The sequence below is a fragment of the Bufo gargarizans genome, chromosome 8 (assembly GCF_014858855.1).
Source record: "Bufo gargarizans isolate SCDJY-AF-19 chromosome 8, ASM1485885v1, whole genome shotgun sequence".
Lineage (NCBI taxonomy): Eukaryota > Metazoa > Chordata > Amphibia > Anura > Bufonidae > Bufo > Bufo gargarizans.
The window spans coordinates 169,753,777-169,897,955 of record NC_058087.1 but is presented as its reverse complement, the minus strand read 5'-3'; the positions used below and the strand labels follow the sequence as shown (position 1 = coordinate 169,897,955).

Sequence of the window (144,179 nt, the reverse complement as noted above, 5' to 3'; positions counted from 1 at the left end):
TAGCATATTGTGATAAAGTTCATTATTTTCTGTAATGTACTGATAAACATTAGACTTTCATATATTTTAGATTCATTACACACAACTGAAGTAGTTCAAGCCTTTTATTGTTTTAATATTGATGATTTTGGCATACAGCTCATGAAAACCCCAAATTTCTATCTAAAAAAATTTGCATATCATGAAAAGGTTCTCTAAACGAGCTATTAACCTAATCATCTGAATCAACTAATTAACTCTAAACACCTGCAAAAGATTCCTGAGTAGGGATGAGCGAACCCGAACTGTATAGTTCGGGTTCATACCGAATTTTGGGGTGTCCGTGACACGGACCCGAACATTTTCGCAAAAGTCCGGGTTCGGGTTCGATGTTCGTCGTTTTCTTGGCGCTTTTTGAAAGGCTGAAAAGCAGCCAATCAACAAGCGTCATACTACTTGCCCCAAGAGGCCATCACAGCCATGCCTACTATTGGCATGTCTGTGATTGGCCAGTACAGCATGTGGACCCAGCCTCTATTTAAGCTGGAGTCACGTAGCGCCGCCCGTCACTCTGCTCTGATCAGTGTAGGGAGAGGATGCAGCTGCTGTTAGGGCGAGATTAGGCAGTGATTAACTCATCAAAAACACTTAATTTAGTGATCGATCTACAGCTGTACTGCTGCTATTTAATTGCTCACTGTTTTTAGGCTGCCCAGAGCGTTTTTCAGTCACTTTTTTCTGGGGTGATCGGCGGCCATTTTGTGTCTTGTGGTGCGCCAGCACAAGCTGCCACCAAGTCCATTTAACCATCAATAGTGTGGTTATTTATTTGCTATATCCTACATCAGGGGCTTGGCTGTGCTTGCTATTTTATTGAGGGGTGAAATACAATTGCCAAAATAGCAGTACCCTAAATCTGGTGTTTCAGCTCTGGCTAGCCAATTGTAATACTGTCTGCTGTCTGGCAAAGGATATATTTTTGTTCTGGCTTGAAATACAATTCCCAACTTAGCAATTCCCTAAAACAGTGGTTTCTGCTGTATCAGGCCAAGTTTAAATCGATCCATAAAAGGGTATATTAGATTGAAGGTGCGGATAGTGTCATCCTCAATAACTTCACAAGCTACCGTGCATTTCCAAGTTTAATTCTGTCCGTAAACGTATACCTGTCACCCAGCGCCTAAATAATAGGCCTAAAATTTATATTCAGCTAAATCTGTGGTTATTGCTGTGGCTGGTCAAGTTATTTAGTGTCCGTCAAAGCACAGTTTTGTTCTGGGTTGAAATACAATTCCCAACTTAGCAATTCCCTAAATCAGTGGTTTCTGCTGTATCAGGCCTACTTTAAATCTATCCATAAAAGGGTATATTAGATTGAAGGTGCGGATAGGGTCATTCTCAATAACTTCACACGCTACCGTGCATTTCCAAGTGTTAGAATCTGGGACCTCTGCTGTGTCTGGCGGTGCCTCTAGTTGCTGAGCCACCTGAAGTGCTGGACAGTTCCTTAGACTATTCCTTGAATGATCTTGTCTTGAATCTTGTTTGCCTTTAACCTTGAACCCCTTGCTCCTCCCATGAACTTCCTGATTTAAGCCATGTCTCTGCACTTCCTGGTTGCCAGATTATTGTGCCTTTACCAGCCAATATCTTGCTCTTGTCTATACTGCTGCCGACCGTATCTCTGCTACCATCCGTTACTGACATTTGGCTTGTTCCTCGACTACACTCCTGCTTAATCCCAACCTGCACTATTTGTTACCGACTTTGGCTTGTTATTCAACCACGCTTCTGCTTGATACCTGTCTGCTATATCTGTTACTGGACCTCGGCTTGCTCACCTCCTGCTGGGGCTATCCTGAGGACCGCGACCTGGTACTAACACGCAGCAAAGTCCATCTCCACCATCAGGAGCTCTGGCGAATACCGGTTAGTACTTAGACCCCGCACCTCAGGTGAACCCGTGTCATCAGCCAGGGTGACCAGTGTGAATAACTGCTCCGCTGCTATAGCTACTGGCCTCTGAGCCTGACTCCAGACCGTGACAGAATAATCTGGCCCAAAACATGGAGGCCGCTGTAGCAGCTGCTGTGGCTCCTCTCAGGGTACAAATCTCTGAGTTGCAGGCATTTGGTGTTAACTACCAGGAAAAGTTTTCTAATACAAATTGAAGTGAAAGGGCTACAAGAGGACATCCTTGATCTGCATAGACAATTGCGGGACTTTTGTTCCCGTGATACTGCTGCTGTAGATACTAACGCACGAATGCCCCTACCACTCAAGTTTAATGGAGACCGTCACCATTACAGAGGTTTCCTTAATCAGTGTCGTATATACTTTCAGATGCAACCAGCAGCATTTACTTCTGACAGGAAAAGGGTGATGTTTATTATTAATCCCCTGACTGAGGAAGCTTTAGCCTGGGCCTCCCCTTATGTGGAGAAAGATGATGTCATCCTGGATAATTTCAATAATTTTGTGGCTGCTATGAATCAAGTTTTCGATGATCCTAACCGCTGCGCTACTGCTGAGGCAAAATTACACAAATTAAGGCAGGGTAGACGCTCTGTTGCAGAGTACACCACAGAATTCCGACGTTGGATCTCAGATACCAATTGGAATCCAGCAGCACAAAAGAGTCAGTTCCGTCAAGGACTCTCTGAACAAGTAAAAGATGAGCTAGCCAGAGTAGAAAGTCCTGAAGACCTTGAGGCTTTTATTAAATTTTGTATTCGAATTGATCAGAGGCTTACTGAAAGGAGAAAAGAGAGACTGGGAATCCTAGGCAGTAATGGTGACATGCGTTTTTTTACTAGCCAGTTTACTCCTAAGGGTCCAAGAGTTCTTCCGGATTCTGACAGTCCTGAACCTATGCAGGTGGATGCTATTAAAAGATCTATTACTACTCAGGAGAAAGAAAGACGACGTTCAGAGAACTTATGTCTTTATTGTTGAAACGCTGGACACTACGCAATTAATTGTCCCAATAAATTTAGAAGAACAATTGCGGCAACTGATGTTGTATCTGAACAAATAAACTCAATTTCTCAGTCTGTCTCTCCTTTGATTCAGGAAGCAAATAAAGTTAATTCTTTATCAACTCATTTTATCATCCCTATAAAGCTTATCGTTGAAGATGGTGAAATACCTTGTTCTGCTATGCTGGACTCAGGGGCGGGGGAAACTTCATGGACATTGAATTTGCCCAAAATCATAACATTCAAATAAGACATAAACTCACCCCTGTTGATATGGAAACTGTGGATGGCTCACCCTTATCTTCAGGACCTGTTACCCATGAGACTGTTTCACTTAAACTCCTAATTGAGACTGACCATCAGGAGACTATCAGTTTTCAGCTGATCACATCACCCAAGTTCCCTATCATCCTGGGCATTCCTTGGTTCTCTATCCATAATCCCTCCATCAACTGGGAAACACGTTCTTTAAGTTTTACCTCTGACCATTGCAAAAAACATTGCAGGGAATCTTATCAAATAAGCCCTCCACCAACCCTGGATTCACAAGCAGTTATGGTAACTACCCAGTCATATGACAAGCTACCTCCACAATATCTTGAGTTTCTTGACGTTTGTGATAAAAAGAACGCCGATCAGCTGCCTCTTCATCGCTCGTATGATTGCCCCATTGAATTGCTTCCAGGGGCAGAAATACCCTTTGGTCGCCTTTTTTCTTTATCAGAACCTGAGCTGAAGGTGCTCCGAGAGTGGCTTAATGAGAATCTGGAGAAGGGTTTTATCAGACACTCAACCTCTCCTGCTGGGGCAGCCTTGTTCTTCGTGGAGAAAAAGGACTCAACCCTGCGTCCGTGTATCGACTACAGAGATTTAAACAGGATCACAATTAAAAATCGCTATCCACTTCCACTGATTCCAGAAATGCTCGAGAGACTCCGCTCCGCCAAGCTCTTTACCAAATTAGATTTACGGGGGGAATACAACCTTGTCCGCATTCGTCCTGGAGATGAATGGAAAACTGCTTTCAGAACCAGATATGGACATTTTGAGTCTTTGGTCATGCCCTTTGGACTGTGCAGTGCTCCCGCAACCTTTCAGCATTTTATTAATGATGTTTTCCGAGATTTGCTGGATCAGTTTGTAATAGCCTATTTGGATGATAATCTAATTTTTTCTGATAATTTGGAAGAACACCACAAGCATGTCTGTATTGTCCTCAGGAGACTAAGGCAGAATCAACTTTACATAAAACTAGAGAAATACGAGTTTGAACAAAGTCAGATCCAGTTCTTGGGTTACATAATTTCTTCTGAAGGGGTAAGCATGGATAACGATAAGATCAAAGCAGTGATGGATTGGCATGTCCCTACGAATGTTAAGGAGATACAACGATTTGTTGGATTTGCCAACTTTTACAGGAGATTTATAAGGAATTTCTCCTAGGTAATAGCTCCAATTACACAGATGACAAAGAAAGGAATACCCTTTTTGTGGTCACCTGAGTCACAGGCTGCCTTTAGTAAACTAAAGACTCTCTTCACTACTGCACCAATACTGGTACATCCAGATCCTGAACTACCTTTCATCGTACAAGTTGATGCTTCAGATTCTGCTGTGGGAGCTATTCTTTCTCAGCGAATTGGAGAAAAAATGCAGCTTCATCCTTGTGCTTATTTCTCTCGACTGATGTCTCCAGCCGAGAAGAATTATGACATTGGAAACAAGGAGCTGCTGGCAATTAAGCAAGCATTTTCTGAGTGGAGGCATCTGCTGGAAGGGGCTAAGCACCCTGTAACCGTTCTCACGGATCACAAAAATTTAGAATTTATTCGTTCTGCCAAGAGGTTGTCATCTAGACAAGCACGTTGGACCCTATTCTTCTCGAGGTTCAATTTCGTTATCTCGTACCGCCCTGGGTCAAGGAATGGTAAGGCTGATGCCCTGTCACGGATGTTGTCTGGGCCTCTCCAGGAAAGCAACTCTGAATGTACGATCCTGCCTCAAAAGAACTTTCTAGGGGCCATGAGTTCTAAGACCTTTCTTAATCTTCTCAAGAAGGGGTATGAGAATGACCCACTTTTTAATCATCCTCCAAAAGACTTTAACCTCAAGTACAGCAACGGTTTTTGGACTCAAGCGCATTGCCTCTATGTACCTGAATCAATTCGAGTAGAATCCCTCAGGTTGGTTCACGACTCTAAACTTGCTGGTCATTTTGGGGTTTCTAAGACAGAGGAACTCTTATCACGTTCCTTTTGGTGGCCTGGGTACAAGAAAGATGTCAAGAGTTATGTGGCTTCGTGTCGAACCTGTGCTCACAATAAGACACCCCGATCTTCTCCTCTGGGGTTACTTGAACCACTGCCTGTTCCATCAAGACCATGGGGGTCAATTTCGATGGACTTTGTGGTCGACCTTCCCCTTTCTAAAGGGATGACCACCATCCTGGTAGTTGTGGACCGTCTCACTAAAATGACTCATTTTATTCCAGTTAAGGGGGTACCCTCTGCCGAACATACTGCAGAAGTAATGGTCCGGGAAGTTTTTAAACTACATGGAATTCCTGATGATGTGGTGTCTGACAGAGGAGTACAGTTTACCTCTAAATTTTGGAGAAGTTTTTGCTCAGCGTTGGGTGTAACAATTAATCTGTCCTCAGCTTTTCATCCACAGTCTAATGGTCAGACCGAGAGGACCAATCAAACTTTGGAGCAATACCTTTGATGTTTTGTGAGTTATCTTCAGGATGATTGGGTGGACTACCTTCTTACGGCAGAGTTTGCTTATAATAACTCTAAACATAGCTCCACTTCCCAAAGCCCCTTTTTCCTAAACACTGGGTATCATCCAGTTTTTATTCCAGGTCTACCTATTTCAACTCCAATTCCTGCTGTTACAGACAGATTAACTTCATTACAGGAGATCCAGGAGAAATTGACGGATACATTGAAGGAGGCTCAGGAATATTACAAGGAAGCTGCTGACAGACATCGGAGATCAATCCCCACCTTTCAAGTAGGTGACAAAGTTTGGTTATCTACCAAAAATTTGAAGGTTCAGGTTCCATGTGCTAAGTTGGGTCAAAAGTTTGTGGGACCTTTTGAGATTTCTGCTCAAATCAACCTGGTCACTTTTCGCCTAAAACTTCCCGACAATATGAGGATTCACCCTGTTTTTCATGTATCGCTACTTAAAACGTTTCATGAAAATACTTTTTTTGGAAGAATTCATCCTCCTCCTCCACCTGTTGAAGTACAGGGTGAGGAATAATTTGTGGTGGAAAAAATTCTTGACTCCAGGATCTTTCGGAAAAAATTACAATATCTGGTTCAATGGGAAGGATATGGGCCAGAAGAAAATGTTCATGCCCCTAGATTAACAAAGGAATTCCACCAGAGGTTTCCTCACAAACCTGGCCCTAAGACATCCAGGGGATGTCCTGGGAGGACGGGAGTACTGTTAGGATCTGGACTTGAACCCGGGACCTTTGCTGTGTCTGGCGGTGCCTCTACTTGCTGAGCCACCTGAAGTGCTGGACAGTTCCTTAGACTATTCCTTGAATAATCTTGTCTTGAATCTTGTTTGCCTTTAACCTTGAACCCCTTGCTCCTCCCATGAACTTCCTGATTTAAGCCATGCCTCTGCACTTCCTGGTTGCCAGATTATTGTGCCTTTACCAGCCAATATCTTGCTCTTGTCTATACTGCTGCCGACCGTATCTTTGCTACCATCTGTTACTGACATTTGGCTTGTTCCTCGACTACACTCCTGCTTAATCCCAACCTGCACTATTTGTTACCGACTTTGGCTTGTTATTCAACCACGCTTCTGCTTGATCCCTGTCTGCTATATCTGCTACTGGACCTCGGCTTGCTCACCTCCTGCTGGGGCTATCCTGAGGACCGCGACCTGGTACTAACACGCAGCAAAGTCCATCTCCACCATCAGGAGCTCTGGTGAATACCGGTTAGTACTTAGACCCCACACCTCAGGTGAACCCGTGTCATCAGCCAGAGTGACCAGTGTGAATATCTGCTCCGCTGCTATAGCTACTGGCCTCCGAGCCTGACCGCAGACCGTGGAACCAAGTCTAATTCTGTCCGTAAACGTATACCTGTCATCCAGCGCCTAAATACTAGGCCTACAATTTATATTCAGCTAAATCTGTCATTATTGCTGTGGCTGGTCAAGTTATTTGGTGTCCGTCAAAGCACAGTATTTGTTCTGGGTTGAATTCCCAACTTAGCAATTCCCGAAATTAGTGGTTTCTGCTGTATCAGGCCTACTTTAAATCTATCCATAAAAGGGTATATTAGATTGAAGGTGCGGATAGGGTCATTCTCAATAACTTCACAAGCTACCGTGCATTTCCAAGTCTAATTCTGTCCGTAAACGTATACCTGTCATCCAGGGCCTAAATACTAGGCCTACAATTTATATTCAGCTAAATCTGTCGTTACTGCTGTGCCTGTATTAGTGAAATACGGTACCTAAATAGATAGCCAGATAGTGTTAGGTGTCTGTAAAAAAAAGGCCTGAATTTGAATTCAATACATTGGGCCAAATAAATTTTTTCTTATTGTGGTGAACAGTAACAATGAGGAAAACATCTAGTAAGGGACGCGGACATGGTCGTGGTGGTGTTAGTGGACCCTCTGGTGCTGGGAGAGGATGTGGCCATTCTGCCACAGCCACACGTCCTAGTGAACCAACTACCTCAGGTCCCAGTAGCCGCCAGAATTTACAGCTATATTTGGTGGGGCCGAATGCCGTTCTAAGGATGGTAAGGCCTGAGCAGGTACAGGCATTAGTCAATTGGGTGGCCGACAGTGGATCCAGCACGTTCACATTATCTCCCACCCAGTCTTCTGCAGAAAGCGCACAGATGGTGCCTGAAAACCAAGCCCATCAGTCTGTCACATCACCCCCATGCATATCAGGGAAACTGTCTGAGCCTCAACTTATGCAGCAGTCTCTTATGCTGTTTGAAGACTCTGCTGGCAGGGTTTCCCAAGGGCATCCACCTAGCCCTTCCCCAGCGGTGGAAGACATAGAATGCACTGACGCACAACCACTTATGTTTCCTGATGCCAACTGCTGCGTCTTTCTGCAGTGTGCAGACTGAACAGGAGGTCAGGGAGGAAGACTGGGTGGAAGACGATGCAGGGGACGATGAGGTCCTAGACCCCACATGGAATGAAGGTCGTGCCACTGACTTTCACAGTTCGGAGGAAGAGGCAGTTGTGAGACCGAGCCAACAGCGTAGCAAAAGAAGGAGCAGTGGGCAAAAGCAGAGCACACGCCGCCAAGAGACTCCACCTGCTACTGACCGCCGCCATCTGGGACCGAGCACCCCAAAGGCAGCTTCAAGGAGTTCCCTGGCATGGCACTTCTTCAAACAATGTGCTGACGACAAGACCCGAGTGGTTTGCACGTTGTGCCATCAGAGCCTGAAGCGAGGCATTAACGTTCTGAACCTTAGCACAACCTGCATGACCAGGCACCTGCATGCAAAGCATGAACTGCAGTGGAGTAAACACCTTAAAAACAAGGAACTCACTCAGGCTCCCCCTGCTACCTCTTCTGCTGCTGCCGCCTCGGCCTCTTCTGCTGCTGCCGCCTCGGCCTCTTCCTCCGCCTCTGGAGGAACGTTGGCACCTGCCGCCCAGCAAACAGGGGATGTACCACCAACACCACCACCTCCGTCACCAAGCATCTCAACCATGTCACACGGCAGTGTTCAGCTCTCCATCTCACAAACATTTGAGAGAAAACGTAAATTCCCACCTAGTCACCCTCGATCCCTGGCCCTGAATGCCAGCATTTCTAAACTACTGGCCTATGAAATGCTGTCATTCAGGCTGGTGGACACAGACAGCTTCAAACAGCTCATGTCGCTTGCTGTCCCACAGTATGTTGTTCCCAGCCGCCACTACTTCTCCAAGAGAGCCGTGCCTTCCCTGCACAACCAAGTATCCGATAAAATCAAGTGTGCACTGCGCAACGCCATCTGTGGCAAGGTCCACCTAACCACAGACACGTTGACCAGTAAGCACGGCCAGGGACGCTATATCTCCCTAACTGCACACTGGGTAAATGTAGTGGCGGCTGGGCCCCAGGCGGAGAGCTGTTTTGCGCACGTCCTTCCGCCGCCAAGGATCGCAGGGCAACATTCTCTGCCTCCTGTTGCCTCTTCCTCCTACTCGGCTTCCTCCTCCTCTTCTTCCACCTGCTCATCCAGTCAGCCACACACCTTCACCACCAACTTCAGCACAGCCCGGGGTAAACGTCAGCAGGCCATTCTGAAACTCATATGTTTGGGGGACAGGCCCCACACCGCACAGGAGTTGTGGCGGGGTATAGAACAACAGACCGACGAGTGGTTGCTGCCGGTGAGCCTGAAGCCCGGCCTGGTGGTGTGCGATAATGGACGAAATCTCGTTGCAGCTCTGGGACTAGCCGGTTTGACGCACATCCCTTGCCTGGCGCATGTGCTGAATTTGGTGGTGCAGAAGTTCATTCACAACTACCCCGACATGTCAGAGCTGCTGCATAAAGTGCGGGCCGTCTGTTCGCGCTTCCGGCGTTCACATCCTGCCGCTGCTCGCCTGTCTGCGCTACAGCGCCTGCGCCGGGTGTAGATGTGACATCATCGGCGCAGGCGCATTGAGGATGGAGCGGCTGAGCGAGCGGCCGCCTCTCAGTGCGCCTGCGCACATTGAAGATAGGTACGGCGCGGTGCCGGATTTTAAATGCAAACAGGCAGGGCCAGCAGAGAACGATTCCGTTCCCTGGCCCTGTCAATCACACTGCGGAGGGGGCGTCATTAGGTTCTGAGGATGCGGCTGCTACCAGCAAGTAGCCGCCCTACTTGCTGGTAGCAAGGTAATTTACATATTATAAAAATAGCTTTTTAACAAAATCTACTGAACCTAAATGAATATTTAGCTTATGTATAGGGAGCTCGCAGTATAGGGATTATTATTAACCAAAAAAAATAAAAACGGTTTAGTGGGCTGACAGAAGCCCTTTAACCACTTCAGCCCCACTAGCTGAAACCCCCTTCATGACCAGAGCACTTTTTACACTTCGGCACTACACTACTTTCACCGTTTATCGCTCGGTCATGCAACTTACCACCCAAATGAATTTTACCTCCTTTTCTTCTCACTAATAGAGCTTTCATTTGGTGGTATTTTATTGCTGCTGACATTTTTACTTTTTTTGTTATTAATCGAAATGTAACGATTTTTTTGCAAAAAAATGACATTTTTCACTTTCAGCTGTAAAATTTTGCAAAAAAAAACGACATCCATATATAAATTTTTCGCTAAATTTAAAGTTCTACATGTCTTTGATAAAAAAAATGTTTGGGCAAAAAAAAAATGGTTTGGGTAAAAGTTATAGCGTTTACAAACTATGGTACAAAAATGTGAATTTCCGCTTTTTGAAGCAGCTCTGACTTTCTGAGCACCTGTCATGTTTCCTGAGGTTCTACAATGCCCAGACAGTACAAACACCCCACAAATGACCCCATTTCTGAAAGTAGACACCCTAAGGTATTCGCTGATGGGCATAGTGAGTTCATAGAACTTTTTATTTTTTGTCACAAGTTAGCAGAAAATGATGATGATTTTTAATTTTTATTTTTTTCTTACAAAGTCTCATATTCCACTAACTTGCGACAAAAAATAAAAAAATTCTAGAAACTCGCCATGCCCCTCACGGAATACCTTGGGGTGTCTTCTTTCCAAAATGGGGTCACTTATGGGGTAGTTATACTGCTCTGGCAATTTAGGGGCCCAAATGTGTGAGAAGAACTTTGCAATCAAAATGTGTAAAAAATGACCGGTGAAATCCGAAAGGTGCACTTTGGAATATGCGCCCCTTTGCCCACCTTGGCTGCAAAAAAGTGTGACACATCTGGTATCGCCGTACTGAGGAGAAGTTGGGGAATGTGTTTTGGGGTGTCATTTTACATATACCCATGCTGGGTGAGAGAAATATCTTGGCAAAAGACAACTTTTCCAATTTTTTTATACAAAGTTGGCATTTGACCAAGATATTTTTCTCACCCAGCATGGGTATATGTAAAATGACACCCCAAAACACATTCCCCAACTTCTCCTGAGTACGGCGATACCAGATGTGTGACACTTTTTTGCAGCCAAGGTGGGCAAAGGGGCACATATTCCAAAGTGCACCTTTCGGATTTCGCAGGCCATTTTTTACACATTTTGATTGCAAGGTACTTCTTACATATTTGGGCCCCTAAATTGCCAGGGCAGTGTAACTACGCCACAAGTGACCCCATTTTGGAAAGAAGACACCCCAAGGTATTCCGTGAGGGGCACGGCGAGTTCCTAGAATTTTTTATTTTTTGTCGCAAGTTAGTGGAATATGAGACTTTGTAAGGAAAAAAGAAAAAAAAAGAAAAATCATCATTTTCCGCTAACTTGTGACAAAAAATAAAAAATTCTAGGAACTCGCCGTGCCCCTCACGGAATACCTTAGGGTGTCTTCTTTCCAAAATGGGGTCACTTGTGGCGTAGTTATACTGCCCTGGCAATTTAGGGGCCCAAATGTGTAAGAAGTACCTTGCAATCAAAATGTGTAAAAAATGGCCTGCGAAATCCGAAAGGTGCACTTTGGAATATGTGCCCCTTTGCCCACCTTGGCTGCAAAAAAGTGTCACACATCTGGTATCGCCGTACTCAGGAGAAGTTGGGGAATGTGTTTTGGGGTGTCATTTTACATATAACCATGCTGGGTGAGAGAAATATCTTGGCAAAAGATAACTTTTCCCATTTTTTTATACAAAGTTGGCATTTGACCAAGATATTTTTCTCACCCAGCATGGGTATATGTAAAATGACACCCCAAAACACATTCCCCAACTTCTCCTGAGTACGGCGATACCAGATGTGTGACACCTTTTTGCAGCCTAGATGCGCAAAGGTGCCCAAATTCCTTTTAGGAGGGCATTTTTAGACATTTGGATCCCAGACTTCTTCTCACACTTTCGGGCCCCTAAAAAGCCAGGGCAGTATAAATACCCCACATGTGACCCCACTTTGGAAAGAAGACACCCCGAGGTATTCAATGAGGGGCCTGGCGAGTTCTTAGAATTTTGCATAATTTAGCGGATTTTTTTTGCATAAGTTAGCGGATATTGATTTTTTTTGTTTTTTTCTCACAAAGTCTCACTTTCCGCTAACTTAGGACAAAAATTTCAATCTTTCATGGACTCAATATGCCCCTCACGGAATACCTTGGGGTGTCTTCTTTCCGAAATGGGGTCACATGTGGGGTATTTATACTGCCCTGGCTTTTTAGGGGCCCTAAAGCGTGAGAAGAAGTCTGGAATATAAATGTCTAAAAATGTTTACGCATTTGGATTCCGTGAGGGGTATGGTGAGTTCATGTGAGATTTTATTTTTTGACACAAGTTAGTGGAATATGAGACTTAGTAAGAAAAAAACAAAAACAAACAAAAAATTTCCGCTAACTTGGGCCAAAAAAATGTCTGAATGGAGCCTTACAGGGGGGGGGGGGTGATCAATGACAGGGGGGTGATCAATGACAGGGGGGTGATCAATGACAGGGGGGTGATCACCCATATAGACTCCCGGATCACCCCCCTGTCATTGATCACCCCCCTGGTAAGGCTCCATTCAGACGTCCGTATGATTTTTACGGATCCATGGATACATGGATCGGATCCGCAAAACACATGCGGACGTCTGAATGGAGCCTTACAGGGGGGTGATCAATGACAGAGGGGTGATCACCCATATACACTCCCTGATCACCCCCTGTAAGGCTCCATTCAGACGTCCGTATGATTTTTACGGATCCATGGATCGGATCCGCAAAACACATGCGGACGTCTGAATGGAGCCTTACAGGGGAGTTATCAATGACAGGGGGTGATGAGGGTGATCACCCCCCTGTCACTGATCACCCCCCCCTGTAAGGCTCCATTCAGACGTCCGTATGATTTTTACGGATCCATGGATACATGGATCGGATCCGCAAAACACATGCGGACGTCTGAATGGAGCCTTACAGGGGGGTTATCAATGACAGGGGGTGATCAGGGTGATCACCCCCCTGTCACTGATCACCCCCCCTGTAAGGCTCCATTCAGACGTCCGTATGATTTTTACGGATCCATGGATACATGGATCGGATCCGCAAAACACATGCGGACGTCTGAATGGAGCCTTACAGGGGGGTTATCAATGACAGGGGGTGATCAGGATGATCACCCCCCTGTCACTGATCACCCCCCCCCCCCCTGTAAGGCTCCATTCAGACGTCCGTATGATTTTTACGGATCCATGGATACATGGATCGGATCCGCAAAACACATGCGGACGTCTGAATGGAGCCTTACAGGGGGGTGATCAATGACAGGCGGGTGATCAATGACAGGGGGTGATCAGGGAGTGTATATGGGTGATCACCCGCCTGTCATTGATCACCCCCCTGTAAGGCTCCATTCAGACGTCCGCATGTGTTTTGCGGATCCGATCCATGTATCCATGGATCCGTAAAAATCATGCGGACGTCTGAATGGAGCCTTACAGGGGGTGATCAGGGAGTGTATATGGGTGATCACCCGCCTGTCATTGATCACCCCCCTGTAAGGCTCCATTCAGACGTCCGCATGTGTTTTGCGGATCCGATCCATGTATCCGTAAAAATCATACGGACGTCTGAATGGAGCCTTACAGGGGGGTGATCAATGACAGGGGGGTGATCAATGACAGGGGGTGATCAGGGAGTGTATATGGGTGATCACCCGCCTGTCATTGATCACCCCCCTGTAAGGCTCCATTCAGACGTCCGCATGTGTTTTGCGGATCCGATCCATGTATCCATAGATCCGTAAAAATCATACGGACGTCTGAACGGAGCCTGACAGGGGGGTGATCAATGACAGGGGGGTGATCAGGGAGTTTATATGGGGTGATCATGGGTGATCAGGGGTTCATAAAGGGTTAATAAGTGACGGGGGGGGGGTGTAGTGTAGTGTAGTGTTTGGGTGCGACTTTACTGACCTACCTGTGTCCTCTGGTGGTCGATCCTAACAAAAGGGACCACCAGAGGACCAGGTAGCAGGTATATTAGACGCTGTTATCAAAACAGCGTCTAATATACCTGTTAGGGGTTAAAAAAATCTGATCTCCAGCCTGCCAGCGAGCGATCGCCGCTGGCAGGCTGGAGATCCACTCGCTTACCTTCCGTTCCTGTGAGCGCACGCGTCTGTGTGCGCGCGTTCACAGGAAATCCCGGCCCTCGCGAGATGACGCGTATATGCGTCGTCGTGCGCAGGGCTGCCGCCTCCGGACCGCACATCTGCGTTAGGCGGTCCGGAGGCGGTTAAGAAAGAAAAAGCTGCCTCTCTCAGGGCTGCTTTGCAAAAGGTTGCCTCCTTGGAACTGGCCCACAAGCGAGCCCTCTCTTTGCCGGTGCTCCGCGATATCCATAATGCACGAATGAATGCACGCCATCTTTTGGACTCTTCCTACAAACGGATAGTTCAAACATGTCGTAGCAAGTTCTATGAATACGGCAACAAGTGTGGCCGCTTGTTGGCTAGGGTAGTCAGGGGTCGCATTGCTGCTTCTCATATCACAGCAGTTAAGAATTCCAGGGGACAATTGTCACACACGACGGAGGACATTTCCTCGTCCTTTCAATCCTTTTATTCTGATTTGTATAATCTACCCAGCTCTTCTGGCAGGGAAACTGATGCGTCTCCCTACCCACTGAGTCGCTGCCCCACGCTGTCTGCCGAACAAGCTGCCAGCCTGGAGTCGCCTTTCTCAGAGGGGGAGCTGAAGGAAGTGATTAAATCCCTCCCGGGTGGTAAGAGGCCGGGCTCTGATGGGTTCACCGCTGGTTTCTTTAAATCTTTTTCCACTATCCTTGCTCCCTTTCTGGTAAGGCTCTTCAATGCGGTATCTCCTCAATGTCCCTTTCCCTCCCAGTCCACTATGGCCCACATTGCAGTTATTCCTAAGCCTGACAAGGACCCCCACTTGTGTACCAGCTACCACCCCATTTCCTTATTAAACGTAGACTTAAAAGTCTATGCCAAAATACTAGCCAATAGACTGAATGCCTTTCTACCTTCTCTGATACACCATGACCAAGTGGGTTTCGTCCCAGGGAGGGAGGCTCGCGACAACACTCTTCGGACCTTAGATATTATTCACCACGCAAAAGTCTCCAATTCCCCTCTTATGATTTTGTCCCTAGATGCGGAGAAAGCCTTCGAACGTATATCTTGGCATTCTCTTCGCTCTGTCCTTTCCAAATTGGGCCTGGGCCAAATTTTTCTTGGGAAAATACTTAGTCTTTACCACCAGCCTTCCGCTAGGGTTAAAATTAATAGTACCCTCTCCCCTCCTTTTTTCATCCGCAATGGCACGCGCCAAGGATGTCCCTTATCTCCTCTTCTGTATGTTTTAGTGATGAAACATCTCCTTTATGCGATCCGTGCCAACTCGGACATATCTGGGGTCACGATTGGCTTTGTGGAACATAAGTTTGCGGATGACCTCTTGTTATACATCACTAACCCCCACGTTGCCCTCCCGTCCCTACTTCATGAGGTTGCACTTTTCGGTAAATGGACGAACTTTAAAATCAACATGACCAAATCTGACGCACTGAACATATCCCTACCTCAAACATTAGTCTCATCGCTTAAATCCTTGTTCCCATTCAGATGGCCACCGGCGGGAATTAAATACCTAGGTGTTAAACACTCAGCGGACTTATCCGCGCTTTTTAAGTTAAACTTTGCCCCACTTTTGCGAAGTTTCCAGAAAGACTTAGACTCTTGGCATCGCCGGGACTTCTCTTGGTTTGGCAGAGTCAGTATTTTGAAGATGAACTTATTACCCAAACTGCTCTACCTCCTGCAGACCATACCCATTCGGCTACCGCTCACTTTCTGGCCACAAATACGACGCTGCTTTACGTGCTTTGTATGGGCCCCGGGCAGACCACGGATAAAATGGGAGGTCTTGACTCGGTCTAAAGAGCTGGGGGGCGTTGGTTTGCCGGATTGTAAGCTATACTATTACTCTGCGGTGTACGCCAGACTTCTGGATATGTTGCGATCGGAGTCTAACAAATCATGGGTCCATATAGCACGCAGCTCCTCCTCATACGCGCTTGCGGTCCTTCCTTGGTTATTTGGCAAGTCTAACTTTAGTGCCCCCCCCCCCCACCCCGCTGTCTTTTACGGCCAGTCATACTCTTGCGACGATTGCGTCCATTAATCGTCATACACTCTTCATTGACACAACTGGCCCCCTGACGCTGATCACTGATCACCCGGCCTTCCGCCCAGGACACTCCTCTGGACCCTTCCTCACCAAATTGCGCCCCCTTCGGTTCTGTGATGTCCTTACGACCTCAGGCCTGAAGTCCTTAAGCCAACTGATGGAGCCTTCCCATATACGCCCCAGACATAGGTTTGAGTATTTACAACGCCAACATTTTTACTCTTCTGTACCCTTACAAGACCTCTTTATCTCCTCTCCTCTTATCACCTCTTCCCACAATCAACAATCAATCAACTCCAAGATTTCTCCCGTGCATCCCCCACGCTCTGGAATTTGATACCCTAACATATCAGACTCTCACCTACAGTGGAATCCTTCAAAAGAAACCTAAAAACCCACCTCTTCAGACAAGCCTACAAATAGTGACCCTGCTGCCTCTATACCACCAAGACCAACTTCACCCGCACCTACTGTGTCCTTCTCCCATACCATGTAGATTGTAAGCCCTCACGGACAGGGCCCTCTCTCTTTCTGTACCAGTCTGTAACTCGTCTTGTTCAGTTGTCTGTATTATGTATGTATACCCCTTTTCATATGTACAGTGCTATGGAATGAATGGTGCTTTAATAATAATACATAATAATAATAATAATAAAGTGAAACATGTCAGATATGAAAAAAAATGGCCTGGGCAGAAGGGCGCAGGGGGGGACTGACCATTCGGGGACTTGGGCATGAAGTACAGTGACCATGCCGGGCCCCATCAGAGCGCTCCTCAAACATGTATAATATGAGGCAAAGAAGGGGAGGGGAGTTGTTGGCGCAGAGGCAAGTGGAAGGGGGGGGGGGGGCGGTGCTCACTCACACACCCGGCAGTTCTTGTCACTGCCGGGCTGCTGTTTCCATAGCGAAGCAGGGAGCGTTCTCCGTTCCCTGCTTCACAGTTCTTCTGAGTGCTCCCCCTGTTGGCCACACATCGTGCTGCTGGCTTTGTGAGGAGCGCTGAAGGCCCGGGAATTGGCCTCCAGCACAGCCAGCAGTGCGATGTGAGTGTGGGAGCGTGTCATCAGGAAAAAAGGTATGTTATTTTTTTTATAAATCTGCAGACTGGGGGCAACAGTCTGGGGGCAACAACTACTGTGAGGGGGCTGTGGGCATAACTAATTTGAGGGGACACATATCTGGCATAACTACTATGAGGGGACACATATCTGGCATAACTACTGTGAGGGGCACATAATCTGGCATAACCACTGTGAGGGGGCACATATCTCGGCATATCTACTACGAGAGGCACATAATCTAGCATAACTACTGTGAGGAGGCACATAATCTGTCATAACTACTGTGAGGGGGTACATAATCTGGGCATATCTACTGTGAGGGGTACATATCTGGCATAACTACTGTGAGAGGCACATCATTTGGCATAACTACTGTGAGGAGGCACATAATCTGGCATAACTACCATTATGGGGCACATATCTGGGCATATCTACTGCGAGAGGCACATAATCTAGCATAACTACTGTGAAGAGGCACATAATTTGGCAGAACTACTGTGAGTGGGCACATAATCTGGCATAACTACTGTGAGTGGGCACATAATCTGGCATAACTACTGTGAGTGGGCACATAATCTGGTATAACTATTGTGAGGAGGCACATAATATGGCATAACTACTGTGAGGGGGCACATAATATGGCATAACTGCTGTGAGGGGGCACATAATCTGGCATAGCTATTGTGAGTGGGCACATAATCTGGCATAACTAATGTGGGGAGGCACATAATATGGCATAACTACTGTGAAGGGGCACATAATCTGGCATAATTACTGTGAGGGGGACATATCTGGCATAACTACTGTGGGGGAGGCACATATCTGGGCATAACTACTGTGAGAGGCACATAATCTGCCATAACTACTGTGGGGAGGCACATAATCTGCCATAACTACCGTTAGTGGACACATATCTGGGCATATCTACTGTGAGGGGCACATAATCTGGGGGCTGAGAGGCATAAGGGCTGATAATGGTGGCCGATGATAGGCATGGGGCTCTCATCTGAGGTCTGATTGGGGGTAATTTACATTGGGGTCTGAGCTGAGGTCTTATTTGAGGTCTTATTTACATTGGGGTCTGATTGGGGCTATCAGCTGAGGTTTGATTAATATTGGGGGTCTGATTGGTGGTCTGACCTGAGGTGTAATGAAAAAAAAAAATTTTTTTTATTGTCCCCCTCTAAAACCTAGGTGCGTCTTATAGGTCTCCTTCCTGAACGGCAGAGCGGTGCCCACTTCCAGCCCTGAGCCCAGCTGCCCAGAGCACTGACCCTGAGCCGCTGGAGTCTTCAGAACTGGAAGTAGTTACAGTAATTCACTGTAAGCTATATTATATATATTACTTGTTTTATGTGAGTAAGGGTGCTGGGTGGTTGGAGAAGGTGGGGGGGATGGTAAAGAGAAATTCTGTACCAAGTGTAGGTGATGTGGGAGGTGCAATATGTGGGTGGGGCTGTGTGTGGGTGTGACTTGAGGGTGGGCGGGACACAGGGGCCCCATAATCTCCTATTGCCCGGGGGCCCTATGAGTTGTCAGTCCGCCCCTGGAAGGGCGAAAACTGTCCCAGGGTAGAAGTGGTTAGGCTTTAGGTAGAGCTTGTTTTCTTTTTTTCTTTCCTCTGAAGGAGGCATATACCTGAGCATAACCTGTGAGGGGGCACATAGCTGGGTATAACTATTGTGAGTGGCACATACCTGGGCATGATCTGTGAGCGGGCAAATATCTGGGCATAACTACTTTGAGTGGAACATATCTGGGCATAACTACTGTGAGTGGCACATATCTGAGCATAACTATTGTGAGGGGGCACATATCTGGGCATAACTTCTGTGAGGGGGCACATATCTGACATAACTACTGTGAGGGGTCACATATCTGGGCATAACTACTGTGAGTGGCACATATCTGAGCATAACTACTATGAGGGGGCACATATCTGGGCATAACTTCTGTGAGGGGGCACATATCTGGCATAACTACTGTGAGGGGGCACATATCTGGGTATAACTACTATAGGGGGCACATATCTGGGCATAACTACTATGAGGGGCACCTATCTGGGCATAACTACTGTGAGGGGCACATATCTGGGCATAACTACTGTAAGGGCAAATATCTGGGCATAACTACTGTGAGGGGCACATATCTGGGCATAACTACTGTGAGGGGGCACTTATCTGGGCATAACTACTGTAAGGGGCACATATCTGGGCATAACTACTGTAAGGGGCACATATCTGGGCATAACTACTGTGAGGGGCACGTATCTCGGCATAACTACTGTAAGGGGCACATATCTGGGCATAACTACAGTAAGGGGCACATATCTGGGCATAATCTGTGAGCGCCGCACATAGTGTCTCTCTTCCTTCTGTTCCAAAGTTGGGAGGTATGCACTGAGGGAACATTCCTCAGGTATTGGGGCACTAAAGGGGTATTCTTACTATGTGGGGGGCACAGAGGGGGCTGGGCAGGTGTACAGCGGCCGGGGGCAGTTACAGGCTGACTGTGAGGGCCCCCATTATATAGTGGGCGCCATTTTTATACATTGGAAGCATTAATGTCTGCTTTGCACATGTTCCTCACAGTCTGGATATAGTAATACTGCAAGGAATGCTGGGGCTTGTAGTCCAACACCAGTCTCGCCTGACGTCTGAGGCACCACAATTCCCAGCATGCCTCTGCCTGCCCACAGGGACACAACATCTGACTGACTCTCCGTAACGTCGCTGGACCGCAGTTCTGTCACATCGCGTTTCCATACAGCCAATCACCTTAGCGCGAGCCGTCTCCGCGGCAACAGGTCTTCCCTAATTGGTTGTCACTCGCTCCAATCAGAGTCTTCAGTCTACACTGGAGCCGCGCAGCTATTGGTCGGGAGTGACAGGTGTAGGCGGAGCTAGAGGGATGAACCGCTGGCGGGTACATAAAAGGACGTGTGGGGCTGCAGAGGCAGAGCATCTCTCATCTTACACCGCGGACATGGACTTCCTGAGGTCTCTAGGACACCCGGAGGAGATCTACAACCTGGTCAGGTTCAGGCTGGGCGGCTGTCGGCTCGTGCTGTCCAAGCAGGACCGGGTAAGAGCACGGATATAGAGGAGGCGCCGGTCTATAGACTGTCAGCAGTGTCCTACGTCTGATCTCTGTCCTAGAGGTTGTCAGCAGTGTCTGATCTGTGTCCTAGAGGTTGTCAGCAGTGTCCTACGTCTGATCTGTGTCCTAGAGGTTGTCAGCGGTGTCTTACCTCTGTCCTAGAGGTTGTCAGCAGTGTCTGATCTCTGTCCTAGAGGTTGTCAGCGGTGCGCACAGTGATCTGGACACTAAGGGGGAGATTTATCAAACTGGTGTAAAGTAGCACTGGCTTAGTTGCCCATAGCAACCAATCAGATTCCACCTTTCATTTTAGACAGCTCCTTTGGAAAATGAAAAGTGAAATCTGATTGGTTGCTATGGGCGACTGAGCCAGTTATGCTTTACACCAGTTTGTTAAATCTGCTGCTTATTATTGCAAGTTATAATGTACGGCGATAAATATGCCCCTGCAAATTTTATTTATGATGATTTTTGATGGGTGACGTGTCTTCCCAGAGTCCTGCAACCTCTAGGGTGTGTTCACAAGCAGGATTTTGGTGCAGATTCGGCACCTAAAATCTGCCCAAAAACCCATGCGGAACTTCCGCACTGATTTCCATGGGGAATTCGCATGTTAAACTATAGAAAAACCGCAATAGGGAAAAAGAGGTGTCCTGTCCATTCTTGATGTGAATCTCGCCGAAAAATGATTCCCATTGAAAAGAGCGGGAATGAAAATCCACAATAAATAGCGTGCATCTAAAGAAACGTGATGCAGATTTTTGTGCACAGAATACTGTGTGACCGTTACCCTTCCCCCATCCAGATGGTGGTTGTTTTTTAATATATATATATACATACCCCTATGAGCCTCCTTGGGTGTGTTGTGCTGCACCTATTACAGGATTGGCCAACCTGAGGCTCTCCAGCTGTTGCAAAACTACAACTCCCAGCATGCCCAGACTGCCTACAGCAGGACATGGTGGGAGTTGTAGTTTTACAACAGCTGGAGAGCCGTAGGTTGGCCATGCCTGCCCTATTATGTGTCCTGGCGGTATAACGTGGCGTCGCCTGCTGGGAATATATTTCAGTGGAGACGGCTGCTCGTTTGTGTTCTTACATGAAGAAAGATCCTAATGAGGTAAGTGGCCCCATAGGTACAACAGCCGCCCGCTAACGAGCGCGTAAACTGTGACTTTATTGAATTCCATTTAGAGAATAATGAACTGTGCCGTTCATATTTGTCCTGATAATACCGTACTTTACTGTGCAGTGTTATAACCCTGGGACTCATGCTGTGCACACAGTCACGCGCATCACACGCGGCGTCCCGGATCCCCTGTCTCTATCTTAGATCAAATGCTAATAAGCAGAAATAAACAAGATTATCCACCTGACATTTTTCACTGTCAAAGCAGCGTCATCAGGAGGAAGCAGGACAGCAGCAGATATGGCGGTATCTAATGAAGCGCGCCCACTACAAATACACGAATCCATTCGGTGAGAAGAAACATAAAGCTTTTGTTTAGTTTTTTTACATTTAGAAATATAATTTTACAGATAAAAGTATAATACTTCAGGAGCTTTACTCTTTATTCTTAACCCCGCTCTGCCTGCCTGTCAGTGAATGAAAACCTTTCTTGTTTGCTCTTGTTCCTTGAGGAAAGATTGCCCATATTCTAGTGCTGCTCACTGTGTAAGGGTCCATTCACACGTCCAACTGTTTTGCCGGTGCTTATACTTGTTCTTACAGGGTTTACCGATCTCTGGCTTCTCCTTGGGACCTCATGGGGACCCAGTCCTATAAAACACACACAAATAAATCTGCATGCCTAGTGTTGTCAGAAGGGATGAGCGAATCGACTTCGGATGAAACATCCAAAGTCGATTCGCATAAAACTTCGTTCTAATACTGTACGGAGCAGGGGCTCCGTACAGTATTAGAATGTATTGGTTCCGATGAGCCCAAAAAGTTATTGCTTCGTGAGACTTTGTGCAATAACTTCATAAAATACATTTTTAGGCCTCCTGCACACGACCGTTGTGTGCATCCGTGGCCGTTGTCCCGGTTAACGTGTTTTTCTGCGGTCCCATTGACTTTCAATGGGTCAGTGGAAAAATCGGAAGCTGCACCGTTTGGCAGCCGCATCCGTGATCCGTGTTTCCTGGCCGTGAAAAAAATAGGACCTGTCCTATTTTTTTTCACGGCCAACTGTTCACGGACCCATTCAAGTCAATGGGTCCGTGAAAATCACGGATGCACACAAGATTGTCATCCGCGTCCGTGATCCGTGTCCGTTTTTTCCTATCATTTCAATGGCAAACTTGACTTAGATTTTTTTTTCATTTTTCATGTCCGTGGATCCTCCAAAAATCAAGGAAGACCCACGGACGAAAAAACGGTCACGGACCTACGGACCCCGTTTTTGCGGACCTTAAAAAAAAACGGTCGCGTGCATGAGGCCTTACTGTAAAAAGACATTTCCCAAACTCTGGTTCAGTTCCAAGTGGTAATCTGAGTTTGGTAAATGGTCTTTTACAGTACAAATTAATGAAGTTATTGCGCAAAGTCTCACGAAGCAATAACTTCAGCTCATCGGAGCCAATACATTCTAATACTGTACGGAGCTCCTGCTCCGTACAGTATTAACATCCAAAGTCGATTCACATAAAACGTTGTTCTATCAGCCATGGACTGTGCGGGAGCTCGGGGCGGCCTTAGTTGAAATGTCTCCAGCAGCTCAGCTCCACAGCACAGACCACTCCAAACTTGCCAGACTGCTGGAATCGGGAGCACAAGATGCGGTAACCCAAGCCACGCCCACCCTCTATGGCGGGTAGTGTGAGGGGCGGATCTTCACCCAGCAGATGTCTGCTGGATGAAAGCAGCAGAGGGTCTAGGCGCAAATGGCAACAAGACTACAAAGTCTTGTCTCCATTTTGCAATTCTAAGTCGCATTGGAGACCATTTTGGTCGCCATCTGGAGCACTGTATAGTGCCCACAGTAACGTCCCCCCCCCCCCAACTGCCCCTATAGTGCCCACAGTAAGGTCCCTATCATGCTCATAGTAACGTTCCCCAACTGCCCCTAGCAATTTTCACCCCTCAGTAATCGCCCTACTGTGCCCACATTTCCCCCCCCATCTGCACGGGGCCACAACTGTCATTTTACTTCAGGTCGGGCCCCCATCAGAGCGCTTACCACAGCTGCGTTGCATCTGCTCTTTGCGGCATCTATCAGGCCCCAGTTCTGCCCTACTAGTAGTGGTCACCAAAGATGTGGGTGGGTGGAGCCTGACCGATTTTTAGTTAGACCCCCTTCCCCCCCACACTTCATTAGTAATTAGAGAGTACTAGTAGGGCAGCGCTGGAGCCCGGACCGACCACACGTGATGCTGCCGTGGTGGGCAGTTCCAGGCCCCGTTACCAGTGCGCACAGACATGAACATGGCCTCCAGCCAGTCACCCCTTGACGGCATTACCGACAGTACTACCATGGTGGCAGCCCTGGCCAGTGGCCATAACATTCGGGGACCTGGTCAAAACATCGAGGGCTCAAGCCCTAAATGTTTTGACCAGGCAACGTCTTTGGAGTGAGGAGACTCAGTGGGACCTGGCACTTGCCCGGGTATCCCGGGTGCTGACATCAGCCCTACTCTCATCTATGTGGGAAAAACCACCGGCCACTGCGTTGTTGAGGACTCCAGCATATCCATTCCATGAAATCACAAGATACTCCTATTCCTAAACGTATGAAAGGAAATTTCGATCAAATTATTTAGGAGGCAGATTTTTCGCCTAGTTTCACACTAGTGTTTGAGAGCTCCGGCGGCATACTGTACATTCAATACGTTACTTATCCTGTACTGATCCTGAGTTACATCCTGTATTATACTCCAGAGCTGCACTCACTATTGTGCTGGTGCAGTTACTGTGTACATACATTACTGATCCTGAGTTACATACTGTATTATACTCCAGAGCTGCACTCACTATTCTGCTGGTGGAGTCACTGTGTACATACATTACATTACTTATTCTGTGCTGATCCTGAGTTACATCCTGCATTATACTCCAGAGCTGCACTCACTATTCTGCTGGTGCAGTCACTGTGTACATACATTACATTACTTATCCTGTACTGATCCTGAGTTACATCCTGTATTATACTCCAGAGCTGCACTCACTATTCTGCTGGTGCAGTCACTGTGTACATACATTACTTATCCTGTACTGATCCTGAGTTACATCCTGTATTATACGCCAGAGCTGCACTCACTATTCTGCTGGTGGAGTCACTGTGTACATACATTACATTACTTATCCTGTACTGATCCTGAGTTACATCCTGTATTATACGCCAGAGCTGCACTCACTATTCTGCTGGTGGAGTCACTGAGTGCATACATTACTTATCCTGTACTGATCCTGAGTTTTACAGCAAGACACGGAGGCTCATATTGCTATCTCTTACTTTACTGTCCACTAATAGCAGCAAAGAAATTAACATAAGAACCATGTAACCATAACAACCATAGGCCCTCCCCAGACAGCCCCTATAACAGGCAGCTCCACTTCTGGATCTTCCTCTTTCTTTGCTGCTGCCACCAGATAAGTAACATCTGTGCATTTCCCTTTAAGTGTACTGTTTTACAATTGCCTTGTTTCTCTTTTTTCCCCAAATGGTTAAACCCTGAACTTCAGCTTAGTTCAGGGGCTCTGTATTTAATCTTGTACTGTGAGTTTTTGGCACCCTTTTCTTTGTTGGCTTGTGCCCCCGCTATTGTCTAGTGCCTGCGATTCTTGGGTGCTTGTTTCTCATTGGTGCGGTTTATTGCTGTGCCCTGCTTTTGTTTAGGAGGCTTTCCTGCGGGCATGGCGCGGCGGTTTTCTCCACCGCTCCCGTCCCTCCCCCCTCCTTTTCCGCTTGTACCTGTGCGCTTCTCACTTGTCCGGCGGTCCCCTGATGGTTGCGTCATCGCATGAGATCCCGGTGGCCATCTTGGGTCCGCCCTGCGCCGGTCCTGCTTGTCCTCTGGTGGTTGCGAGATCTCGGCGGCCATCTTTGGCACTTCTCGCGCCTAATATCGCGGGATTTCGGCGGCCATTGCTGTACTGAATCAAACGCTTGGTGCGGTGCTCCTGCTCTGCGGCTGTCTGGGGTGATTAACCCCCTCGTTACCTGTCAGTCTTAGGTGCTTTATCCTTGTATTCTTTCTAATATCAAGGTCTGCTCCCTGGAGGTTAGTTACAATTTTCACCTGGTGCACTAGTCAGTTGTGGCCACATTCATTATGTCAGCAGATCAGCCTCCCTCTGGGCCTAACCCCCCCTCCCTCCACTGGGGAGCCCAGGATGCCAGACATAAATGTTCAGGCCCTAGACTTACAGCGCTCAGTCTCCAGCGCGATTTTGGAAGCAATGGGGTCTATGTCCTCTATCTTATCGCAGACCATATCACAGGCCTTGTCTGCCCATGCCCCTGGCCCCTCCCGGCATCCCGGCAGACTCCTATTATGCCTAATCCGTAGCCTACCGAATTTGAACCTCCTACCACACAGGAGAATTTGGTGTGATTACAGCGACCCATGATAGCGTGCCTAGATTACGCAAGAGAGCCTTACCGCGCCAGGCAGAACAGGCGCGCACGTGGAAATGTGTTAGAGCACACAACAGTGATTCTGAGTCAGACTTTGGGTCTGAGACGGAGGCTTATGCGGAGGCGAGTTGCCACTCTGAGGAGGCTGCTGACCTTATGCCAGACCCTGTATGCCCCACTCCTTCCACCTCCTTAGCTAAGGAGCCAGCTTCCACCGCCGCAGATGCGGCCTCTTCCCTGGTGGACCCCTCAGGCGCTCTGATGTTTGACCCTGCTGCTCATGTCAGCAACTATCTCGAGCAAGGAGGCTCGTAGCAAGCTCAGGGCTGAGTGCCCCAGACCCCTGGTCCCCAACAAAGTTTGTGAGACCCCAATTGTCGACCCTAAGATGACCCAGTTCTTGTAGAAAACAGGCTGGAACCCCGTAAAGGCTTGGACTCTGCATTACGGAGCTGCCAAGACCAGATCCTTGATATATTTGGCCCCCTAGCCAAACTATTTGAGATGGCCGAGGTGGTCAGAGTTGAAGGCTCTCCTATTGATCTGGAGGAGCTTACTGGCTGGATACAAAGGGCGATTTGTATCGCGGGTAATACCAATTAGTCCCTAGCCATTGAACGGCGTAAGGCCATCCTATTTAAAATTGACCCTAAATGGCAAACCTGGCCCTTACCGAGGCAGGTAAAGATGCGCAGGGTCTGTTATTTGGGGATTCTTTTATCAAAGACCTCAGTCGCTTCGTAGGTGTGTTTACGGCCCTAGACAAAGCCCAGACCTCAATGCGCAGGGTCTTTCAGGGACGGGTCTCCACCAGGGCCGACAGTAGCAGGGGCCACCTGTCCGGCCGTTCCAGCTTTCAAGCCCGCAGCTCGGGCAGAGGCTTCTTCACCCAGAGACCGCCTTTCCAGGAACAGAGGAACCCGTCTCCATTCTTCCCAGCCAGAGGTGACCAATGGCGATCGAGGTCCTTTAGAGGGAACCCTAATTTCCGCAAGTCCTTCAGTAAGTCTATCCCCAGTGGGGACTTCTTTGGTTCATTGTGTAGCGGGCAGACTCCGTCACTGTTTCCACGCTTGGTCAAACATGACGTCAGACCCATGGGTGTTGAACACGGTGAAAGGTTTCTACATAGAGCTCACAGACTCCCCGAGTCTCGTCCCTCCTCCCCCTCCTCTGTCATTTTCACAACCGGACGTAACGTTCATAGACATCGAGCTTGTTTCCCTTTTTCATAGTCATCAGCAACATTTTTCTTGTGCAGAAGAAGGGCGGTCAAATGCGCCCGGTGATAAAACTTTGCGCCACTACGCTATCGCCACTTCAAAATGGAAGGGATTCACCTGCTCAGAGACTTGCTGAATCCCGGGGACTGGATGGTGAAGTTGGATCTCAAAGACGCCTACCTGACGGTCCCGGTTGCAATGACTTCCAGGGACCTTCTCCGTTTCCGGTGGAGAGGGGAGGTTTGACGGTTCACCTGTCTCCCGTTCGGCCTATCCTCAGCACCTTGGTGTTTCACCAAACTGTTGCGCCCGGTCATGTCCTGGCTGCGGAGTCGTGGAGTTCGTCTTGTCATATATCTGGACGACGTCCTCATCATGCACCAATCTCGGTCGGTCCTGTTGGAACATCTGCGTTGGACTTCGGATCTCCTGACGGGTCTCTGGTTTCTCCTGAATCTGGAGAAATCCTGCCTCATACCGGCACAATGGATGGAGTTCCTGGGTTTTGCGGTGGATTCGATCTCTGAATCCCTCAGCCTTCCGGCGGAGAAATTACGTTCGATCCGCAAAGAACTAAGACGCGCTCTATCGACTGCCTGCCTGTCCCTGCGTCACCTGGCCCGCATCATCGGCCTGCTGGCCTCCTCGATTCAGGCGGTATTCACAGCTCCCCTCCATTATCGCGCCCTCCAGCGGCTGAAGATTGCACACCTGCTTTCCGGTGCCACTTTTGCGGATACGGTGGTTCTGAATACGGAGGCTTGGGAGGAACTTCGTTGGTGGATCGACAACTTGGAGACATGGAACGGCAGAGCGATTTTCAGCTTTCAACCGGAATTCACCGTGGAGTCGGACACCAATCTCCAGGGCTGGGGTGCTCACTGCGACGGGATTTCCACTGGATGTCGTTGGTCGTAAGACAAAGCCCGCCTCCACATCAACGCGCTGGAGCTTCTGGCGGGTTTGTTCGCCATCAGGAGTCTTGCCAACGGAATCGCCAGGTTGCGCATGGACAATGTCTCGGCAGTCCGCTATGTCAATCGCTTGGGTGGAACCCAGTCGGCAACGTTGGCGCGCCTGGCGAAAGAGTTCTGGTCCTATTGCCTATTCAGGGACATCATGGTGCAAACGGAATACCTTCCGGGCTTACACAACTACCGGGTAGATTGGAGCTCCCGATACTTCGCGGACGGCAGCGATTGGAGACTGGCACCAGAGGTGTTTTCTACTGTGTTGGAAGTCTGGGGTCCTTTTGCCATAGACCTCTTTGCCTCCCGACTCAATACTCACCTTCCCCGGTTCTTCAGCTGGCGCCCGGAGGCGGTGGATGCATTCCTTCAGAACTGGTCGACCGCTCTGCATTATGCGTTTCCACCTTTTGCTATGATTCCGAGGATGTTGTTGCAGACTCATCGTCAGGCGGCGGAATTGGTGGTGGTCCCCTTTTGGGGGACTCAAGCCTGGTATCCGATCCTCCTGGAACTTCTAGTGGACGTGCCTCTCCTCCTTCCGTGTCAGGCGAATCTTCTCCACAGACCCCAAGGCATACAACACCCTCTACTGATGGACGGTTCGCCTCAGCTTCTGGCTTGCCGAGTCTCAGGACGCCAGGAGAGGTTGAAGGTATTTTGGAGGCAATTAGACGCCTCCTGGACAACGCTTGGGCTCCCGGCACCAGAAAATCTTATCGGGCATCTTGGGGGACTTGGGTTAGCTGGTGCTTGGAACGGGACCTGGATCCCATTTCGGCGCCTGTGACTCAACTGTTGCAATTCCTTACTTCCCTTTTTGAAGCGGGGAGAGCCTATAGGACTATCAACCTCTTTCGCTCGGCTATTTCCTCCACTCATCAGGGATTCGACGGTGTTCCTGCAGGACAGCATCTCGCGACGCACTAAGACTAATATCAGGACGGTGTCTTATCCCTGTTTTCCGGCCACACCTGCGCTTTGTCCTGTGGCCTGTTTGCAGGAGTATGAGTCTCGGACGCGGGCCCACCGTTTCTCTCCATTCGTCATCCTTTCGGACCGGTTTCCAGTCCTACTCTAGCACGATGGATGAAGTGGGTCATGTCCCTTTCTGGAGTAGATACCTCTGTTTTTACTGCGCATTCGGCCAGAGGCGCGACGACCACGTCCTTGGCGGTATCAGGGGCTCGCTTGGAGGACATTTAGCGTTTTGCTGACTGGTCTAGGGTCACGACTTTTAGAGAATTTTATTTTCGTCCTCCTCCTCATGTGTTCTCGTCTATTATTGATCAGCTTTGAACTTGCAATATGAGCCTCCGTGTCTTGCTGTAAAACTTAATGATTTTCCTAGTCGATGACGTAAAGTCATGGTTTTATTAAAGACACGGAGGCGAGTATTGCCCATCCTGGTTGGTTCTTCCCGCCCATTTGTTTATTTATGTATAAGAAATCTATTGTATATTTCCGATTCCGTATGTCCGACTTTGTGCAGTTTTTCGCCTAGTTTTCACTCTAGTTATATTGCTTATTGTCGTTTCAGGTTGATTTTCCGCAGAGTCTGGAGGTCTAGATCATTCTGTGGTTCTCAGGAGTATTAGCTACATTGGCTTGGTTCTACTGTTCAGTTGGAGCTGAGGTTTCACGTCCAGGTTCCAGTTCCGTTTCCAGTTGAGGTTCTGAAGATGGTGTCAGAGTTACAAAGATAAGAGGAAGACTGGGGGCTGACTGGGGAGGGCCTATGGTTGTTATGGTTACATGGTTCTTATGTTAATTTCTTTGCTGCTATTGGTGGACAGTAAAGTAAGAGATAGCAATACTCTCCTCCGTGTCTTTAATAAAACCATGACTTTACGTAATAGACTAGGAAAATCATTACGTTACATCCTGTATTATACTCCAGAGCTGCACTCACTGTTCTGCTGGTGGAGTCACTGTGTATATACACTACATTTCTTAGTGAGTGCAACTCTGGAGTATAATACAAGATGTAATGTATGCACACAGTGTAGGTGGGTGCAGCTCTGGAGGGTGTGCTGCCTGTTTGTTGTGAGGACCACTTGTGCGGGGACACACTCTGCATTCCCTCTGGTGCCAACTCGGTACACATGCCCTGGGACACCATGGATTATCACTGTTGGCCGGGGAGAAATTTTTTCCTCCAAGTTTGGCTCTTAGCCTTTGGCATCGCGCAAAAGCCCAGTGGTCTGCGGTCCCCTCTGACCGTCAGCAGTCTGTGGGGCCAGAATTAGGGCCGCACCGTGTACAACTGCTTCACCCCCCAAAACCTGGACGTGTGCCAACTTCACTCTGTTACTCTGCCCCGACAGGAGTCCATGAGCGACAGCATGCAGACCTGCTACAGGTACCTGGACCAGACTGGCAGGAGCTTCGCAACTGTCATCCATACCCTGGACACAGAGCTGAGGTGGGTGACATCTCCGCTATTGTGTACTAATTGATTGGGGTGGGGTTGTTTGATGTTACTGTAGTAAAATTCCTTTAATCTGGCATGTATCATGAATTATTTTGGTTGATTGGATGCCAAATAAATGTTTTCGAATCATGAAGTCCCATAGTAAATCCTGCTGAACTGTCCACCTTTTAAAATACAGTAGAAATCCATTAATCCGGCATGGATGATCCGGTATTCTGGATTATTGGACGTCAAGCCTTGTCTTCTCTTGAAGTCCTGTAGTAAGATTGCTAAAATGTCAACCTTTTATAATACTGTAAAATTCCTTTAGTCTGGCATCATTGGTATTGGATATCCTGGATGACTGGACAGTTCATCCTTACTATATGTACTTTGATCTAAAACCCTTCTAATCTGATCAATTATGATGATCAAATGAATAGTTTTCTCGTTGACGTCCATAGTAGGGTCGTTGCGGGTATCGAAATTTTGATACCCAATCGATACTTTTGTCCCGGTATTGATACGATACCGGGATTTCCATTTTTCTTCGATACTGGGCTGCGCAGTCTAGTATCTCTGAACATGAGTGTGCTGCTGTCAGCGCGCTCATGTTCTCTCAGCAGCACAGGGGAGAAGGAAGCAGTCTCTCCCTCCCCCTGTGCTGCTGCCGCTGCCATCAATGAGGAGAGAGGCGGGCACACTGCGCCACCAATGATAGGGCTATTCCCACACAGAGCGGCGCCCAGCGATGTCTCAGCACTCACCATTAGTCCTGGGTGCCGCTCCGTTCGCCCGCAGTGCCCCATTACTGTCTCCTCTCCTGCTCCACATGCTGATTACTATCGGAGCGATGGGAGGAGACATCAGCTTCACTAGTGGGCGTTCCTTCTCCCTGCGCTGCGATTGGACAGCGCTACAGCCAGGGAGAAGGAACGCCCACTAGTGAAGCTGATGTCTCCTCCCTATCGCTCCGATAGTAATTAGCATATGGAGCAGGAGAGGAGACAGTAATTGGGCACAGTGGGCGAACGGAGCGGCGCCCAGGACTAATAAGTGCTGGGACATCGCTGGGCGCCGCTAGCCTAATACTTGGCCTGGACCCAGGAAAAGTAGTCAGTCCGTCTTTAACACATAATACAGGAGGCGGGTGCCGGTAGCAGAATCGCATTGCTGGCACCCTGCCCCTGACAGGGAGCTGCAATCAGCGGCAGTTAACCCCTCAGCTGCGGCACCTGAGCGGTTAACTGCCGCTGATCTGCCAGTACCCGCCTCCTGTATTAAGGGGTAATTATCATTTGGTGGTGCAGTGTGCCCCCAACCCCCCCCCATCCCATTAAAATTATTGGTGGCAGAGTGCGCCGGCCCCTCTCAACCCCCCCAGTATTAAAATCATTGGTGGCAGTGGCCACAGGGTCCCCTCCCCCTCGTTGGTGGTGCAGTGGCAGCTTCTGATCGGAGCCCCAGCAGTGTAAGCCTGGGGCTCCGATCGGTTACCATGGCAGCCGGGATGCTACTGAAGCCCTGGCTGCCATGGTAACCTCCCTGATGCTGTGTGCACAGAGCATAGGGCAGCAGGGACAGTGTGAGGTCCTATTCACCCTGATAGATCTCTATCAGGGTGACTAGGACAGGGGATGAAAAAAATCCCAGGTTCTAGCCCCTAAGGGGGGAAATAGTTATTAAATAAGTGTAAAAAAAATAAATAAAAAAGCACACCAAAATATGAAGTATAAATCACCCCCTTTTCCCAATTTCACATATAAAATGTATAAATAATAAACATATTACATATCGCCACATCAGAAGAGTCCAAACTATTAAAATATAAAAAAAAAAATCTATGCAGTGAACGCCGAACAGAAAAAATCAATAAAAACTTAGCGATTCGCCATTTTTTTAAATGGTTTATTTTTTGGGTTTATTTTTTTCTTGTGGTATCGAATGGTACCGAGTATCGCAATACTTCTTCATGGTATCGAAACCGAATCAAAAATTTGGTATCGCAACAACTCTAGTCCATAGTAAGGCTACAGAACTCTACATAAAAAAAAAATTCCTTTAATCCGACATCACTGATTTTGGAATAATAAGTATTCTGGTTTATTGGATGTTCAACTAATCATTTCTGTGAAGTCTAAGGGTCTTTCACGCAGCAGATTCCATGCACGGCATCCGCTCGTGTGAAAGAATGCCAAGCCCCGTTCCAGACAGCAGAGACGCAGAGCACTCACATGACTGATAATGCTCTGTGCTTCTTTGTGACCTTTTTACTACAAAATTGATTTCCTAGTAAAATCAGAGGCACGGAGCATTATTAATCATGTTAATGCTCCAGGTCTCTGCTGTCCAGAGCGCCGCTTGGCTCTCATTCACGCTCCGGATGACACGCACAGCATCCGCTTGTGTGAAGCAGCCCTTATAATAAGGCTACCAGACTATTAATTATTCTGGATTACTGGGAGGTCAATTTTATAGTGAGGCTGCTGAACTGACCAGCTTTACTATACAGTAAAACTCCATTAGTTCGGCAGTATCGGGACCGGACAGATGCTGGTTTATAAAACACTCTGGATTAATGGACAGTCATGGAGTGGACCGCAAACTGTTTTTAATGCTGAAGCCCTGTAGGAACCCTGCTACATTGTCCACTTTCAACATACAGTGAAATTCCTTTAATTCGGCATTATCGTGCTGGATTATCAAGCTTTCTGGATCACTGGATGGCCAGATACCCGTTCTTATTGCTGTGGTTCTGTAGCGAGGCAGCTAAGCTGTTTAATACAGTAAAATGTCTGGAATCTGGTATTAATTGTGATGAATTATCAAATATTCCAGATTAGTGGTCAGTGACAAAAAAGTGTAAGTGGAGAGCGATGCTTCGAATCCAGAGGAAAAAAAACAGCAGTCTGGTTTAGAGTTGTCTGGGAACAGCAGTTATACAGGTCCTTCTCAAAAAATTAGCATATTGTGATAAAGTTCATTATTTTCTGTAATGTACTGATAAACATTAGACTTTCATATATTTTAGATTCATTACACACCAACTGAAGTAGTTCAAGCCTTTTATTGTTTTAATATTGATGATTTTGGCATACAGCTCATGAAAACCCAAATTTCCTATCTCAAAAAATTAGCATATTTCATCCGACCAATAAAAGAAAAGTGTTTTTAATACAAAAAAAGTCAACCTTCAAATAATTATGTTCAGTTCTGCACTCAATACTTGGTCGGGAATCCTTTTGCAGAAATGACTGCTTCAATGCGGCGTGGCATGGAGGCAATCAGCCTGTGGCACTGCTGAGGTGTTATGGAGGCCCAGGATGCTTCGATAGCGGCCTTAAGCTCATCCAGAGGGTTGGGTCTTGCGTCTCTCAACTTTCTCTTCCCAATATCCCACAGATTCTCTATAGGGTTCAGGTCCGGAGAGTTGGCAGGCCAATTGAGCACAGTAATACCATGGTCAGTAAACCATTTACCAGTGGTTTTGGCACTGTGAGCAGGTGCCAGGTCGTGCTGAAAAATGAAATCTTCATCTCCATAAAGCTTTTCAGCAGATGGAAGCATGAAGTGCTCCAAAATCTCCTGATAGCTAGCTGCATTGACCCTGCCCTTGATAAAACACAGTGGACCAACACCAGCAGCTGACATGGCACCCCAGACCATCACTGACTGTGGGTACTTGACACTGGACTTCAGGCATTTTGGCATTTCCCTCTCCCCAGTCTTCCTCCAGACTCTGGCACCTTGATTTCCGAATGACATGCAACAGTCGAGTGCTGCTTCTCTGTAGCCCAGGTCAGGCGCTTCTGCCGCTGTTTCTGGTTCAAAAGTGGCTTGACCTGGGGAATGCGGCACCTGTAGCCCATTTCCTGCACACACCTGTATACGGTGGCTCTGGATGTTTCTACTCCAGACTCAGTCCACTGCTTCCGCAGGTCCCCCAAGGTCTGGAATCGGTCCTTCTCCACAATCTTCCTCAGGGTCCGGTCACCTCTTCTCGTTGTGCAGCGTTTTCTGCCACACTTTTTCCTTCCCACTGAGGTGCCTTGATACAGCACTCTGGGAACAGCCTATTCGTTCAGAAATTTCTTTCTGTGTCTTACCCTCTTGTTGAGGGTGTCAATGGTGGCCTTCTGGACAGCAGTCAGGTCGGCAGTCTTACCCATGATTGCGGTTTTGAGTAATGAACCAGGCTGGGAGTTTTTAAAAGCCTCAGGAATCTTTTGCAGGTCTTTAGAGTTAATTAGTTGATTCGGATGATTAGGTTAATAGCTCGTTTAGAGAACCTTTTCATGATATGCAAATTTTTTTAGATAGGAATTTTGGGTTTTCATGAGCTGTATGCCAAAATCATCAATATTAAAACAATAAAAGGCTTGAACTACTTCAGTTGTGTGTAATGAATCTAAAATATATGAAAGTCTAATGTTTATCAGTACATTACAGAAAATAATTAACTTTATCACAATATGCTAATTTTTTGAGAAGGACCTGTATAAGCAGACTTAAAATGTGAGTTTGCGAGCGGGCAAGTGTTTTGTTCACAAGTGTATCCTTGTCTTAAGTGTGTGACTTAAGATAAGTGACTTTAGATTCAGGGACTTTAGCAGGGGACTACACTACACAAATGTATATTTCTGTCTGTGTCCTTTTGTGTTTTTTTTTTTTTTTTTTTTCAGATTGTGTTGTCTAAATGGCGATCTGCCGCCCAGAAACAATGATATTGTATGAGGGCGAGCGATTGCAAAAGCGATCCATCGTCCTCATACTGTGGAAATGATCATTGCATGTAAACGCAGCAATCTTTCACTGAGCGTGCAGCTAACTGCTGAGGAGGAATGACTCCATCCCCACAATCGGCTTTAGCTCGGCCTGTGAAAATCCACTCTAAAGCGGTTGTCCCATGAAAAATATTCTACAATTTTCAAACCAGCACCTGGATCGAAATACTTCTGTAATTGCATGTAATTAACCCCTTAAGGACCAGGCTCATTTTCACCTTAAGGACCAGGCCATTTTTTGCAAATCTGACCAGTGTCACTTTAAGTGCTGATAACTTTAAAACGCTTTTACTTATACAGGCCATTCTGAGATTGTTTTTTCGTCACATATTGTACTTCATGACACTGGTAAAATAAAGTCAAAAAAATTAATTTTTTTGCATAATAAAATATCTAATTTACCAAAAATTTGGAAAAATTAGCAAATTTCAAAGTTTCAGTTTCTCTACTTCTGTAATACATAGTAATACCCCCAAAAATTGTGATGACTTAACATTCCCCATATGTCTACTTCATGTTTAAATTATTTTGGGAATGATATTTTATTTTTTGGGGATGTTACAAGGCTTAGAAGTTTAGAAGCAAATCTTGAAATTTTTCAGAAATTTACAAAAACCCAATTTTAGGGACCACTACAGCTCTGAAGTCACTTTGCAAGGCTTACATAATAGAAACCGCCCAAAAATGACCCCATTCTATAAACTACACCCCTCAAGGTATTCAAAACTGATTTTACAAACTCTGTTAACCCTTTAGGTGTTGCACAAGAGTTATTGGCAAATGGGGATGAAATTTGAGAATTTCATTTTTTTGCCTAATTTTCAATTTTAACCCATTTTTTCCACTAACAAAGCAAGGGTTAACAGCCAAACAAGACTGTATCTTTATTGCCCTGACTCTGCCGTTTACAGAAACACCCCATATGTGGCCGTAAACTACTGTACGGCCACACAGCGGGGCGTAGAGTGAAAGGTGCGCCGGATGGTTTTTGGAAGCCAGATTTTGCTGGACAGTTTTTTTGACACCATGTCCCATTTGAAGCCCCCTGATGCACCCCTAGAGTAGAAACTCCATAAAAGTGACCCCATCTAAGAAACTACACCCCTCAAGGTATTCAAAACTGATTTTACAAACTTTGTTAACCCTTTAGGTGTTGCACAAGATTTAATGGAAAATAGAGATACAATTTCAAAATTTCACTTTTTTGGCAGATTTTCCATTTTAATATTTTTTTTCCAGTTACAAAGCAAGGGTTAACAGCCAAACAAAACTCATTATTTATGGCCCTGATTCTGTAGTTTACAGAAACACCTCATATGTGGCTGTAGACCGCTGTACGGGCACACGGCAGGGCGCAGAAGGAAAGGAATGCCATACGGTTTTTGGAAGGCAGATTTTGCTGGACTGGTTTTTTTGGCACCATGTCCCATTTGAAGCCCCCCTGATGCACCCCTAGAGTAGAAACTCCAAAAAAGTGACCCCATTTTAGAAAGTACGGAATAGGGTGGCAGTATTGTTGGTACTAGTTTCAGGGTAGATATGATTTTTGGTTGCTCTATATTACACTTTTTGTGCGGCAAGGTAACAAGAAATAGCTTTTTTGGCACGTTTTTTTATTTTTATTTACAACATTCATCTGACAGGTTATATCACGTGGTAATTTTATAGAGCAGGTTGTCACGGACGCAGCGATACCTAATATGTATACAATTTATGTAAGTTTTATACAATAACTTCATTTTTAAAACCAAAAAATTGTTTAGGGTCTCCATAGTCTGAGAGCCATAGTTTTTTCAGTTTTTGGGCGATTATCTTGAGTAGGGTCTAATTTTTTGCAGGATGAGATGACAGTTTGATTGGCACTATTTTGGGGTGCATATGACTTTTTGATCGCTTGCTATTACACTTTTTGTGACATAAGATGGCAAAAAATTGCTTTTTTTGCACAATTTATTATTTTTATTTTTTATGGTGGTCACCTGAGGGGTTAGGTCATGTGATATTTATATAGAGCCGGTCGATACGGACGCGGCAATACCTAATATGTATACTTTATTTTTATTTATGTAGGTTTTACACAATGATTTTATTTTTGAAACAAAAAAAATGATGTTTTAGTGTTTCCATAGTCTAAGAGCCATAGTTTTTTCAGTTTTTGGGCGATTATCTTGAGTAGGGTCTAATTTTTTGCGGGATGAGATGACGGTTTGATTGGTACTATTTTGGCGTACATGCGACTTTTTTGATCACTTTTATTACCTTTTTTGGGAAGTAAGGTGGGCAAAATGTCAATTTTCTCATAGTTTTTTTTTTTTTATGGCGTTCACTGCGCGGGGAAAGTAACATGACCGTTTTATAGATCAGGTCGTTACGGACGCGGCGATACCTAATATGTGTAGTTTATTTTATTATTTTTAATTTTTATTCAGTGATAAATGTTTTTTTTTTTTTTATCTTAACTTTTTTCACTTTTTTTTTTTTTTTTTTTTTTTGACCCAGACCCACTTGGTTCTTGAAGATCCAGTGGGTCTGATGTCTGTAAAATACAGTACAGAACCCCTATAGGTTTCTGTACTGTATTTTACTTACACTGAACAGATCTATGCTTTCAGCATAGATCTGTTCAGCACCATGGACAGCAGGACGCCTGAGCAGGCGTCCTGTTGCCATGGGAACCTTCCCCCTCTGCTCAGTTATGGTCAGAACTGCGCAGACGGGGAAGGGTAAGGACGGGGTTCTGGGGGGGCTGTCTGGGGGCTCTCTCCCTCTCCCATCGGGGGGCTGCAAAGGCACAGCAGCCCCCCGATTGGAGAGGGAGGGAGCTCCCTTTTACTGTTAACCTTTTCCATACAGCGGTCCGTACGGACCGCTGTATGGAAAGGGTTAAACGGCTGACATCGCATCAACGATGTCAGCCGTTTATACCAGGGTGCCAGCAATGTGCTGGCACCCTGGTATACCCACTGTACACCAACGATTATTCAATGGGAGGCGGGCGGGGGATCGCGATCCCGCCTGCCGCACCGCCCGCCTCCCGCAACGCCCCCACCGCCTGCGACACCCCCCCTGCACCACCCGCTGCCATCAAATCATGCAGGGGTGCAGGGGGGGGTGTACTATATTGATTTTAGACACTCTAAAGTTTCTGATCCCCGCGGATCAGAAACTGCAAAAAGCGCAGCAAACCGCAGGTCTGAATTGACCTGCGGTTTGCTGCGATCGCCGACACGGGGGGGTCACATGACCCCCCCCTGGCGTTTTAACAGGATGCCGGCTGAATGATTTCAGCCGGCATCCTGTTCAAATTAACCCCTGCGGCGCCGGAATGCCGATTTTAAAGTCAGGACGTACCGGTACGTCCTTGGTCCTTAAGGACTCGGGAAATAGGGCGTACCGGTACGTCCTATGTCCTTAAGGGGTTAAAAATGTATTATAGATTACAGTGACTAACTAAGCAGGTGGCAATATACAGATAGCTACCATTAGTTTGTTTTCCTTATTTCTTTGTCCTGCTCACTAGGGCTGCAGTACTCGATTATTTTAGAAATCGAGTATTCTATTGATTATTTTTTTACGATTAATCGAGTATTCTAATAAGAAAAAATGAATTAATAGACTGTTTTCCTTTATAAAACCCACCAGACCCCCTGCCGTCAGTCCCCAACGCCCTTCGTTCTCCCCTTGTGCCATCAGCTCAGCAGGGATAGTGCACACAGTGATGTCACAGTGCAGGGATATACCCACATCAGAGACTAAAAGGAAACAAAACCCAAACCACCCTGAACCAGCCACTAACGACGGGGTGCTCTAACACCCTATGCTGCCAATCATCAGCCCCTCTAAACAAGGCCAGTGAGCACTACTACCCCTATCATCCTCTGGCCATTCCGGCACAGGTGACACAGCTCTAACTAGAAGTCCATGCTACACCACTGGGTGGTAAACGTGTTATCATAGGGGTTCTCCGTGCTGGGACACACATGGCGAGCACTAATCACACTGCCCCTCCACACATGCAGCCACTTACCAGCCTTCTGCCGATAACCAGCAGCCAGCAGTTCTGATCTGTACCGCCACTCGCGCCCCGCCTCCTCCGCTGCCAGCCACTCAGCGTCGGCTCATAGTGCGCGCTTACGTGCACTATGACCTGACGATGTGTCAGGATCCAGTACAGCGCATTGCGGGCCGGTGGGTGACCACGGAGCGGTGAGTAATAGCAAGCGCTTCACTCCCGCTCCATGGTCACATGACACAAACGAATCCTCGATGCAAAAAATTTGCATCGAGGATTATTTTGTGTCGAATTACTCTATTTAAATCGAGTAATCGTTTCAGCCCTACTGCTCACTGAGATGGCCGCACATGCTCAGTATAATCCTTTAAAGGGATTCTGTCATGAGATTTTACCCCTATAACCTAAACATATGCTCATGTCCGGAGTAATAATAAGAATACTAAGCTGGCCTTACTATACTTCACTGTGGCTCTTTTTGCCCAAAAAAATGTTTTTATAACCTGTCAATCACTCACTTAAGGTGCCCAAGGGGAGGCCCGTTAATACAGGGTGCCCGGCCGCACCCCTCGCCGTCCGGTGCCCAGCGCCGCCTTCCCTAGCTCAGCGTCGCCTCCGCAATCCTATCCGTCGCTCAGCCAGATGCCACGCCTGCGCCCTAGGCTCAGCCAGATGCCACGCCTGCCCACTTCTGGCAGCGGCTTTGTTGAGCAAAGTGAGCATGCACACCAGGCCAGCGCATGCGCGCTTCGCTCAACAAAGCCGCTGCCAGGAGTCCGCTGGATAACCGTTAAAGCGGGATAGAGGGAAGCGTGCCAAGGAGGCTAGCCCTGATCTTACACACCCCAACAAGTTTGCAAGGTTGGCAGATGAGCACTGCTGCAGCTGGACACTTTCTCTGCCAGTCAATGTCGGCTCCAATAAGCAGAGGACCAGGAAAGCAGGGCAGGCCAGACAGGTCCTGGTAGAGGGAGACTCCATTATTAGGGGTACAGATGGGGGCGATCTTTAACAAAGACCTGGATCGTCGAACTGCATGTTGTCTTCCTGGCCCTTGAGTTTGACATATCACAGATCAGGTTGATAGATTACTAGGGGAAGGGGCTGGCAAAGAGCCTGCAGTCCACATTGAGACCAATAAACCTGAAAGTGTTGACCCTTTACAGATTGATGGAGGAGTTGTAGAGAGAGATGAGGAGAAAGCTAATCTATGAATTTTTATTTATTTTTCTCCTCCACTGTATTCACTGGCTGAAAAAAACTGTCAGCTGAAATGCAGAATTTAAAAGAAAGTTCCCCATTATAAGTAACCTGTCTGACCCACGAAGAAGTGCAGCAGCATTTTAAAAAGATTAAAATAGACAAATCACCGGGACCAGATGGCATACACCCCCTTGTATCCTAAGAGAATTAGAGGCTCTGTCACCAGGATCAACCCTATTAAACCAGACATACTGCCTGGTAGGGCTTATCATGCTGATTAAAACTAGGCCTTTCTTTTGTCTGTACAATAAAAATCAGTTTTTATTCATATGCAAATGAGAATTTTGAGCACTCTGAGGCGGGGCTGAATCGTTTGAGCGCTGCTAAGTAACACCTGTGCTGTGCACACTCTCTCTCTTCCCCTGGAGGTCTCCGCCTCTTCCTGTGACCTCATACCTACGAGGAGTAAATCCATTGTCACGACACCTGGAAAATGGTAGGGCTTCCAGTGCCGCTCCTCACTTAACTCATTGTTTATTAATGACAGTGCAGTATGGTCTTAACTGATATCTGGCACCGGCGGCCCACTGCATAGTGAGGGGTGGAGCTCTATAATGTATTCTGATGTGGTGACCACTAATGTACACCATCGGGGACTATTTTTTTATTTTTTTATGATTGTATTTTACAAATTTTGGGCTAAAAATAATTTTTTTAAGTGGTCTTTATTAAAAATTTTGAGCCCCTTTCTCTGTGCAACCTTGAGATTCTCTAGTAGCAGGCTCTGAGCCGTTCTGTCGCAAAGGGTTAGCTGTCTAGTTGTGTTAAAGGTACTTTTACTTTGTGCCAGTGATCTAATAAACTATCTCTAAATTACTAAAAGGTCATAAACACTTATTTAAGCCACATTCTTCTCAGTAAGATAAGAACTCGGCTATAATGAGTGTCTAGGAGATAAGGAGCCATTAGCAGAGCTGGCTGATGGGACAAAGTGAAAACTAGAGCCTGCTACTAGAGAATCTCAAGGCTGCATAGAGAAAGGGGCTCAATTTTTAATAAAGACCAATTAAAAAGATTTTTAGCTATGTACCATGCAATAATAATAAAAAATGCCCCCATAGCCTTTAAAGACTGTGGTTTAAGACTAACATCCACCATAATCCAAACCTCTCACTTCTGTCTTCAAGATGTCTCCTGTGCTGCACCAGTTCTTTGGAATGCCATACTCCAATCAGTTAGGTTAATTCACCACTCCCACATTTTTTAGGCGCACCATTTAAAAACACTTTTTGGGGTGTCCTATCACATTCCCTAATCTCCCTTCATCAGAGCCTCATCCTTTATCTAACGGTATCCACTGCACCCCATGCACTACAGATATAGCCTGGAGACTGGCTTGTGTAGCTTTATTTGTTCCCGCAAGTCCCCCCCCCCCCCCGAACTATTTGTCCTCATAGATTGTAAGCCCTTACATAGTCCCATAAAAGTGCCCACAGAGTACTGATTCTCGGTTCCTCGTTGTAGAAATGCCGTGTGTATCTACTATTTGGTGCTTCGAGCTCTGGACACCGTGGAGGACGACATGACCCTCAGTCTGGAGACCAAAGTCCCCATGTTACATAACTTCCACACGTACCTGTACCAGGCGGACTGGAGCTTTCCAGAGAGCAAGTATAAGGATCACGTAGTTCTGCAAGACTTCCCCACGGTAAGATGGACTGATATGGGGTACAGGGGTCAAAGGATGAGGGGGGAAAGAGACCACCTATACTGTTATGGAAACACGGAAAGTAAAGTAATGCCAGAAGATGACTACATAATACCATATTAAGTCTATATAATTTAAAGCAGCTCAATATTATACAATGCTTATGTAATAGCAGAAAAACTAAGGGTACTTTCACACTAGCATTTTTGTTTTACGGTATTGAGTTCCGTCACAGGAGCTTAATACCAGAAAAAAAAACTGATCAGTTTTATCCTAATGCATTCTGAATGGAGAGCATTCCGTTCAGGATCAGTGATGGCCAGTTCAGTGTTCGCCAGCGAACACATGTGGGCTGCCATCTTGACTCACCCGTCCGGCGATGCACAGGTAAGCTGTGCCTGTGCCACGAGCCGGTCTGAAATCAAATGGGGTCACCGCGAGCAGGCAGTTCCGAGAACAGCTGCCGGGGGCCTTCATCGGGCTATTCTCGGAACTGCCTGCTCCCGGTGACCGCATTTGATTACCTGTGCATTACCTGTGCATCGCCAGACTTGTGAGTCAAGATGGCAGCATGCGCACACCTTTAAAAATGCAAAAAAAATTCATTCCAGATCAATTTTTTCGGGTGACACCGGAGAGAGGGTTCCGGTAATTTCAATGCATTTGTGAGACAGATCCGCATCCGGATCCATCTGACAAATGCCATCAGTTTGCGTCCGGATTGCCCGGCAGGCAGTTCCTCTACCGCAAGTGTGAAAGTACCCTCACCTGCTGGTCTTTTTTTAGATGCACAAATCACCGGCAGACCCAGTCTGTGATGCATAGAAAGGAAAAATTCATCTAATTCCAGTAAAAATTGCAGCTTTCTTTCAGACCCAAGTTTTGAGTAAGGGCAAGCAGTGCATGTATTCTTGTACTGGACTTTATAAAGCTGCAATTTTTACTGGAATTGGAAGGTGGAATTTTTCTCCTCTGGTGCTTACATAATGGTGTCATATAGTGCCTACATTAATGGTGGCACACAATAGCTGTATAATACCATCAAACTATTCCTGTATAATGGTGCCATACAGTAACAACATAATACCATCTTGCTACAACTATCTAATGGTGCCCACATAAATGTGCCATATGGTGACTGTATCTATATAGTGGAGCCCTATAGTGCCTAAGTAAGAATATACTGTACAATGCTTACTGTATGTAATGGTAGAAAAAGTACCCGGCTCTGCCAGAGTATGACGTGTCGGTCTGTTTCTGTGTTTATTGCATTTGTTTCATGGGAGCTCAGGAGCTCCCCACCCCCTTAACAGTGACCTCCACAGCACCCCACCCACTTAAAGGGAACTAGTCACTGGATTTTTGTCTATAGAGCTGAGGACATGGGTTTCTAGTTGTCCGCTAGCACATCCGCAATATCCAGTCCCCATAGCTCTGTGTGCTTTTATTGTGTAAAAACCGATTTGATACATATGCAAATTAGCCTGAGATGAGTCAGGGACAGGGGGAGCAGGGGACCAACCAATAACAAAGCTCCTTGCTGTAAGGAGCTTTGCTATTGGTTATTTTAGGCACAGGCACCATTGCTGCGCTGCCTGTGCCATTCACAGCGTTCACTGCGCTGATGAATGTGGGGGGAAAAGTCTTAGACTTTTTCCAGGGAGTCGCACGAGCCGCATGACACAGCTTCGCGGGCCGGATTTGGCCTGCGGGCCGTTGGTTGGGCATCCCTGCCTACATAAACGTCACATACAGTGACCATATACTACCATACTGTACCTTTTATAATGGTGTCATACAGTAACATCATAATCCCCATACCTATATAATGGAGCCATATAGCACTATACATTGCCTACAAAGCTCATGTAATGGTGCCATACATTGCCTACTTACTATCCCTATATATTGCCTGTATAATGGTGCTATAGAGTGCCTGCATTAAACCTCCACACAGTGGGGGGGTTAGTAGATTGCAGTTCACAAATAATACTGCACTTTAGTCTCTATTATACGGGGCCCACATTATTATGCCTCTCAGTTTCTACTACTTGTTGGATTGGGCCATGTAATAGTACTGTCGGTAAGGTAAGTTCTCAGTAAGCTGCCAGTCGGAGTCTAGAGTAGGTTCTGGTGGCCCAGGACTGTTACCCATCTTGTCTGTGCTGTACCAGCCCCACCTAGGGCTCTGTTCACATCATGTCTGGGCCTATCACCTTTGTCTGAAAGAAGGCTCAGACATAGATCAGTGTACAGGCATAAAATGGCATACGGTCTTCATCTGCTCCCATTTTTTTCGAGGTATGCCTCTGCACAGGAGAGCAAGATGTGTTGATCAGTGTCCCTATCTTATTCTGAGATAACTCTATGTCCTAGATTTCCCAGGAGTTCAGAAACCTGCCGGTGGGTTACCAGAAGGTGATTGCAGACATCTGTCGTGAGATGGGGATGGGCATGGCGGAGTTCTTGGAGATGGAGGTGGAATCTCTCCTGGATTTAGATAAGGTGAGAAGTTTCTTTGAGCCCCGTCAAGGTCATGTCCGTCTTCTCAATCATGTTTTAACAGTGCAAGTGCGTCTAACAATGAGAAATCTATCTTTACTGATTTTCATTGTAGGTTGTCCACAATTTACATGATGACCTATCCTCAGGATAGATCATTAATATGAGATCAGTGGCTGTCCGAGTCCCATCACCACCGCCGATCAGCTGTTTGAGAAGGCCACAGCACTGCGGCATCTTACCAAGCACAGTACTGTACATTGTAGAGCGGCCATGCTTTGCATAGCAGCTCAGCCCCATTCCCTTGCGCACCTAGGCCATGTGACTGAGGACTGCAGTCAGGTAGCCTAGACGCCTTCTGTAAGTGCTCAAAGAAACAGGGTGCCGGAAGTCGGGACCTTGCTAATCTAATATCGATGACCTATCTTGAGTATGGGGAATCGGTATGTAGAAATTCCATTTGGAAATTTCCTATTTTGTTTATGCAGCTTCTATACAAATATGTTTCTATGGTAACAGACAACAAACACAAGCTGCGTAGTCTGATCCTGCAGTTAGATTTTTTTTTTTCAAATAGTCCCCTAAGTTTTGTTGAGCAGATAAAAGAAAATCTATGTCCATCGTGAGATCTATGCACACACACTCCAGATTTATTTGGGACCCTGAGTAAGCCCACCCCATTTTGGGTTTATCCACACCCCTTTTCCTATTATCACACCGATTTTACCTGGAGCCAGCAGAATTACTTTTCTTTGCTGTTTGGAGACATCTCAGTCAGTTTCCAGCAAGGACCCCTCAACATGATGATATATGGTCCCCTTGGCACAGTGAGCCACCAACAACCAGCCTGAGTGTGCCTATACTTATTAGGAGGTCTCTATAAGGGGACAATATCTTAAGTAATATCAATGACAAATTGACAAATGCTCAAGTATTACCCCTGACACTTGGATTCTCTCTTCTTTGCTCAGTACTGTCAACTTGCGTCTGGATTACTGGTGATCAGACTGTCCCGGCTGTTTTCTGCCTCAGGACTGGAAGACGCCAGCATTGGCGAGGATATAAGACTCTCAAACTCTGTTGGGCTCTTCTATCAGAAAGCAAACATCATCCGAGATTACCTGGAGGACCAGCTGGATGGAAGAGAGTTCTGGCCCAGAGAGGTGATTATAGGCTGATGGGGGTGATAGTAATGAATGCTTCGCTGCAGAACTATGAGCAAACCTGACACTCTTATCTGTCCTCTTCAGGTGTGGAGCAAATACGGGAAAAAACTGTCTGACTTTGCCAAACCAGAGAACATAGTGCCGGCTGTGCAGTGCTTGAATGAACTGGTGACCAATGCTCTGCAGCACGTGCCCGATGTCCTGCTCTACCTGTCCCGGCTGAGGAACCAGAGGGTGTTTCACTTTAATGCCATCCTACAGGTGAGCGAGGAAGGAGCGGTGAAGCAGCTTTAACACTACACTGACTGCATGATTCTTCATGTCTTATACTCCAGTCACGTCCAGAGCTGCATGTGATCAGCTCCCATTGATTCCAGTTTGAGTTACATCCTGCTACAGAGCCATCATGTACACAGAGAACCATGATTTAATAATGCACCCTCCTTGTGTCCTCAGGTCATGACTATGGCCACACTGGCCACCTTTTATAACAACCCGCAGGTGTTTAAGGGAGTGGTGAAGATCCGTAAAGGACAAACTGCGACGCTGATGATGGACACCACCAACATGCAGGTGGTCAGAGCCGTCATATACCAGTATGCGAATAAGGTAAGTGAAATCTTCACTGTATGTACCACCACATATGAAGAGCCACACAAAGTGGACATTCTCTAGTTACACTGATATAAAAAGTGTTTTCCCGAGGCTATCTGCCATTCACTTGAATAAGAGCTGAGCTGCAGTTCCCCGGCATGACCACCATACAGTGGACAGAGCCCTTCTTCTTTGGCTCTGTCCACTGTATAGTTTCAGGCAGAAGGCTGCCCAAATCTTAGTCCAGCCAACTTCACCAGGGTTGTTTGTTGGTCTTGGAGTAGTGGCCTCCCTCTCCCTCTGCTGCTGTTTGCCTGAGGACTCCCGAAGGCTCTCCTCACCATGGGGAGATTGCCTTGGGATCTGAATGGAACAAAATAAAACAAGAACGTTTATAAAATTTTAAAATCTATATATTTCCCTAGATTTTGTACTCACGGCTGGAGTCCCCTGTTAGGCAACAGGAACATCAGCTGATGGTAGGGGTCTTGCTGGTCAATGGAGGGAGAGGATCTGCTACCCTTGCCACTTTCTAGAAGTGGTCCCGGACACTCTTCTACTTGATGAGTAGATCTTTCTCTGAAAAGTAGAACATAAGCTTGTAATTTCCTAGACAGCTCTCTCTTTGTCATATAGAGGCTCAGATGTGATCAGTACAGAACTCAATGACAAAACATACTACAGCCATGGATGCATAGCTTAACAGACACATGTGTAATAAAGTGATGTCATCTGAGCCACATAGTGTCAGCATGGCACACTGATTCCTGTAGAGGGTACAGTCATACATTACACTATGTTTCTGACAGCAGATGCTCACCAGTAACCCCCTGTTCAGCTTTTTGGCGTTGATGCCAGTCCAGGCAGATGTCATGCTCTTCCACCTGGAAAACCTCAGACGTAGAGGAGAATGCATAATTACATAGAAGAACACTTTTACTGTAATTTGGCTGTTTGGCATCTGATCCAAATAACATCTATAGTACATCCCACCCTAAGATACAGTATATTAAAGGAAGTCTGTCACCAACCTGACCGGTTTTAAACCCCTCACGTAGTTCAGTGGGGCCCAGACAGACTGGACAGATGTTTCCTGTTTAGTTTTACAGATCCTCCAAATTGCCAAAACTGATGGAGGTCCGGCTGCATTACCGCAAACATGCCTGAAAATTTGCCGGAAGGCGGACGGATCTCTGCCGGTCCCCATTTAAGTTAATGGGGCTGTACTCAGATTTACAAACCTCCGGTAATGTCGGAGTACAAATTATTTCAAATGTTGAAACATGCTGTAAAATAAAAATTGCAGCAAAATGGTAAGGTATTCTTATACCAAAAAATAGCACCTACCTAAAGAACGACTCGTCCTACAAAAAGAGAAATGTTAAAAAAAAGCCTCATACAGCCACAGACAAAAAAAAAGGGCCCAGTGAAATGCAAAGAGGGGAAAAAAAATGTCCTTAAGGGTGCATTCACACGACCGTATAAATGGATCTGCATCCAAGGGTGCGGACCCATTCATTTCATTCATTGTGTGCTGTCTGCATCCCGCAAAAAAAGAGAGCACGTCCTATTCTTCTCCGCAACCGGTTGCAGACAAGCTTAGGCATTCTCCATATAGCGCTGGCCATGTTTTGTGGACCGCAAAACACTTACGGTCGTGTGAATGCACCCTAAAGGGGGATACTGGTTCTATCAAATTATCCCCTATCCACAGGATAGTAGATGACTATTGAGGGTCTGACCCACTGATCATGTCTGCTGTACTGATCTGTCTATAGGACTCTCATAGAGATGAATGGCGCGGCAGTGCATATGCCTGACCTGCTGATCCATTTTCGGGGCTCTGCTGGGTAAAGGGCCTCCATTCTTGTGATCTATGGGGGTGTCCCAGCAGTCAGAATGCAACCAATTTGCTAGTCATCCCCTATCCTTAGGACTTGGGGTTATCCAGTGAGCTCCCTCTAGTGGCGACTACAGGCAGTCGGAATGTTTTACTATCGATGCAGCCAATTTGGAGCTCTGTATCCGAAGAACGTTGCTTTGACCACTGAGGAATTATCAGTGGGAAATATCTGATATACAGGTACATGAAGCTGAAAGGTGGAGGTTCACTTTAGGAGATGCTTAATTCATCAGCTTTGTCACCATCATGGGTGGAATTAGAGACTACTTCCAAACTTTCATTCATTTTGATTTTTGTTTTTTTCCCCTGTCAGATCTATCAGAAGATCCCCCTAAGAGACCCCTCCGCTGGACGCACAAAGAAGATGGTCTCCACAATTCAGAAGCTGAGTTTGTTCGGTGGCCCCCTGATGTCCCGCTACAGCTTCTTCCCCACTTACCTGTCACATGCGGTCCTTTTCGCCGCCCTCAGCTGGCTGTACCTGAGCACAATCAAAGCACAAAGTTAGTCAGCACAGCTGTAAAATGGAGTGACTGCTCGGGTGCGGGTACTGCAAACGTACAAGCAAAGACAATGCAACAGCGCGCTGCAAGCATAAAGTATATCAGCTAACGCTTTATTCGCAATACAACATGAAAATGAGGTGCAGCGGAGGCCACGCTTAACGGCTCCTTTATCTCAACATGGCCAGAAATGTAGCATGAAATGTAGTGCCTAACTAATTCCAACACAATGGGGGAGATTTATCAAACTAGGGTAATGAAAAACTGGCTTTGTTGCCCATAGCAACCAATCAGAATCCCCCTTTCATTTTTCAGAACTAATTTGGAAAATGAAAGATAAAATCTGATTAGTTGCCATGGATAACAAAGTCCGTTTTCCTTTACACCAGTGTTAATAAATGTACCCCAATATCTCAATTTTACAAACGCCACATGGACCTGCAATAAACTTTTCAGACTACAGGTGGCGCTGTGTGTTACTTGCTTATACCTGAACACAGGATCATAAGTAGGTTTCAGCGACTCAATTCCTTCAAACACTTCATTTCAATGCTGTGCGGTCTCCATAAAGCATTAAAACATATTGCCTTCAGGGAGGCAAAAATCCTCAGACCCGCAGTCGCGCAAGACTTCGGTGAATGAATTTGGTATTAATTTCTACATCTTTAAAAACATTTTAAATTTTGAATCTGAAGTCGGGTTTGGTATTGGCTGGTACCTCGGTACCAAACCTGACTCTGAATTGCTAATTTTAACTGTTTTTAACGCCACATGCCCCCGGACGTTGTGTGGCCGTTCCGTGCATTGGGGACCGCAATTGCGGTCCCCAATGCACGGGCAACATCCATGCAGCGGGCTGGACCCATTCGACCTGTCATATTTATTTGCGGTGCGGAACAACAGAAAGAAACATGGAAGCACTCCGTAGTCCTTCCGGTGTTCCATTACGCATCTCTGGAATTGCGGACCCATTCAAGTGAATGGGTCTGCACGCGGCCGTGGATTGCTGACCCGTCGTTTGCGGGCCGCAATATAGCCACGGCTGCCCAACGGCCGTGTGCACGAGGCCTAAAGATGTAGAAATGAATACCGAATTCATTCATCGAAGTCTCGCACTACTTCGGGTGAAACTAATTTTGCCTCCACGGAGGCCATACATTTTAATGCTGTACGAAGGCAGGTCTCTGTACAGCATTAAAACTAATCGTTTGAACTAATCGACTTTGGATCTATGATCCGAAGCGTGATTCACTTAGCGCTAGTCATAAGGTCTAGAGCTGGTAATGGAAAATGTGAAATTGATTGTGGCCAAAGTTTTTTTTTTTTCCTCCTTCCCTTTTACATGGTCTCTATTTTAATTCTATCATGTGTGATATTGTCTGCTGAGCGTCTGTGTCTAATCATATTCTCCTATTCTATAAATGTGGCAGGGCCTCCAGACCCACCCTCGCCATGCTGTCTTTTCAGGAAAGTGGTGAGGCTGGCAGGGTAATTGCACAAAAAAAATGTTTGCACAAGTGCCAATAAAAAAAGTCACAAGCACACAGTTTAACTTTTTCAAACCACAAAAGTGGCGTATCTGTATGATGAATGTGGACCATAAGCTTTAAAATAAAAAAAATAATACAAATGTGGAGAATCCAATGCATAAAGTCAACATATTTGTTGACATAAGGCTCAGACACAATTTCTCCCCCTTTCAATAAGTGAGCTGGCCATGTGGACTGCACAGGCTGGTGGCCACCTCACTCTGTACAGACATGGCTCGGCCATATCCTGGGGTAGGGTGCTGTCTGGAAACATCATCATGAGGTAAGGCTACTGTCTCGCCTCTTCGGGAAAGAACAACCTGCCGGACTTCACTGGACCCGGCACTGCCAGATATGGACGGAATGTCTGCCGTCCCCATTAAGTATAATGGGGTCCAGCAAAGATCCGTACACATTCCGGCAGAGACCCAGCCAAACATAAACCGCTGCATGCTACGGTTTGTGTCCGCCAGATTCTCCATGGCCGGAAAGCTGTGCCGGAGATTCACACTGGAGGTGTGAAAGTAGCCTAACGGGAATCTTAACATTTCTTCCAGACGGCCTCCAATAGTCCTCTGTGAGCAGCTCAATTCATAAGGCCTAGATAGGTGGCTTCCAGGACAGCTCAGCCTAGAAAATGGAGTCTCTGGGGTCAGGAGGTTTTGTGGGACCTTTTACAATGTCTATAATAAAGCTCATGTCCTATAGTATTACTAATTAATGCTTTAATGACCGTCCACTGTCATTTGACGGCGGGTGGCGCAGCTCTTTAGTCTGCGGAGATGTCTTTTGATATTGCGGCAGATGAGGGGGTGCCGGAGCGCTCCTGTGCTAAGAGCTGGCCTGGGTTCTTAGTGCAGGCTCTTGCTTCACGGCAGGGTTCGGATTAAGCTCTGATCATAGTAACAGTTTATAAGGCTGAAAAAAGACATCGGTCCATCCAGTTCGGCCTGTTATCCTGCAAGTTGATCCAGAAGAAGGCAAAAACCCCAGTAAGGTAGAAGCCAATTTTACTCATTTTAGGGGAAGAAATTTTTTCCCGACTCCAATCAGGCATCAGAATAACTCCCTGGAACAACGACCCCTCTCTAGTAGCTATAGCCTGTAATATTATTACGCTCCAGAAATACATCCAGGCCCCTCTTGAATTCCTTTATTGTACTCACCATCACCACCTCCTCAGGCAGAGCGCTCCATAGTCTCACTGCTCTTACCGTAAAGAATCCTCTTCTATGTTTGTGTACAAACCTTCTTTCCTCCAGACGCAGAGGATGTCCCCTCGTCACAGTCCTGGGGATAAATAGATGATGGGAGAGATCTCTGGACTGACCCCTGATATATTTATACATAGTAATTAGATCTCCTCTCAGTCGTCTTTTTTCTATAGTGAATAACACTAATTTTGATAATCTTTCAGGGTACTGTAGTTGCCCCATTCCAGTTATTACTTTAGTAGCCGTCCTCTGGACCTTCTCCAGCTCTGCTATGTCTGCCTTGTTCACTGGAGCCCAGAACTGTACACAGTACTCCATGTGTGGTCTGACTAGCGAATTGTAAAGTGGTAGGACTATGTTCTTATCACGGGCATCTATGCCCCTTCTGATGCAACCCATTATCTTATTGGCCTTGACAGCAGCTGCCTGACACTGGTTTCTACAACTGTTTATTAAAATTCCTAGATCCTTTTCCATGTCAGTGTTACCGATCCCAGCTGTTAAACCTTTAATCATGCCGCAGTCCATACCCCATCACGGTCAAAGGGGACTCCCCCCACTGTGAGCCAGCAGCATGGAGGAACACTGGGGTTAATGTGACTCTCATTAACCCTAACTTTGCTGAGCTAAATGATGGGGGTCACTTATTAATGGAGGTTCTAAAGTAATAACACCATGTGCCTCACATTAACAGTAAATAATACCATCAAGTATCTTCTCACTTAATGGGCAAAATGGGGTTAATATGTGGGTACATGATGAGGTTACTTACTAATAATGTGAGGCATATGGAGTTTTAAAGTTAATAATACCATGTGCCTTACATCAATAGTAAGTAATGTTTTGGTATTGAGAATCGTGGCACTGCACTTGGTATCAGAATCTAAGCCCAAATTCTGGTATCGGTGGCTGCAGCCAACACTATCAACACTGAGGACCAGAACATGGGGACACCAGAGACGGCGCAGAGGACCGAGCCTCGGGGAGCAGGTAAGTATGAATCTTCTGGTTGTTGGAAATTGGCGGCAACAACACAAGACTTCTTGAGACGACTTCTTCTTGAGAAGATCCTTTAGTTTATTCAGAGACAAGAGCAGCAAGACAGCGTTGAAATAAATATATAAGTCAGGCAGAATATGGCATGATGTAGATGGAAATGTGTGGCAGTAGAAAAAATGGCAGACTGAGTGTTTTTATACCCCAGAGAACAAAGGAATACTTAGCATTATAATACAGGTTTGTCACAGTGTACCGCAATCCATAGGAGTGAATGGTGACACAATGACATCATTGCATCATTATTATACATAACATGTGACCTCACAGATATTTTACCATTCATGACCACTGACATACATAAGTGTCACCTCCACCATCAGTATGCATAAGGAAGACCTATGCCTTTTTAGTCTTTATGATAGAATTTTTTTTTGCCAATCATCTAAGGGTACTTTCACACTAGCGTTTTTATTTTCCGGTATTGAGTTCCGTCCTAGGGGCTCAATACCGGAATAGAGCTGATCAGTTTTATCCTAATGCATTCTGAATGGAGAGCAATCCGTTCAGGATGTCTTCAGTTCAGTCACTGTACTGTTTTTGGGCGGAACGCTTGCCGGATACGGCATTATTTTACATTGAAATGCATTACTGCTGGATCCGGCCCTAAGTGTTCCAGAAAAACGGATCCGGTTTTGCGGTCTGCGCATGCGCAGACCTTTAAAAATGTGAGAAAGATAAATACCGAATACGTTTTTCCGGATGACAACCGGAGAGACGGATCCGGTATTGCAATACATTTGTGAGACAGATCCGCACCTGGATCCGTCTACAAATGGTATCCGTTTGCATACAGATTGCCGGATCGACAGAACTGCCTGCCAGAATCCAGCGACGCTAGTGTGAAAGTACCCTAACACGTATGAGAATGACTATCTAAGGTATCTTTAACCTTTTCATCCATCGTCCTCTGATTCCATTATCCTTGAAAGTGTTTTTCTGCCATAAACTAAAGAAGCTGCCAAGGGTCCAATAGTCGAGTATCTAAAAGAAGCTACGGAGGACATAAATATGTCACTAAGACTCCACGATCTCCTAACTAGCTCGTCCTAATAGGAAAACATTTGCTTTCATTGATCCCCTGAGGACCTCTATTTTCTTAGCAACAGGACATCAGTATTCAAGGTGATTCTTTAGCTAAACTGTAAGGTAGAAATATAAGATGTCTGACTAAGACATCATGGCTGACCATCAGATCTAACCCTGATTCTCCAGCACTGGTCAGAGAGGCTCCATTACCTTTTGCACACGGGCTACGGCTTAAGCGGCAGTGGGTACATTGTTAATCCCACGGACAGTTCGGAGCCGGCCTGACAGCATCCAGACACGCAAGTAGCATCTGATTACTTACAATCTGACGTGTCATTACACGTGTAAGGTTATCACTCCTACTATCTACACTGGGATCGCATACCTAGATCTGGTCTGTGTATCCCTGTGGGAGTGCACACCCTACAGGGCCACTTTTTAATGTATCTCCAGAATGATCTGGGCATGATATGTTATGGGATGGTCCTGATTCTGCGGGCTTTGCATTTATACTCGTTGAAGCTTGAATGATTGAATTTACTAGGTTATCAATACCAGTTGAACTATGTCATCACAATTGAGAGTTTGGCCTACTGCGTTGCCACTCCTCAATGATTACTGATGCCTAAGAATAGCACTATACTAGAATATGTCCCCTGATGAACCCGGCAATCAATTAGGGTGAAACGCGTTGGGACTTGGGCACCTGACTATACGCCACCAATCTAGGAGGCAGTTCTCTGGTGCCAACTTTGTATATATAAAACACACCCGTATGTACAAATGTATATGGCAGTTTTCTTGTGTGTGAACATTACACATTAATTTATATATTTTTTTCTTTGATGATATATATGATTATTGATGATCACACCTGTGGTTATCTTAGTATCTTCCATGACGTAATATTTTGAGCATTTATCCGCCCGTAGACGCAGCATCCACGAGCAAGGACGGTTCAATGCTCTGTAGACTGTAACCTTTAATACCCTTTTTTGTTTGTTCTGTAACCTAGTGTAAGCCCCCCATCAGGTACTCACCAACACTTTAGGGTCATTTCAGGACCCAATAGGAGGTTCCAGAACACGGGATCGTCCTTGTCAGGATGGTAGTCCCGTATATAGGCAGGGGTACTGAGTCTAGGGCTAGACTCAGGGACAGACTATGATCCACGACTGTCCACCCTGTTCATTATTGACTCATGCCATTGAGCGTTACAGCATCATCCCTTATGTCATCATGGTGACAATTTTTCTTCTTTCTTTTTTGTTCCTTTTTTATATTTGTTTGTGGGAGTTTGTTATTTTATTTGTATATTAGATTAAAGGCTACGTTTTATAACAGGTTGTTTTCCTGTGATTACAATAATATGCACTGATACCACCTGTGGTCATTATTCCCTCTGACGGGATATTGTCTTAGCTGTGAATCCCAATTTCTCGGTATTCCCAGAGAACCCCTTTAACACTTTTTTTCCCAGTAGTTCACCTTTTTAAACAACAATCCTCTCAATTATGCCTTAGCGGTATCCCAAACTATCAATCTGTTGGCGGAATTATTATTCTCCTGGAAAAAAAATTTGGGTTCCTCCATTATACTCTCTTTATCTGAAATCAGTTATAACCAATGAGCGTTAAACTTAAACATTGGCAGATTATTCTTTCTATTCAAATCCAGTTCCATTACCACTGCACTATGATCAGATAAAGCCATAGGTAAATACTTTATCTTAGATTCGATTTTTATTTCCCAAGACCATATCTATTCTTGACCAGGTTTGATGTGATTTAGAATAGCAAGAATACATGGTTTCTTCCGGGTTCTGATAGCGCCAAACATCAATCCAATTAAATTCCAAGGCCAGTTTAAACAAATCTACATTTTGTATTCTTCCCCCTCTGCTAGACATTCTATCCTTGAGTGGGTCCATTACAGCATTATAGTCTCCTATCGTGATCATTATACATTCTTGTCTGTTCAACATAAATCTATGTAATTCATACAAAACATCTGGCTTATATGGAGGTGGAATATATATATTTGCAATTACTATTTTAGCCCCTTCTATATTACATTGCAAATAGAGGTACCTACCACAGTCGTCAGCATCATATGCAACACACTCAAATTTAATCTTATCATGTATCAGAATTGAGACCCCTCTTGAATAAGTAGTGCATACCGAGTGGTACCCTTCCACTATCCATCTCTTCTCTAACCACCTTAAGGATTCTTTATCTAGGTGTGTCTCTTGGAGGCAAACAATGGCTGACAAGAACCTCTTCATCCACTCAAGGATAGCATATCTCTTTACTCTCTCTCTTAAAACTCTCACGTTCAATGAAAGAATCCTAACCATCTAGCAGAGAGGAAAGAAAAAAATTAAAAAGAATCCCGTCGGGGCGACTCCATTACTTAGCATAATGGCTCCTTATCCCCCCCCCTCACAGCCCACCCTCAAAGGCCCATCCTATCAACCCATTCTCTACACTCCAGTGGCGTCTGAAAAAATTGAACCCCTCCTTTATATTCCACCCTTAATTTTGCCGGAAAAAGTAGACTATACTTCAAACCTGCCTCCCTTAATCTCCTTTTAACACCTATAAACTCATTTCTACGTGCATTAGTATCAGCTGAGTAATCTGGGAAGAGTCTTATCTTTTCGTCATGTATCTGATAATTTTCGGACGTTCGAGCATCAGACAATATTGTATCACGATCCTTAGCAAGTAAGCATTTAAACAACATATGTCAGGAGTATTCCCCTGGTACCCTCTTTTTTGTATGGACCCTATGTGCTCTTTCGATAGCGAACAAAGGGGAAAGAGTACCCTCCCTACAGTTCTCCTTTATCCATCTCTCCAAAAATTTGGTACAGTTATCCCCTTCTGCCCATTCTGGGATCCCTACACATCTTATATTTGTTCTTCTCGCTCTATCTTCTTGATTTATAATTTTTTGTTCCATCTTGCTATTCATCTGTTTTAAAGATAACACCTGCTTCTCTAGATTCTGAACAGAAAGCTCCAGAGCAGGAATCCTTTTTCCATCTCATGCAATCGCTGCCTTATTTTCTCCATCTCATCCCGTATTACACTGACATCGGTTTGCACTGCCCTGATTTGTATCACTATATTCCTCATTACATACTCCATCCTCGAGACAATGCAAAATATGTCCTTCATCATTTTTACATCTATCTCTGTAAATACTGCAGAGGATCCCCGCTCCCCTACTCCACCCGAAGATCCGTTCTCCTGGGTCAGAACATGGGACTCTACATCTATATTTTTTTCTTTCTGTAGGGGGGCTAGAACCTGGGGAGTTTGGAACCAGAAATTTGTTTAAACCCTGTTGATTAGACCCCGTCTCTATTCCTGTTACTGACCTCCTACCAGTACCGCCAGTAGGGCCACGTTGTTCCTCCTTTTTCTTGGGGGGCATTTTTAAACTTACTGTTATCTCTTTCTTTCCCTTTCCAGTACTCCTTCCTCCCCTTCCCTCTTCCTCACTACCTCCTCCACTACCTTTTTTCCTTATCTTTCCCCTCCCTCTCTCCCTCCTATCCTCCTCTCACTTATCCAAGCACTATCACAACCCTTCCCGACTGTTCTCTCATAAATACAGATGTAGAATTAAATTAACATATAATAACCTACTATAACAACCCATCCAATTCAACACACCTGTATACTACAGCCGGGAGAAATTAGATTATTTGAAAGGGTATTAATAATAGAAGAGGAATGGGGGAAAAAAAAAAAAAAAAAAAGGAGTCCAGCATCCAAACTATAAACGTTATACTAATGTCCAGAGGTATCGTATACATTAATTCCCTAGCAGAAATGTCCAGCAGTCCGAACTCGTTTGGTCAAAGAGGGGAGAGAAGGAAAGGTCGCAAATTCAACAAACCATGTACCAGCCTTGTACCTTTAATGAGAGGGTTAAATTACGTAGTTAATGCCTGGTTAGTCCGGGAGAGTTTGGAGGTGTTATAAAGGGTTAGTCTTGTAAAAAGTCGTATGGAAGGTTTTTTCTTCAGAGGGTTAGATTCAAAGGTCAAGATCCAATTTACAATAGGGGTTTAAATATAAATGCAACGATCGCTGTATTCCGTAGTCCACGACCGTCTAGTTATCTTCTCCCCCTTTTTATTTTTTTCCCCCTTCTTTCTTACCCTCTTATTTAACTTGTTGCTTTCTTCCTCCCACGAAGGATGCTCAAAAAGGCGCTCAATCCCCACATAAACGTTCTTAAAATTTTTAAATAACAACCTCCAATTTAACTCTCCACACTCCAACTTCCAACCCTCTCTTTTTCTCCTTTTTATCTTTCCTTTTTTTTCTTCCACCCTCTCTCCTCTCTTTTCCTTCCTCCCTCTCCCTCACTTCTTCTTTTACCCCCTTTATCAATATCTATAGATTTGTCATAGAATAGGGGGCATCCAAGCGGTCTTCAGAATGATGGACTCCACACCAGGGGGCCGCTCATCCCCAGCAGCACCCCTCAAATGGCATTAATGTAACAGTTAAGACCCTCCAAAAACCATCCAGGGAGGGGGTGGGGGCAAACAAACATTCTCCTCTGCGCCTCAGCTCCTCCAGACAAGCGACTCACCACCCCAGGGATGACCACAGCATCGACATACAGCAGATCCCTGAGACCCATCACACCAGCAGAGTCAGCGCCCAGTTATCCAGTTCAGTCGCAGCGTCGGCATCCCCGGCAACACACCGAGGCTGCAGCAAACAAACAGGCCAGACGAGACAGGGATCATCTACTAAACAGATGTGGAGACCGGACCGGCCAGGCGACGTCTAGAACTCCATCGGTGTCCCCCGACAAACACCTCGTGCAGGAGCAGGCGGACGGGCAGTGTAGCCAGCAAGCGGCAGGGGAGGGGGCGGAGCCTAGCGTCTTTTGTCAGACGTTCCCATGCTCCATAATAATGGCACTGGAGGAGATCTTAGCCACGGTCAAAAACAATGCAAAGGTGATCCAAGATATTGCATGGCAGTTGGGAGTTGTCCAGTTGGATGTGTCTATAATAAGAGACGATCTTACTAAGATACGAGACAGAGTTACTGTCATAGAAAAGTCAGTTGGCTCTCTGGAATATGAAGTAAAGGCTTTGAAATCTAGAAATGCCATTTTGAAAATGGATTATAATAATCTACAAAATAAGTTGTGGATCTGGAAGATACCGTAGGTCGAGACAATCTAATGTGAGAATTTTGGGGCTACCTGAGGGCGCAGAAGGAAAAAATTCTGCTGGAATGATACAGTCCCTGATTCTTGAGAAGTTTGGAAAAGAACACTTCTCGCCTGTATTCTTGGTGGGGAGGACCCATCGGATTCCAGGGGGTAAACCAATTCCTGGTTTGCAGCCATGGGTACTCCTGACAAAGATTCTTTCTTCTTACGATAGAGATATGATCCTCTAGAGGGCTAGAGAGTGTTCCCCTATTCTATACAATTATAGTAAACTATCTTTTTTTTCCTGATTTTTCGAAAGAGGTTCAAGAAAAGAGACAGTTTTTTTTTCTGCAAAAAAGGGTTTACAGGGTAAAGATATTAAGTACTCCTTTTTGCATCCAGCTAAACTCCGGATTATTTTTAATGGAGCAACTAAATTTTTTGATACTCCGGCTCTTGTTGCGTATTGGTTGGACCGGAATAATCTTTAAGCAGCGGTGTGCTATTTTTGTGCTATTTTCCTGTTAATTTTTTTATTTCTTGGTGGAGGCAGGTTCAGGACAGGGGGAGGGATGGTCTAGGTAGAGGTCTGCTTTTTGTAAATGGTGGATGATGGGAGGGTCAGGGTTTTGTAGGTGGGTTGCGATGCGTCTCTTAGGATGGATGAGCGGGGGGGATGGGGTGCAAGGAGGATTGAAGTGATTAGCTGATTACATGTCTGTGAGAATTTTAACCTGGAATGTTCAGGGTCTTGGGGATAAATTAAAAAGGCCGGCAGTGTTTGACCTAGTTCAGAGACATCTAACTGCGATTGTCTGTCTACTAGAAACCCATTTTACTGAGAAGGCTGTAATGAGGATCACTAGAGAATGGGTCTCGCATTTCATTCTACTTTCACCAGCCACTGTAGAGTAGTGATGGTGTTTATACATAAAAAAAATGATCTTGTCTGCGAGGCGTCCTCTATTGATAAATTGGGGAGATTTGTTTTTCTGTATGGAAAACTTTTTGGAAGACTATGTATTTTAGCTTTCATCTACATTCCTCCCCTTTTTCTTTTGATGTACTCAACTGTTTGTTAACGTTTCTGGAGAAATGGCCAGACTGTCTTAGAGCTCATGCACACGACCGTTGTTGTTTTGCAGTCCGTTTTTCAGTAGATTTTTTTTTTCTCTGATTTAAGTCCTCTTCCATTCCGTTATTCCACAAAACATATCCGTATGGTTTCCGTATGCGGTCCATTTTTTTGCGGATCGGAAACGTAAACAGTAACTTATTAATCACCAAACACATGAGCAATATGGGCTGGGCATAGCATTTCTACAGTATGGATCCGCAAAATACGGATGAAATACAAATAACATGCGGATGTGTTCCGTGTGCGTTCCGTAATTTTTGCGGACCCATTGACTTGAATGGGGCCTCGGACCGTGATTTGCGGACAATAATAGAACATGCGCTACTTTTTTGCGGAACGGAAATACGGAAGAGGAATGCACATGGAGTACCTTCCGTTGTTTTTGCGGACCCATTGAAGTGAATGGTTCTGCATACGGTCCGCAAAAAAAAAAACGGAACGCAAGCGCATAGAAAATACGTTCGTTTGCATGAGCCCTTATACAGTACTAACAAATGGGGATTTTAATTGTGTTATTAACCCCAAGACTGACCAGACTTCCATGGTTGGAGATATTCATACTTCTGTATTAATCAGAGGTCACCTTTGGCTTGATTCTGTCAGGAGTCGGGCTTTGTAGATATCTGGAGTGTTCTGGGACGGGGGAGAAGAGCCTATTCCTGTGTGTCTAGATCTGGGAACTGCATGTCCAGGATCGACCTTGCTCTAATAAATAAACAATATTAGAATTTTATTAAACAAATGAAATATGAAGCCAAGTTGCTCTCGGATCATGTGCCGGTATCCCTTGAGCTTTGTATCTCAGAGGATAGGGGAAGGGTAGTAACTCCCTTTAGACTAAACCCCTATTGGTTGTCGGTAATAGATAACCATTACTGGATGAAACAGGAGATGGTGTACTTCTGGGAGATTAATTATAGATCAACAAAAATTCAATTAGTATGGGATGCGTTTAAGGCTTCTGTCAGGGGGTATAGGAGGAAAGAGAGAGCCTTGAAAGCTGCTGCACTATATGGGATAAATCAGTTCTCCAGGGAAAAAATAGAGGAGAATAGGAGGGTGATTCAGAATGCAAGTCAGGAGTATTCCGATTTTCTCCTGGATAAGGCCCAGGAAAGGCTCTTTTTTAGGGGACAAAAACAATTCTGTGAGCCTGGACATCCAGAAAACCTGGCTAAGGTAATATCAAATCAGGATCCAAAAGAAGAAATAGCCAGCATTCGGTTAATTGACGGTACAATTACTAAAAATCAGGAAAAAAATAAGGGGAGCTTTTATAGATCACTTCTCGGAAATATACAAAACCAGTAATAATATTACCGATGAAATGGTGGATGTCTATTTGGACTCCCATACATTTTTCGGTTCTTACTGTAGCACAGAGGGAATCCCTGGAAGTGGAGTTTTTCTTACAGGAGTTAGAGGCTGCAATAAAGGCCTGTTTGGGAAACTCCTCTACGGGTTTGGATGGTTTTCCCTAAGAGCTTCTTTAATATATATATATATATTTTATCGTAAGTATTGTGATGTTATTGTCCTACGTTTCTTTAGGGTAATTGTCGAGTCCTCGGAGGATGGTACCCTATCTGAGTCAATGGCAGAAGCGGTAATTGTACTAATCTTGAAAAAAGGAAAGGATCCCCTAGATATGGGCTCATTCAGACCGATATTGCTACTGAATACTGATGTTAAGCTTTTGTCAAGGATGTTGGCCACAAGGCTTTCTAGACCTTCACCGTCTCTTTGCGAACATACAATCTCCTGGGGAGGGGGGGAGGATTCCCGCTCCATCCTGTCTTTGGACCCCTCTAAGGCATTCGATACGGTGGAGTGGAAATTCCTTTGGAAGGTGTTGGAAGGATGGGATTGGACTGAGATTTATAAGTATTGTTAGTTTTTTTTATAATTTCTCTAGTGTGAGATTGAATCTTAATGGTAGTCTAAACCCCCAGTTTTATGTTGACCAGAGGTACCCATCAGGGTTGTCCACTCTCGCCATTACTGTTTGACATCTATATTGAGCCTCTAGCACTTAGTATTCGGCAAGATAGAAGTATTTAGGGTTTTGGAGTACTGGATCCAGACGATCGGATTTCTTTATATATAAATTATACTAACATAAATCTCCTAAAAGTCACTTGCATAGTTAATTCCTTTGGGGAAGTCTCTAATTGGTCAAAAACTACCCTTATGTTAGTAGATAATTTTAAGTACTTGAGTGAGGGGTCTTTGACAATGTCAAAAGTTGTTGATTCTGTTGAATATCTTGGTATGATGATATCGCCTAGGATTGAGGATTATATTCAGCTTAATTTGATTTCATTGATGAGGAAGTTGAGATCAAAAATTACTATATGGCTTTGATTACCGTTATCTAGAGCCGATAGAATATCCTTGATCAAGATGGTGACTTTACCCCAACTTCTTTATGTTAGAGGATAATTTTTTCAAACTCATTGAGAGGATGATAAACAATCTACTTTGGGGAAGAAAGCAAGTGAGGCTAAAATTAGACCATTTTTATAAACCGTTGGAGCAGGGAGAGTTGAATCTTCCCTACTTCAAGGGTTACTTTATAGCCGGGCAGCTTTGGTTATATTGTCACTTGGAGAAAAGTGATTTGTGTAAGACTTTGGTTAAACGATCCCCATTTGATAATTGATTTACATTATTGGAATCTGGGCTATTAATTAATGCCAAACATATAGTATAGAGTGAACGGGAAGTTATTCTTTAGATCTTGGACCACCATTAGAAGATGGATGGGGATAAGGGGATCCTTTTTGTGAACTCCTCTTTGGCTTAATTTTTATTTACAGGAGGTTGATAAATTACTTGGGGATAGGTTTTGGCAGAAAAAGTAATATTTTGTATCTTTCCCAGATGGTGAAGAATGGTGAGGTACTGCCCTTCGCCAGTTTAGCACAAATGGGTAATTTAGGTAATTTAAGTTGGTTTAGGTATTTTCAGATACGTTCTGCTCTTCTTTAGTGTAAAAGAGGTTTCACTTTTAGGGATAGACATTTCTTCACCTTTGAATGTTGTCTTGGGAAGTTCAGGTCCGAAGGGCAAGATCTCCAAATTATATAAATTATTAATTAGGACACTTTTTGATAAGGTGGTCTCTCCGGGTCAAATGGCCTGGGGAATTGACTGCCCAATGATTATGTCACAGGAGTGGGGAAATATATTTAGTCATTTGAAATTAGTATCGCACCATTTCATATATTAATACAGTTTCATATTTTACATCAAGTGTATATCATGCCGATATGGCTTAATAAATGTGGTTTATGAGAATCCTCGAATTGGCCCCGTTGTGATTCACAGAGGGTGGATTTTTTGCAGATTTTTTGGTTGTGTCCAGATCTAACACTCTATCGGGGTTCAATTCATAATTTTATTGCTCAAAAACGTAGAGTAGTAATCCCGCTTATACCTGAGTGCTCGATATTATTATATCAAAAGATCCTTTTGGTTAAAATTATGTTTTTAGCCATACTCTTAATTACTCGAATCTGGATTTCACATAATACTCCAAAGTCAAACGAGTGGTTACATCTGGTAAACAAGGTTAAGAGATATGAGTATGTTTTATATAACACAATAAATTCAGAAGAAAAATAATGGTCTAGGATTTGGGAAGATTGGAAGTGGTAGATTTTTTATTCATTTTTTTATTCCAGGGCCCCTCCCCCCCCCCCCGACTTTCTACATTTTATTACTTTATTGTTTTTCTTCATTTACTTTTTTCCTTCCATTTTAGGAGGGATTAGAGACGCATCGCTAGTGAGGGAGGGTGGAGTTGGGATGATTGGGTTGGGAACGAGGAGGAAAAAAATTCTTCCTGCCTTGACTGTGGTATAAAGGGGTTAATTCACTTTAAAAAGTAAATAAAAAAAAAAAAAATGAATTTAACAAAAGAAATAAAAACATTTAAAAGATACAGCAATAGTTACTAGTATTAGCAATAGTAATTAGACTACATACACACCCATACAAACATCCTGCCCCTTTTTTGTTCATAAAAATAAATATATTTATTATATTTATATATATTTTTTAGTTTTAGCAATAGTATAGTGGAATTTGTATGTGTAAAATACACAAACATTTGTTTATTTTAAAAATCTTGGTATTTGTTTTAGCTTTATTTTGTAAAGCAGGGTTTTTTTCTGCGTAAAATATAAAAACGCACCCAAAATGTAAAAAAAAATTAAAAAAAATTAAAATGTCCAAATTTCCCCAAGATGAATACCTTAGGCGAATAACATACAAAAAAAAAAAAAAAAGTCACTTTGAAGGGGCTTGTAGAGTTTTTGCACTGTACAAGATTTTTCTGGTATTACGGTGCTATAGAACCAGCAATAGAAAAATAGTCCGCCAAAATCCAAAATGCGCTCTAGTCTTTTGAAGTCTTGCGGCGGGACCAGCCAGTAGATAAATTACATAAATAGCGTCTATTTTCAGAGTACAAGTGTACCGGAATGGTTTTAGAAATGTTTTGTCTAGAAACCTTTTGCAATAGCTAGAAAAAAAAAATTGATAAAGGAAAAATATATTTTATTTTCATAATTTTCACAGGTTTTCCTTAAATATATATATTTTTTAAATATTATATCCATCATCTAATGGCACAAAAGAAAGGTCTAAGGCAGGGGTGCAGAACCTGTGGCCCGCGGGTCACATACCACCCTCGATACCATTCTGTGTGGCCCCCAAACATCTAGTAAAGAGTATGTCTATGTCTTGTGGCTGCTCACATGTATCTTTCATGTATTCTCCCATTAGATGGGAGTCCTGTAACTGTAACTAGACATCAATGATATATACTGTATGTTCAATATGCCAGAAATACAGTATTTCAGTTGGTAATCCCCCTTTTAAGTTTTATTTTTGGCCCTTGGAATTAATTGAGGCTGACAATGTGGCCCCAACCAGAAAAGGTTGTGCACCCCTGGTCTAAGGTGTCCTGAGAAAAATAATATCAAATACACGTAGGCTGGCTCAGAAATTAATCAGTTATTTGCAGTTAGATAGACGCATTGCTACAACTAAAAAAACTGGCCTGGTTAGGAAGGGGGATAAAGTGGTTAAATTTGTAGATAAAGACTCTCTCGCCTTTGTTTGGCGTTCCAAATTATATATAATAATCGCTGCAGTGGGAGAGAAAGAACTCGACACAAACTGTTATGTTTACTTTACCTCCTGAAACAGTTAATTTAACATGAAAATATATTAGTTATGTCTGAATATTAGAGATGAGTGAAGTTATGAAAAATTCAATTTTTTTTTATGTAGTGTGTGCAATGACTGGGAACATCAATCGCGGGTTTAATCAGGGTAAAATAAATAACTAAATACATACTCACCTTCTCCGTTTGATCGCGTAGAGGCCGTCGCTGCCATCTTGACTGGAGACACTGCGTGAAATCTTGCACGGTGATGTGATGACGTCATCATGCTGCCCGGGGTGGTGACATCATACGTCACCGCGCACAAGATTTTGAGGTATCTTCAATCAAGATGGCTGTGACGGCCTCTTTGCGCTCAAATGGATGAGGTATTTTTTGGGGGGTTTTTTAATGCCATTTCAGGGAAAATTTATTTGTTACCTTCCTCCATCCATAAGTGGTATGGTCTCCTCACAGCCAGAGAGAGAGCGGGGAAAGGGGGTATGATACATGCTACCTTTACCAGATAGTAGAGTAACATGGGATCTCGGGTAACTTCTTCTACTATTGAGAAGAGCGTGGCCCAAAGTGTGACACAGATCCGTGTTACATCAGTTTTCTTTTTTTGCGGATCTATTGTAAAAATGCCTGTCCTTGTCCGCAAAACGAACAAGAATAGGACATGTTCTATTTTTTTATGGAACGGACTTGCGGACATACAGATATGGAATGCCCATGGAGTCATTTCCGTTTTTTTGCAGCCCCATTGAAATGAAAAGTTCCACATACGAGCCGCAAAAAAAATAAAAATGGAACGGACACGGACAAAAAATATGTTTGTGTGCATGAGCCCTTATTGGCATCCAGTGACACCAGTGGCGTGGATTTAGAAGGAACATTACACAGAAGATCTACTTGAGGAGCCATGAAAGAGAATGGGCATTTCCAGCACAAGTGAGTTGTCAGCCCGGAGGAAGTCGGTCGGCGGTTCCAGGGAACAGAAATCTGACCGTGTGGTTTCTGGGTTTACCACCCAGGACCAGCCTGGTGAGTAATCTTCGGTGCAATATTCAAAAGCATTTGGGGGTTATGGGGGATCTAAGGTTGTGCAGAAGGGGGAAGTCGTGGGTATGGGATCTGTTGGTCAGGGAGGAGGGGGGCTGGTTCACCAATCGTGGTTTCGTGGAAGTCAGTAGGTGTGGAACAGGGGTCTGCAGTATCTTGCCTGTCGCTGGTGGTGGGGGAACAGAGAAAGACCAGCAGAAGAGGTGGCACCGAGGAAGCCACTGGGGCCGGTGTCAACAGTGGTCAATAAAGGCACATCGGAGGATCAGGGTGCAGAGGAAAAGGCAGCAAATGACATTCGTATGGCGGGGAGGTTTATATTTGTTTTCAGGGACCTGGGGGCTCATTTAAAAAAGTAGGTTTGACCTCCTTCACGAAATTTGACATACTATTTCATCACATGTCGGGTCTTTAATGCCTTGCGACCTCCGCCATACATAGCCGCCGGGTTCCAGAGCAAAAAACCTAGAAGCATGCACTTCCAGATGTGTACCGGCTCCGCGATGTGCAGCAGCCTCTGTGCTCCTGAATGATACGAGGCTGCCGCACATAGGCTCCTCTGGAGATCCTTCCTACTCCATAGGAATATAGTGTGAATCTCATGGACCCCAACGCTAATGCATTAGGGTCTATGAGAGAAGCAATCTAATGACAGCTTACTCAAGTTCCCTATGGGAACTATTCAAAAGTGTAAAGAATAAAAAAAAAAATATCTATTTTTTTAAAAAATATACAAATTCTAATCTTCCCTCTTTCCCCAAAATAAAAAGATAATAAAAAAATAAACATAATGGGAATTGCCGCCCGTACTATTAAAATAGAAAAATATTTGTTCCACACAGCAAACGGCAAAACAGAAAAAACAAGTCAAGATGGCAGATTTGCCATTTTTGTGGTCACTTGACCTTCCACAATTTTTTTTATAAAAAGTGATCAAAACGTCATGCACACCCCAAAACAGTGTAAATAAAAAGAAAAAAAACAAGTCCTCATACGGCTCTGTGAACATAAAAATAAAAATGCTATGGCTCCATAGAGACAGGGAGTAAAGAACAAAAATGCAAAAACGGAAATGGTTTGGCTCCTACTATTGTGTGTGTAGGGGCAGTAATGGACTATTCTTACAGTGTTGGGGCCGGGGTTGCCAACCGTCCAGAAATTTCTGGACAGTCCGTAAAAATAGGCAACTTTTTTCCTGTGTATGTGAAAAAAAATACATGTGTCCGGTAGGGTTGTTGCGATACTAAAATTTTGATTCGATTTCGATACCATAAAAAAGTATTGCGATACTTGATACCATTCGATACCACGCAAAAAAAAAAAACACCAAAGAAGCCGCGTGCATTCCGCATTTTTTTTAAAATGTCGAATCGCGCAGTTTGTATTTATTATTTTTTCCATTCTGCGCAGATGAGATTTATTTTATATTTTAATAGTTTGGACTTTTTGGACGTGGCAATATGTGATATGCTTATTTATTTATTGCTTATATATAAAATTGGGAAAGGGGGTGATTTATACTTAATAATTTGGAGTTTTTTTTTTACTAACTATTAGCCCCCTTAGGGGTTAGAACCTGAGATCTTTTGATCCCTTGTCCTATTTACTCTATTAGGGTGAATAGGACCTCACACTGTCCCTGCAGCCCTGTGCACACGGCAGCAGGGAGCTGACCATATCAGCCAGGGCTTGAGTAGCGTCCTGGCTGCCATGGTAACCAATCGGAGTCCCAAGATTACACTGCTGGGGCTCAGATCAGAACTGCCACCAATGAGGAGGAGGGGAGGGGACCCTGTGGCCACTGCCACCAATGATTTTAATACTGGGGGGGTTGACGGGAGGGGCGCACTGTGCCACCAATGTTTTTAATACGGGGGGGCGGGCCCATTGCGCCACCAATAATAATTAACCTTTAACACAGGAGGCAGGTGCTGGCAGCAGAATCACGTAGCCGGCACCCTGCCTCTGACAGAGAGCTGCGATCAGCGGGTTAACTGCCACTGCCATTGATCGCAGCTCCCTGCTGGCTATGTGTCACCACCACTTCTGTGAGAAGGTATGTTAGATGTTCTTCTCTACCTGCATGACGTTCTTTGTTTTGGTTTCACTTTGTCATCTCCTTTCCTTCTCCCAGCTGTCACCTATTTACACTATTGTCTCCCTTTATATTCCCTCCCATACTGCCTCACTTTACGGATTATACTTCTTCCTGGATTGTGTTCACTGCTGGAGGCTGCTTCTGCTGATTCCTCAGATAAGTCTGTTTCCTTTATTTGTGTTTCCTTGCTGGCTTGATTCTAGGTGACCCTGACTCCGTCCATATTAAGTGCAGTGAGCCGGTGGTCGTGTCCCCTCACTATTATAGGGTTTTCAGGTGTCACATAGTATTAGGTACGTGGACATGCAATCATCTATCATAAAGACCTTTGCATGGCCATAGCAGTCAGGGAGAGCTCTAGGGGTTTTATAGGGCTCACCCATATGCTCCTTAGTTTGGCATCAAGCCAGTCAGATGTTTATTTATAAGTTCCAGCTTTCTGCAACACCATCTGTGACACTATGTGATTCTGCTGCCGGCACCTGTATTTGTAATAAACGTTAACTTTCATTGGTGGCGCAGTGTGCCCGCCCCTCTCTCTTCTTATTTGCAGCAGCGGCACAGGGGGAGGGAAAGAGTGACTCCTTCTCCCCTGTGCTGCTGAGGGAACATGGCCCGCGCTGACAGCAGCGTGCTCCATGTTCTCTGATCCTAGGCTGCGCTACTGCTACTATCGATAAATGTCAACTCCGAGTATCGTATCAATCCCGGGACAAAAGTATAGATATTTCAATAGTGTCCGGGAATTTTTTAAGGCTGGTGGTTCTTGACTAGATTATTTTGGTGGTAATTATCATCATTTCACAGCTCACAGTAAATACTGATAATGAGCTCTTATCAGTATATTGAGCTATAGACACGGATTACTATTAGGGATGAGCGAATTGACTTCAGATAAAACATCCGAAGTCGATTTGCATAAAACGTTGTTCTAATACTGTACGGAGAAGTTGCTCCGTACAGTATTAGGTATCAAGTGGTACCTTGGAACCAAACCTGAGTTCGGGAAATGTTTTTTTATAGTACTAATACATTTATAAAAAGTTATTGCGCAAAGTCTCCCGGGACTTTGCGAAGCCATAATTTCGGCTCATCGGAGCCAATACATTCTAATACTTCTAAGAAGCTCCTTCTCCGTACAGTATTAGAACAAAGTTTTATGTGAATCGACTTTGGATGTTTCATACCAAGTCGATTCGCTCATCCCTACTTACAATATTTATTACCCATTATGGTTTTTAAATTTGTCTGTAAAAAATAGTGGCTGTCCGTGATTTTGGGATAAGTTGTCCAGAAAAAAGAAAAATTCTGGTTGACAATCTGGTTGGGGCACTAAGGGTATTTTTACTATGTGTGGGGCACTATTTCCCTGTGGTAGTGGGGGGGGGGGGGGCAGAGGGCACTGGGCGGGTGTATAGATGGGCACTAGGCAGTTACAGGCTGACTGTGAGGACCCCCATTATGTAGTGGGCGCCATTTCTCACACTCTGGATATACTGCGCCATCAGCCTCTGCATATATAGTAATACTGCAAGGAATGCTGGGGCTTGTAGTCCAACACCAGCCTCCTCTAGCGTCTGAGCCTTGGTACCACAATTCCCAGCATGCCTCTGCCCGCTGAGACACAAGGAGGACTCGGTGGTGTCTAAAAGTCCCGCGCGCTGTAAGGATAGATTCTATTGCGCAGTACCCGGATAGCTCCGCCCACATTTCCAAAGATATGTTCCGTCACATTGCCACAAAACCAATCACCTGCTAGCGCGATGCGTTACCCCGGCAACAGGTCTTCTCTAATTGGTTGGCATTTGCTCCAATCAGAGTTGTTAGTCCGCTGTGGAGCTGAGGAGCCATTGGTCGGAAATGACAGGTGAAGACGGGGCTAGAGAGATGAACCGCTGGCGGGTATATAAAGGACTAGTGTGGGGCTGCAGAAGCAGAGCATCACAGCTGGAACACCGCGGACATGGACTTCCTGAGGTCTCTAGGACACCCGGAGGAGATCTACAACCTGGTCAGGTTCCGGCTGGGCGGCTGTCGGCTCGTGCTGTCCAAGCAGGACCGGGTAAGAGCACGGATATAGAGGAGGCGCCGGTCTATAGGCTGTCAGCAGTGTCCTACGTCTGATCTGTGTCCTAGAGGCTGTCAGCAGTGTCCTACGTCTGATCTGTGTCCTAGAGGTTGTCAGCAGTGTCCTACGTCTGATCTGTGTCCTAGAGGTTGTCAGCAGTGTCTGATCTGTGTCCTAGAGGTTGTCAGCAGTGTCTGATCTCTGTCCTAGAGGTTGTCAGCAGTGTCTGATCTCTGCCCTATGGAGGTTGTCAGCAGTGTCTGATCTCTGCCCTATGGAGGTTGTCAGCAGTGTATACAGTGAGTGATGTGGACACCAAGTATCTGCTGCTTATTACAGGCTATAATATATTGTACTGTAGGCCCCTCATATCGATAATCACAGCACCTGGGGTACTGGGATGGTGGGGTGTGTGTGTGTGTGTGTGTGTGTGTGTGTGTATATATATATATATATATATATATATATATATATATATATTTATATATATATAGCAGTGACTGACCATTTATTTGTAATATGCTTTAAGTTCTGAAATTTTTAATTTCTATTAGAAAAATAGCTCTAAAAGGGCCCTTTTTTAAGCCTTAGCGACGCTCCTGTCTTCTGAATACATAAGGCTACTTTCACACTAGCAGCCTTCTCCGGCAGGGGAACAGCCTGCTTGATCCGTGCTACCCCTAGTGAACCGTGCTGCGGTGCACTAGTGGTTGCATGGATTTGGCAGGCTGCCCCCCCTGCCAGCACAGCCTGCTGGAGAAGGCTGCCGCTAGTGTGAAAGTAGCCTAAGGGTCCATTCACACATCAGTGTGTGTTTTGCAGATCCGCAAAACACGAACAGCGGCAATGTGCATTCTGCATTTTGCGGACCACACATTGCCGGTACTAAGAGAATATGCCGGACGAGAATAGGACATGTTCCATTATTTATTTATTTTTTCCAGGATCGGAAGTGCAGGTCCGCAATTCCGGATCGGGACCGCACACGATGTGCAGCCCCATAGAAATAAATAGGTCTGCAATTCCGTTCCGCGGAATGGAATTGCGGATGTGTGAATGGAGCCTTACAGTCAGTGTTAGCAAGTCTCCACAGATATGGAAACGGAAGACAGGAGCGTTGCTAAGGCTAAAAAATGGGCCACTTTAGTGCTATTTTTCTAATAGAAATTTACAATTTCAGTAATTTAAAGTACTGTATATTACAAAAATGATCAGTATCGCTGCCTTTACACATTACAAAAAAAAAGGAATGACAGTTACACTTTAACCCCTTCAGGACCCTGGAATTTTCCTTTTTTGCTTTTTAATCCCAACCTTCCCATAGTCGTCCCCCCCCTTTATTTTATTTTTTATTATTCACACAGCCTTATGAGGGCTTATTTTTTGCGGTACAAGTTGTACTTTCTAATGGCACCATTTATGGTTGCATACCATGTAGTAGGAAGCGGTAATACAATTCCAAATGGGGTAGAATTGGGAAGGGCGGGGGGAGCACAATTCTCATAAAGGTGTGTGTGTTTTTTTTTTTTTTTTTTTTAACACTATGTGGTAAAATTAACCTGTTATCTTTATTCTCCAGTTCAGTACGGTTACAACAATACCACACTTGTGTAATTTTGAGTTTTTCATACAAAAAAAACCTAACCTTTTGAGGGAATTACTATATATATATATATATATATATATATATATATATATATATATATATATATATATATAGTAACTTTTTTGATCACTTTTTATAAAACAAAAAAAATTATTGGGTAGTTGAAGTGACAAAAAATGGCAAATTGCCCCCCCCCCCCCCCGTTACGCCGTATGCCATTAATATTAGGTTTTAATTTTATGGACATTTTCGCACACTGCGACACCGATTGGTTGTTGTTTTTTAAGTATTTCACCCTTCTGCCCGGGTCTTTTTTTTTTTTTTTTTTTTTTTAAATCTGACGCTTCACTTTATGTGGTAATAACTTTGGAACACTTTTACTTATCTAAGCCGTTCTGAAACTTTTTTTTTTTTTCTTGAGACACATTGTACTTCATGATGGTCATAAATTTGAATGACTATATTTTACCTTTTTTAGTTATGAAAAAAATCCCAAGTTTACAAAGAATTTTGAAACCTTCGCAATTTTCAATTTCTCTGCTTTTAAAACAGAAAGTGATGCCTCATAAAATATTTATTACTTAACATTCCCCATATGTCTACTTTATGTCAGCATCATTTTGTAAATTTCATTATTTTTTTTTAGGACATTAGAAGGCTTAGCAGCAAATTTTGAAATTTTTAAGTATTTCCAAAACCCACTTTTTAAGGAATATTTCAGGTCTGAAGTCACTTTGTGGGGCTTACATAGTAGAAAGCCCCCATAAATGACCCCATTGTAGAAACTACACCCCTCAAATTACTCAAAACCGATTTTACAAACTTTGTTAATTCTTTAGCTGTTCCACAAAAATTTAAGGAAAATGGAGATAAAAAAATCTGCCCAAAAAAAGATAAAATCTAGATTTTTTTTATTTATTTTTTTCTTAACCCTTGAAGTGTTAAACAGCCAAACAAAACTAAATATTTATTACCCTGATTGTGCGGTTTACAGAAGCACCCCACATGTGGTTGTAAACTGATGTAAGGGCACACGGCAGCAGAAAAGGAACGCCATATGGTTTTTGGAAGGCAGATTTTGCTGGACTGGTTTTTAGATGCCATGTCGCATTTGAAGCCCCCCTGATGCACCCTTACAGTAGAAACTCCCAAAAAGTTGCCCCATTTTGAAAACTAGGCAATAAGGTGCCAGTTTCATTGGTACCATTTTTGGGTACATATGATTTGTTTTGATCATTCATTATTACACTTTATGGGGCAAAGTGACCAATTTTTTTTTAATTTTTGGCACAGTTTTTATATTTACAGCGTTCACCTGAGGGGTTAGATCATGTGAGATTTTTATAGAGCACATCATTACGGACGTAGTAATACCGAATATGTATACTTCTTCTTTATATAAGTTTTACACCATAGCATTTTTGAAACAAAAAAATGTTTGTGTCCCATTGTCCGAGAGCGATGGCTCTTTTATTTTTTGACCAATCGTCTTAGGTAGGGTCTCTTTTTGTGTGGGATGAGGTGATGGTTTTATTGATACTATTTTGTGGGACATTCGCCTTTTTGATCGCTTGGTGTTGCACTTTTTGTGATGTAAGGTGACAAAAATGGCTTTTTTGTATTTATCGGAGGGGTGGCTCATGTGATATATTTATAGAGCTGGTTGTTACGGGCGCGGCGATAATGTGTGTTTATTTCTGTCCCACTCTGGGACTTTTAACTTTTGAGGGTCTGATCCCTGCTGCAATGCTTTACAATACATCTGTATTGTAATGCATTGCCTGTTAGTGTATGACTTAGTGTCATACACTAACAGGTTGCCATAGAAGATGGGTCCAGATGCCATGCTAGGCATTGGGCAGCCTCTGTCACAGCAGCGCGGGGACTTGATGCGCTCCTTCACCCGCAGCAAACCACTACTATGTCGCGGTCAGCGCTGACTGCAGCATAGAAGGGGGTTTATCCGCTGGCATCACTGTAAACGGCGATGCCGGCAGGTACATCAGGGGCCCGGCTACCAGGGACTGCTGGACCCCTGCAGTGGTCGGGCGCGCACCACTCAGGTGCCCGCCTGATCACCATGACGTACTACTACGTACAAATGTGGAAAGTCACTGACTTCCATGACGTAATAGTACGTCACATGTCGGGAAGGGGTTAAGGAAAGGGGGGGTGATTTGAACTCTTTAGGTTTTTTATTTTTGTAGACTCTCATTTTCTTATCTTATTATTTTTTTTTTGGTCACCTTGGGTGACAATAACTGGCAATTATTAGATTGCCCATAGTGTTCATTGATGGCTATATAGCCATCATTGAACACTTCATTTTGAATCTAACAATATAATGCTGCCACCTAGTGGCCTGTATTGGTATATTCCTGAAATAGGCACAGAAGCCTGCTTGAGGCTTCAGTCGATTTCAGAGATGTAACGGGTTCCCTGATCTCAGCCGGGGAACACTGTTACCGGAGCGGAAGCGTGTGACTTCCACTTCCAGACTGATCAGATGCCGTGGTTACATTTGACTGATGGCACCTGAAGGGATAACATGTATGCGATCAGCCTTATGGCTAACCGCATACATGTCATAAAAAATATAAAATAATGTAGCAGCACAATGGAAAAAATAGTAATTAATTACCGTTCCTTAATGTGGTGGTGCCAGCTGTGTTGGGAGTCAGTCCTGTACTCCCCCAAACATGAATAAGGCCTCTTTCACACTTGCGTTGTCCGGATCCGGCGTGTACTCCACTTGCCGGAATTACACGCCGGATCCGGAAAAACGCAAGTGTACTGAAAGCATTTGAAGACGGATCCGTCTTCAAAATGCTTTCAGTGTTACTATGGCAGCCAGGACGCTATTAAAGTCCTGATTGCCGTAGTAGTAGCGGGGAGCGGGGGAGCAGTATACTTACCATCCGTGCGGCTCCCGGGGCGCTCCAGAATGACGTCAGAGCGCCCCATGCGCATGGATGACGTGCCATGCGATCATGTGATCCATGCGCTTGGGGCGCCCTGACGTCACTCTGGAGCGCCCCGGGAGCCGCACGGATGGTAAGTATGCTGCTCCCCACTACACTTTACCATGGCTGCCAGGACTTTAGCGTCCCGGCAGCCATGGTAACCATTCAGAAAAAGCTAAATGTCGGATCCGGCAATGCGCCGAAACGACGTTTAGCTTAAGGCCGGATCCGGATCAATGCCTTTCAATGGGCATTCATTCCGGATCCGGCCTTGCGGCAAGTGTTCCGGATTTTTGGCCGGAGCAAAAAGCGCAGCATGCTGCGCTATTTGCTGCGGCCAAAAAACGTTCCGTTCCGGAACAGAAGACATCCTGATGCATCCTGAAGAACGGACTGTCCATTCAGAATGCATCAGGATAATCCTGATTAGTATTCTTCCGGCATAGAGCCCCGACGACGGAACTCTATGCCGGAAGAAAAGAACGCAAGTGTGAAAGAGCCCTTAACTGGTAAAGAAACCGCAGACCTGTGTGCTCTTTCTCAAGCAACTTACATTTTGAACAAAAATCAAATACATATACCCTCTTACCAAACCACATGACTCAATTGAGTATGCTAATTAGCAATTGCCAATTCAAAATAGATCCCACCTCTTTCTGTGTTCCCCAGCAGTGTAAACTATTTATCATCTTATCCAAATCATAATCCTACTTATTCTATTATCACAAATATTAAAATCGTGCTTACTATTATCGCCGATGCGTTCCTGGAGGACATATCCCAGAAGAGGCCTTCAAATTAAAGTTCTTGATATGGAAGAACACGCTCCATCTGGCGTTCCTCTAATCTCAGGGCGCATGCGCGCCTTCGTCTGTTTGATATGGCGTTGGCATCGTCCCATGGCGCCTGCGCAGAGTGTCCCCGGCAGATATCAAGGAGACCAAACGTACGTCCTCACGAGCGCATTGCGCCTGGTATACACATAGACCAGATGCGACGTCAGGCTCTCTGCACCCGCACAGCGCCTCTCCAGCGGCGTCATGGAAACGATGTAAACATTCAAGTTTAAAGTCTCTCTGCTACAGCCATATTAATACACTGAATGCGGTGTTCGTTTTTACTTCATTACATACCTTGGTTTGTATTAGGCCTGCACAATATATCGCCAAAGCAATTGCAATTAATCGCCATATCGCAATCACCAAATGGCCAACCCAAAAATGCTGCAATTTTATTACCATATTTTTCGCTTTATAAGACAAACTTGCCCCCCCCCCCCTCCAAAAGTGGGGGTAAAATGGCAGTGCGCCTTATAAAGCGATGGTTGACTTTTTACGTGGTTGACACGGATGTATCGCCAGCCGCTATGCTGCACAGCGCGGCCGGAGATACATCAGTTACACTGCGGGGAGGGAGGAGGGGCTGGAGGCAAGTCGTTATTTTAATGAACAAATGTTCTTTTATTTATTCTATTTTATTTATCTGTTCTGTGCAGCGCTAGTAAGAAAATGGCAAGTTTTGGATTTTGGACTTTTGCAGTAATGCAAATATGTTATTTAATTTAGTAAAAGATGTTTTATTTTGAAAAACACTGAGCATTTCAGTTCTTGAGATAAGCATAACTACATTTCTGCATCATCAGTAATTTGTGTGTGCTTTTGCCTTGAAAATCCAAGCAAATAGACCTCTAGCACAATTCCCTTTAAAATATCGCATTGCATATCGTTATCGCAATTTTTAGGGCCCTAATCGCAATCGCACAAAATTCCTGTATCGTGCAGCCCTAGTTTGTATAGTTATTCATGACGGTTCAAATCTAACAGCTTTCCTTTTAAAAGGGCACCTCTGTCGTTCATCCACAGGTTCCATAGGGGCCAACTAAAAATCCATATAAACAACATGGTATCTTATTGCTACACCATAATTCAAAAGTAGGTCGCCAAATCCCAATGTCTCCTCGGCTCCATAATTGGTCATAGAGGGCTCGTGCATTCATTCCATAGGGGGGACGTCCTCCACACTGATTAAGCGCGGGTCGTAACCTTCCCCTAGAGAACCACTCCAATACCCTGGTTGGCACATCTACCCCACATTGGATATGGGGCAGATGTACCTTACAGTCAATTCACGGATGTGTCCTCCATATTACAAGAGGAACGCCCCACCTATGTGTCAACCACATCTGACTGGTCTAGCCGGGTGGTTAGGCTGCCCGTCACCAGGCTAACCCCCCTAATCCCAGCTAGGCCGCCCCATTCGAACCGGTCCTTTTATACACCTTATAGGTAATGGGCTAAGTAAGTCCACAGAGAAGGGGTACATGGCACAAGATTCCAATCATGGTATAGACTACAGGGACCATGTATTATAGAACAATAGTTCTCAATTACTTTTTTGGCCACAATAGAACCAAAATGGTTACAGACCATATTGGTTGTCCGTATAATAAAGTAAAACAAACAACAAACTGAGCTATTATAGATGTCAATCTATTCAGATCCTGAGTGATGGCTACCGTATATGTCTTCCAATACCAAGGTCTCCTCTCGGATTATGTCCCCAGGTTTCATCAGCAATATAAATTTCTATAAAGAAATGTGATAAGAAAAGTATATATGATCACAGCCTTAAAGGTTGGGTACAATACTTTCTTAAAAACAAGTGTCCAATAAGTACATTAGGTACAGTGTACGAAACCAGAGAGGTAAAGACAAGAGCCCTTTCGGCTTAGAGTGGACCGATCCTGAATTCCCTATTAAGACCTCTTGGTTCAAGTGTTTGCAGTTCAAAAATCCACCTTGGCTCCAGCCTTTTTAGTAATATTTCCCTGTCGCCTCCTCTCCTTTGAAGAGGTACTCCATCAATCACTCGAAAGCGGAGTGGAGAGACGTTATGCCTGAGTTTCAAAAAATGCTCCGGCAATGAGCATTGCAACACATAAATCACATATTCTGATCTAGATTTGATATCTTTTCCCTGTTCTGGGATGTGTAAAATGTATTCGTTATTTGCGCTGAGTTAAAGACAAGAGGGATGCAATCGTATACTAAATATATACAGTACAGACCAAAAGTTTGGACACACCTCATTCAAAGAGATTTCTTTATTTTTATGACTATGAAAATTGTAGATTCACACTGAAGGCATCAAAACTATGAATTAACACATGTGGAATTATATACATAACAAAAAAGTGTGAAACAACTGAAAATATGTAATATTCTAGGTTCTTCAAAGTAGCCACCTTTTGCTTTGATTACTGCTTTGCACACTCTTGACATTCTCTTGATGAGCTTCAAGAGGTAGTCACCTGAAATGGTCTTCCAACAGTCTTGAAGGAGTTCCCAGAGATGCTTAGCACTTGTTGGCCCTTTTGCCTTCACTCTGCGGTCCAGCTCACCCCAAACCATCTTGATTGGGTTCAGGTCCGGTGACTGTGGAGGCCAGGTCATCTGGCGCAGCACCCCATCACTCTCCTTCATGGTCAAATAGCCCTTACACAGCCTGGAGGTGTGTTTGGGGTCATTGTCCTGTTGAAAAATAAATGATGGTCCAACTAAACGCAAACCGGATGGAATAGCATGCCGCTGCAAGATGCTGTGGTAGCCATGCTAGTTCAGTATGCCTTCATTTTTGAATAAATCCCCAACAGTTTTACCAGCAATGCACCCCCACACCATCACACCTCCTCCATGCTTCACTGTGAGAACCAGGCATGTAGAGTCCATCCGTTCACCTTTCTGCGTCGCACAAAGACACGGTGGTTGGAACCAAAGATCTCAAATTTGGACTCATCAGACCAAAGCACAGATTTCCACTGGTCTAATGTCCATTCCTTGTGTTCTTTAGCCCAAACAAGTCTCTTCTGCTTGTTACCTGTTCTTAGCAGTGGTTTCCTAGCAGATATTCTACCATGAAGGCCTGATTCACACAGTCTCCTCTTAACAGTTGTTCTAGAGAGGTGTTTGCTGCTAGAACTCTGTGTGGCATTGACCTGGTCTGTAATCTGAGCTGCTGTTATCCTGCGATTTCTGAGGCTGGTGACTCGGATGAACTTATCCTCCGCAGCAGAGGTGACTCTTGGTCTTCCTTTCCTGGGGCGGTCCGCATGTGAGCCAGTTTCCTTGTAGCGCTTGATGGTTTTTGTGACTGCACTTGGGGACACTTTCAAAGTTTTCCCAATTTTTCGGACTGACTGACCTTTCATTTCTTAAAGTAATGATGGCCACTCGTTTTTCTCTACTTAGCTGCTTTTTTCTTGCCATAATACAAATTCTAACAGTCTATTCAGTAGGACTATCAGCTGTGTATCCACCTGACTTCTCCACAACGCAACTGATGGTCCCAACCCCATTTATAAGACAAGAAATCCCACTTGTTAAACCTGACAGGGCACACCTGTGAAGTGAAAACCTTTTCAGGAGACTACCTCTTGAAGCTCATCAAGAGAATGCCAAGAGTGTGCAAAGCAGTAATCAAAGCAAAAGCTGGCTACTTTGAAGAACCTAGAATATTACATATTTTCAGTTTCACACTTTTTTGTTATGTTTAGTTTTGATGCCTTCAGAGTGAAACTACAATTTTCATAGTCATGAAAATAAAGAACTCTTTGAATGAGAAGGTGTGTCCAAACTTTTGGTCTGTAGTGTGTGTGTATAATTTATTAATTTTTTTATAAAAAGATAGAAATTTATACTTCACCAGCAAATTTAAAATTTAGCTGTCTTAACCCCTTAAGGACACAGGGCGTACAGGTACGCCCTTGTGCCCTGGTACTTAAGGACACAGGGCGTACATGTACGCCCTGTGCATTTTCAATCACCGCCGCGCGGCCGGCGGCGATCGGAACCCCGTGCCTGCTCAAATCATTGAGCAGGCACTTGGGGCAAATGCGTCGGGGGGTCCGGTGACCCCCCTATGTATGCGATCGCAGAAAACCGCAGGTCAATTCAGACCTGCGGTTTTCTGCGTTTCCGGGTTATTCGGGTCTCTGAAGACCCGATAACCCGGAACAGGATGGTGATGGTGGTGTGATTTCACTCCACCAATCACCATCCAGCGATCCTGAGTGGTGATGGTGACATCACCACTCAGGATCGCTTTCTGATTGGTCAGGGGGCGGTCCGGCGGCAGATTCAAAAGAGGCAGGCGCCCCTCTCCTCCTCCTTTTGTGTTCCAGCGCCGGAGGAGAGAGGAGCTGCCTGCACGTGTCCACCATCGCTGCCAGCACCCCTGATCTGTGCCCCCAGGACCCGATCTGTGCCCCCAGCACCCCCCCATCAGGTACATAGGGACAGCTAGGGAAAGTTTGGGATAGGCAGGGAAAAAAAAGGGAAAGTTAGTTTTTTTTACTTTTCATTGCATCACCCTAGTTAGGGTGTCTGGGGTCCACAGCACAGCTGTGTGACCCTAGACCCCCCCGGGGTGCTGCCACTTGCCCCCCTCCCCCTGCCACTTGCCCCCCCCCCCCCCCACCTTTTTTGGGGTGCTTTTTTTTTTTTTTTTTTTTTTTTTTTTTTTTTTTTTTTTTGAGTTCGCTGACTGTGACCGGCACTTAGCGTCCGGCCACTGTTAGCGCATCGCACACCCCACCGCTGATCAACTTCGGACGGTTGATCAGCAGTTTTGAATTTTTTTTCCTCACTTTTTTGCCCTTTTTTTTAGTTAGTTTTATTTATTTTTTTCTGTTAGTTTTAGGGTGAGTTCGTGAACACCCGTGCCCCCTCACACACGCACACCAAATAAAGAGTTACACACACGCACATATACACGCAGACACACACTCCCCTATGGCCCGCCGGACGTTCTCGGCCGAGGAGGCATACGCCCAGCTTGCCTCCGAGTCCGAGAGTCCCAGTGAGGATGAGGATGACCCCACATTCCTGTTGTCATCCGCATCCTCCTCATCATCTAGCGATGATGATGAGCCCCCAAGGCGGCGGAGACGCCGCCAGGCGGAGCAAGGGGACCGCCATGTTAGGGACCCTGTGGCCCACACTAGTACGAGCAGCTCTGGGGCTCGTACTGGTTTCCCGGCCCACCAGTTAAATCCACCGGAGCACCCTGCCGGTGAACTTGTCTGGTGTAGCCCAGAGCGATACGAGCCCGTGATTCCTGATTTTGTAGGCCAATCAGGAATCCAGATTTCCACAGTGGGCTACACTGAATATGACTTTTTTTGTCATTTTTTCAGTGACCCACTGGTAAATCTGATGGTGGAGCAGACGAATCTGTACGCCCAACAGTTCGTCGCTCAACACCCGGGCTCCTTTTTGGCCAGGCCCGGTGGCTGGACGCCGGTCAGTGCAGCCGAAATGAGGACATTTTGGGGCATCGTGCTGCATATGGGCCTGGTCAAGAAACCCAGTGCCAGGCTGTACTGGAGTGGGGACGTCCTATATCAGACCCCACTTTACAGTACGGTTATGACACGCTCCCGGTTTGAGGCCATCAGGAAATGTCTGCATTATTCCGATAATGCAGCATGTCCACCCCGAGGTGATCCTGCCCATGACCGTCTGTACAAGATACGGCCGGTCATCGATCACTTTGGGGCCAAATTCATGGAGGCCTATGTACCTGGAAGGGAGGTCGTGGTTGATGAGTCTCTCATTGCGTTCAAGGGGAGACTCATTTTCCGCCAGTATGTGCCTTCCAAGCGGGCGAGGTATGGCGTGAAGCTATACAAAATTTGTGAGAGTACCTCAGGGTACACTTACAAATTTCGTGTATACGAGGGGCGAGATTCCCGGATTCAACCCCCAGAATGTCCCCCCACTCTGGGTGTTACCGGGAAACTTGTGTGGGACCTTATGCACCCACTGCTGGATAAGGGTTACCACTTGTACGTGGATAACTTTTATACCAGTATCCCCTTGTTCCAGTCCCTTGCCGCCAGATCCACGTCCGCTTGTGGGACCGTGCGGAAAAATCAACGCGGCCTCCCTGCCCACCCCCTCCAGGTACCTATCCCCAGGGGTGAGAACCGTGCTCTTACCACTGGAAACCTGTTGCTGGTCAGGTATAAGGACAAGAGGGATGTCCTTATGCTGTCCACAATTCATGGTAACGGCATCACCCCTGTCCCTGTGCGAGGTACCGCGGCAACGGTCCTCAAGCCCGATTGTATCGTCGCCTACAATCGGTATATGGGAGGAGTTGATCTCTCGGATCAAGTCCTCAAGCCATATAACGCCATGCGCAAAACCCGGGCATGGTACAAAAAAGTTGCGGTCTACTTGGTGCAGGTTGCCATGTACAACTCTTTTGTACTATCCCGAAGCGCTGGCAGCACAGGGACATTCCTCCAGTTCTATGAGGCAGTCCTCAAGGCCCTGATCTTTTCGGACCGGGAAAGAGCAGGCCGGAGTACCTCGGGAACTGTAGGCGCCCGGATCGTCCCTGGCCAACACTTTCCAGGTGTGGTCCCCCATACTGGAAAGAAGGGACGAACCCAAAAAAAGTGCAGAGTGTGTCGCAGGAGGGGGATACGGAAGGACACGACTACTCAGTGCGACACATGCCCCGATCATCCGGGCCTCTGCATTGACGGTTGCTTCAGGGAGTATCACACTTCCATGGAGTACTAAATTTATATCCCAATTTAGCACTGACATCAGATAAAAAAAAATGGTTCTCAGACTTGAGACACCCAAAAAAACTAAAATAATTTATTAAAAGTAGACATAGGTATTGCCGCGTCTGTAATAATCTCCTCTATAAAAATGCCCCATGACCTAACCCCCCAGATTAACACGGTCCAGAAAAAAAAAAAAGGTGCAAAAAAAGGTTTTTTTTGTCACCTTACATAATAAAAAGTTTAATAGCAAGCGATCAAAAAGCCATATAGCCCCCAAATTAGTGCCAATAAAACCGTCATCTCATCCCGCAAAAAATGAGCCCCCACATAAGATAATCAGATAAAAAAAAAAATAGAAAATGACTCTTAGACTTTAGAGATACAAAAAATTTTTTAGGGTATCAAAAAGGATAATATAGTCTAAAACCTAAATAATTGTAAAAAAAAAGTTGACTTATTAGGTATCGCCACGTCCGTAAGAATCTCCTCTATAAAAATACCCCATGACCCAACCCCCCAGATTAACACAGTAAAAAAAAAAAAAAAAAAAATAGGTGCAAAAAAATTTTTTTTGTCACCTTACATAACAAAAAGTTTAATAGCAAGCGATCAAAAAGTCATATAGCCCCCAAAATAGTGCCAATAAAACCGTCCGCTCATCCCGCAAAAAATGAGCCCCCACATAAGATAATTGGCTAAAAGAAAATAAAAAAAATGACACTTACAACTTTTTTTTTTGGGTATCTCTAAAGTCTATCAAAAAAGATAATATAGTCAAAAACCTAAATAATTGTAAAAAAAAGTAGACTTATTAGATATTGCCGCGTCCGTAAGAATCTCCTCTATAACAATATCCCATGACCTAACTACCCAGATTAACACGGTTAAAAAAAAAACAAAAAAACGGTGCCAAAACCGCTATTTTTGGCACTTTTCCATTTCAGTCCGTTTTTTCCGGTAAGAAAACAAGGGTTAACAACCAAACAAAAGTTAAAATTTATTACCCTGATACTGCAGTTTACAGAAACGCCACATTTGTGGTCGTAAACTGCTGTATCCGTAAAAGGGAGGCTGCAAAAGGAAAGGACCGACATGGTTTCTGGAAGGCCGATTTTGATGGCCTTTTTTATTGACACCATATCCCTTTTGAAGCCCCCCTGATGCCCCCCTAGAGTAAAAACTCCCTAAAATTGACCCCATCTAAGAAACTACACCCCTCAAGGTATTCAAAAATGATTATACAAACTTTATTAACCCTTTAGGTGTTCCTCAACAGTTAATGGCAAATGGAGATGAAATATCAGAATTTCAATTTTTGGTAACCTTACCTCACAAAAATGTAATATAGAGCAACCAAAAATTATATTTACCCTAAAAATACTCCCCCAAAAAATGCCACCTTATCCCGTAGTTTCCAAAATGGGGTCACTTTTAGGGAGTTTCGACTCCAGGGGTGCATCAGGGGGGTTGAAACAGGACACGGTGTAAATAAACCGGTCCATAAAAATCAGCCCTCCAAAAACCAAACGGCGCACCTTTCACTCTACGCCCCGCTGTGTGGCCGTACAGTAGTGTACGGCCACATATTGGGTATTTCTGTAAACGGCAGAGTCAGGGTAATAAAGATAGTCTTGTTTGGCTGTTAACCCTTGCTTTGTTAGTAGAAAACATGGGTTAAAATGGAAAATAAGGCAAAAAAATGAAATTTTCCAATTTCATCCCCATTTGCCAATAACTCTTGTGCAACACCTAAAGGGTTAACGACGAATGTAAAATCAGTTTTGAATACCTTGAGGGGTGTAGTTTCTTAGATGGGGTCACTTTTAGGGAGTTTCTACTCTAGGGGTGCATCAGGGGTCTTCAAATGGGACATGGTGTAAATAAACCAGTCCATAAAAATCAGCCCGCCAAAAACCAAACGGCGCACCTTTCCCTCTACGCCCCGCTGTGTGGCCGTACAGTAGTTTACGGCCACATATTGGGTGTTTCTGTAAACGGCAGAGTCAGGGCAATAAAGATACAGTCTTGTTTGGCTGTTAACCCTTGTTTTGTTAGTGGAAAAAATGGGTTAAAATGGAAAATTAGACAAAAAAATGAAATTTGCAAATTTCATCCCCATTTGCCAATAACTCTTGCGCAACACCTAAAGGGTTAACGACGAATGTAAAATCAGTTTTGAATACCTTGAGGGGTGTAGTTTCTTAGATGGGGTCACTTTTAGGGAGTTTCTACTCTAGGGGTGCATCAGGGGTCTTCAAATGGGACATGGTGTAAATAAACCAGTCCATAAAAATCAGCCCGCCAAAAACCAAACGGCGCACCTTTCCCTCTACGCCCCGCTGTGTGGCCGTACAGTAGTGTACGGCCACATATTGGGTGTTTCTGTAAACGGCAGAGTCAGGGCAATAAAGATACAGTCTTGTTTGGCTGTTAACCCTTGTTTTGTTAGTGGAAAAAATGGGTTAAAATGGAAAATTAGACAAAAAAATGAAATTTGCAAATTTCATCCCCATTTGCCAATAACTCTTGCGCAACACCTAAAGGGTTAACGACGAATGTAAAATCAGTTTTGAATACCTTGAGGGGTGTAGTTTCTTAGATGGGGTCACTTTTAGGGAGTTTCTACTCTAGGGGTGCATCAGGGTTCTTCAAATGGGACATGGTGTAAATAAACCAGTCCATAAAAATCAGCCCGCCAAAAACCAAACGGCGCACCTTTCCCTCTACGCCCCGCTGTGTGGCCGTACAGTAGTTTACGGCCACATATTGGGTGTTTCTGTAAACGGCAGAGTCAGGGCAATAAAGATACAGTCTTGTTTGGCTGTTAACCCTTGCTTTGTTAGTGGAAAAAATGGGTTAAAATAAAAAATTTGACAAAAAAAAGAAATTCTCAAATTTCATCCCCATTTGCCAATAACTCTTGTGCAACACCTAAAGGGTTAACAACGTATGTAAAATCAGTTTTGAATACCTTGAGGGGTGTAGTTTCTTAGATGGGGTCATTTTTGGGTGGTTTCTATTATGTAAGCCTCGCAAAGTGACTTCAGACCTGAACTGGTCCCTAAAAATGTTGTTTTTGTAAATTGCTGAAAAATTTCAAGATTTGCTTCTAAACTTCTAAGCCTTATAACATCCCCAAAAAATAAAATATCATTCCCAAAACAATTCAAACATAAAGTAGACATATGGGGAATGTAAAGTCATCACAATTTTTGGGGGTATTACTATGTATTACAGAAGTAGAGAAACTGAAACTTTGAAATTTGCTAATTTTTCCAAAAATTTGTTAAATTAGGTATTTTTTGGTGCAAAAAAAAATATTTTTTTGACTTCATTTCACCAGTGTCATGAAGTACAATATGTGACGAAAAAACAATCTCAGAACGGCCTGGATAAGTCAAAGCGTTTTAAAGTTATGAGCACTTAAAGTGACACTGGTCAGATTTGCAAAAAAATGGCCTGGTCCTAAGGTGTAAAAAGGCTGTGTCCCTAAGGGGTTAAAGAAGTCAGCGGTCACAGTTGAGAAGCAAGGGATGGTCAGGTCTCTAGTTCTGTCTCCTTCATTCCCCCCCCCCCCCCCCCCCGTCCCCACTAGTCTTCTATGTAATATTTTGGGTAATTACATTTAATTCTAATATTTTCTAAAGATCTGTATAATGAAATCTGAGGTAGATAGACAGATTTTAGATTTTCCTAAACTTGCATTATCAATAGCTGATTGTATGTCAGTGTTTTTGATCTATTAAGGACTTATGCAAATTGTGCCAACTAGTCTGCAAAAAGGTGAGACACTCCGCATTCTCAGAGGAAACTCAACTTAGCACTGGCCTGCTACTTACAAGCCATATGGGCATACTAATGAAGACCTGGAAGGGGCCACTAAGAATGCAGGGCAACTCCAGACATGGTGGCTGCTAACCCAGCAGGTGGTCTAAGCCATTCAGTAGGTGGATGAAATGATATCAGAAGCCAAAACTCTGACCTCATAACACCAACTTCCTCAGAACCCTAGTAATTCTGTTCAGCCTGACATGGGCTTCGGGGAGAGTCTGGACACACCATTCTGGACATGAGGCATTTCTCGGTATTCAGGATCTGGCCTTCTGGAAATCATAACCGATCATATTTGGTGTCTGTATGGCCGGGACGGGGCGACTCAGATTATGGGATCTTACCTGTACCTGCAGTCCCTGTCATATGGCGAGAAATTGCAGTGATTCATATTGCCACATCGGTCAGAAGTTTAGGAATGTGGGGCAAAAACCTGAATAATATCAGATGTTCCAGAAGGCCGGACCAAAAGGAGGGAGGTTCCATCACAGCCCACCCCTCTGCTGAGGGGGGCGGGATAAAAATGGATGGTTGGGAACAGTTAATTGTCAGACATTTTGGGGATCCACATTGTTTGGCGTGACTACCCGTATCCTCAGCTGTCCCCACAGCCAGAATATTACTGCTGCATCTCAGTAAGCCAGTATTCTGTATTTTATCCCTTTTTTATTTTATTGTTTACTGCATTGTTATTGTATGTATATTTGGGTTTTTATCTTCTATTTGAATTTTTTTTTATTTTTTTATTGCAATGCACTATTGTGTATTAAATCTAAAAATTTATAAGTTCCTTCCTTGTTGTCTTATAGAACTTGCTCTTTTGAAGGGAATAACGTTACCGGTAGTGTTTCAGAGGATTTTAGGTCCTATATAGATAACGTGTGTTAATTTGAGGTTGAGAGAATATGTGAGTATAGGCCCCTATTGCCTTATAGTATAGGTGGTGGCAGCAATTGCGATAGAACATATTGGCGTGTTAGAATCTGGGAGAGTAAGTTAGCATAATTCCATCCTCTAGAATAGGTGGGTGGGAATTTGTGGTAAATTGATGAGCTCACTAGTATAATTCATCCCCGTGACGTGACCCGAGAGTAGGGATCGTCACAATCTAGTAGAATGATATCCTTTTTCCCCATATTTAGAGCTTTGTCCAGAGCTTAGGTCAAAGGTTGTTAATGGATACTGACTGTCAGACATATAGTCTGCTTTTAGATATACTACTTTAATACCATCTACCAAAGCACTTAATCTTCTTTCTCCAGATTAGGTAATTAGTTCCAAACATTAACTTTTTACACATTGGTATATCCCACCTTATTCTATATATTTAATAAAAAATAAATAAAATACATACTAATACATTTCAATGGGTATATACTTAAACAATATATAATGAATATAGTTTGGATATGATAGTACAGGTTTTATATTTTACCTCCAATTAATTAAAGAAATAAGCATATAGATGTTGCATATAATACCATTATTGCCACTATTATCACTACAATGAATAGTAAAGTTACATCAGGCAACTTTTTAAATAAACCCCTTTTCTATTGATTTGGGGGGGGGGGGGGGGAATTCATTAGAACATTCCATTCCTGGTTCATTATCTTTTGTAGAGGCCTGAACTATCTTTATGGTACCGGTCTGGGTCCCCCACAATTTACAATATGAGAATTGTTTGTTTATTCCTGATTCTTCTAAGTTTTTGTCCAAACAGCAAAAACTCTCCTTGACCTTCTATCAAGCAGACAAAATGGCTACCATAATGCCCGGATACCAATCTGTGAATTAATATGTATAGGCCTTTAACAGATTTCTTTCTGCCCAATATTTCTGACAGATCCCTTGTCTCTATCTTATATCACATGCTAGCTAAAATGAGCAGAAATCAGTGCTACCATCCACCGGACATGTTTCACTGCTGAGGCAGTGTCATCAGGGGAAGCAGGATAATGGCTCGGGGCCAGAGTCAGCACCTGGTATATTCGGGCAAGTGCAGGGGCCCACTGCACTGTGGTGTGCCAAGGGGGGGCGGTCCAGCTCTCAGGGGGCTGCTATGACACTACCATCAATACAGATGGCAGCGCTCATTGCTGGAGTGCAGGGGAGCCGGTGGTCCTTTCACTAACCGCAGCGCCTTCTCTCCTCCCGGCCCAGCGATGCCGTCATGATGTGTGTCTCACTGCTGCAACGGGCCGAAGGGGAGAGCGCGCAGGGAGATGAGCTGCGGTTAGTGAATGAAAGGACTGCTGGCTCCCCTGCGCTCCAGCAATGATGGGTGTGTGAGGGGGCCACTGTGGGGTCATTGTACTGTGTGAGGGCACCATTCCTGAGCTCTATTTTCTGCATGTACTTTCTCCCATTTACTTCTCTGGCAACTTGCTCGAAAAAGGTCATGTTTGACTGAAACCTCACTTGAATGTGAAGTTGCCTTATGACTAAAGATTGAATTCTGCATACCATCGGAGTGCTGTTTATATCTACTACTTATATTGGGCTGGGAAGCCATAACAACTAGCACCTAAGACAGAGTAGACAAGAGTGCCATGCCATTCCTACACCATTAAGTATCTAATAAAGCATGCCCACTACATATAGGGTAGGGCTCCTACATCATAGTGGCGTGGTGGGCCACTTATCATGTAATACATTGGAACTGCCATTCGTTTCAATCAGCCATAAGGACTCTCCTCTTCACCCCTCCAATTAGTCTGCATCAACTGTACCTGCCTATTAGGATTAAAAGAGTTTTCCAAGACTTAAATGCTGATGACCTATTCTCTAGATAGGTCTTCAATATCTTATCGGTGGGGGTACGACACCCAAGACCCCTGCCCGATCAGCTCTTGTGAGCACCGCTGTCTTCTCCCTGCTCCCCAAGCACAGCGCCGTACACAGTATAGTGGCCGTGCTTGGTATCTCGCTCAGCCCCATTCTCTTCTATAGGGCTTAGCTGCGCCTAGGCCGCGTGAGCGATTAACGTGACGTCACATGACTGAGGCAAAGCTGAGAGAAGGGCACTACTTTGAGTGCCGGTGCCTTCTCAAACATCGGCAGGGGTCCTCGGACCACCACAATCAGTTTCTGATAACCTATGCAGAGGATAGGTCATTTAGTATTTAAGTCTCGGAAAACGTCTCTTGATGGCTACATGTTGCTTGTGCTACTGTGAGCAGCTTGTGTTACCATGCCCTGCATCAAGACCAGCAGTGTTCATCAACTCCAGTCCTCGGGGCCCACCTTCCGGTCATGATTTGAGAATACCCCACAGAATAAATACCTGTGGGAAGTCCTGATTGATGCATTAACACTAATTATATCACTTGCTCAATACTAAGGAAATTCCAAAAACTTGATCCTGAGGACTGGAATTGAAGAACACTGGTCTATAGGATGTCATTGATTGGCAATTGCTAAGGGAGCTGGCAGCAGCAGATCTTGATTTGTGCACTCAGCGTGGCAGAGCCTTCCTCAGACATCCATTAATAACCTCAATGATGGTATGCCAAGGCGTGTAAGTGTGTGTATTTCTGCGTGTGGAGCGCTTTCTCCATACTGAATAAATCGAGATGTTTTGAATTTTTTGTTACCATTTTATTTTTTGATCATTTACATATCATTAGCCATGTCTATTGATCCTGTGATTTCCATAATTTCATGACTTTTCCTTTTGTGTTTCAGTTTCAATGTTGAGGACTGTAATTTGTAAGGCATGTAAAATAATTTACAAATCCAGTCTGAGAAATATAAAATCAGACAATTTAATAATTTCTGTGTGTTCTCTTAATAGGGGGTTAAAGAGACCAGAACTAAGCCTAAATCCGTCAAGTGTGCAACTTCTGCAAACAAAATTGGGGGAAAATTACAAAAAGAAATTATGCAAAGTTTGCATTTCTAACCTTATTAAAGAAGAGCAACTATCATGGAATAATTTAAATCTTTGATCCACAAAGATGTTAAATTCTCCCTAGCCTCCTTGAGGGATCCCAGTCTAAGGGCTCGTTCACATGTACGTGTGCTGCCCGTTGCCGTATTGCGGACCGCATTTGCGGATCCACAATACACTGGCACTGTTCTGTGTGCATTCCGCATCACAGATGCGAACCCATTCACTTCAATAGGTCCGGAGATACGGAATACTATGGAAGCACTACAGACTGCTTTCTGGGGATTTCGTTCTGTGCCTCCGCACCACAAAAAGATAGCACATACTAGGGATCGACCGATTATCGGATTTACCGATATTTTCGGCCGATATTCAGGATTTTGAACACTATCGGTATCGGCATCTATTTTGCCGATATTCCGATAGTGTATGGGGAACACAGATCGCGCTGCTGACGGCGCTCTCCGTGTTCCCTCAGCAGCACAGGGGAGAAGGAAGCAGTGTCTCCTCCCCCTGTGCTGCTCCTGCCGCTGCCGCCAATGTAAGGACAGGACACAGGAGGAGGGGAGGAGCTATGGCCACTGCTCCACCAATGAAGATTAATCTATCATTCATTCATATACAGGAGGCGGGAGCTGCAGGATCACATAGCCGGCTCCCGGCCTCTATGAGCTGTAGCTGCGATCTGCGGTAGTTAACTCCTCAGGTGCCGCGGATCGCAGCTACTGCTCATAGAGGTCGGGAGCCGGCTATGTGATCCTGCAGCCAGCTCCCGCCTCTTGTATATGAATAAATGTGAGATTAAGCTTCATTGGTGGCGCAGTGCGCCCCCCCCCCAAGCCCCCAGTATCAGACATTGGTGGCGCAGTGCGCCCCCCTCCAGTGGTGGCGCATAGGGCCCCCCCACCCCAGTCGCAGTGCGCCCCTCCACAGGATCCCCTCTCCCTTGCTCCTCCGATCGGAGCCCCAGCAGTGTAATGCTGGGGCTCCGATCGGTTACCATTGCAGCCAGGACGCTATTGAAGCCCTGGCTGCCATGATAAGCTCCATGCTGCTGTGTGCACAAAGCACAGAGCAGCAGGGACAGTGTGAGCTCCTATTCACCCTGATAGAGATCTATCAGGGTGAATAGGACAAGGGTTCTAGTCCCTAAGGGGACTAAAAGTAAAAAAAAAAACAAAAAAAACACCAATATTAAATATAAATGAAAAAGAAAGATTTACAAAAAAAATAAAAAATACACATTAACAATAAACATTCATTTTCAGCAGATTTGTGGGAATTTTCATTTTTTTTCAAAAATAAAAATTTCCCAGAATATCGGTATAAATTATCGGCTATCTGCCTGAAAGTTAACAAATTATCGGTATCGGCCCTAAAAAAATCAATATCGGTCGATCCCTAGCACATACTCTATCTTTTTGCGGAACAGAGGGATTGCGGACCCAGTCAAGTGAATGGGTCCACGATCACCATACGGCTGGGCCACAGTCGGTGTTTTTTAGCGATTAAATCATCTTATTTTTGGATTCAAGACATTTTTTTTTCAGTGACTATCTTCGAGCTGAGAGGATGAGATTTTTGACACTTAGGCGCCTCTTCATATAGATTTATTTCCCCCGATGTCCTCTTGCACTGATAGGAGAGGCCGGCGAAATAGGATATTTCATTGTGATTTTCTTATTTTATTAACGATGCAGCGGCAGGGTGAGAACACAGAAAGCGCACAGACGGCCCGCACTTTCTGCATCAGCTCTGACATATTGGGGTAATTTTTCAGGAATTTCTGCACCACCAAATTCAGCACATACACCAGGCAAGGGATGTGCGTCAAAACGGCTGGGCCCAGAGCTGCTACGAGATTTTGCCCATTATCGCACACCACCAGACCGGGCTTGAGGCTGACTGGCACCAACCACTAATTGGTCTTTTGTTCAAGGCCCGTCTACAGCTCCTGCGCGGTGTGAGGTTTGTCTCCCAAACAGATACGTTTCAAAATTGCCTGCTGTCGTTTACCCCTGGCTGTGCTGAAGTTGGTGGTGAAGGTGTTACGCTGACCGGATGAGGAGGCAGTAGAGGATGAGGAAGCAGAGTAGGAGGAGGCAAAGAGAAATGTCCTGCAATCCTCGGTGGTGGAAGGACATGCTCCAAACTGCTATCCGCCTCAGGCCCAGCCGCCACTGCATTTACCCAGTGTGCTGTTAGGGAGATATAACGTCCCTGACCGTGCTTACTGGTCCACGTATCCGTAGTTATGTGGACCTTGCCACAGATGGCGTTGCGCAGTGCACACCTGATTTTGTCCCCCCACTTGGTTGTGCAGGGAAGGGATGGCTCACCTGTAAAAGTAGTGGCGGCTGGGCACAGCGTACTGTGGGACAGCCACCGCCATCAGATTCTTAAAACTGTCTGTGTCCACCAGACGGAATGATAGCATTTCAAAGGCCAGGAATTTGGAAATGCTGGCATTCGCGGGTGGGTAGGGGGGTACTTCCTCTTTCACTTCAGTGTTTGGGAGATGCTTGGTGACCCAGGTGGTGGCGTTGCTGCCACATCCTCTGTTTGTGGGGTGGCAGGTGGCACTGTCACTCCAGAGGGGGATGAAGAGGCAGAAAAGGAAGCAGGAGGAGCCAGAGACCTTTCTTGGTTTTTGAGGTGTCTATCCACTGCAGTTCATGCTTTGCATGCAGGTGCCTGGTCATGCAGGTTGTGCTCAGGTTTAGAACGCTTATGCCTCGCTTCAGGCTCTGATTGCACAGCGTGCAAACCACTCGTGTCTTGTCGTCAGCACATTGTCTAAAGAACTGCCACGCCAGGGAACTCCTTGGAGCTGGCTTTGGTGTGCTCGGTGCCCTGCTGCGGTGGGAAGTAGGAGGCGTACTGTCTAGAGGATGGCCGCTCCGCTTTTGCACCCTGCTCCCTCTTCTGCTGTACTAGTGGCTCTGTGCGACCACCGCCTCTTCCTCCTAACTACACAGGTCACTCGCATGACCTTGATTCCATGTGGGGTCGAGGACCTCATCGTCCTTCACATCATCTTCCACTCACTCTTCACCCCTGCCCTCCTTGTCGGTCTGCAGAAAGCCGCAGCAGTTGGCACCTGTGTTTTGTCATCATCCGAGACGTGCTGCGGTGGTCCTCCCATGTTCTCATCCTGAAACATAAGTGGTTGGGCATTGGTGCACTCAATCTCTTCCACTTCTGGGGCAGGGCTATGTGGATGGCCATGGAAAACTCTGCCAGCAGAGTCATCAAAAAGCAGAAGATTGCTGCATGACTTGCAGCTCACACTGCTTTGCTGATTTGCAAGGGGATGAGGTGAAAGACTGATGGCCATGGGCTGCAGGTTCTAACTCTGATCTTTCAGCAGGGGACAGGGTGGGCGACAATGTGAAGGAACTGGAGGCACTGTCGGCTACCAAATCTACTATCGACTGTACTTGTTCTGGCCTCCCCGTTCGTAGAGCCGCATTCGGCCCTACCAAATAACGCTGAAGGTTCTGTCGCCTACTCGCACCTGAGGAAGGTGTTTCACTTGGCCGTGTTGCTGGCACAGATCGACCAAGTCCTCTCCCTGCAACAGGAGCTCCACCAGCAGCCCAACGACAGGGCCACGTCCCTTGTTTGACGCTCTCCTAATTATTTGCGGTCACTTACCGAAGTAACAGACGTTTTTACTAAATTAAGTTCCTTCTGAACAATACAGAGCAGGGTTTGCTGGGTTGATGTCACCCAACAATGGAACAGATGAATTTTAGTAATTTAGGTCCCTGTCACCTAGGCAGAGCAGGTTTTTTTTTAAAGGGGAAAAATTGGTTAATGTCACCCAACAATGGAACAGACGAGTTTTTTAAACTTATTGCCCAGTTTGCAGGCAGCAAAGGTACCGTATTTTTCGCCCTATAAGACGCACATTCCCCCCACCCCCACCCCAAAATGGAGCTGTTAGAGCATCTTATGGGGTGAATATATGGGGGAAAAAACATGTCCGGCATTACAGTAGTGTACCTTCCGTTCTGTGATGATCAAAGAGCCAGCCGCGCTGCTGGTGCTTGGTGATTGCCGAAGGAGCTGGATGCGCTGCGGGTATTCAATGGCAGGTACCGGGCGCCGCTGTGATGCAAGGGATGGTTGCCTCTGTGGAAGGGACTGGCCGGCCTCAGCAAGTGCTGTGTGGTCAAGACCGCCGGCCCGAAGCCTTGCTATGAAGTTCAGGAGCAGGCAGACGAGGGGCAGGGCAGACTTTTCTGTCACACATTCCTGCTCCACCTCTCAGTCCTCACACTGCCTGCTCCTGACTACGTGCTCATGGCTGAGCAGAGCTGTGCCCTGACAGAGATTCTCTAAGGTAACCCTAATGACCCCTCCTAATAAATTCAATCCCCCAATAAAGTGACCCCCTTATTAATATTAAAATATTGGTATATTATTTTATTAAAAATTTTAACACACCTTTTTGTTCAAAATTTTCTCCTATAAATATTTTTTCCTATTTTCGCCCTATAAAACCTAGGTGCGTCTTATAGGGCAAAAAATACAGTAGTTTATTGCCACAATTTTTTTTTCTCTTATACACAATGAAATAGATGGATTTAACTGTATTTCTTTAACTACCAGAAATGCAGCACATGGCAAAAAGTACTTTATTGCCCCCAAAAAGGGTTTCTTTAACCATAAATGAAACAGATTTAACTGAGATTATATTTAAATTTCACAAATTAAGTACAGTTTTGTTTTTTTAATTATAAAATAGTGGATATGTCACCCCTACAATGGAACAGCTGGATTTGCTGAATTTATGTGCCTGCCTGTCACATGTCCAGGCCTTAGAAGTACTTTACAACAAAAAAATTTAATATGTCACCCCACAATGGGACAGATGGATTTAACTGATTATATTTCACTCTCAGAAATGCAGCACAGGGGTACTTACAGAAAAAAATGGCGATATGTCACCCCCTGGATCCCTGAACTCAGACGGTATTTTCCCTTCCCCATATGCAGTGCAGGTGCACTTTAAAAATGAGTATATGTCGGCCACTGAACTGCAAGAACAGGATTAAATGATTGTCCCTGGTACATATGCAGTGTTGTTGCACAAAATGGCCGCCGATGCCCACCTAATAGACGGATTAAAACTTTTTTTTTTTTTTTTTTCAGTCTCGCTGGGCTTAGAGCAGGGCACAAAAATTTTGCATTGCACCCCAAAAACAAAAAAACTCAGTAGATCGCTGACTTCACACCAAGTGCAGATATCAGAGTCTTTCCTAATCTATCCCTCACAGCAGCAGCATCCTATCCCTACAACTAGTAAGAGCAGAGTGACGTGCGGCGCTACGTGACTCCAGCTTATATAGAGGCTGGGTCACATGCTGCACCGGCCAATCACAGCCATTAATAGGCATGGCTGTGATGGCTTCTAAGAGCACAGTAGTTGAACGCTTGTTGATTGGCTGCCCTGCAGCCTTTCAACAAGCTCCATTAAATCACCGAACTTTTATGAAAAAATGTCCGGGTACAAGAAACCCTAAAGTTCAGTACGAACCCGAACTTTACAGTTTGGGTTTGCTCAACCCTAATTATAACTTATTCTGTACAGCATGATGCATGGATTATAATGTATTATACGGGATGGTGCAGGGGTTACACTGTATGTTCTTTAATGTGATAATTATCTTAGGTTTTCCTATTTCCCACCTTTGGCGCTGTGCCCAGCTCTTACCTGACCACGCTCAGCAGCTGCCAAGGCTTAGAGGGAACACTGCTTGCTGCTATCTCCTATGGTTAACCTAACGTTATCCAATGTATTAATTTCCAGGACTTGCAAAGTGTGTATTTATATTTCTTTTTAGGTAACTGAAGTGTGTTATGCCTGGTTCACCAGCAGGTGGCAGCATCAAAGGCAGAGATATCTTAGGCTACTTTCACACTCACGTTTTAGGCGGCCCCGTCATGATCTGCAAAAAATGGATCCATTACAATAATACAACTGCATGCATCCATCATGAATGGATCAGTTTGTATTATCTGTAACGTAGCCAAGACGGATCCGTCATGAACTCCATTGAAAGTCAATGTGAGACGTATCCGCCTCCCATCGTCAGAGAAAATGGATCCGTCCCCATTGACTTACATTGTGTCAGTCAGGACGGATCCGTTTGGCTCAGTTTCGTCAGACTGACACCAAAGCAGAATGGAGATGGAACGGAGTCAAACTGATGCATTGTGAGCAGATCCTGTTCCATTCAGAATGCATTAGGGCAAAACTGATCCGCTTTGGACTGCTTGTGAGAGCCCTGAACGGATCTCACAAACGGAAAGCCAAACGCGAGCGTGAAAGTAGACTTGCATAGAGTGGAACCTTTCCTTCCATTCTAACACCCCCCTCTGTGGTGTGGTGGGCGTTGCCCCACTTGCTGCCGGAAGGGAGGAGTTTAGGTTCAGTTCAGCTTACCCCCTGCTAGGGGAAGGTACAGCTTCGACGAGCCCTGTCTGGGCCAGCTTGAGCACCTTCAACTTGGCTGGATAAGGAGGCCAAAGCTGAAAGCCTCAGAGACCAGGAGTAAAGTGTTCTCTGGACAAAGCTAGAGACAGACCAGAGTAAAGAGCAAAGTACAGCCGATAGCTAAAGCTAAGTGATACAGCTATCTTAGCACAGCAGAGGCAGAGAGCGACTGATGTAGCAGAGGAGTTTTCCTGCCACAGGTAATGCCAAAGCCTGCTGGAAACCAAGACAAAGCCTGTAAATCGTTTGGAGAAAAGTTTATTCAAGTAAAGCTGTTATCAACCTCATCACATGGTCTGGACTCTATTTATTCTTCATCCCCCTACTACTACCCCCTTTTTCTGCGCTTTGGAAGGCCATGCCTGGGATTCCAGAGTATCCAGGTAAGAGCATCGTGACACGTGCACAACACCTTAAGGGACATTTAGGCTACCCTACCGAACTCTGGCATTCCTACACCTGGGTACCATCCAGTGTCATTAAAAGGGGCCCTGTGCCCTTGTTGATTCACTGCAACTGGCGTCACGACAAATATGTACTTTAAGAAACCCTAAGTTGTGCGCCTGATGATGCTGCACTTGTTTACGTTTATTTTAGCTAGCATGTGATCTAAGATGAGGACAGGGAATCCAGGACTCTGCATGTGACTGTGCACACAGCAAAGATCCCATGATTATAACACTGTACAGCAAATACGGTATTAGGATAAATCTGAATGGTACAGTTCATTATTTTCTAATGGGAATTTAATAAATTCAGTTTACTTGCTTGTTTCTGGAAGGCTGTTATACCTATGACCATTCACCTCATTAGGATTTATTTTTTTATTTTTTATTTTTTAATGTAAAATTGGAATATTTTACTTAAAAAAAATAGCTCTCTAACTTACTATTTCTATTGCGCTCCAGAGGTTCACTCACTATTCTATTGGGGAAGTCACTCTCACCAGCAGAATAGTAAGTGCAGCTCTGGAGTATAATTCAAGATGTAACTCCGGATCAGCACAGGATAAGTAATGTATGTACACAGTGACACCACTAGTGTAAACTGCAAGATGGCCTTCTGCCTGCTCAAGAGGACTCTGTGCCTGGACCCTGTGCAGAAGCCTGGCAGTCAGTGCTCACTACTGACTGTCACCAAGCTGCAGGAGCAGGGGCTGAAGGAGGGCCGCAACGTGCTCAAGTGCTTTATCCCCCAGAACCTAGACGTGTGCAAACCTCACTCTGTTACTCTGCCCCGACAGGACTCCATGAGCGACAGCCTGCAGACCTGCTACAAGTATCTGGACCAGACCAGCAGGAGCTTCGCCGCCGTCATCCAAGCCCTGGATGGAGAGCTGAGGTGGGTGAGATCTCCGTTATTCTGTACTAAATGTGGAGGTCACTGTTAAAGGGGTGGGCGCTATGAAGGTACCTGTTAAAGGGGCGGCCACTGTGAAAGTCACTGTTAAAGGGGTAGTCAATGCTAAAGGGGCAGGCACTGTGGAGGTCACTGCTATTGGGGAAAACTGTCTATCTTTTTACGACACGCGGAAACATAAAATGAAATAGATGAAATATACCCGTCCTTTTTCTGCTAGTCTCTTATATTATAAAAATGAGTTTGTCTGTCTAGACCTTCCTTATGTGCGACCAAACAACTGGACTGATCTTCACAATATTTGGCACACAGGTACATCAGGTGTCCAGGGAGGTTGTTTACCTGCATTAGCCAGTACGAAACAACCCAGCCATTTTTCTTTACTGCTTTAAGTCCGCTTTAGGCTAGGGCTACACGATGACATGCACTGCTCAGCAGACAGTATCACATAATAGACTTAGATACACAGCTCAACAGACAGTATCACACAGGATAGGATTGGAGACACAGCTCAGCAGGCAGTATCGCACATGGTAGGAGATTAGAGACACAGCTCAGCAGGCAGTATTGCACATGATAGGCAGGGGCTCTCTATTTTGCAATGTAGCTATCTTCCTGGATATGATCTTGCGGCCATTTGCAGTGTCCGCTAGGTCCTATATCAGGGACACTAGCTTTTTTTATCTATCTAAAATCAAGGATTTGAAGGTACTTGGGGACACCATTCTGACATCTTTTGACGTGTGTAGTTTATACACGTCGATTGAGCATGAGTTGGGTCTCCAGGCCGTTCAACAGGGTTTACTGACTATGCAGAGGAATGCAAAGAATTTTTGATTACACTTTTGAGATTCATCCTAACTAGGAATTTCTTATTTCAGGATGATTATTATGTTCAGTCGAGGGGGACTGCTATGGGGTTCAATGTGGTGCCCACTTATGCAAATATATACCTGACACATCTGGAAGAGAAATTCGTCTATGGGTGCCGCCACTTCAGCCATGTGCTGGTGTGGTGGTGCTACATAGACAACATTTTTTTTGGTATGGGTGAGCGCCACAGGGGACCTCATGGCGTTTCACTTGTTTCTTAATGAGATTGACTCGAGTGTCAAGTTTACCTTGCTACATTCTAAAGAAAAATTACAATTTATTGATACAGCGGTTTCCATATGTGGGCATGAATGTGTCACTGACCTATGTGAAGCCTACAGATAGGAATACATTGTTAAGGTATAAAGTCATCATCCACGACCTATGATCAAGTCTCTTCCGCTCAGTCAAATGCTGCGAGTAGCTAGGATAGTAGAAGCTGGTCCAACTAGAGAAGAGATTATCTGAAATGGCAGTGAAATTCCGCTCCAAAGGATATCCTAAGAAATTGATATCTGATAGTATATGTAAAACTAAAGAGAGAGTGGTGAATGAAGGCCCAAAGGTACCCAAAACTGCTTCTCCCAGGATTCCATTCATCACTGACTATAGTGTTAACAGTCCACATGTCTCATCTGTTGTCAGGAAACGCTGGCAAATCTTGACCAGTGGTTTGGACAATATAGATGAGTTCAGGTCTCCTCCACTTTTATCACCTAAATTTCAACTCCTACGAAAGGAGCAATTAGTCAATTCAGATGTAGGGTCCTCTAAAGTAAGTTGCAGTACGAATTGTGGCTCTACTCGTAAGGACTGTTATCCGTGCTGCAATTGTGTTAATTGCCCCTACATGATACGGGGAGAATCCTTTCTGAATCCTGTCTCTAGTAGAACGATTAGAATTCAGCAGTACTTAACGTACGATTCGACCTTTTGTAATATATTTGTTATGTCCGTGTAATCTGTGGTACGTTGGGGAAACCACTTGGGACGTCAAAACATGCCTAAACCAGCACAGTTACACGATTAGGAAACAGAAGTTGGACTTACCCGTGTCCAAACACAGCGCGATTTAAGATTTTAGAATATTCAAACAAGTATCTTTGTCTAGAAGGGGTGGAGATAGGATTATGCGTTTAAAAAGGAGAGGGCTATATTGGATTTTTGAGTTACAGACTCTTAAACCCAGAGGTCTTAATGTTGAATTTAAGGTAATATGCGCATCCCCCCCCCCCCCCCCCAACCTCTGTTGTATCCTTTCCTCTATTCTCTTGTATAAGTTTTTTTTTACATGTGCAACACTGATTTATTCTAACAGTTTTCTCTATTTGTATACAGATACACCAATGTTGGTATCATTGGATTGCCTCCTTGGAAGCTACAAGACAGCAGGACCGGACAGGCGGATGTGGATAATTATAATTTTTATTTTTTGCATTTTATGCGTATAATTGTAATAGGACATTAGATGCCACAATCAGGAATAGACCATATATTTTTTTGGAAATTGGGGTCGTAGACACACTATGCATTGCCCCTTTTTATGGAGGTGATAGTGATGTGTCTGTGTAACCCAGAATTCAATATACAGCCTTGTGAGGATGGATAGTGTTCCAGGAGTGGGATGGAGATGCATGGTCATGTAACAGTGACATTGTCCCCAGCCAGGTGACCCCCTGGGGGGCGACTTTGTGTCCCCTGGATAAGTATGTGGCCGTGAATGGTTTGGGGAGTGTGCCATGGCGTAATATACATGGCGAATACATCACCTGTAATCGATGAATAATTGATATATAAGGGTATGAGGGCAATGATGGAGGGGGATGATGGCCTGATGCTATTAGCCCAATTTATTCTAGCCCATATTCCTTTTCAAGGTGAACATTGTGGAATGAATTGCTCTGTTTTGAATGGCGGTCATGTGCCATGACCATGTGATCGGAATAATGCATCCACCTCCTTATGGGCTTGAGCATGTTCAGTTAAGACCTACTACTGGATCGCCATCTTGGCTGTGGTATCGGATGTCCCCTATGCGAGATATTAATCTCGCGGGATGAGAAGCACTCGACGCCTGTGCAGTATGGTTTCTTTGACGCTGATCAGGTCCTGCCGTCTCGAGCTACATGTGAGATTTTTTTTTTTGATAATGAGCTATTTGTTTTTTAAGCACACAATTATGTACACCTGTGATTGGATGTTTGTCAATAAAGGATAATTTATGATATGGATTATAGTAGATAAAAAAAATAATGGCTGCACACAAATATAAGCAGTAAAGCTGAGAAATGGGGATCATTCTAAATTCAAGTGGTACTATACCTACTATTGAAATCAATGGAAGCTCTTAGCGCACATTTTGATCAAACTTGTGTCGGGCCCATCCACCACGCGTCAAGGTGGCTTCCGCGGACGGGTCCCTATCACTAATATACCGCCTCTCTTGGACTTATCCAAGTCCATATTATCAGGGCAGTGAAGGAACCAGCTTCATTTGTACTTTACTCAGAAGTTCCAGTCCAAGAGAGGCGGTATATTAGTGATAGGGACCCGTCCGTGGAAGCCACCTTGACGCGTGGTGGATGGGCCTGACACAAGTTTGATCAAAATGTGCGCTAAGAGCTTCCATAGTAGGTATAGTACCACTTGAATTTAGAATGATCCCCATTTCTCAGCTTTACTGCTTATGTGTGTGCAGCCATTATTTTTTTATTTTTTTTTATTATGTTTGCCTTACGGATGTGCACCCATGACTATGATTATGTATAAGAGAATATGCCAGTCTAAACTTTCTTGTAATGGATTATAGTACACATATTTATTCATGTAATATCAGCACATTGCACTTTATATATGATTGTTTAGATATCTTTGAGAAAGAACAATGTACACTTTGTGAAATCACTTTGGAATTATGTATTTTAAATTGTTTTTAAGTATATTGACACTTAATTATGTAATCACTATGTTCAATTATGTATACTATATAAGCACTTGATTTTGCACATTGTATCATGGCTTGACAAATGCTCCATGGAGTGAGCTGAAACGTTGCTATTACATGGGTTAATAAATTACCCACTGTTTTACACCGGATACCAGTGTGCTGCCTTTTGCTCTTCTTTTGGTACAGGAGAGGATTAGATACACAGCTCAGCAGACAGTATCACACAGGATAGGATTAGATACACAGCTCAGCAGACAGTATCACACAGGATAGGATTAGATACACAGCTCAGCAGACAGTATCACACAGGATGGGGTTAGATACACAGCTCAGCAGACAGTGGGGCAGGGTGCTGTAGAGGTCACCGTTATAGGGGAAACTGTCTATCTTTTAACGACACACAGAAACTTTCAATGAAATATACCCATGCGAAGCTGGATCCTTCTGCTAGTCATATATATATATATATATATATATATATATATATATATATATATATATATATATATATATATAAATATACAAACCGGATTCCAAAAAAGTTGGGACACTAAACAAATTGTGAATAAAAACTGAATGCAATGATGTGGAGATGGCAAATGTCAATATTTTATTTGTAATAGAACGTAGATGACAGATCAAACGTTTAATCCGAGTAAATGTATCATTTTAAAGGAAAAATATGTTGATTCTAATTTTCACGGTGTCAACAAATCCCCAAAAAGTTGGGACAAGTAGCAATAAGAGGCTGGAAAAAGTAAATTTGAGCATAACGAAGAGCTGGAAGACCAATTAACACTAATTAGGTCAATTGGCAACATGATTGGGTATAAAAAGAGCTTCTCAGAGTGGCAGTGTCTCTCAGAAGCCAAGATGGGTAGAGGATCACCAATTCCCACAATGTTGCGCAGAAAGATAGTGGAGCAATATCAGAAAGGTGTTACCCAGCGAAAAATTGTAAAGACTTTGCATCTATCATCATCAACTGTGCATAACATCATCCGAAGATTCAGAGAATCTGGAACAATCTCTGTGCGTAAGGGTCAAGGCCGTAAAACCATACTGGATGCCCGTGATCTCCGGGCCCTTAAACGACACTGCACCACAAACAGGAATGCTACTGTAAAGGAAATCACAGAATGGGCTCAGGAATACTTCCAGAAACCATTGTCAGTGAACACAATCCACCGTGCCATCCGCTGTTGCCAGCTGAAACTCTACAGTGCAAAGAAGAAGCCATTTCTAAGCAAGATCCACAAGCTCAGGCGTTTTCACTGGGCCAGGGATCATTTAAAATGGAGTGTGGCAAAATGGAAGACTGTTCTGTGGTCAGACGAGTCACAATTCGAAGTTCTTTTTGGAAATCTGGGACGCCATGTCATCCAGACCAAAGAGGACAAGGACAACCCAAGTTGTTATCAACGCTCAGTTCAGAAGCCTGCATCTCTGATGGTATGGGGTTGCATGAGTGCGTGTGGCATGGGCAGCTTGCATGTCTGGAAAGGCACAATCAATGCAGAAAAATATATTCAGGTTCTAGAACAACATCTGCTCCCATCCAGACGTCATCTCTTTCAGGGAAGACCCTGCATTTTTCAACAAGATAATGCCAGACCACATTCTGCATCAATCCCAACATCATGGCTGCGTAGGAGAAGGATCCGGGTACTGAAATGGCCAGTCTGCAGTCCAGATCTTTCACCTATAGAGAACATTTGGCGCATCATAAAGAGGAAGGTGCAACAAAGAAGGCCCAAGACGATTGAACAGTTAGAGGCCTGTATTAGACAAGAATGGGAGAGCACTCCTATTTCTAAACTTGAGAAACTGGTCTCCTCGGTCCCCAGACGTCTGTTGTGTTGTAAGAAGGGGAGATGCCACACAGTGGTGAAAATGGCCTTGTCCCAACTTTTTGGGGATTTGTTGACACCATGAAATTCTGATTCAACATATTTTTCCCTTAAAATGGTACATTTTCTCAGTTTAAACTTTTGTTCCGTGATTTATGTTCTATTCTGAATAAAATATTAGAAGTTGGCACCTCCACATCATTGCATTCAGTTTTTATTCACGATTTGTATAGTGTCCCAACTTTTTTGGAATCCGGTTTGTGTGTATATGTGCGTGTGTGTATGTATGTATGTATGTATGTATATATATATATATATATATATATATATATATATATATATATCTGGACGTTCTTTATGCGCAACCAAACGACTGGACCGATCTTCACCAAATTTGGCACACAGGTGAATCGGGTGTCCAGGAAGGTGTTAGACCTTGTATCAGCTCTCAAGGACGTACCGTTCCTGAGAAATTGCCTGCATTAGCCAATATAAGCCTGCCAGCCTTTCACTTAAATCCGAACTGACATTTACAAGGTCACATGTCCCTTATTAGCCAATAGAAGCTCGCAGGTCCTACTCCAGGTTGCCATAACAACTGATCACAGGTTTTAGCAGTTCGCAGGTCCTTAAATATTCAGTCATATGTTGTATGACGATAAAACTACACTGCTACATGCATGGGGGGCAGGGGCCACTATTAAACGGACACTCACATTGGAGTTCACTATTAAAGGAACGGGCAATGTGGAGGTCACTGTCAAAGGAGTGGGATGCTGTGAAACTCACTGTTAGGGTCCATTCACACGTCCGTATGTGTTTTGCGGCTCCGCAAAACACGGACACTGGCAAAGTGCGCAATTGCGGACAAGAATAGGAAATGTTCTATTTTTTGCAGATCCGGAAGTGCAGATGCAGACAGCACATTCCGGCCCCATTGAAAATTAATGGGTCTGCACCTGTTCCGCAAAATTGCGGAACGGATATGGACCCTTAAAGCGGATGGGCTGCTGTGGAGGTCCCATTTTAAAGTGGCAGGGCACTGTGTGGGGTGTGGGGGGGGGGGGGGGGGTCAGTGTTAAGGGGTGGGGGACTGAAGTTCACTGTTATGGGGGATTCTGTCTATCTTTTAACGACACACAAACATGAAATATACCCGTGAAAGGCCGGGTCCTTCTGCTAGTGTGTGTGTGTATGTGTATATACAGTGGAGGAAATAATTATTTGACCCCTCACTGATTTTGTAAGTTTGTCCAATGACAAAGAAATGAAAAGTCTCAGAACAGTATCATTTCAATGGTAGGTTTATTGTAACAGTGGCAGATAGCACATCAAAAGGAAAATTTAAAAAATAACTTTAAATAAAAGATAGCAACTGATTTGCATTTCATTGAGTGAAATAAGTATTTGAACCCTCTAACAAAAAAAGACTTAATACTTGGTGGAAAAACCCTTGTTTGCAAGCACAGAGGTCAAACGTTTCTTGTAATTGATGACCAAGTTTGCGCACATTTTAGGAGGAATGTTGGTCCACTCCTCTTTGCAGATCATCTCTAAATCCCTAAGGTTTCGAGGCTGTCTCTGTGCAACTCTGAGCTTGAGCTCCCTCCATAGGTTTTCGATTGGATTAAGGTCCGGAGACTGACTAGGCCACTCCATGACCTTAATGTGCTTCTTCTTGAGCCACTCCTTTGTTGCCTTTGCTGTATGTTTTGGGTCATTGTCGTGCTGGAACACCCATCCACGACCCATTTTCAGTTTCCTGGCAGAGGGAAGGAGGTTGTCGCTCAGGATTTCACGATACATGGCTCCGTCCATTTTCCCGTTTATGCGAATAAGTTGTCCTGTGCCCTTAGCAGAAAAACACCCCCAAAGCAAAATGTTTCCACCCCCATGCTTGACGGTGGGGACGGTGTTTTGGGGGTCATAGGCAGCATTTTTCTTCCTCCAAACACAGCGAGTTGAGTTAATGCCAAAGAGCTCTATTTTGGTCTCATCAGACCACAGCACCTTCTCCCAGTCACTCTCTGAATCATTCAGGTGTTCATTGGCAAACTTCAGACGGGCCTGCACATGTGCCTTCCTGAGCAGGGGGACCTTGCGAGCCCTGCAGGATTTTAATCCATTGCGGTGTAATGTGTTTCCAATGGTTTTCTTGGTGACTGTGGTCCCTGCTAATTTGAGGTCATTAACTAACTCCTCCCGTGTAGTTCTAGGATGCTTTTTCACCTTTCTCAGAACCATTGACACCCCACGAGGTGAGATCTTGCGTGGAGCCCCAGAGCGAGGTCGATTGATGGTCATTTTGTGCTCCTTCCATTTTCGAACAATCGCACCAACAGTTGTCACCTTCTCTCCCAGCTTCTTGCTAATGGTTTTGTAGCCCATTCCAGCCTTGTGCAGGTCTACAATTTTGTCTCTGACATCCTTGGACAGCTCTTTGGTCTTTCCCATGTTGGAGAGTTTGGAGTCTGCTTGATTGATTGATTCTGTGGACAGGTGTCTTTTATACAGGTGACTAGTTAAGACAGGTGTCCTTAATGAGGGTGACTAATTGAGTAGAAGTGTCTAACCACTCTGTGGGAGCCAGAACTCTTAATGGTTGGTAGGGGTTCAAATACTTATTTCACTCAATGAAATGCAAATCAGTTGCTATCTTTTATTTAAAGTTATTTTTTCGATTTTCCTTTTGATGTGCTATCTGCCACTGTTACAATAAACCTACCATTGAAATGATACTGTTCTGAGACTTTTCATTTCTTTGTCATTGGACAAACTTACAAAATCAGTGAGGGGTCAAATAATTATTTCCGCCACTGTATATATATATATATATATATATATATATATATATCCAGAAATAGGACAGCACTCCAAGACTTGAAAAAACGGTGTCTTTATTCACCCATGTGAACCAGTAGCAACGTAAGAAATACAAGCTTGTGCCTTCCTTAATTAGTACTCGAATAATCAGGTGACCAATGAAAATACAGATCAAAAACATGTGACCAATTAACATGTGAAGACCATTTACCTAATTGATTCATGTGAACAATTACATATGAAAAATATCTTAACACTTGATACATAAGATTGCACATATTTGTGTTACATCCAAACTGTCACGGCAGACGAGCACTCAGACACACAGATACACCAACAACCACGGCTCTAGGCGATAAACAGGGGAAGGGTCACCTCCTAGCTAATCCCTGACCTCTCTCCCTGCACTGCTCAGCCCACATTCAGACCTTGGTGGTAGGAATGATGTGTCCCTGTGCCTGGGCTAAAAAACCCTAGATTCCTTGAGATGGTGAAAAGGGGAAATAGGAGCAGCCTGCTCGCACAGAACCTGGATGGGAGAGATGACACAAACACAACCTAGACAGCAAACAACAAAAACTGAAACCACACTTATCTTTTCTGAGCTGGAACAGACAACCTTCCTTCCTTGCTTGCTTCCAAGGCCAGACTGATTTCTATAACCCGCTCAGAGCACTGGAATTGAGAGCCATTTAAACTAATGACCCCACCCAGTGCACCTGATGGGAGGCGGATCCAGCACGACTCCAAAACAAACACTAAACACGTGCTGCTATTCTGGCCGACCTCCGCACATAGTCAGAGCCGGGCATGACACAAACCCTTTACATTTGATAGTGTATTTACCAAAGTGAATATGTACATAACCACGGTGGATTTAATCAATGTGAAATTCATAAATAATATATAAATCATTAAAATAATCAACCACGTAGACTGAGAGAAAAGGGCGTTTGACTATGTCCGACAATACCGCGCGTCCATGTGAATACTGGCCAAAATTGGCATTTTTAACTAGTACTGCAGATACCACATAGTGTCAAAGACAAACCTCTCACGCCAAGTTGCGCATGCAGCCCAGCTCCACTACATCGCCAGTAACCCGGATCCGCTGTATTTCCTCTGTGGAAGCCAGCGCATGCGCATCGTGCGGCATTGAATTAGAGGTGCCATCTTTGTTTCTGGAAGGGTACCAGTATTACCAATGTATCAACCCGACTATCCGGGCCAATCAGAGAAGGATCCAACCTCCCGGATGGATCAACCTCTCCAAAGTTGTGGTCAGGTAAGGGGGACACCACACGTAAATGTGGTGTACCCCGGACCATCTCACCATTACGGTCCATAGATAGTCTAATAGGGATCTCCTATATATATCACTTGCTAGCAGAGATTAATTTGACACAAAGTGGAAACAATAACGCAGGAAAAACCATCCAGTCAATTCTATACGCATGGAACCCTGCGGACTGTCACATCTATTCAAGCTTCTATATTCGCCGTCTTCGCATCAGTCTACATGGTGTCTAAAAGGAAAAGAGAGAGTTACTCATGTGCTTGTAAATTTATACTCCACCTATAATACAGGGATTGCATTCGAAAGCATCAATCATGGAATGTCAGGCAAGCAGCCATTCAAACACATCCAGGGTTATATTCAACATTGAATCCTTTAGGTTTTAAGCTGTCTAGGGTGTATATCCACCACATTTCTTTATTTTTCAATATTTTGAGTCTGTTACCCCCTCTCCTGGGGGGAGGTACATGATCTACAATCCAGCATTTTATTTCACATTCCACATGTTTATGTTCAGTAAAATGATTCGGCACCGGTAAATCACGTCGTTTCCGACGTATGGAAAATCTATGATTATTCAATCTGGCTTTCAAATCGGTGGAAGTTTCTCCCACATATATCAGATTGCATGGGCAAATCAAAACATAAACTACAAAATTGGAGTTGCACGTCAAATGAAAATTAATGGGGTATGTCCTTCCAGTGGCAGGGTGTATGAAGCTGCGTCCTTTGCCAATATACTTGCAGTTTACGCAGCTCAGACACTGAAAACTGCCCAAACCATGTTTTGTAAATTTCATTTGATGTGTTCTCAGTTCGAGCAGACTGTGGCCCTAAACAAATTGATCCTTCAGACTGCTAGCTCTCCGGTATGATAACAGGGGAGGCAGTCTGAATTCTTGAATGTCACTGAATGTGTTCCCCAATATGCTCCAATGTCGTTTAATGATCCTACCAATAGCGGCTCAAAATATTGAAAAATAAAGAAATGTGGTGGCTATACACCCTAGACAGCATAAAGCCTAAAGGATTAAATGTTGAATATAACCCTGGATGTGTTTCAATGGCTGCTTGCCTGACATTCCATGATTGATGCTTTCGCATGCAATCCCTGTATTATAGGTGGAGTATAGATTTACAAGCACGTGAGTAACTTTCTCTTTTCCTTTTAGACACCATGTAGACTGATGCGAAACGGCGAATATAGAAGCTTGAATATGTGTGACAGTCCGTGGGGTTCCATGCGTATAGAATTGACTGGATGTTTTTTCCTGCGTTATGGTTTCCACTTTGTGTCAAATTAATCTCTGCTAGCAAGCGATGTATATGGGAGATCCCCATTAGACTATCTATGGACCGTAATGGTGAGATGGTCCGGGGTACACCACATTTACGTGTGGTGTCCCCCTTACCTGACCACAACTTTGGAGAGGTTGATCCATCTGGGAGGTTGGCCCGGATAGTCGGGTTGATACATTGGTAATACTGGTACCCTTCCAGAAACAAAGATGGCACCTCTAATTCGATGCGCATGCGCTGGCTTCCACACAGGAAATACAGCGGAGCCGGGTTACTGGCGATGTAGTGGAGCCGGGCTGCGTGCGCAACTTGGCGTGAGAGGTTTGTCTTTGACACTATGTGGTATCTGCAGTACTAGTTAAAAATGCCAATTTTGACCAGTATTCACATGGACGCTCGGTATTGTCGGACATAGTCAAACGCCCTTTTCTCTCAGTCTACGTGGTTGCTGATTTTAATGATTTATATATTATTTATGAATTTCACATTGGTTTAAATCCACCGTGGTTATGTACATATTCACTTTGGTAAATACACTATCAAATGTAAAGTGTTTGGATGTAACACAAATATGTGCAATCTTATGTATCAAGTGTTAGGATATTTTGCATATGTAATTGTTCACATGACTCAATTAGGTAAATGGTCTTCACATGTTAATTGGTCACATGTTTTTGATCTGTATGTTCATTGGTCACCTGATTATTCGAGTACTATTTAAGGAAGGCACAAGCTTGCATTTCTTTGCTTGAGAAAGGCTCAGTTGTGAGCTGAAACGTTGCTACTGCTTCACATGGGTGACTAAAGACACCGTTTTTTCAAGTCTTGGAGTGCTGTCCTATTTCTGGCATATATTAAGGGTGAGAAGCTCATTCCCTTGGACGCTGCACCTGAGCCAGTTTACTGGTGTCGCCGAATCCTCTTTTTTTCTAAAATATATATATATATTTTGGAGAGACCGCCTCCACCTCCTCAGGACAGAAAACAGGAACCAGAACTACCTTATAAAAGAGGGATCTTCCCCTTTACCTCCTGTTCTGTTTCCTGTCCTAAGGGGCAGGTGGGATCGGATCCCCTGAACAGAGTTTAATATGGAGCTGCGGGGGCCCCGGTTATGTCTAAGTGTGAGGAGGGTTAGCACGTGCAGCAGAAGACTCCTTTAGGAGCAGCTGCAGAAGTCTGGGATCCCTTCTCTCTCCCTACCCCTTCCGTTCTCCCTCCCGGGTCCTGGGGGGTTTTTGGGCTTCTGCGAACCTCTGCGGCCGTGTTCGCATGTTCGGCCACCGGCCTGCGTTCTGGATTCCTTTACTTCTGGGTTGTGGCGCGGGAGGAAGAGGAGGCTGTGGACCGGAAGGGGAGGGAGCCGGCTTGCACAAGCCGAGGAGAAAAGCCCAGCCGGCTCTGCCAAGTGGGGAAACGTGGCAGTTCCTCCATTCTGGCTTGTGTTTGTAGGAACATTGAGCAGGCTCAGCGTGCTGAAACCACCAATGATACACTGGTACCTTGGTGGGGTAAGAGGGGTTATACACCGGCATGTTTTTTTTTCATAGCATGTGCTCATGGGGTCATGTTTTGTACTTAGGTGTCAAAGGAGTCTTCCAGGAAGACCTCCATAGCAAAAGAAAGGGATGCGCTGTGTGTTAAAAGAAGCTACCTTCTGACTGGGTAAAACCCCTATGCCACGTGTGTATCGGCAAGTTAATGGAGGAGGAGGCTCCGTCTCTGATGGGCAGCATTAGGCAGATGATCCGTGAAGGGGTCAGAGAGTTGGTTAACAGTTTGATTAAAAGCCGTCCCAATACTTCTGCAGCTAAAGATTCTCCCTCCAGTGACAGTGATGTACTTTCTGGTTTGGAAGAAGGAGAATGGGTGTCATTAAATGAGTCCTCTGAGGAAGAGGCCGCAGGGAAACCACTGTTTCATGTTGAGAACACTAACTCCCTAGTCAGGGCGGTTAGAGCTACCATGGGGTTTGATGATCAGAAGTTACAGCAGTCATGTCCAGAAAAGCTGCACTCCCTTTTAAGGATATGGGTTCGCTTAAGGACCCGATGGACAAAAGAGCAGAGGTTTATTTAAAAAAGAACTGAGAGGCCTCTGCGGCGGTTTTTAGACCTGCTATTGATGCTACTTCTGTTGCTAGGTCCCTAAAAGTGTCGATAGGGGAATTAGAAACTCACATTAAGGGGGTACCATAAGGGAGCAGTTACTTACGTTCTTCTTTCCCTACTACAAATAATGTGTTAGATTTTTTTACTGGTGCTTCTGTGGACTCTAAGATTTTCCGCTAGGGCTTCCGCCTTATCTAAATCTGGCAGACAGGGATATTTGGTTAAAGGGCTGGAATAGGGATGCTAGTTCCAAGGCTAAGCTTCGTGCTAGCCATTGTTAGGGTACATTTTTATTTGGGACGGTCCTTGACGATTTACTAGAAAAGGCCTCTGACAAGAAAAAAGGCTTTCCCTCTTAGTCAGCCCCCTACGAGGTGTTTCCATCCCAGATTTATTAAAGAGAGCTTTAAGGGGAAGGAGAGAGCAAATCAGTTTACAGGAGCTGCTAGGAAAACGAAGGGGTTTCTTTTTTCCGGGTCTGATGCCTCAAAAAAGCTGTCCCAATGACGCCAGGCTCCCATTAGGAGGTCGTATGTCTGTTTTTTCCCATCAATGGCAGAAGATCTCCAACAGCCCTTGGATAAATTTGGTGATAAGGGAGGGCTTAAAACTAAGATTTCAAAGCATTCCAGGAAGGAGGTTTGTGATAACAGATTACCCTTCTGAGATGATGGCTGACTGCTTTGTGGGATCTGAAGTTTTTTCCCTATTAGAGAAAAAGGTGTTGGTAAGGGTTCCAGAGCAGGAGGTTACAAAAGGGTTTTACTCGACCCTTTTTCTTGTCAAAAAACCAAATGGCTCGTTTCGGACAATAATAAACTTAGTGTTTGAACCGGTATCTGCTGTAAGAGAGATTTCGTATGGAATCCATCAGGTCGGCTGTGAACAATCTCTTCCTAGACTGCTTTATGGCTACAATGGACCTGAGGGATGCGTACTATCATGTCTCTATCCTTCCTGGCCACCAGATGTTTGAGGGTAGCAGTCAAGGAAAGTTCTGCATCTTCAGTTCCAGGCCTTACCCTTTGGACTCTCACCGACGGCGAGGGTCTTCACGAAGATTGAATCAGAGATGATGGCCCATGTGAGGGAGAAGGAGGTTGTCATTGTACTGTATGTGGGCGATTTTCTTCTAGTTGCCCGCTCAAGACAGATTCTGGGATGGGAAGTAAACCTAGAGTAATCCAGTTTATGCCCAAGCCAGAGATGCAGCTTCTTAGGAATGATCCTGGACTCCAGTTCCCAGAGGTGCCTGTTACCCCTACAAAAAGCTATGCTTATCAGATTGAGGCTTCAGCTACTGCACTCTCATCCGTCAGTCACCCTAAAGGAAGCCAGGTCGGTGCTGGGTCTCATGACGGCCGCTATTCCAGGGGTAGAGAAGGCAAAGTATCATTCAAGGCTTCTCTAGCTTCAGATCTTTCAGGATTGGGACAGATGTCCCCTCTCTCTGGACGCAGATAGCTCTCTATCACCCCAGACTCTGAATTTCTTGGTGGCGAATGGATCTGCGAAATTTTACAGGAAGGGGTTCCTTGGCTCAGGGAAGCAGTTCTCCCTTTGACCATGGATGCAAGCCCATCTGGTTGGGGAGCCCATGTGGGGTCCCTTCTGTTGCAGGGGAGCTGGGACAGCAATTCACTATCCCAGTCACACAATTTCAATGAATTGTATGTGATCAGGATAGCCTTAGCACAGAGTCTCCCGGTTATCAAAGGCAGAAATGTGAGAGTTTACTCGGACAATAAGACAGCGGTGGCCTATATCAACCGGCAGGGAGGTACAAGGGCTCTGGGCCTCATGGGTCTCACTCATCAAATTTTTAGTCTAGCAGAAGCTTCTCTATTATCTCTTTCTGCGGTACAGACAATGTGAAAGCGGACTTCCTCAGCCGTCATCATCTAAACCAGGGAGAGTGGTCCCTAGATCAGGGGGTATTCAATCAGATTACAGCATTATGGGGGATTCCGGAGACAGATCTTTTTGCCACCAGGTCAAACAAAAAAAGACCTCCTTTTCTCTATCTCCAGGGGAGCATCTGAGAGCAGTGGATGCTTTGGCCCAATCGTAGCGGCAGGGCCTTCTTTATGCCTACACCCCCCGCTAAAGTTGTTACCAAGGGTTCTCAAGAAAATCAGAGAAGAGGGAGTTACAGTGATAGTTATAGCTCCCTTTTGGCTGAGAAGGGTTTGGTTTTCCTGGCTCCGCAAGATGTTAATAGCGAACCCCTGGGTGCTTCTGGAGTCTCAGGAGCTTCTGTCTCAGGGTCCTTTCTTTCACCCGGAGGTGAGGAATCTGCACCTGACTGTCTTGTTGTTGAAAGGGAGATTTTAAAGAAAAGAGGTCTCTCTGAGGATTCGGGTAACACTCTGTTGGCCAGTCGAAAAAAGGTCACTTCTGGGATTCACGTCCCCACCTGTCCCTTGGTTGAACTTGATGGACGTTTTGTCTTTTTTTCAACCGTATTAACTGTGTAACTATATCTATCTGAGAGTTTGGAAGGCCTTTTTACAGATTTGCCAATAAACCTGTGGGTGTGCTCAATTTTTATGACATTCAGCTTGTATTCGATTTTTTTACAAGAGGGATGGAAGAAAAAGCTTAGGTCTAGAACTTTTTAAAGGTCCAGATTTTAGCTTTAAGCACTTTGTTTGAGTTTAGGTTAGCCGAACATCCTTGGGTTAAGAGGTTTGTAATAGCAGTATCCAAGTTGTCCCCAGTCTGTAAAAGAGTTCCTCCCTGGGATTTAAATTTGGTCCTCTCTGCTCTCACTTCAGATCCCTTCGAGCCTATTAATAATATCTCCCCCAGAGATGCTCTCCCTTAAACTTGCGTTCCTTCTGGCCATTACCTCGGCAATTAGGGTGAGTGAGATCGCTGCTCTCTCGGTTGACCCTCCCTACTTTGTAATCCTGGAAGATCGGGTGGTGATTTCTCTTGATCCTTCTTTTTTACCAAAACTCTCTTCTCTTTTTCACCGTTCTCAGGAGATCGTATTACCTTCCTTCTGTGCTTCTCCTAAAAAAAAGAAGGAAGCAGAATTCCATTGTTTAAGTTTTAGTAGGCATATTTTACAATATCTACAGCTCACTGAGCCTTGGGGGTCCTCCTCACGTCTACTGCTTTTATTTCAGGGAGCAAAGAAAGGACCTGCGGCTTCTTCTCAGACTATTGCTAGGTGGATTACACAGGTTATCTTCTTAGCTTACTCTTCTAAGGGAGTTGTTCCACCCTCGGGGTTCGGGGCTCACTCTATTAGATCAGTCTCCACTTCATGGGAAGAGAGAACTTCAGCTTCTATAGAACAGATTTGTAGGGCAGCTACCTGGAGCTCTCCACATACTTTTTTAGGCGCTATAGACTTCAGATCCCTTCAAATGAGGGTCTTAACTTTGGCCGTAAGGTGCCTTATGCTGTTGCCCCACTCTAGAGAGGGTATCTTGCCTATTCTCCAGGGGCGCTGTCATAGGCAAAAAAGAGAAATATTGAATTACACTTACCGGTAATCGGTTTTCTTTGAGCCTATGGCAGCATCCGATTAAATTCCATCCCCCCAAAAAATAAAATATATAATAAAAATATATTATACCGTGTGTGTGTGTGTGTGTGTATATGTATATGTGTATATATATATATATATATATATATATATTATATGAAAAATATTAATAGCAGAACTCCTTGGACAACAAAAAGCGATGAATGTAGAGAAGGTAATAAGGCAGCACTCCGATCTTCAGTGAAACAAAGTGCATCTTTATTACACCCAAAGCAAAATGCAACGTTTCAGTTCATCTCAATGGAGCCCTTGTCAAGCCCTGACAAAGGCTCCATTGAGATGAGCTAAAACATTGCATTTTACATTAGGTGTAATAAAGATCCACTTTGTTTCACTGATGACCGGAGTGCTGCCTTGTTACCTTTTTATATATATATATATATATATATATATGTGTGTTTAGGTTTCTTAGTTCTTGAAAAAGGACTGGAGGTAGAGGGGATGATACCTCTTTTAAAAGGTGGTTATTTCAGGTCTGGTGGTCTTTGTCAGGCCCCCACATGCCATGACACAGTATCTGCACCCTACGATGGCATTTGCAGGGATCTAATGGTGACCTGGAGCCCTGCCCCTCGAACTGTTGAGATGCTGAGGCAATGTCCTAACAGTGACAGGGTGTTTGCAGCACCTTTGAGAGGACAAGCACAGCAGGACCTGAGGCTCCCAGTGTGGTGACCTCACATGACCATGCTAAGAGCATCAGGTCAGAAAAAGGATGTGACAGACAGCCTGTGGGAGCACCAGGCGCCAAGAAACAAGTGCAGGCCCGGAGAAGAGGACCCTCCCATCAGCCATGGCTGTCTTACAGAGCTGCAGGCAGGTTACATCACCATTCTGCCGTACCTTCACCTTTCTGAAGAATTGTCTTGTGACTGGAAGATTCTCTGTGTTGGGACCAACAGGAGCGGTAGGGGAGGCTGTCTGGTCTGCTTTTCTACTTCCTCTGCCACCAGGAGATTTAGGTGCAAATATGGGTGTAAATGATTGTGTGTGTGTGTGTGTGTGTGTGTCTATTTCTATGTATATATGTAAATGTATAGTGTCTGTATGTTTGGGTGTATAAAATATATATAATTAGTACTGCTGTAAAATGCTTTACACTGTTATATACTGCTGTACACTATTATATAGTGCCATATACCACTGTACAATGTTCTATACTGCTGTATACTATTATACACTATTATGTACTTCTGTATACTGCTATATAGTGTAATATACTGCAGTATATTATGCACTCATATACTGCCGTATACTATTATACATTGTCTGGGACGGTATACATAAATTATTTCAAGCAGGGAGCACTATGAATAAATTACATTCCAGGCGTAGTGCATGATATTATCTCTATCTGGGGGACAGTACATTGTATTAGTTATGTTACAGTGTATATAGTGGCAGTGTACAAAATTTGTGTTCACTTGTCCCTAACAATGTGATTAAGGACAGCGAGATTTGCTGTGTGCACCTCTGTATTTCGTGATTTAGGAGGGGGAAGGGGGGGGGATGATAATATATGTGGGGTTTTTGTGCCAGGGCTGCATTTCAGTATCAGTCCGGCCCTGGTTGAATGTCCTTCGTGGGCACTGCCATCACAGGCCACACATCGCAGTGTAAATATGATCACGCCTGGCCCAGACGTCTTCTAAAGTCTTGCGCTCCTCCCCTATGCTGTGCCTTGCATTCTCTCCCTCTACCCTGGGGGTGGAACATAGCGGGAGGAAGCTCGGCGGGATTGGGCACTTTCAAAACCAAAGCCTGCCTCGCTGGGCACTTTTGAGCCATTATCCAAAGGATTAAAAATGCTTTTTCAGGACAATCCACACAGTGTCTAATGACAAAGGTTGGTCTGTAATGCATGTGCAACAAGCTGCTGGCCATTACTAATGGTTTAATTGGTGAAAGTTAGGTGACCGGCTCTCTTTAAGGTTAACGTCCACCTTTTAATCTGAACCTCTCACTCCCATCTCCAAGAGTTCTTCCAAGCTGCACCAGTTCTCCCTAAAAGCACATTTTAAAAAAATATATAAAAGTTTAGGGTTGTCAGGAATATGGATTATCGTTTAATGGCAGCCATGATTTTCATTTAATTCACCTTAGTCTGTGTACATGCAAAATAGGTTCTCGCTTCAACCCTCGGCTTGTCAGATAGCAGAGGTAGTGAACTCCACAGGGGTCCTAGCTTCAAGCAAGCCACTTGTTTACAAATTCCCACGTCCTCCAGTCAGTCAGGAACTAAGCTGATGTGACAGGAAGAATCTATCAGCATGAGGTCTAAGCCATTCACCACTTCAATCAGATTATCATACAGGTTGGAACCGGTGGTTCATAAGGAATTATGAATCGCCCGTGCATTACATACATAAACCAGATACATATTTGTGTCCCGGTGGCCACAATGAACAGGCCGTTGTCTTAGTCTGGCGGTAGGATGCCAGGGAAGGGAGAGATGCATATCTCCCCACAGAAACCAAATAACAGTACCCATTTTGGACTCTACTGGCAGAACCCAGGCAGATCCGTTGGTCCGAGAACCATCTCCCTGTGACCTTCTGGTCTGAAGCAATAAACTCTAAAGGGTTTTGTGGGTCATTTGCTGCCAGTCCAGCAGAAGGGGGGGGACCCTTCCCAGAGGCCGGGAGGGGAGGGACCGGCTACAGTTTAAAAGGCTTGTGCCAGCAAGTGGGCGGGTCTTTCTCTGAAAGGGGGTCACATCGTGCCATGTGTTTGGAGAGATCTGGAAACTGCTGACATCACTGCCCCCATGTGACCGCAGCCAAGGACTATTCCACCATCATAACACAAAGGAACATTCATCTACCCGGTAACTGACTTGCACTCTGTGTAATCCTGTTTGTACCATACTACCTGTATTCGTAACCTCAGACCACTGTATATATTATTTTGTGTATAGTGTGTTATCTAGTGTGCCCTTAAGGCAATTAAATATATAATTTAATCTTGTGCTGTCTTGTATTTCGATCACGAATCCCCACGTCTGTGTTTCGGCCTAGTTATAAGCTACCGCGGGTTGGTTTCTCACCCTATATAATTCCGTTAGCGGACCGGGCTTTAATCAAACGAGAAGCTGGTGGCAGATTTCCCGGGCTGAGGAAGCGCTGTTTCACTGGGTCAGTGACCAGGCTCCCTCAGCTTGTTGCCTCTTTGTGCCCGTGTGGACAGGAGAAGTCGGTGTAAACTGTACCAAGCTGACCTTACATGCTCCTCTGGGAGGGCGTAACGTCACGTCTTGGTAACCAGTGAACATACCGCATCTTGTGAGCTTGGCGTAGTTGCTGTCAAGTGGGCACGAGGGGTGGTATCCCTCACATATTGGTGGCAGCAAAGTGAGATCGAGATACTAATGTGTGTGGGACCCATACCCCCAGACACTAAAGACTACCAGCAGTAGTCTGGAGTCTTAAGATCAGCTCAACACTAGACAGTCTGAGTGCAAATACCATAAGGTGTGTGTGTGCATCAGGTTGCAGTCTGTGTCAGTGATCAACAGTTGCATTGACGGCCAGTATCACAAGGAGCAAAGCTAAGGAGAGGGCCGATGCTATGAATGGTGGCGGGGAGGACGCAGTCCAGATAGGGGGCCGAGAGGATGTGGAAGGCAACTTTATTATAGGTGAGGGGGAGCACAGCCAAAGCTCCCCGCAGAGCCAGTTGCTGGAGGTGAGGTCCGCGGTGGGCCTCCCTCCACCTGACCACCCCCCCAGCCTGGCAGGCTCGGCTGCTCTCCTACAAGCTGCCCTGGACAGTCTCCAGGCCGGAGACCAGGCAGCCTCTGAGCTCCTCCTGGCAGAGGCAGAGCATCGGGATAAACCAGAGGCTTTTAGAGCGTCGCGAGCAAGCAGAGGCTGCAGAACGTCACGAGCAAGCACAGGCCGAGCGTGAGCACGAACTACAAGTTCTCTAGCTCCAGCAGCCCTCTCCAGCCCGATGTGAGTCTCTAGAGATCCAGATTCTCAAACTGCGGGCTGAGGACTTCCCCCTGCTGGTCAAAGATGGGGACCTGGACACATTTTTGTTGGCATTTGAGATGGCCTGCTATCAGTACCAGCGGCCTGAGGACCAGTGGGTCCTCACGCCACATCTCAGGGGAAAAGCCCTTGAAATCTTTGGGTGCCTGCCCAGCGAGACCATCCTGAGCTATGAGGACGTCAAGCAGGCTCTGGTCCGGCAGTACAACTTGACCCCCGAGACATACCATAAAAAGCTCAGGAGTTTGCAGCGGGGTTCTACCCAGAGCTGGGCTGATCACTTGCGGGCCTTGCTGAGAGCGGTCGACCAATGGACCACAGTATTGGAGCTCACCACCGTCCAGCAGCTGAAGGAGCTTATCACCACAGAGCAGTTCTTGTGGAATTGCCCAGAGAACCTACAGCAGTACCTCCACGACTGGAAGCCAAAGGGGACCTCCGCAACAGCAGCCCTGGCCGATGAATACACCAACAACAGGATTTCAGAGGCCCGGAAACCTGTCGGCTGGAGAAGGGGGTAAGACGCACGCTGCAGCTGCTACCCCTGCCCCTAGGCCCAAGTGGGGACTGCCCCCTGCTACACTTTCCACGTCAATGGGGGAACCCTGACTTTGCCACCTGTGGAAGCAGCCAGGACACTTCAAGGCCATGTGTCCCCAGCACCCGAGGGACCTGTCCCAGTCATCGACCCGGAAACCGTTCACTGTGTTGTGTGGGGGTGGTGGGAGGTCCCTTGACAATTTTCAAATGGTCACCGTGGGCCAGGCTGTGGCCATGAGACTTAGATGACTCTGGTACAGCCTAAACTGGTAGCACTCCATGATTTATTGCCCGGGGGATCCCTTACTGTCTCCAGGATTGGAGGAGTAGAACTGTCACTGCCCGTCGCCAAGGTCTATTTGGACTGGGGCGCTAGTCAAGGAGTAATGGAGGTGGGGGTATCCTCAAATATTCCTGCCATTGTTTTGCTGGGAAAGACCTGCCGCGGCTTGTGTCTAAGTACGTGGCCGCTGACACCCTGAGGTCCGATTTCCCCCAGAATGTGAGGCCATGTCCACCCCTGTTGATACTGTGAATGTACCTAACATGCCTGTTGATGTGGATGTGGGGTGGGGGATGTAATGTTTGCCTCTCCCCTCAGTGGTGAGGGGGTCATCCAAGCCCGCTGTGCTGGGGCCCCAGGGTGTGTCCAGCAAGCATGCTGGAACCTGTTGTCCTCAGGTGTGACTACTGAGGGGACAAACAGGGGGCAGGCAGCTGCAGAGGATGAGGATGAAAATGAGGTCAGGGCTGTCCCAGGAGAAATAGGGCTCCCAGGTAAAGCCTTAGTGCAGGGCTCCTCCCCAACTGGGATGTCAGAGGGCCAGGTTAGTCCATCTGGACTTGCGACTTGGTCAAAAGCCAAGGGAAAGTGGGCACTACCAGCGGTGGCAGCGGCCATAGCTGCTGTCACGCACAGTGGGAGTACTGGGGCCCTAAGGGCTCCTCAGGGGTCTGATGGCTTTCCCCCTTCCGACCCAGTGGCTGCCGAGTCAGAACGAGGCCAGGAGATGGGTCCCAGGGACCTGACAGAGAACGAGGCAGACCAAGGACGGCTGTACCGGGTCACGGTCCAGCAGGGCTCACCAGAGGAGTGACCTAGGGACTGGCAGGTAGTAGAACTGACAGGGGACGTGGCAGTCTCGTCTATTTTGACCACGTTCCACATGGGGTTTCAGCTGGCGTTAGGGGCTAGCGCCAGCTTGAAAGCTCTCCCAGAGCAGGTGGCATGGCCTCCCTTGTACTCAGACCTCCAGAGGGCGGTCTAGGACCAAGGACAGTTGTGCCGGGAAACTGTCCAGTCGGGCTCACCGGAGGTGTGGCCTAGGGAACGACAATTCGTGGTTCCTTATTCATTCAGGGTGAAGTTTTTGTGGATTGCGCACGAGATTCCGATGGCCAGATACCAAGGGGCCGCTAAGTCAGATGCCTGGACGGGAGATGTAGCCACCCCTGGGGTGTCGGTCATCGAGTGTGTCGTGCGCTTCCAGAAAAAGGCACAGGCCTTGTCACGGTTGGTGCACAACAGTATGGGGCAGGCCCAGACCGACCAGATGCGGGGGTATGACCAGGTGGCTTGTGAGAGGACCCACCAGATGGGTCAGCAAGTGTGGATGCTGGTTCCCGTATCTCAGGACAAGCTTCAGGCAGGGGGGGGGCGTACCACGAGCACCAACGGCTCAATGCCTGGTCACCCTGGACCACGCCCGGGGAAGGCAGGAGGCCTTCCCCGTGAACCTAATGCAGGCACATCATGAGCGGGAGGCAGGTGCCCTCCCAAAATGCCGCCCCTTCTGGGAAATGTTCACCAAAACGCCCGGAAGGACGGCGTCCACCGAGATGTCGTTGGGCATATAGTATGGAACTGCCACTTCTAAGCGGATGGTCAAGCTGCTTATGGGACTCGAAGGGTATGCGACCGCATCCTGGATCACCCTCCGGGACAAGAACCAGGAAAACAAACTGCGAGACGGCCTTCCAGGTGCTGAAGGACTCCCTTTCCAGCTTCCCGATACCCCAGGCAGCCTTTTATGGTACATCCTGATGCCAGTAATTGTGGCCTCTGTGTCCTGCTCCGTCAGGATTATTCCATTGGCCAGGAACGAATGGGAGGTGGGTACGCAGAAGGCTTGCACTCCAGCAGTACCACTTTGCCATTCGCCACCAGAGAGGGTGCGGATGGGCGCACGGGGAAACACAGGAATGTGCTTCCCCTAGTGCCCTCTAAAAGGGGGGAGATGTGGGGGAATATGTGAGGGATACCACCCCTCGTGCCCACTTGACGGCAACTACATTGAGCTCATGAGACGTGGTATGGTCACTGGTTACCAAGACGTGGCGTTATGCCCTCCCAGAGGAGCATGTAAGGTCAGCTTGGTACAGTTTACACCGACTCCTCCTGTCCAAACGGGCACAGAGAGGCAACAAGCTGAGGGAGCCTGGTCACTGCCCCAGTGAAACAGCGCTTCCTCAGCCCGGAAAATCTGCCACCAGCTTCTCGTTTGATATAAGCCCGGTCCACTAACGGAATTATATAGGGTGAGAAACCAACCCATGGTAGCTTATAACTAGGCCGAAACACGGACGTAGGGATTCGTGATCGAGATACAAGATTAAATGATATATTTAATCGCCTTAAGGGCACACTAGATAACACACTATACACAAAGAATATATACAGTGGTCTGAGGTTACGAATACAGGTAGTATGGTACAAACAGGATTACACAGAGTACAAGTCAGTTACCGGATAGATGAATGTTCCTTTGGGTTATGATGGTGGAATAGTCCTTGGCTGCAGTCACGTGGGGGCAGTGATGTCAGCAGTTTCCAGGTCTCTCCAAACACATGGCACGATGTGACCCCCTTTCAGAGAAAGACCCGCCCACTTGCTGGCACAAGCCTTTTAACCTCTAGCCGGTCCCTCCCCTCCCGGCCTCTGAGAAGGGTCCACCCCCCTCTGCTGGACTGGTAGCAAAAGACCCACAAAACCCTTTAGGGTTCATAGCTCCAGATTAGAAGGTCAGGAGGGAGATGGTTCTGGGACCAATGAATCCGCCTGGGTTCTGGCTACCAGAGTCCAAGCATGGTACCGTTATTTGGTTTCTGTGGGGGAGATATGTATGTCTCCCTTCCCTGGCATCCTACCGCCAGACTAAGATAACGGCCTGTTCATTGTGGCCATCGGGACACAAATATGTATCTGGTTCATGTATGTAATGCACGGGCGATTCATAAATCCTTATGAACCACCGGTTCCAACCTGTATGATAATCTGAAGTCGTGAATGGCTTAGACCTCATGCTGATAGATTCTTCCTGTCACATCAGCTTGGTTCCTTACTGACTGGAGGACGTGTGAATTTGTAAACAAGTGCCTTGCTTGAAGCCAAGACCCCTGTGGAGTTCACTACCTCTGCTATCTGACAAGGCGAGGGTTGAAGTGAGAACTTATTTTGCATGTACACCGACTAAGGTGAATTAAAGGAAAATCATGTCTGCCATTAAACGATAATCCATATTTCTGGCCTATCACATCCCCTTAATCTAACTCTTCTCCTATCCCCCTTCAACATCATTCTTCAGAGCCCGATCATCCTCCACCTGTATCCCTCATCCCACAGGCGCAACTTTAAATGACTGGGCCCAACAGCAAATTTTTGAATGCCCAAGAAACTTCTTTGCAACCCCCTCCTCCCATGCAACCCCCACCCCTGTGGCTAGTCAAATTGGCTCTCTCAGACCAGGCTCAGCAGCCTCTCTGTCCATTTCCTACATGTCATGTCACTGTATATAATATCATTGTATAATGCCTTTGAGGAGCCCTGACAATAAAATCTTTTAGTCCTCTGCCTGGGTGGGCCACTTCTGAGTTTGGTCCTCATAGCCACCACTTCCCCTGCTCCCAATATAGTTACGCCCCTGCCTCACACCCCATGCACTCAGAAGCACTAAGATATCAGCTGGTGACCGGCTCGTGTAGCTTTATATCTACTCCTCCTGCACTTTTCTTTCAAAAACAGGAACTTTTTACCTTTTTTTGTCACCCCTGTCTCCTTATAGATTGTAAGTTCTTGCGAGAAGGGCCCTCATTCCTCTTGTTTTAATTGTTGACTTTTTTTGATGCTATGTAATGTATGATTTTGTTTGTACATGAACCCCCTGATTGTAAAGCGCTGCAGAATATGTTGACGCTATATAAAGATGATTATTCTTGTTATTATTATTTAATATTTTTATTATTATTTTCACTAGTCCCATAAAAGTGCCCACATTTCTTGTTGTAGAAATGCCGTGTGTATCTTATATCTGGTGCTTCGAGCTCTGGACACCGTGGAGGACGACATGACCATCAGTCGGGAGACCAAAATCCCCATGTTACATAACTTCCACACGTACCTGTACCAAGCGGACTGGAGGTTTACAGAAAGCAAGGATAAGCATTGTGTAGTTCTGCAGGACTTCCCCACGGTAAGATGGACTGATGTGGGTTACAGGGGTCAGATGACGAGGTGGGAAGAGACCACCTATTCTGTTATGCCCAAAACATGTAAGCGGTGTATGTGTACCTGTAGTGGATTTTATACTGAACATGATAAAGCAGCTTTTTTACTGGAATTGGAAGCTGGAATTTTTATATAATGGTGTCATACAGTGTCTATATAATAGTGCCTACATAATGAGGCCATGCCATGGCTGTATTATACCATCATATTTTTCCTATATACAGGGAGTGCAGAATTATTAGGCAAATGAGTATTTTGACCACATCATCCTCTTTATGCATGTTGTCTTACTCCAAGCTGTATAGGCTTGAAAGCCTACTACCAATTAAGCATATTAGGTGATGTGCATCTCTGTAATGAGAAGGGGTGTGGTCTAATGACATCAACACCCTATATCAGGTGTGCATAATTATCAGGCAACTTCCTTTCCTTTGGCAAAATGGGTCAAAAGAAGGACTTGACAGGCTCAGAAAAGTCAAAAATAGTGAGATATCTTGCAGAGGGATGCAGCACTCTTAAAATTGCAAAGCTTCTGAAGCGTGATCATCGAACAATCAAGCGTTTCATTCAAAATAGTCAACAGGGTCTCAAGAAGCGTGTGGAAAAACCAAGGCGCAAAATAACTGCCCATGAACTGAGAAAAGTCAAGCGTGCAGCTGCCAAGATGCCACTTGCCACCAGTTTGGCCATATTTCAGAGCTGCAACATCACTGGAGTGCCCAAAAGCACAAGGTGTGCAATACTCAGAGACATGGCCAAGGTAAGAAAGGCTGAAAGACGACCACCAATGAACAAGACACACAAGCTGAAACGTCAAGACTGGGCCAAGAAATATCTCAAGACTGATTTTTCTAAGGTTTTATGGACTGATGAAATGAGAGTGAGTCTTGATGGGCCAGATGGATGGGCCCGTGGCTGGATTGGTAAAGGGCAGAGAGCTCCAGTCCGACTCAGACGCCAGCAAGGTGGAGTACTGGTTTGGGCTGGTATCATCAAAGATGAGTTTGTGGGGCCTTTTCGGGTTGAGGATGGAGTTAAGCTCAACTCCCAGTCCTACTGCCAGTTTCTGGAAGACACCTTCTTCAAGCAGTGGTACAGGAAGAAGTCTGCATCCTTCAAGAAAAACATGATTTTCATGCAGGACAATGCTCCATCACACGCGTCCAAGTACTCCACAGCGTGGCTGGCAAGAAAGGGTATAAAAGAAGAAAATCTAATGACATGGCCTCCTTGTTCACCTGATCTGAACCCCATTGAGAACCTGTGGTCCATCATCAAATGTGAGATTTACAAGGAGGGAAAACAGTACACCTCTCTGAACAGTGTCTGGGAGGCTGTGGTTGCTGCTGCACGCAATGTTGATGGTGAACAGATCAAAACACTGACAGAATCCATGGATGGCAGGCTTTTGAGTGTCCTTGCAAAGAAAGGTGGCTATATTGGTCACAGATTTGTTTTTGTTTTGTTTTTGAATGTCAGAAATGTATATTTGTGAATGTTGAGATGTTATATTGGTTTCACTGGTAAAAATAAATAATTGATATGGGTATATATTTGTTTTTTGTTAAGTTGCCTAATAATTATGCACAGTAATAGTCACCTGCACACACAGATATCCCCCTAAAATAGCTAAAACTAAAAACAAACTAAAAACTACTTCCAAAAATATTCAGCTTTGGTATTAATGAGTTTTTTGGGTTCATTGAGAACATGGTTGTTGTTCAATAATAAAAATTAATCCTCAAAAATACAACTTGCCTAATAATTCTGCACTCCCTGTAATGGTGCCATAATACCTTGATACTACACCTATATAATTGTGCCTGCGTAACTGCGCCATATGGTGACTGCATACCATCAAACTGAATATAATGGAGCCCTATAGTGCCTAAATAATAACACTACGCAATGCTTATGTAATATTGCCTACATAATGGTGACATACAGTGACGATATAATGCCACCATATGTACCTATATAATGGTGCCATACAGTAACTACATAATGCCATCATACCATACCAATATAATGGAGGCATATAGCACTATACATTGCCTAGAAAGCTAAGTAATGGTGCCATTCATTGCATACTTAAAATCCCTATACAGTGCCTGCATAAAACCGCCACACAGTAAGAGATAGTAGATTGCAGAATAATTCCACAGTTTACCCTGTGTATTATACAGTGCCCATATTATTATGCCTCTCAGTTTCTAGCAATTGTTGGACTGGGCCATGTAAAAGTACTGTTGGTAAGGTAAGTTCACAGCAAAGTGCCAGACAGTAGGTTTTGGTGATTCAAGACTGTTACTAATTTTGTCTGTGTTGTACCAGCCCCACATAGGGCTCTGTTCACATTAGGTCTGAGCCTTGTGTTAGAAGTATATGTCAGGCCCTGACATATATCAGTGTACAGGCATAGAATGGCATCCGTCGCCTATAGGCTCCCATATAAAATCACATTTTTTCCATAAATATTTTGAGGTATGCCTCTGCACAGAAAAGCAACGTGTGTCCATCAGTGTCCCTATCATATTCTCAGCTAACTCTATGTCCTAGATTTCCCGGGAGTTCAGAAACCTGAAGGTGGGTTATCAGAAGGTGATTGTAGACATCTGCCACACAATGGGGGTGGGCTTGGCAGAGTTCTTGGAGAAGAAGGTGGAATCTCTCCTGGATTTCGATAAGGTGAGAGTTTTTTTTTTTTTAGCCCTGTGAAGGCTCTGTCCACCTTCCCAATCATGTTTTAACAGTATCACTGCGCCTCTAAGAATGAAAATAAAGTATCTTTGCAACTGGTCTTCATTAAAAGGTTTGTCCAGAATTTACATATTGATGGCCTGTCCTTAGGATAGGACATCAATAGAAGAACAATGGCTGTCCCACTCCCAGCACCACCTACTATAAGCTTACCAAGCACATCGCCGCACATCGTATAGTGGCAGTGCTTGGCATTGCAGCTCATCCCTATTCACTTGAATGGGACGGACCTGTGCCTAGGCCATGTGACTCATGATTGTGGCATCACGTGGCCTAGCAAAGAGGCCTAAGTGCTCACGGAAGGGTGCCGGGAGTTGGACCCCCGTTGATCAGATATTTATGACCTATCCTAAGGATAGGTCCTCGGTATGTAGATCCTGGAAAACCCCTTTTAAAAATGTCCTATCATTTTGTTTATGCAGCTCTTATACAAACCTTAGTGTTTCCATGGTAACAGACAACAAACACAAACTGCGTAGTCTGATCCTGCAGTCATAACTTTTATTTTTTTATTTTTTTTACAGTCCCCTACTTTTTGTTTAACAGATGCAAGAAAGTTGATTTCCATTTTGAGATCTATGTACACAGTCCAGATTTATTTGGGACCCAGTAAGCCCTTCCCCATTTTGGGTTCATTCACACCCCTTTTACTATTCTCACGCCCATTTAACAGGAGCCATCAAAATTACTTACCATATAGTACATTACCAAGCAGGGTCTAGTCCTGGCCTTTCTTTTAAGTGCCAATCCCTTTCCTGCATGGAACCATCAGAGTCAACTTCCAGCAAGGACCCATCAACGTGAATATATATTGTAGCCCTTAGGCGCAGTCAGTCCCAATAACCTGCCTGAACATGCCTATACTTAGTAATTCTGCCCCCCTCTGTTAGGGGAAAATATCTTAAGTAATACTAATGACAAATTGACTAATACTCTAGTATTAACCCTGATACTTGGATTCTCCATTCTTTGCTCAGTACTGTCAATCTGCATTCGGATTATGGATGTTTGGTCTGTCCCGGCTGTTTTCTGCCTCAGGGCTGGAAGATGCCATCATTGGTGAGGATATAAGACTCTCAAGGTCTGTGGGTATGTTCCTGCAGAAAACAAACATCATCCGAGATTACCTGGAGGACCAGCTGGAAGGAAGAGAGTTCTGGCCCAGAGAGGTGATTATAGGCTGATAGGGTTGATAGTAGTGAATTCTTCGCTGCATGACTGTGATCAAAACCAACACTGTCTTATCTGTCCTCTTCAGGTGTGGAGCAAATACAGCAAAAAACTGTCCGACCTTGCCAAGCCGGAGAACGTAGTGCCGGCTGTGCAGTGCTTGAATGAACTGGTGACCAATGCTCTGCAGCACGTGCCCGATGTCCTTCTCTACCTGTCCCGGCTGAGGAACCAGAGGGTGTTTCACTTTAATGCCATCCTACAGGTGAGTGAGGAAGGAGCATTGAAGCAGCTTTAACACTACACTGACTGCATGATTCTTCATGTCGTATACTTCAGTCAAATCCAGAGCTGCATGTGATGTATGTTAGTTCAACTTCCATTGATTTCAGTTTGAGTTCCATCTGGCTGCAGAGACATCATATAAACATACAGCCATGATTTTGGTCTAGCAGGGGGAGCACTTGCGGCTTCCATAATAATGCATCCTCCTTGTGTCCTCAGGTCATGTCTATAGCCACAATGGCCGCTTTTTATAACAACCCGCAGGTGTTTAAAGGAGTGGTGAAGATCCGCAAGGGGCAGGCGGTCACGCTGATGATGAACGCCACCAACATGCAAGCGGTCAGAGCTATCATGTATCAGTATGTGAATGAGGTAAGTGAAATCTTCACTGTATGTACCACCACATATGAAGAACCACACAGTGGACAGTCTCACATTACACTAGTATAAAGAGCGTTTTCCCAAGCCTATAATATTGAAATCTCTGTCCAATGTGTATTTTTTGGTGCTGGCATACCGCAGCTTATCTGCCATTTACTTGAATGAGAGCTGAGCTGCAGTTCCCCGGCATGACCACCATACAGTGGACCGAGCCCTTCTGCTTCCAGCTCTGTCCACTGTATAGTTTCCAGTGGGAGGCTGCTCAAATCAACTGATTGTTGGGGATGTTGGGTGTCGTTAACTTCAGCTTTCTTGTTCCCAAATATCAGGCAAGACTGTAGAGGGTTGTTGAGTCAGATAGCACGTTTTAGAAATAACTTCCTAATGCCCAGCATACAGCAACCCACCTACCCATCGGGCGTAGACCTGAATTGGCTGGGATGAGGTACTCGTACCATTAAAGGGCCAAACGGCGATTGTCTTGTTCTCTTTTAACAGGTTGCCAGGAGTAATAGGGGTTGTTTAGGATTAAAAAAATTGTCAGCTTTTTTCCCCCAGAAATGGCACCTCTGATGAGGCTGGTGGCACCACTCTGGTGGGGCTGAGCTGCAATACCAGCCATGGTCATGGACAGAAATGGCGGTGTTCATTTAAAAAACAAACAAAAATACAGATTCTTTTAGTAAAAAACTCACTGTGCCCTAAATCCCGCCCCCACAGTTTTGGCTGTATGGTGTGAATATGTAACCACGCCAACAGTATCAAAATACTCTTGGCCTGATCGAATAACCGATTTAGTCTTCCCTCTGACAGCGAAGCTTTCAGAGATCACTTATTGCTTTCTCCACATAGAACCAAACTGAGTTAATGGAGGAGTTGGGAGAGACTGTTGTGACTCCCACCGACTATTGGTACTAGGAAACGAATATGTCCCTTCAGAAAAAAAAAACTAAGGGCCACTACAGACTGGTGATTCTGGTTGGGTAATCAGATTTCTGCTTGAAGAGCTCATGCACATGCCTGTTGTAATGACCGGCAACACGCACAGGGAGGAAAAAGGGAAAGTCCTGCCCAAGGGAGAGGGAAAGGTGGTGACCCCTAACTCTCCTTGCGGCTGGCACCTGACTGCCCTGACGTCTCTAGACGGGTTCCTCACCCGTGCGGCGATCACGTGCCTAAACCCTGGCTTTCCCTGAAATGAACCCTAGATAATGAACGGGCCGGTGGGATCGCTAGTCCTCACCACTGCACTAAGAGGGAAACATCAGGGAGAGGACAGACAAACACAGACAAACACAAACACCCAGGTGGACGACTACAACTGTCCACAAAGGTCCAACAGGGATCCGGAGGGTAGCGTTCTAAAGCAACAATCAGAGAACGCAGCAACACAGCTCCAGTGGGTCAGAATAGATGTCCAGGCAGGAAGCTCTATATCTGGCAACCAGAGAAGTGTGAGAGGGGAATATAAGGAGGATTGGGAGTGCTGGACAAGGAACAGCTGAGAGAAGGAGCTACGGATCCCTGAGTGAGCCAAAAGGGTTTGCAAAGCAAACCCAGAAAGCTACAATAAGGAAACATCCCTATCTTACATAGAGCGTGCAGCCAACGCTGCGACCTCCTGACCCCGGCGTGGCTCTTGACACCCTCGTGACAGTACCCCCCTCTCTACGAGGGGCCTCTGGACACTCAGGACCAGGTCTCTCAGGATGAGAGGCATGAAAAATCCGAACTAGCCTGTCGGCGTTTACCTCGGCGGACCCGACGAGAATTAATCATTTTGGATATCTGAAATTCTAAATTACCATCCACGACAACAGGAGGGGGTGGCAGCGGTGACTGTTCTAGAGGTGGAACATATTTTTTGAGTAACGACTTATGAAAGACATTATGGATTTTAAAAGTCTGAGGTAACTCCAGGCAAAAAGCCACGGGGTTGATGATGGCTACAATCTTGTAAGGACCAATAAACCGAGGACCCAGTTTCCAAGAGGGAACCTTCAATTTGATATTCCTAGTAGATAACTACACATAGTCATTCACTCCTAGGTCCGGACCTGGCGACCGTCTCTTATCAGCCATGCATTTGTATTTACCTCCCATATTTTTCAAGTTAGCTTGCACCTTCTGCCATACCGCTGAAAGAGATGACGAAAACCGTTCCTCTTCGGGAACCCCAGAAGACCCCCCCCCCCTCTTTGAAAGTACAGAATTGGGGATGAAAACCATATGCACCAAGAAATGGTGGCTTGCCAGTGGATTCCTGACGGCGATTATTTATGGCAAACTCAGCTAAGGGTAAATATGACGACCACAAGTCTTAGTTTTCAGACACAAAACATCTTAGATATGTCTCCAGGTTTTGGTTGGTACACTCAGTCTGTCCATTCGACTGAGGATGGAAAGCTGAGGAAAAGGACAAGTGAACCCCCAAACGGGAACAAAAAGCTTTCCAAAATTTAGAAATAAACTGGGTTCCCCGATCCGAAACAACATTGGAGGGGACCCCGTGAAGCTTCACGATCTCACTGACGAATACCTGAGCAAGAGTTTTAGCATTAGGTAGTGCGGGTAACGCAATGAAGTGTGCCATTTTGCTAAACCTGTCCACTACTACCAAAATAACTGTTTTACCCGCAGACAAAGGTAAGTCAGTGATAAAATCCATAGACAGATGTGACCATGGTCTATTGGGAATGACGAGTGGTAATAGAGACCCTGCAGGACGTGTATGTGAAACCTTTGCGCGCGCACAGGTAGAACAAGAAGACACAAAATCCAATACATCCTGACGCAACCTTGGCCACCAAAAACGACGAGACAATAGCTCCAAGGTTGCTTTACCACCCGGGTGCCCAGCAAGTGCCGAATTATGATGTTCCTTTAATAATTCGAGACGTAGGTTCAACGGTACAAACAATTTCTCTGAGGGGCAAGAGACTGGGGCGTCCCCCTGGGCCTCTAACACCTTCCCCTCCAAAGCAGAGTGTACCGCAGAGACAACCACTCCTCTTTGAAGAATGGGCACCGGATCGCTCATATTACCCCCTCCAAGGAAACAACGAGATAGTGCATCAGCCTTGGTATTCTTTGCCCCAGGACGATAGGTAATCACAAAGTTAAACCTGGTAAAAAATAGCGACCACCTAGCCTGTCTAGGGGTGAGACGCTTAGCTGATTCGAGGTACAGCAGATTTTTGTGGTCCGTAAACACAGTGACGGGGTGGACTGCCCCCTCTAAGAAGTGACGCCACTCCTCAAACGCAAGTTTAATAGCTAACAGTTCCCTATTGCCAATATCGTAGTTCTGTTCTGCTGCAGATAGTTTTTTAGAAAAGAAAGCACAAGGTCGCCATTTGCCAGGAGACTGACCCTGAGACAATACAGCCCCCACTCCCACCTCTGATGCATCGACTTCAACAATAAAAGGCTGAGAGACATCAGGTTGGACTAGTACAGGTGCTGAGGTAAACCTCTCTTTTAGAGAGGAAAAAGCAACTTTAGCGGCGTCAGACAATTTAGAAAAATCAGTCCCCTTCCTAGTCATGTCAGTAAGGGGTTTTACGATCACCGAATAATTTTTTATGAATTTCCTATAGAAATTCGCGAAGCCCAAGAACCGTTGTAGTGCTTTGAGGTTCTCAGGAAGATCCCAATCCAAAATTGCCTGGACCTTCCTAGGATCCATACGGAAACCTGACGCAGATAAATAATAACCTAGGAATTGTATGTCCTGAACGGCAAAAACACATTTTTCAATTTTAGCATATAATTCATTCGTCCGTATGACCTGTAGTACTTGTCTGACATGCTCCTCATGTGTTCTCAGATCAGACGAATAAATTAAGATATCATCTAGGTATATTACCACAAACCTGCCGATTAGATGACTAAAAATGTCATTAACGAAATGTTGAAAGATGGCAGGAGCATTGGTCAGGCCGAAAGGCATAACTAGATTTTCATAATGCCCCTCAGGGGTGTTAAAAGCTGTTTTCCACTCATCCCCCTCTTTAATACGAATCAGATTGTAGGCCCCCCTAAGATCGAGTTTGGAGAACCACCTAGCACCCGCAATCTGGTTAAACAGGTCAGGAATGAGAGGAAGAGGGTATGGGTCTCGGATGGTTATCCGATTTAATTCACGAAAATCTAGGCAAGGACGCAGGCCCCCATCTTTCTTTTTAACGAAGAAAAACCCTGCAGCCACGGGTGAAGAAGAGGGTCTGATGTGTCCCTTAGCCAAACTCTCGGAGATATAATCCTTCATGGCTTGTCTCTCTGGACCTGAAAGATTATATAACCTGGTCTTGGGTAATTTTGCGCCGGGAATAAGGTTAACCGGGCAATCATAAGGACGATGAGGTGGTAACTTCTGACAACCCTTTTCAGAAAAAACGCCCTCAAAGTCCGAAACAAATGTAGGTAGGGTAGCTATGGAGGCGACTAAGCAATTGCTATTTAAGCAATTTTCTCTGCACGGCTCACTCCACTCCAATATCTCCCTGGCCTGCCAATCCACCACTGGATTGTGCGCTACCAACCAGGGAAGACCCAGCACTACCGGAGCGGGAAGCAAAACATGAGAGCATCTCGTTATGGTGATCCCCTACCCGAAGGTGTAAATTATGAACAATGTGGGTGAGATTTCTCTGAGACAGAGGAGCAGAATCAATAGAAAATATGGGAATAGGTCTCTGTAGTGTACAGAGAGACAAACCCATAGTGCGGGCAAAATGGGCATCTATCAAATTTACCCCTGCTCCACTGTCTAGAAAGAAAGAAATAGTCTCTGTCTTATCACCAAAAACAATAACCGCTGGCAACACAAATTGTGATGTACGTATGGAGGAAACGTATACCCCCCGGCTGACATCCTCCACACAGCCTGGGGTTAGTAGTTTTCCGACGGTTTTTTGTTTCTGAGGAAAGAAGGACAGACATTAATAAAATTACCCCTCTCCCCACAAAAAAAAAAACCCACGCCTACGGCGAACCACAGGAGGACGGACCTGACGAGTAGTTCCTCCTAGCTGCATAGGCTCGTCTAAGTCCGTACAGACTAACTGCTGCTTGGGAGGGGTTACCAATGGCTCCGGTTTTTTCAACCTGTCCCTAAGGCGTCTATCTATACGGATAGAAAGGGACATAACTGCATCAAGGGAAAAGGGGGTCTCATACAATGCAAGCACATCCTTAACCCTTTCGGATAACCCAGAGCAGAACTGACTCCTGAGAGCCGGGTCGTTCCATTGGGTATCCGTAGCCCACCTACGGAAGTCAGAGCAATACTCCTCTACCGGCCGCTCTCCTTGTAGGAGTCTCCGTAATTTTGATTCAGCCAGTGCGACTCGGTCAGGGTCGTCATATATGAGACCCAAGGCCCCGAAAAACTCATCCACTGACCGAAACGCCTGAGAATCAGTAGGTAAAGAGAACGCCCAGGACTGCGGGTCCCCCTGCAGCAGGGAAATAACCAAACCCACCCGCTGTTCTTCATTACCAGAGGAGTAAGGGCGCAGTTTAAAGTATAATTTACAGGCCTCACGGAAAGTCAAAAACTTGTCCCTTCCCCCAGAAAATCTGTCAGGGAGAGGGACCTTGCGTTCCGCAACAACCTGGTTACCAGTAGCAACCGCTGGGCTTGCGGTCAGTTGTAATTGCTGATGTTGCTGGAGGACCGACGCCTTCAATCCTGCCACCTCCAAAGACAGGCCATGAAATTGTTCGGACAGAGCAGCAATTTGATCCATACTGGATTCTAAGTAGGATTTTTTTTTTTACCTACACAAAAATAAGGGCCAGATATAATGTAATGACCGGCAACACGCACGGGGAGGAAAAAGGGAAAGTCCTGCCCAAGGGAGAGGGAAAGGTGGTGACCCCTAACTCTCCTTGCGGCTGGCACCTGACTGCCCTGACGTCCCTAGACGGGTTCCTCACCCGTGCGGCGATCACGTGCCTAAACCCTGGCTTTCCCTGAAATGAACCCTAGATAATGAACGGGCTGGTGGGATCGCTAGTCTGCACCACTGACACTAAGAGGGAAACACCAGGGAGAGGACAGACAAACACAGACAAACATAAACACCCAGGTGGATGACAACAACTGTCCACAAAGGTCCAACAGGGATCCGGAGGGTAGCGTTCTAAAGCAACAATCAGAGAACGCAGCAACACAGCTCCAGTGGGTCAGTATAGAAGTCCAGGCAGGAAGCTCTATATCTGGCAACCAGAGAAGTGTGAGAGGGGAATATAAGGAGGATTGGGAGTGCTGGACAAGGAACAGCTGAGAGAAGGAGTTACGGATCCCTGAGTGAGCCAAAAGGGTTTGCAAAGCAAACCCAGAAAGCTACCATAAGGAAACATCCCTATCTTACATAGAGCGTGCAGCCAACCGCTGCGACCTCCTGACCCCGGGTACAACGGAGTCAGGTGTGGCTCTTGACACCCTCGTGACACCTGTTTTGGCTTCCGTAAAGGTAAATGGGGCTGCTACTGTGCCTCCCTATCTCCGATTTCATACAGAGGTGCACAGATATGGGAGGTAAAAGCAGCCAAAAAAAAAATGTAAATGAAAACCATAAAAGTTAACATTCAAATACCATTTTGCCATTTCATTTGCCACCCATGAGTGCAAAATTAATGCAAAAAAAAATAAATATTAAATTAAATTAAAGAAGCCCTTTTAATTTTCATTTTTTTATTATTATCACACATACTGGTGTTTTCTAGACATCTCTAAAGACATTTTGCTCCAAAATGAAAAGCGACACCTGCTGCCAACATTTATTTCATGTGTTTCATTTCCATTTTACGCTTTTCATTTTTAATGTTCAATTTTATTTTCATTTTAATTTTGCACACGCAGGTGGCAAATGAATTGGGGAAAAAAGGTATTTGCATTTTTAATTTTTATTATTTTAATTTTCAATTTATGCTTGGCCAATTTCACCTCCCGTACATAGAGAGCTTTTTTTTATTTCACACCAGTCCACCAGAAAGTGTGGCATGTTCCTTTGGCCTCCATGTATGGAGGTGTACAGAAGCATTTCATCTAGGGTAGAATGGTCTTATACATGATACGCTGTGCTAAGGATCTACATGAGCCCTTAGAATTTTTTTTTTTACATGATGGATTGACTTACATGTTGGCTGCTAACCATTTTCTTCCCTGCGTAGAAGATCTGTGTTGACAATTGAAGGACCGCAGATCTGTCTCACCATATAGTCTATTTTTGGGGCCTAACTAAATAGATGCTAGATATATTTATAATAAAGAATTAACAACCTGCCCAAAAAAAATTATAGCTTTATTCATGATTTCAAATGTCAATTCTGCTGTAAAATAAAATTGCAGCACAACACTAATGTATTAAAAAAATATATATATCTTTATACAGCCATGGACAAAAAATAATAAAGTTATGTCAAGCAGAATGTAAAGAGTAAAACTTTTTAACCTCTTAACAGTTACGTTAAAATTGGAAAAACCCTCCGAATTTTTTTTTTTTATTGTAGATTTTTTATGTGTCTGCAGTAAATCTTGGTGCACACCTCATGGGACACTATTGCATTTTTAACCCCTTAGTGACAAATAAGGCCTTAAGGACCAATAATATTTTCCCCCATTGTGTTCTAACTTTTAAATTTTTACTTCCAATTTTTTATTTTTTTTATTTTGCGGGAATAGTTATAGGTTTTTTAGGAACCATATTGGGGTATATATAGTGTATTAACCCCTTAACCCATAGTTATGCATCTGCATGTGTTTTTAACAGGCCTCTGCAGCATGACCGTTCCATACACGGCAGGTGCTGGCTGTATCATATAGCCAACACCCACCCGCACTGACAGGAAGCAGTGATCGCGCCGCCCATGTCATTTAACCCATCTCGTGCCATGATAAATGCTGATTGCGGCACCTGTGAGTGAAGGCAGAGGGATGCGGCTCCCTCTTCCTTACAATCGGAGCCACAGCAGTGAAATCGCGGAGATCCAATCTGTTGCCATGGCAGCCTGGACGCTGCTGAAGCAATCCAGGCCTGCCATGGCATTCTCCATGCTGAGCTATGCGCGAGGCATAGCCCAGAATGGAGAGTGTAAAAATCCTATTCACCCTAATAGATCTTTATTAGGGTGAATAGGAGAGGGGATAAAAAGATCCAAAGTATTAGGCCCCTAAGGGGGCTAATATTTTTATTTTATTTTTTTAAAGTGAAAAAAGTAAAAAAAAAAATATATATATATATATAAATTTAAAAATATATAAAAAATATATACATATTGGGAATCGCCGCATCTGAAAATGTCTAATCTATCATGCTCTACCTGCGGCCCTCCAGCTGTTGTAAAACTACAACTTCCACAATTCCCTGCTGTAGGCTGGCTGATAGCTGTAGGCTGTTCGGGCATGCTGAGAGTTGTAGTTTTGCAACAGCTGGAGGGCCACAGGTTGAGCATGCCTGCTGTAAAGGAAAAAAAAAAGAAAAACGCGATTTGCTATATTTTTTTTGTCATCTTGTCCTCCTCAAAAATTGAATAACGGTTATCAAAAAGTCTTACTACAAAAATGGTACCAATAAAAACTACAGTTTGTTACGCAAAAAAAACAAGCCCTCATACAGCTCTGTAGACTGAAATATAAAAAAGTTATGGTTGTCAGAATATGGTGATGCCGAAGGTTTGGGTTCCAGGAGCACGGTGGATGACACTTGAGGACGGGGACTGCAGCCCTAGAGACAAGGTCAGAAAACTGGTTATCTTGCCTGCCTCTTGCTGTACCCCGCCGTGCTGTGGTGAGCTCTTCTGCTGTGGATGTTATATTGTGAGTAGCAGCTTCGGCTGATGTGAAATCCCGGGGCCCTAGAACCATAGACTGAAAGAGAAAGGTTTGCTCTGCTGTGGATTTCTGTTTGTGTCTTGTCTGTGTTTTTGTGGCAGGCACCTTAACAGTTCACAAGCAGAGCGAGAGAATTCCCCTGGAAGGGGGGGCAGAGCTCAAATTAGGGGCTACTAAAGTTATCTGCCTTCAGTGGCAGAGGGAGTGGCCCCGAGGGGGGGGGGGGCTATAATTTATCTGCCATTCATTCTATTATTATTATATTTTTTTTCCTATCAGATCTACCAGAAGATCCCCCTGACAGACCTTTCTGCTGGACATACACAGAACATCGTTTCTACCATCCAGAAACTGAGTTTGTCCAGTGGCCCCCGGGTGTCCCACTACAGCTTCTTCATTTACCTGTCATGTGCAATGGTTTTGGCCGCCCTCAGTTGGCAGTACCTGAGTACAAACAAAAGACAGTCAGACTAGTTTCACACAAGCGTGTCCTGTGTGGAAATCGTGCTCCTTGTGAGAGTCATTCCCTGTTCTGGACACTGCTCGTTTCACAGGAGCGCACTGCATTATACTGATGTATAATGCTGTGTGTCTCTGCATGACCTTACTTCTACAGAATCATAGTGACAAAAATCTGTATAAGACCGTGCGCTCCTGTGAAACGAGCAGCGCCCATAATGGGAAATTAAGCTCACACACAGAGCGTAATTTCCGCACAGGACACGCTAGTCTAAAAGAGCCCTTAGTCAGCACAGCTATAAAATGAAGTGAATACGCATGGCTGAAACTCCAAAAGTACAAACACAATGCAACAGCAAAGTCCATTAAAGAAAATCCAGCTCGCCTCGTAATCCAAAGCCCTGTGCACGGAACGTGCCAAGCAAGTCACTCTTTTGGAAATGGAAGAAAATAGTTCCAGCACTTGAAATAAAACTCAGTTGAACTTTATTTCTTCTTGTAGTGTAACATCCCAGAGTATGTCACTAAAACTCTTTCTCCCTGCTACAATATGTCAAGTGTATATTTCTTGTCATCTTGTGTAATTTAACTTTGCATTTTCCGGTAATTTAACTTTGCATGTACTTTCCAGGCTTGTATTATGCATTTGCTGTAATTTCCCTGTCCGCCAGCAGGTGGCAGCAATATGTAAGCAGACCATGGTTAGTTAGTATATCTAGTCTGGAATAGTCCATTCCAATCTAGGCTCCCCTATGTGAGCAGAAGTGGGACGTTCCCATGTCCTGTCTCATGAGGAGGAGAAGGAAGTGTAGTCAGTGTACCAGCCACCCCTGCCTGGGGTAGGTTGTGTTGGTAGGAGCTCCCAGAACCAGGGATCCCAACCCTGGATCCCGCCTTGGCTGAGGCAAGGATCCATCTTCCCAGCCTGAGTCAGTTACCTCAGCTGGTGACAAGCAAGAAACAACCTCCAGAACTTTAGATCTCCAGGACGACATCATTCCGTGCGAGCAGTGCTGTGAGTACATATCCAGAGTCCAGGAGAAGCCAAATTCCTCCTCAGCTAGTCAGGCCCACTACAAGCAGAAGACAGACAGAGCAGAAGATAAATACCTGCCAGATTCTTTAGGCATATGACAAGAAGCAGAATAGATATAAATTCCTGCCACATATTGCTAATACCTGCTGGGACCCAAAAAGACTATTGCTGTAACTCGTATGGATATCTGTTGCCATTAAGTCAAGAGAAGTTGGATTATATCTCCTGTCTGGATCTTAATCATTCCACCATTACTCCTACTGACCACACTCAATTTATTGCAAGTGAGCCAGGATCCAGGAGTCCAGCCGTACCAAGGTAGGAGACACCGCTGACACTACCATATCTGCTACACAGAGACTCACTTGGTACGTGAGTTATAAGATCTTAAAGGGCCCTGCTACAGTACCTGTGCAAGCTGCAATTGGCGTCACGAACTACTACATATATATACTGACCCCCTGCATAGCTGACCCACTGTACCAGTGTACTGCTCATTGCAGTAGCATATGACTCACATGGACAGAAACCTTCACCCCAGCATGGTTGACGCGTTTCGAACACAAGTGTGTTCTTAGTCGTAACCTAATGAGACTATCCCTGCAGGGCTTTAAATACACTTCACACCCTCGATCAAATTGGGGGTGGGAATATACAAACTCCCTGCTAAAGGATGCTCATTATCTTGCCACACATAACAAAGAGAATCCGCATAAAATGACATCAAATGCGACATTTCGAGCTGTAAGATAACAAATCATACAGTGCCTTGCAAAAGTATTCATCCCCTTGACTTTTTTCGTATTTTGTTACATTACAGCCTTAAGTTCAATGTTTTGTTAATTTGAATTTTATGTGATGGATCAGAACACAAAAGTCTAAGTTGGTGAAGTGAAATGAGAAAAATATATAAATAAAACTATTGTTTAGAAATGGCAAACAGAAAGTTGGCATGTGCGTATGGATTCACCCCCTATGTTAGGAAGCCCATAAAATGCTCTGGTGCAACCAATTACCTTCAGAAGTCACATAATTAGTGAAATGATGTCCACCTGTATGCAATCTAAGTGTCACATGATCTGTCATTATATACACACACCTTTTTTGAAAGGCCCCAGAGCCTGAAACACCTAAAGCAAGAGGCATCACTAACCAGACACTGCCATGAAGACCAAGGATCTCTCCAAACAAGTAAGGGACAATGTTGTTGAGAAGTACAAGTCAGAGTTAGGTTATTGATGGAGATTTGGATATCCTTCTTAATCAGCTAAGATGGCTCCCATATACTCCATCTCTCAGACAACGTCTTATCTACTCCAAAGCACGAAGGTTTCACCCTCCCCAAGAGGACCCGTCTTCCTGATGTGTCGTATGCTGTACTGCTGCTAGAGAAGAAGCCATTACAAGATGGCGCTTGCTGTTAGATATTCACATAGTTTGCATATTAAAGTTAGTAAAAGAATACGCAGATACCAAATGTTCTCTTTTCTTATATTTGTATTCTAGCCAATGGGACAATGCCACAAGCCTCAGGGGGGATGCCCTCTCTGATGTACTTATAAACTGCTTCACTTTCTTGAATAAACAAGAAACTGCTTTGACCCTTGCCTGGTGTCAGTGGGATTTCTTTCATGCATGTAAAACCCTAGGATTACACTACTAATTTGGAGCAGTAGAGAAAACATATTTGGCTCCGGTTGAGAGCCTGCTTTAACAGTTTGGTGCCTAACGTGGGCCCCTGGGAGAGCCTAGCATCACTAGCCGAAGGTTTAGGTTCCAGGAGCATGGTGGATGACACTTGAGGATGGGGACTGCAGTCCCAGAGACAAGGTAAGAAAACTGGTTATCTTGCCTGCCTCTTGCTGTACCCCGCCGTGCTGTGGTGAGCTGTTCTGCTGTTGATGTTATATTGTGAGTAGCAGCTTCGGCTCATGTGAAATCCTGGGGCCCTAGAACCAAACACTGAAAGGGAAAGGTTTGCTCTGCTGTGGATTTCTGTTTGTGCCTTGTCTGTGTTTTTGTGTCATGCACCTTAACAGTTCACAGGCAGAGCAAGAGAATTCCCCTGGAAGGGGGGCGGAGCTCAAATTAGGGGCTACTAAAGTTATCTACCAGCAGTGGCAGAGGGAGTGGCCCCGGGGAGGGGGGCTATAATTTATCTGCCTGCAGTGGCAGAGGGTTAGCCCCAGACCAGACGTGTGAGCCAGGAAAAAAAAAAATATCCTGCACAGGGGTGAGCTTTCCTTGTTGGAGAGAAACAGAAGGGGAAGGTGCCAATTGTTTTTGTCTTGTTTATGTTCGAGTGAGTAAACTTTTGGGACAGTCCCCGTCAAGAGTCAAGTCCGTTTGTGACTTGTCTCTCTGTGTACCATGGGAGGCACCGTGTCTCTGTTGCCCGGTGAATGTACCGCCCCGTGGCTGAGGTGTATGAAGGGAGACAGCGGGTGCCGCAGCTGTGAGGGGAGTGACGTCACGATATTGGAATGTGTTAATGCGAGTACAATGTCTGCAATACGAAGAGCTAATAACAAGGCAATGTATGTGAGGTACTGAGTGTGTGTGTGTATGGAGCCCCAGAAAATATTATTTGTTAATAAGTTCAAAGACTTGTGTGTATGTATGGGGAAATGTTTCTATGTTTGTTCTACACTAAATACAATGTCTGTTACTTGTCATGTCTGTGTGGACCAGGAATCTGACCTTGTGTGTTGCCAGATAGAAAACGGACTAGTAGAGGAAGGTCACACAGCCAAGTTTACTGTGAGCGAAATCGCCTCTGCTGATGTGATGATGAGGCCAAATTAAGGGCTAAGTCGAGAATGAAGGAAATCACAGAGGCACAGGGAGGGGAGAGCTCTGGCTTTAGGTGAAATATGAGTGAAATTATTACAAAGTTTCTCACAGGACTGAACACAGGACATTCGGCCTTGATTTTAGAACATTCTATTTCTAGATATTATGAAAAACAATGCAAGCATCAGCATGAAAAATAATTAAGTATAAGGAATTAGGCTGGACAGAAATGTATGACGCCACTGATACTACCCTCCAAGATGGCGCTGAGAGACCCTACCACACACCCCAGTGGCCATCTTAACTGAGGGAACTTTACTCCCTGCCCAGCGGCCATTTTAGTTACTGGTCGTTAGTGCCTGATACAGCTACAAGCATAAAAAAAATACACATAAATCTAAGTAGCACCACATAGACTACTGAACTCAGTAAGTGAAGGATATACATATACCTATAATTAGTTATTATTTGTAGCATTGTTTAATTAGATGAAATGCTTAAAGGGGTTCTACAGTTTGTTTTAACTGATGATCTAGCCTCTGGATAGATCATCGGCATCTGACCGGCGGGGGTCCAACACCTGGGACCCCTGCCGATCAGCTGTTTGAGAAGGCAGCGGCGCTCCAGCAGCGCCGCGGCCTTCTCACTGTTTACCGCTGGCCCAGTGATGTCACGACTAGTATCAACTGGCCTGGGTGGGGCTAAGCTCCATTCAACTGATACTAGTCGTGACGTCACTGGGCCTGCGGTAAACGGTGAGCTGCTGGAGCGCCGCTGCCTTCTCAAACAGCTGATCGAAGGGGGTCCCGGGTGTCAGACCCCCGCCGGTAAGATGCTGATGATCAATCCAGAGGATAGATCATCAGTTAAAACAAACTGCAGAACCCCTTTTCACTTCTATGGTTTTTCTCCTTTACTAGGATTAAGTTACCGCTTGGAGGCAACTTCATCTCGATTCATTACAGGTTGTTGTGGTTGCCGATGATAACCTTGAGATAAGATGCTGCAGAAGTAGTAAGGAAGAAAGAATGTAGACAGGCAGTGAAGGACATCAGCAAGCTAATGAAAGGTGTAGACATGCCCCCCTAGTCCTCCTCCCCCCCCCCCCCCCCCCCCTTCCTCCCGGGGGTAAACTGCAAGTAGTAGTGAGAAAAAAGCATGTAGGAAAAAGGGTGGCTGAAAGATAACAGGCTCACAGGACAGAGAGAAGTCTGGCTGTGAGTAGTGAGGAAAAGGGCATAGAGGAGGTGTAGAGAGAGACTGAGAAAGTGGATAATGTTAAACCACCTCCGCAACAGAGTAAGGACAAAGTAAGTCTGCCACCCTATAATGGACCTGCAGAGTCTGCGGGACCCAGAACCCAGATTGGAGAGTTGTGCTGAGTGTGGTACACCTCGTCCACACCACATGAGAGGATAGTATTCTGCGTTGGTTGACTGTGCCCGGATCACTGTCCCCACAGACACCCATGTTTTTAGGGATGGCTGGGGAGGCAGTGAAGATGACACAAAGACAGATGAGGGGGGAAAGTTAGACCAAGATTAGGAAATAAGCAAACCAGTATCGGCTGTGCCCTTAAACATTTTAGCTAATTCAAGTCCGGCGCCAATGATATCCCTCACTCTGGGTGATAAAGAAGTAGTCCCATTTTTGATTGGTACTGGAGCAGCCAAGTGTCATGGTCTTACCTCCTTGCTGTTCTCCTTCGTTTGACATGTGCTGGCGGCCATCTTGGTTTCTGGGTTTCTTGTAGCCTCCCACCCTGCGGCTCCTCCTTCCCACTGGGAGGAGCTGGATGCCTAGCTCATATATATAGGAGGTCTGTGGCTTCAGTTCCCTGCTTGGTCCTCCTGTGCTCACATGCTTCTAAGACTGCTGCTGCTTCTGGTTCCTGATCCTGGCTTCGTCTGACTACCCTGCTGATTCCTGATCCTGGCTTCGTCTGACTACCCTGTTGGTTCCTGATCCTGGCTTCATCTGACTACCCTTCTGGTTCCTGATCTCTGGTTTCGCAAGACCCTGCTTCGGTTTAGCCATCCGTTTGGACTTTTGCCTTACAGCTTTATTTTCAATAAAGCCTTCTTATTTCCACTCATCTCTTGTTGTACGTCTGGTTCATGGTTCCATGACATTAGGACCAAGCCATGAATTCTGACGGTACAGGGCCACCCTCGCTACCTACGCTGGTTGCCAGACTTGATCAGCAGGATCACCTGTTGGGTCGGTTCGCTGTGGCGTTGCAAACCCTGCTTGAACGCACGGCTCATTTAGCTTCCGTTGCCGATGGGTCGGTTGTCGCTCCTGGGCCCGCTCCTACTGCCGCTCCGGTTGTTGCGCCAGAGTCTACCCCGACACCTGTTGCTGCGCCTGC

General features: G+C 45.2%; 2 protein-coding genes across 3 annotated transcripts; both read left to right on the top strand.

Annotated features, from left to right (window-relative positions):
* Positions 1 to 20,283: 20,283 nt before the first annotated feature.
* LOC122944550 (squalene synthase-like) lies at positions 20,284 to 50,578 on the top strand. Of its 2 annotated transcripts, none has more exons than XM_044302951.1 (8): positions 20,284 to 20,412; positions 30,525 to 30,622; positions 42,134 to 42,317; positions 44,694 to 44,822; positions 45,791 to 45,982; positions 46,070 to 46,246; positions 46,442 to 46,594; positions 48,796 to 50,578. In XM_044302951.1, the coding sequence occupies exons 1-8, from the start codon at positions 20,314 to 20,316 to the stop codon at positions 48,988 to 48,990; spliced, it is 1,227 nt and encodes a 408-aa protein (XP_044158886.1). In that variant the 5' UTR covers positions 20,284 to 20,313; the 3' UTR covers positions 48,991 to 50,578. The 2 variants fall into 2 exon arrangements, with proteins under 2 accessions (XP_044158886.1, XP_044158887.1); XM_044302952.1 differs by lacking the exon at positions 20,284 to 20,412 and adding an exon at positions 21,825 to 21,906.
* A 19,818-nt stretch (positions 50,579 to 70,396) lies between these two features.
* LOC122944548 (squalene synthase-like) lies at positions 70,397 to 138,748 on the top strand. The gene is made up of 8 exons (XM_044302948.1): positions 70,397 to 70,546; positions 98,172 to 98,269; positions 123,864 to 124,047; positions 126,642 to 126,770; positions 127,820 to 128,011; positions 128,101 to 128,277; positions 128,517 to 128,669; positions 137,800 to 138,748. Exons 1-8 carry the CDS (start codon positions 70,448 to 70,450, stop codon positions 137,992 to 137,994), a joined length of 1,227 nt encoding a protein of 408 aa, XP_044158883.1. The 5' UTR covers positions 70,397 to 70,447; the 3' UTR covers positions 137,995 to 138,748.
* The last annotated feature ends 5,431 nt before the right edge of the window (positions 138,749 to 144,179 follow it).

Excerpts from the sequence above, each read along its gene's own strand:
- LOC122944548 (XM_044302948.1), top strand. The coding sequence starts at position 70,448 with ATGGACTTCCTGAGGTCTCTAGGACACCCGGAGGAGATCTACAACCTG. Across the intron at positions 126,771-127,819 it reads CTCTCCTGGATTTCGATAAG|TACTGTCAATCTGCATTCGG; the intron begins GTGAGAGTTTTT and ends TTCTTTGCTCAG. Across the intron at positions 128,670-137,799 it reads TGTATCAGTATGTGAATGAG|ATCTACCAGAAGATCCCCCT; the intron begins GTAAGTGAAATC and ends TTTTCCTATCAG.
- LOC122944550 (XM_044302951.1), top strand. The coding sequence starts at position 20,314 with ATGGACTTCCTGAGGTCTCTAGGACACCCGGAGGAGATCTACAACCTG. Across the intron at positions 20,413-30,524 it reads TGCTGTCCAAGCAGGACCGG|GAGTCCATGAGCGACAGCAT; the intron begins GTAAGAGCACGG and ends CTGCCCCGACAG. Across the intron at positions 44,823-45,790 it reads CTCTCCTGGATTTAGATAAG|TACTGTCAACTTGCGTCTGG; the intron begins GTGAGAAGTTTC and ends TTCTTTGCTCAG.